Source organism: Peromyscus eremicus, chromosome 22 (genome assembly GCF_949786415.1).
Source record: "Peromyscus eremicus chromosome 22, PerEre_H2_v1, whole genome shotgun sequence".
Classification (NCBI taxonomy): Eukaryota; Metazoa; Chordata; class Mammalia; order Rodentia; family Cricetidae; genus Peromyscus; species Peromyscus eremicus.
Window position 1 is genome coordinate 28,296,109 of NC_081437.1, and position 123,577 is coordinate 28,419,685.

Genomic DNA, 123,577 nt, shown 5'->3' on the forward strand with positions numbered 1-123,577 from the left:
GAATTTGTCCTGGTCACCCAGCCTTCCTAGATCTCAGATGGTAGACTAATGGTGAAGAGTTGTTCCCAACTGTACAGACAGCGGCCTTTCTCCGCCTCTTGGCAAAGCTAGCTTAACCACATCCCATCTGCCCCACATGCAATGGTCCTTTTGTGGTCCTAAAACGTATGCTTGAGAAAACGGCCGTCGGAAGCAGGATTGGAAAAGTAGCACTAGTGATGGTTTCCCAGAGGTCCAAGGGAGACCTGGGCGATGTTCCTTTCATTCAGTAAACAAAGAACACCCCACCTGAGGCCTCAGAGGCAGTGGACAAAGGTGGCCAGTCTAAGGACAACAGCCTTCTGTGGTGCAGCCTCAAATGCACGGAAATAACTACTCTCAACCATCACCTGCGACACATCTTGTTAGAAAGTGGTCATAGCTAAAAAGGGGGGTGGACATTTCCCTGCTATACAATGCCCAAGCTAAATCAAGATATTTTTACACAAAAGTTGTTTGGCCTAGTCATACACACACACCAAAAAAAAAAAAAGTATCAAAATATTTGGTTCTATCCAAAGGTAGTAAATACCCAAAATTTTTCTCAAAAAAAAAATAATAGTCAACTGTAATTTTCATTAACTTTTTATAACTTTCTAATACAACTTTGAGTGCCATTTTTATTATTATGACATCATGCCATTTTGACTGCAGAGCAATCACTATTAAAACCATCATTTAAAACAGAAGAGGGGCCGGGCGGTGTTGGCATATGCCTTTAATCCCAGCACTCGGGAGGCAGAGCCAGGGGGATCTCTGTGAGTTTGAGGCCAGCCTGGGCTAGAGTGAGTTCCAGGAAAGGCGCAAAGCTACACAGAGAAACCCTGTCTCAAAAAACCAAAAAGAAAAAAGAAAAGAAAAAACAGAAGAGGGGAGAATCTTGCAGAATCCAAAATCTGGACAGATATCTCTGCCCAGTCACCAAAAAGAGATGAAATCCTATCAAGAATAGTCACTTTGTGATTTAAAACAAAACAAAACAGAAATTGTTGCATTTTCTGGTTACAGCTATTCACAGCCATACAAGTTCACATTCTAAAAGAAGAGAAATCTATGTTTTAAGAATAAATTATACATGGATTATTTTCCCCTTGGGGGGGAAATTTTGCAAAATGAAAAGGACTCAGATGGGCCTCTTAAATAAATTAGCTGGGTCTAAATCTTCATCTTCATTGTCTCTGGGGAGTGTAGTGTAACCACTAATAACTAAAATACCCATAAACTGTCCTGGACCTTGGCATCCAAGACAAGGGTAGAATTAATACCTCTCCCACAGCCTGAAGGAGAAAACACAGCATAATGTCTAAGCCCTCCGACAGGTGCAGCCCAGATTATTTCTCTGTCCCAACCATTGACAGGAGATCTCAAAGGACAGACAGCCACCAAGAAATCAAACACCTCCGTAGAGCAAAAATTCTGGAGATGGGAGACAGGCTGGCACCCTGCTCATTCCAACTTCCTCCCGCACTGCAGGTCCAGGCTGTGCCCTTAGATCTGACAAAGGCATCTGTGTGTGGCTTCACTTCCTGTCACTGTCACACTGTCAAACACAGGTACACAACAGACACAGTGACAGGCACACTTAGGCCAGCACGGATGTGACAGCAAAGCATAGGCACACATGGCCTTTCGGAGGGGGCTTGGATCCTCCCCTGGAGCTGCCCCAGGACACTCAAGCCCTCAGAGCCTCCTTTGCAGCCTCTTGGGAAACCCTCTTGGCACACCCTAGCTGCCTCTGCAACCCATGTGCAGCCATTGCTCTAACTTCCTCCTGCGGCCACCTTCTAGATGCTTCTAAACCTGGCCGATCCTATTCTGAACTCCTTTCCTCCATTTCACACACCGCCAAGAGAAAAATATTCTTTCTGCTTCCCGGATCATTCCTAATTGGAACTGATTTTTTTTTTTAAGTCGGTATTGACATTTGCAGCACAACACATTCTTTTGGATAAAGCTTCCTTTTCAAAACTGAGACAGCACCACATCGGGCTTATTTAGGGGATTCGTGCTCCCCCCCCCCCCACAGTGATTTCTTACTTTTTGAAGATTCCCAGTGCACACGTCCAGAGATTCTGGGTATTACAGCCCTGGAGGGGGACTCAGTGTCCATTGCCAGAAATCCAGCCACCCAGCCTCCAACTAAATGGAGAATCCAATGCTAACCCGTTTCTACTTGGACTTCGTGCCAATTATCGTAACATCAACACAGACACCCTTCTAAAAGAGACAGCAGTTTGTATCGATGTTATATAAGCATGACTGTGACATCCAGTCGTTCGTGTCCGCACAAGGCTTTCCGCGCCTGCTGTCCATTGTAAATGTGTGCGCGAGTGAAGGAGTGTGTAAATGTGAGTGTGAACTGTGTGCTCTCCTCTGTGCAGGCGGAGGCCATATTCCACTATCCCTCCCGGCCTGGTGACAGGCCAGGATGAGGCTGCTCTTCAGCTGGGGTCCTGGGCAGCAAGGCCCTCCCCAGAAGGAATGCTACCTGCAGCCGCAGGCCTCCACCACCATGTCCTCGTACTGCTTGTAGACCACGTTGTTGGAGGCATCGATGTATAGGATGCTGATGGGGCTGAGGCGTGCGGGCACGCAGCAGGAGGCTGGCGCCGCGTCGGGTGCCATGGAGTTGAGCAGCGTCTGAATGATGGCGTGGTTGGTGGGCTCCAGGTGCGAGCGCAGCGGAAAGTCACAGACGCCCTCGCAGTGATACGCCTCGTAGTCTAATGGCGCGATGATCCAGTCGTCCCAGCCCAACTCCTTAAAGTCCACGTGCAGAGACTTGCGGCTGCAGCGACTCCGGCCTCTGCGCCCGTGGCCCTTGCCGCCACCTCCACCGCTGCCCTGCGCTCCCCGCGTCCCCGCCAGAGCGGTCCGCCTTCGCCTGCGTCCGCCCGGGATTGCTTTCCGAGACCCAGCGCCTGGTCCCGGATCGGGTGGTGGCTCTGCGGCGGCCCGCAGCGCGCGGGCCTGGGCACGGATCTCCCGGAACAGACTCTCTTTCCTCTGTGTACGGGAGGAGATCACCAACAGCGCGCGCTCCTCGGCAGCGGGACCATCGCCGCCGCCCGGCCACCCGAAGCCCAGTCGCCGCAGGGACAACGGGCTGCTCCCGGAGCCGGCCACCGCGCGCAGCACCAGGCAGAACTTGCGGGAGGCGCGCGGCTCGCGACGGTGGCTCTGCACCGCGTCCGTCACGTCGAAGGCTTCCCAGCGCGCCACTTCTAGGGGCTCGGCAGCCCGCGAGTGCAGTAGGTGAGGTGTGCGGGTCGCGTCGGGACAGGTGGACAGCAGCAGCAGCGGGGGGAGGGTCGCACTGTCCTGGTCTGGCTCCGGAGATCTCTTGCGCAGCACACGCAACTCGGCACTCACCAGCTCGTCGGCATCAGGGAGGCCGGACACGTCGAATAGAAAGCTCTGGCCAGGCTGGGCCACAGATTCCTCTACGGGAAGGACAGAAACCGAAAGAACGGAATGAGAGTAGAGCCAGTACACTCAGCCTTGGGGACAGCTTGGTTTTCGACACAACATAGCTCAGGAAGGCCCATAGGAGTCTGCAGTCATCCCCACATCTGGGCTCCAGAACGAGTGCTGCCAATCTTTTCTTGTCTCCTACACCTGAAGCTTTGGTTCTTGCACCACAGACACACACACCTAATCTCTGAATTGTGTAGGGCAAGACCGCACCACCACACACAGGACCAAACCCTAAGGCCTCTTTAGTTCGGTTGCCTGCTCCAGCGCCTTGCGTTTGCCTAAAGACTAGGTCAGACTTAAGGTCAGGCGCGCCTTTTCCCCAAGACTTGCTCTGTCTGACAACTGCCCCTTACTACTGGGCTGAGCGCCCCCAAAGAGCTGCGAGTTCCCCCTTGCTCTACGGAAATGAAAAATTCCCGTTTCCTAAAAACATTTTTTTTCTCTCCTTTGGTTCCTTCTCTTCTCCCAACCTAGCCTACTAGGCAAATTGGACGCTGAGAATAGTCCAGAAAGGAACACAACAGCACTGTGACACAGAACCCCTCTCCCCTGCAGGCCACCCTGTCCCTACAGCAGAATGGACAGGAAGGCCCAGGTTAGCAACAGGTCCTCCCAAGTCCGTGGTGAGCTTTCCTTGTTTTCGCCCTCCTCAACCCCATTCTTGGCTCCTCCTGGTGCTCCCGCAGCCACTAACGAGAAGAGAAAAGGCAGAGGGATGCAAAGAACCTTCAAGGAAAGATGAGGGGCAGTGATGGCCGCCACGGTGCGCGCTGCTTAGTTTTTTGCTATGGTGTGATTTATTCCAGGATTGAGATTTTATTTCTGGTCATGGGCCCTCTTTCTTTTGGGATGGACTCGGGGGAAAAAATTCTAAATTCCACGAAAGAGCAGATAAGGCGTTGCCTTTGAAGGGGGTCATATGGTTTCGTTTTGCCCCATCGCAGAGACCATGCAGACTCCCCCCACCTTCGGGATTTGTTCACCAACCATGGACGCCAGGCCTTCATGCCTTAAGTCTACAGTCCGAGTGTATTGCTCAAGCATCTCTCTTCTGCACTGAAGATGGTGATAGCAAGCTAAACAGAGGTGCTGGGCTGTGTCCCCAGCCCCATCCTACCTCCTCCACTCTTCACCCCCGTGTTCCCCCAAAGAGCTTTCTCTGCAGCCTCCACCTCACCCCACTTCTCCAGGGACGGAGGGAGGGAACGCGGCGGGCCTCAGGGTCTTCCTGGTCAAGCAGAGCTCCCTCCATCAGAAAGATTTAGTTGGTTCTACAATACAGTACACCAAACCAGCCCTCACCAAGTCTGATGATCCTGCTGTTTTAGGGCCCTTCCCATGCTCTGATCTCCTGTACCCTATGCAGAGGCAGGTCTGGAGTTTTCCCTGGTTCTGTGTACCGGGATTGGAGCTTCCCATGAGTCAGTGCAGAGTGCTGTGACAGACCTTCTGAAGATGCATGCTGGTCCTAAGGGCCATTTGGGCCCAGGATTTCTATGTACCGAAAAGAAAGCTGTGCTTAGGACCGTATGTGTTTCTGAGATGGGTGATTGCTGCAAGGTGGTCTCTGCCTGTTTTTCCACGCTGCTATCAACAGCCTGCAGACTGTCGGTGGCTGCCCAACTTTATTTTTCTGGCCTGTTTGCCTTCCTTTCCCTCCTGATTTCCAAGCTAGATCTTTGGCTGGGCAGAATTAAGGCCAAAATTGCTTGCATTTCCGCCTGAAATTAGTTAAATTTTCCCTATCTGTCTGCTTTAATGGCTTCAATGGAGATTAATAAAAGCCAGATGACACACAGCAACTACCCGGCAAACCCACCCACACCCTACCTTTGGAGGGTCCAGCACAGGGTAAGATGGGACGCTTGAGTTCCAAGCATCCCTGTCCTCCTCACACAACCAAAGTCCTGTACTCTGGCCACTGGGGCCCAGGGCTGCCACAGAACACAGGCACCCACACTTCCCACACAGAAGCCACTGTCCACCCCATGCAGCCTGCTGAGAGGGGCCCTCCTGATACAGAGAGAGGCCATTTACTTTAATCGGATACCTGTTTCTCTGCCCTGATTCCTCCTTAGCTCCTTCAATCTGTGGATCCTTCCCTAGAGAGAGGGGGCTACCATCACTGATAGTCCCTCTTGGCGGGAACTCCAGGGTCCCCATTCCTCTCCTTTTTTCTACCTTCTTTCTTCCAAGGGCTCCAGTCCCGAGGCCACTCTAGATCCTTCCCCCAAAGAAGTGGATCTTGAACTTCTCTCGCCTGCTTGAGGGAGACCTGCCAGCCTACACTTCCACAGAGGGACCTCCAACCCCACGGCCCCCAGAAACCAAGCCGACTGGTGCCACAGTCCAGGCTTAGCAAGTTCGGATGCGCTGACTTCGAAGACGAAGTTTGTAACACCTGAACATAGGGTTCATGGGACCTTGGCTCACAACCCAATGGAGCAGAAGCTTGCCTCCCCCAGCTCATCTCAGAGCAGGAGTAGACAGGATGTGCTGGCACAGAAGATACATAAAGTACCTTGAGTCGCTTGGTCTATGAAGCCAATGATCGTGTCCGCGCGGCCGTGCCCCGAGGCTGCCGTGGCCGGAGCCCTCCCAGCCAGGCTCCGGTAAAGCGACATCATGAAGTGGTGTGGCACCACCGAGCCGTTCCTGAAGCCAGAGCCCGCAGCGCGGCGCACAGCGCGGGGCCCGGGAACTGCGGCGGCCTGGAGAGCTGAAGGGCCCGGAGCCGGGACGGGGGTCCGCCCGCCGCCGCCGCCCCCGGGGCTCCAGGCTGGTCCTGCCCCGGCCGCTCGGAGCACCGCGGCAGCTTCCAGCCCGTCGCGGGGACGGCAGGCGCTCAGCAGCCAGAGACACAGCGCGGCGGCGGCGCTCAGGTCCATGGGCTCCGTGGGCCGTTCGGTCGCGCGACACGGGCTCCGTGGCTCCGGGATGTCCCCCGACGCCTTTTGAACATAGTGTTTAATAATGGGGGAAGTGTGCGCAGCAAGCCGCTGCCCCCCTCCTCTCCCACCCCACCCCCGCCCAGCGCCCGGAGCAGCGCCCCCTGCTGAACGCTCGACCCGCAGCTCTGAGCCCCCCAACTCAGGCCTATCGGGCAATGCAGGGCCGGAGCCGCCTCCCCTTGCCGCAGCACGGTGTCCCGGTCCTTGCCAAGTGAGGGCCACCCGCCGGAGGCTCCCGCCACAGCTCAGTGCCCCGCCTCCCCACCCTAAGGCACTGCAACCCCCACTCCCCGCCCCAAGACCTGAGCGCTCTCCTTGGCTGGAACACGGGGCGTCGCGCATACCCGCCCAGCTTCCTCCACACTTCCCTACTGAGAAACACCGCCCTCCCCGCTACTTCGCAAGTGCTAGGGTTGCCAGACCCAGGCCGAGGCAAGACTGGGTCCCTCCCACCCAGCTTTCTCGCCTTGCGCCCCCTTGGTGGACGCTCACCAGGAAGCCACAGGGAGCAGCTACATGGGGATGTTTACTGTGCACATTTGGTTGGTAGCATCTCCGAACCATAGCCCTCTGAGAATCACAGTGGGAGGCCAGAGCAAGGGAGAGGATCTGTGGGGAAGGAAGAAGGACGAGTAGCTGTAGGGACAGGGTAGAAAGAGGCAGATGGATTAGGACCGACTGTCGGAAAGGAAAAGATTTGGGCGGGGATCTTGCGCCAAAGCAGAAGCCAAACTCTTAAAGGGCTTGATGAATTAGGAAGGCAGCTGGGCTTAGAGTAGCCAACCCCCACGCAGAGTAAGGGCTCAGTGTTCAAATGTGCAACCATCGCGGTGACCTTCTCTCTCTACCATCTGAGTAACGGGCGATCACATTTCTTCCAGGTCGGGAGGGCAAAAGGCAACAGGCCGCTGGTATGTTCGCGTGTAGCTACAAGCCGGGAGGGTGAGCAGCAGACCCCTGGGGTAGCACTCTGATGCCACTGTGGTTATAGTACCCTTCGAGGGTGGGTGGAAAAGGCGTCCACCTCCACCCTCTCCGTAGGGGACACCTGAGCTTGCAGACCCTGGGGCTCTTATTTGGCTAGCCCTGATTCTAAAGAGCTGACTGCCCTGAGGAGGGATGTCGCCAGCCTGTGGCGATTCAGTTCAGAGAAAGCCCAGAGAGAGAACGGCCAGAAAATAGACCAGCAGCTGTCATCAGGCTTTGTGGGCCTGGGCCACACCCCTCCACTTTACTTTAAAATTGCATTGGATACCAAACTGAACAACTAAATGGGGCCTGTGAGTCTGCAGGTCAAGGTGCTCTCTAAAAGCTGCTTCCAGATCAACTGTGGCCCAGGTGTGCTTCCATCCTGCCCTGTGGATGGACTGGGACACACACACACACACACACACACACACTCAGCTGATTCTCCCCCAAGCAGTTCCTCCTCCATCTGGACCACCTGGGAGACAGGGGCAGAGCTTGGTTTGGGGTCTGGGGATATTTGGGAGCTGGAAGGAAAACCCTGACCAGGGTCAATACTTGCAGAGTTACATGGGAGGTGAACAGGGCCTGAGCTCAGCCCATAGCTGGCACCTGGACCAAGGTTTGGGCTGCCTGCCTACTCAGGGCCTTCCTGCTGTTGCCCGGGTAGCAGACAGCTGGGTTGACAACCTGCCTTTGGTGCCTAGGTTGGGGAGCAGATGAAAAAGCCATAATTATGGGTTTCCTTCTTTGGGTGCCCGGAGGAAGTAGCTCTGGTAGGACAGAGGGTTCTTACAGTACATTCCTTCCCACCCTTGTATACAATGGCCAGCCAGGGGTCTCTTTGCTCAGAGGGACACTGGCTCCTGGTGCCTTGCTGCCCTTCTTTCTACAGTAGGCACTCAGGTCCAGACTGCGTGCTTCACAAGTCGGTTCCATGTTGGAAAACACTTAGAGCTCTGGGCTATTATCGTCCTGGGTCCAGATCTGGCTTTGCCCGTTATCCATCTTGGCAAGTCCCTCACTTGTCTTGGCCTCAGTTTCTCTGATTGTATGTAGAGGAAAGTGGAAGGGATCTGGCATTCTCTTGGCACTACATGACACCTCTGACCATAGGCCAGCTTAGGGCTCAGGAAACTGGGATAGATTAGTGATCCTCCCTGCAGTGGGTTTGAGTAAGCCATATCGATTCTTTGAGACTGAATGCCCTAGTCTCTGAATCTGTGACAGAGGTGGCTTGATCACTTTGTCCCCTTTCCCCCGGGATATTCTGACTGCTAACCGTGAATCTCAAAGAGAGGTAGGTTCTGTGAGCTCCCATGAAGGCTTTGGAAGAGAATGGAAGGCATGGGAGGCTTAACACACCCTACTAGCTGTAAGCAAAGCAGGGTATAACCTCTTTGCCTGCACTTCTTGGTCCAGACCCATTCATCCACCCATCTCTCTGCTCATTCCTTCTTGCAGCAACTTATTGCTAGGCACCCTTCCGTGCGTTATGAATTCATCAATACTGCAAGACAGACTCATGGAGAGCCACGGTGGGCAGAAGACACAATGAACAGTATCACACCAGTGACTAACATACATACTGTCAAGGATGCCCTGAGAACCATGATGATGGGAGAGGTCTCTTTGGTCATCAGAGAACACACGGAAGCAAGGGGAAAGCATGGGGGTGTTGGGAGCATGCCTGGCTCCTTTCCCTTACTTCTGCTCTTAAATGATGCTAACGAGTTATCACCTATCTGTTGCTTTATATGCCCCATGCCATTTCCTCCCTACAGCTGCTCTATCTGGTAATAGGGATTAGTAAAATCACTTTCTAGAATGTTGAGTCACAAAAATGGTAATGATTTGCCCAGGGTCAAGTGGGAAGTAGCAAAGTCTGGAGTGTCAAGCTGTTCCACTGCCCTAAGGAGACAAGACTGTGAGGGGCTTTGGTCTGCTAGCTCCCTCCATAACCCTCTCTGGCCACCTAGAAGCTTCTCAGCAGAGAAAGTGACTCTAAGGTACAGGTAAGGATTATGAGAGAATCCCCCAGCGGACTCTCCTCTCTGCCTTGAGCTGGGAACTCACTGTGCTGAGAAACAGCCTGTAGGAGCAACAGCAGGGCTCACCCGCCCTCCCCCTGGCTCCCTTGCCCAGGGCTTCCAAATAGATAAATTCCTATCTACAGTGAAAATGCAGAAGACAGGGAAAAAGGAGGCCAAGAGATTCTCCAGCCATTCAACCTTCGCTGCGTGTAGCTCAAGTCCTGCTAGTGAATAGATGGTGCCTCTTGGACCCACAATCCCAAACCTAGCCCAGGCGTGCTTGCGGGGGTTCACCTTGTGTGCAGGGAGCCTTTGGCAACTGTCTGGGCAGTAGTGAGCCAGAAATCCCAGCCAGAAGATGTTGGAGCTGTGCTCACTGCTGGCTAAGCACCCTGGAAGGAAATGCCTGCCCTGGGTTTTGCCACAGGACTCACAGAAAAGCGGCTGTAACATCCCAGTGGCAGATGGCAGAGTTCAGGGATGGTTTGGGAGCAAACCAGACAGGAAGTCATCACTTTTGTTCCCTGTCTCTGTAGTGATCAGCCCTCAGCACAGTCACGAGGGGTGGAGAGTCTGCGATATCACCCCCAAGTCCTCTCCTTGGGGATGGGTTGCCAGTCTATCACCCCGGCAGAAAGGATTGGCTCACTCTGGGCCCCTGCCTCAGTCACAGGTCTTCACAGTAATGTAGACCAACTTTCCATGCCAGACCTCCGTCATAATAAACTGCTGCCCAAGCTGCATTGGCAGATCCCAGGCAGTCTTCTCAGCTGGATGGAAAGCAGCTCTGTAAACTGCACCCCTGAGAACCATGACTTTCAAAGTCACCTTTCCTTTCGGGAGTTTGCTATGACCTGGGATCATGGTCTTTGAAATCTGGTCTTAGATCCTCTCCCAAGAACTGTTGTGGTGGCTTCTGGGTCCTGGAACTTAAAGAAGCCCCAGCTGCCAGCAACAGGCATGGCCTTGATGGCCCTCCTGCCACACCGAGATGTCTAGTCCTCCTGTGTGCTGACAAAGGAACTAGGGTCCCTTAGAAGTGACCTGCTGTGCAGCCCACATTATCCACTAGAGGAAGCCAAGTCTGAAGCCAAGAGAAGTGACGCACAGCCTGTCACGTGGCGTCACAGCCATCTGGACCCACAAGCCCTTTCTGAGTCTAGCTGAACCTTTGCTCTTCACTGCAGCCTGGAGTGAAGAGCCTTTCTGCTCTGCTCAGGGCACCAGTGAATGACGTGAGACCTGAGATGAAGGCCTCTTTCCTGGCCACTGTCTGGGACTCTGGGTCCCTGCAGCCACCCAAACTTAAAGCACTCAATGTGTCCTCTGGAAAGCCCTGAATTCAAGCCCCCTCTTTGGCCTCTGGCTGCAAGTCCCTCACCCTTCCTGGCTTTGCCTCCGGCCAGCTACAGTGAGACTGATAATCACATGTCAACGAGAGACAGTGAAAGGTGGTGGAACCATGACCGACCGTGGGGTCAGGAGTGTGTCCTCTGTGCGAGCCTACCATGGCCTCTGACCTCTGATCCAGAGCAGAGGGAGGGAGTGTGTGTGTGTGTGTGTGTGTGTGTGTGTGTGTGTGTGTGTGTGTGTTGGGGGATGGGTACTGGCTCAGGTCTCCCTCAGGGTAGATGAAGGGAGAGAACTGACATCAATCTTCAGAGGCATCTACTTGCCTCCTCCTCTTCTTCTGATGACTTTGGCTCCTCTACTCAGCCCCTAGGAGACTTCAGGAGTCTCTCCCAGAAAGACCTGCTACAGCAGAAGTAAAGATTCCAGCAGGTTCAGGAGCAGTACCAGTGGATGCCCATGGCCTGGCTTCGTCAAGCTGCAGGAATTTCTCATGCTTAACCTATAACTAGGCTGCCCAGGTTGCCCCAAGCAACAGCTCAGGCATTCACATCAGGATCCTCCAAGCCCTAGCCTCGGGCCTCTGGGCGTGGCCTGCTCTGTGGCCCAGACCACCCTGTGGGGGAGGGGAGGGGACATCATGGGAGAAGGTGGCTTCTTTCCCAGAGGCCTTCCCAGGGGTGCACTTCAGTGCCTCCTATTTGGGACAAACTGCAGAGGGCTGGTGGAGAGTGCCATCTGCTGGCAAGAGTATGTAACAGTGCCTGGCTAGTTAAGCCAGAGGCTGCTAAACTTCCCTTTTGGGAGGTGTCCTGGGAGAAGAGATGACCACATCCAGTGAGGCCAAGAGGAACAGTGCAGTGTGGGAGAGGACCTGGCCTTCAAACCACCGTTACTGTGGACTTCCTTTGTGACCTTGATAGAGCTGACCTCTATCCATAATCCCAGCATTCAGGAGGCAAAGTGATTTTGACTTTCCAACCAGCCTGGACTGCATAATAAGACACTGTCTTTCCAAACATGCAAAAACATCCTCTGCCTCTTTGAATGGTGATAGGGTGTGGTCTTGTTGGAGGAGGTGTGTCATTGGGGGTGGACTTTGAGGTTTCAAAAGCCCATGCCAGGCTCTCTCTCTCTCTCCCTCTGCCTGCTGCCTGCAGATCAGGATGTGAAGCTCTCAGCTACTGCTCCAGCACCGTGCCTGTCTGCTTCCTGCCATGATGGCAATGAACTAACCCTCTAAAACTGTAAGCAAGCTCCCAGTTAAATGTTTTCTTTTATTAGTTACCTTGGTCATAGTGTCTCTCCACAGCAATAGAACAGTGACTAAGACAGCATCCAAAATGAAAAATCAACAAGGACATTTAGAACCAAAGCTGCCATTGTGTCATTATCTGGAATGTCCATCCCTCCAACCTTGGTCAAAGAACCCAGGGTTTCTGTTCTAGATACACAAAGATGAAGGGAGAAGTGTGGTTAGTGTTTGTCAACTTAACACAAACTGTAGTCACCTGGGGACCTCACCTGAGGAATTGTACTAGTGATGGTGCACGCCTTTAATCTCAGCATTCAGGACGCAGAGGCAGACAGATCTCTGTGAGTGTGAGGCCAGTCTGGTCTACAGTGCGAGATCCAGAACAGCCAGGACCACACAGAGAAACCCTGTCTCAGGAAAAAAAAAATAATAAAGATTTATTTTTATGTGTGTGTGTGTGCGCGCGCACATGCTGGTGTCTGCAGAGGCCAGAAGAGGGCATCAGATCCTCTGGAGGTAGTTATGGGAAGCTGTGAACGACCTGATGTAGGTAGTTGGAATAGAACTCAGATCCTCTGGAAGAGCAGCAGAGACGTCCCTGTGTATTCCAGAAGTAAGCCCCATGATCCCTTTGAGCCACAAGGAAATGTGAATTTTTTTTTTCCTTTTCTAGCCCTCATAGTCAAAGCAGAAGTAAGGCTGTTGGTGGCGGCTTTTGATCCACAGCGCCTGCCGTACATTTCATCTCACTCAGTCGCTATGGTCACTCTCAGCACTGCTGGGGTTCTGTTACACCCATTTCTTCAAGAAGAAAACCAGAACCAGAGCATTCACTTTTCACCACTCAGGTCTGGTACCACCTGCTCCTGGAAGAGTTCTTCATACACCCCTCCTGACCCAGGCTGTTACTCATGAGCTCTCCATCCCCAGGGTGTCCCCATGCCCCCAGAGCCTGAATTTTTATTAATCTCCAACTGTTCCCAAGTGGTCAGTGAACACCATGGAACAAAACTGAATCTCAGCCCCAGGCCTGAGCAATGCTGGTGAGCATTGCCTGGAATGACTAGCTACATGGTGGTCCCTCCCACGTCACCACATGGAGGTGAGCAGACCCCTGGAGCATTAAAACTAAGGGACAGAGAAAAAGAACAGGTCCTCAGACAACCCCCCCCCCCTACACACACACACACTAGAAAGAAGGAGGATGCTGGGACATTGCAGGCCAGAGTTCAGACATCCCCCTGTTGATCTGACAATCCACACAACCCTGGAGGTCTGACTCCCTCTGGGAGAAGTGTACATGGAGTGGTCCTCACAGGCAAGGCCTGTAAAGGTGGGAGGAGAGAATGGACAGCGCAGTTGTCCTCTGACCTCCATACATGCTCCATGGAGCGCGCGCGCGCGCACACACATACACACACACACACACACACACTCACACACACACACTCACAATAGTAATAAAAGAGGGGGCACAATATGGCCCTATGGTAATTCTGCTGTGACCCAGCATCTGTAGATATTTGTCACTGAGGAAAGCAAAGGACGTCAGGTACAGCAGTTTGTTCCCCTCACCTGGCCCTGGTACAAGTCTCCTGAGCCACAGGCAAGAGGCAGCCAATAACAGGTAACACCATCTCTGTGATTCTCACGGAGTAGAGTGAGACCAGTAGGTCCATTCAGCCCGTCTCCTGCAGAGGAAAACACCCAGGACCTCCTCCTTAATGTCATCAAAAGCAAACCAGGCGACAGGCCTCTCCCAAGGTGCTGCCTTCCACCAGAGCGCATGCCCCAGCAGAGAGAGACTCAGTGGTGGAAGGGACGGGAAACCTTCGGAAGAATACCAGAAAAAAAGGCTGGAGGTCTGAGCATCTGGGGCTGCGGACTGCTGTGTTCACTGTGCAGCCCCCAAGCCTGAAAGGACAGACCCCCAGAGGGGAAGACCCTTGTTGACTGAGTGATGGGCTGCATAAGTGAAAAATGGTTCCAGGGAGAGGAGAGAGTGCTTGCTTCTGTAGCTAGCAGTAGGAGTGGGGTTTGTGGACTAGGGTCTGCGGTCCTGTCGCCTTAGAGGCCTAAGCATGTACTGGGATTAAGTAGCATGAGGTGACTATGGGAGTCCTGGGGAAGGCTGAAGAGCACAAGCCCCTCACTACAGGAGACCACGGAGTCTGCGTTGTGCAAGGTCGCTGCCATCAGGGGGCGGGCCAGAGCAGGGGAGGTGGCTCAGTGCTCGACCTGCGCGGGGCAGGGACGCAGGGAGGCCAGGACGCCGCTGACAGTCTGCCTGCTTGCAGCTGACTTGCAGTTCCGGAATGTGCTTGCAGTTCTGGGGGTGCTCCGGTGACCCTCGCATCCCGGGCACCCTAGCAGCCTGCAGGTTTATTATAATGCACCCCACTACCCCGCGGGTGTGGTGGCGCGCCATCTAGTGTTCCAGGTTTTACAGATGAGGAAGTTGAGGCCTCCCTAGAGGATAAAGGACTCACTCATGACCCTAGAAAGGCCTGGGTCTGGCCAGGTCACGCTGGCAGGGGCAGGGGTTCATTCCCTGTCCTTGCATACTTGGGGCTCGTTTCTTCCAAACTCCCAAACCTTTCAGCGCTAGTTCTGTGTGTACTCTCCCCATACTAAGCACTTGGGAAGTGTGTCAGTCACTGGGTGTGATAGTTTGACTATAATTGGTCACCATAAGCTCATGGGGAATGGCACTATTAGGAGGTGTAGCCTTGTAGTAGGTGTGAACTTGTTTGAGGAAGTGTGTCACTGTGGGGGCAGGCTTTAGAGGTCTCCTATGCTCAAGCTAAGATTAGTTCAGACCACTTCCTGTTGCCTACAGGTCAAGATTGTAGGACTCTCAACTCCACCTCCAGCACCAAGTCTGCCTGCATGCCACCATGTTACACTATGATGGTAATGGACTAAACCTCTGAAAATGAAAGCCACCACAATTAATTTTTTTTTTCTTTATAAGAGTTGCTATGGTCATGGTGTCTCTTCAAAGCAATAGAAACCCCAAGACACTAGGGGTGGGCTTTGAGGTTTCAAAAGCTCATGCCAGGCCCAGGCTCTCTTTTCCTCTGCCTGCTGCCTGCTGCCTGCAGATCAGGACGTGAAGCTCTCAGCTACTGCTCCAGTGCCATGCCTGTCTGCTTCCTGCCATGATGGCAATGAACTAACCCTCTAAAACTGTAAGCAAGCTCCCAGTTAAATGCTTTCTGTTATGAGTCACCTTTGTCATGGTGTCTCTGCACAGCAATGGAACAGTAATGCAGTGGGGAGCTGTTCTAGCTATGACCTTGAAGCCCCGCTCCTAGTGACGAAGCAGGTAACTGCTACACCTGCCTGTGACCTTGAAGTACATGCCCCTGCAGTGTGGCCACCAGGGACCCTTAAGACCTGGAATGCACAGATGCTGCGCTCTCTTCGCTCCCTCGTGGTTTGGATGCTGGGACTGACCAGGCAGATCTTGGAAGAAGATCAGCATGGGACATAGCTCTGCTCTCCCGGACCCTACCATAAATACCCATGCTGTAGTGAGTTACCCCCTAAAAAATTCCCTTGCTCATTAAATAGATTTCCATGGATTTCTCATTTTAACAGTAACTAAGACAACATCCAAAATTAAAACCCAGCTAGGTCTTTGGGAATCAAAGCTGTCACTGTGTAATAATTTGGAATGTCCATCCCTCCAACCTTGGTCAAAGAACCCAGGGTTTCTGTTCTAGATACACAAAGATGAAGGGGCAGTGTGGTTAGTGTTTGTCAACTTGACACAAACTGTAGTCACCTGGGAAGGGGGACCTCACCTGAGGAACTGCCTCCATAAACTTGGCTGGTAAGCATGTCTGAAGGACATTTTCTTCATTAATGATTGATATGGGGGGGGCAGCCTACTGTGAGCAGTGCTACCCCTGGAGAGGTGGACCTGAGTTGTATAAGAAAGCAAGCTGGGCAAAGCATGGGAAGCAAGCCAGTAAGCAGTGTTCATCCATGATCTGCTTCAGTTTCTACCCAGGTTCCTACCTTGAGTTCCCTCAGCTTCCCTTGCTGGTGGACTATAACCTGTAAGGTAGAATCATTCCTCTCCTCCCCAAGTTGCATTTAGTCATGGTGCTTAGCATAGCCACAGAGAATCAAACCAATACAGGGGCAAAGTTAATTGTGTCCTGGGAAGATGGGGCTGGAAGACCCAGAGCAGGAATAGAGATACCAGAAAGTGGGATCCCAGTCTCAGAGGAAAACAGTCTCCTGATTCCTCCAACAGATCCATTGGATAGGCAAGCTGATTCGGGTGGCAAAGACCTCTGAGAAATCTGTCTGCAGAAGGCACTCCCTGAGTCTGCCCCACAGGCAAATCAAATGGCTGTAGAAAATGTGAATAAATAAGCATATGTAAATAAGTAAATGAGCATATTTAGAGGGAATGCCTGCATATCAACTTAACTTGGGTAGGGAATTCTTTTCAAAGTACAAATACATTGTTAAAACCACCAAGAGTCATATTCACAACTGGAGTTTCATAAACCATCTTGAAACATGAACATAACATATTCTAAACACAGAATTGACTTTAACCAAATGGTCAAACTCAACATTCCTAGTCTCAGATGATGCTTCCCATTGATCCATGAGCTGTTAGCTGATCTCACTGGCAATGGTGCTGATGGACATCTGTCCACCTTTCTGCTTTGATGTGGGAGTTCATAATCATTTCCTGAGTCATTTGACTAGCTCCGTGGTGTTTTCCTTCAATGGGATGTGCAGATAAGCCACTAAACAAAACCATTTTTTAAATCGGCTCTCAAAAGAGAAGGCCTGGTTCATTTTTCTTTTCCCTTAGGATCAAGGCCATAAGTCAGACTCCAATGTGTCCAAAATTAATCAAGGTGTACATTGATCTCCAAATATACAGTTCCAGCTTTGTGTTTCTTTCACATAATCAGCCAAAGCCAAGACATTGGAGTTTGGTCCTCATTTCTGTCTCATTGGTTCCCAAAGTATAGTTCATGGAGACTTGGAGTTCCCATATTCCTTTAAAGGACTGTTTCCATGGCAATGCTAAGATACCAGTTGTCTCTTTCTATGGTGACATTTGTATTGATTGTAGAATAGAACGGTATGTATCTTTAACTGAAAAACTAAAATCTGGAAAATTTGTGCCTGCCACTGTGAGCTTGGAAGGGTGGGCAACAATTATTATCAGATGTGGCTATATCTCATATTGTTAAATGAAATATTCTTATCTGTATTTGGAAGATCCACATAACCCAGCGAACGAGTACATTCAAAGAGACCAATGTATCATGTCACAAAATCATATGGGTAAAATTTCTATGAACAAGGCATTAAAGGACAATGGGTTTTCATGTAACAGCACAAAATAGTTTACTAATAAGTTGCCAGATCCCACATTGTAACTAACTCTTGGATATTGGCTGTAGAAGGGTTGCCACGATCTTCTTATTTACAATTAAAGTCACTAGAGTTGGTTAATGTAGCTTCTCTTGATCTCACAAATATCAGCAATACATCCTAGCCTGCACATTTTCTGAATGAAGGAGGAAATGACTCTAAGAGATGTATCTCTAAGTATTAAATAAATGCCATGAATGCTCTTTATCATAATCATTGTCACTATGGTGGTTTGAAGGAAAATGGCCTCCAAAGAAAGAGTCACTATTGGAAAGTGTGGCCTTGTTGGAATAGGTGTGGTCTTGTCAGAGAAAGTGCATCACTGTGGAGTCAGCTTTGAGGTCTCATTTATGCTTAAGATAATGCCCAGTGTCTCAGATCACTTCCTGTTGCCTGAAAGATGTAGGATTCTCAGCTACTTCTCTGGCACCGTGTCTGCCTGCACACTGGCATGTTCCACCATTATGATAATGAACTGGACCTCTGAACTGTAAGTGAGAAACTACAATTAGATGTTTTCCTCCTAAGAGTTGCCGTGATCATGTTGTCTCTTCACAGCAATAGAAACCCCAAGACTAAAGTTGGTACCAAGGACTGGGGTATTGCTGTGATAGGAGAGACCATGTTTTTGTTTAGAATAATAATGGACTTTGGGAGTTTAGGTTAGGAAAGAGGTGGAATGCTTTAAGTGCTGCTTAATGGGCTATATTAGAAAAAGAATGGAAGACAGTGGTGTTAAGAGTTATTTGAACTGTGGAGGTCTGGCTCAAGACGTTTCAGAGCAGAATATTAATATGTGGTCTACAGATCGTTTTTGTGATATTTTGGGGAAGAATGTGGCTTTTTGCCTTTGTCCAGAAAGTCTGCCTGAGGCTAAAGTGAAGAGTTTTTGATTAATTTCCATGGCAGAGGAAATCCCAAAACAACCTAGCACGAACTCTGTTATGTGGTTGGTTATTAGTGATAACTCTGATAAAGATTTATAATAAAAAGAACAAACTGGGCAAATAAAAAAAATGTACAGACAGAGAAAAGGGACACTAGGAAGTGGAATAAAGCTAAGTCCTGTGTTCAAGGAAATAAACACATTAAGAATTGGAATAGCCGGGCGGTGGTGGCGCATGCCTTTAATCCCAGCACTCAGGAGGCAGAGCCCGGCAGATCTCTGTGAGTTCGAGGCCAGCCTGGGCTACCAAGTGAGTTCCAGGAAAGGTGCAAAGCTACACAGAGAAACCCTGTCTCGAAAAACAAACAAACAAAAAAGAATTGAAATAAAGGAAGTGGTAACTTCAGGGCAAGATCCCACCCAGCTAAGTTCCAACTTGTGAAAAGGAGTTAAAAGATTAGAGCCAGGTGTGATAGTATACACCTTTAATCCCAGCACTAGGGAGGCAAAGGCAAGCATATCTTACCCAGCTAAGTTTCTAGCTTGTGAAAGGAAATTAAAGAAAAGCTTAGAGCTTGGTGTGGTGGGGCCCACCATTAATTCCAGCACTTGGAAGGCAGAGGCTTCTGGATCTCTGAGCTTGAGGCCATACTGGTCTACAGAGCAAATTCCACAACAGCAAAGCTTAGGCAATGAAGGACAGAAAGTATGTGAAGATGTAATTGAATGAAGGAACCACGTTCCAGCCCCAGCAAACAGCAGAACTTGGCAGCTTCAGCCATGTGATTCTGCCTTTAGAGTCAAGGACAGAAGAAAGGCATTGTAGAACTTCCCCAGAGACTAATAAAAGTTGCTGAGGCCAGGCATGTGTCAGGATGTGGCTTAGAGGGGCCATTGTGTGAAGCTGTGAAGTTGATGCCTGGATTTCCTTGGAGACCCCAAGATGTAGGAGATGCCAGAGTCATGGGATACTTGCCAAGGAGGGCTGCTAATGCAGAGGAACCAACCCAAGAGAGAGAGAGATGTGTGTTACAGTCAACAGAGCTGAAAGGAGTTGGAGATCTGAAGTACGTTTTGATGTCAGACATGAAGATGCAGAGTTTGGAGTTTGCCCAGCTGGTTTTCAGTCTTGCTTTGGTCCAGCATTTCCTCACTATGTTCCCTTCCCTGTTCTGAAATGGTAGTGTATATCCTGTGCCATTGTAGGTTGGAAGTATGTGATCTGCATTTTTGATTTTACAAGAGATTACAGTTAAGAGATTACATGAATCTCAGAAGAGACTTTGACTTTAGACTTTTAAATAATAATTTTGAGATTGTTATCAACTATAGGGACTTTTGAAGTTGGACTGAAAGCATTTTTGCATTATGATATGGCTACAAGCTTTTGGAGGCCAGGGAGTTGAATGTGGTGGTTTGAAAGAAAATGGCCCCCAAAGGGAGTACCACTATTAGGAAGTGTGGACTTGTTGGAATATGTGTGGCCTTTTTGGAGGAAATGTGTCACTTTGGGGGTGGCTTTGAGGTCTCATACATGCTCAAGATAATACCCAGTGTCTCAGACCACTTTGTGTTGCCTGAAAGATGTAGGACTCTCAGCTGCTTCTCCAGCACCATATCTGCCTGCACACTGCCACATCCCACCACGATGGTAATGAACTGAATCTCTGGACTGCTAGCGAGTCACCGCAATTAAATGTTTTCTTTCAAAGAATCGCCATGGTCTTGGTGTCTCTTCATAGCAATAGAAATCCTAACACAATATGTAACAATATTTAACAGTATAACACAGGCATTCTCCTGTGCTTAGTATAATTACTGAAGTCAGAAAAAAAAAGGACACTACCATGTTTAACACCATCCAAACTGTCCCCCACATTTGTTTTATAATAAAAAACATTCAATCCAGAGTCAGGAGTCGTGTTAGTATGTCATACTCATTTAGTCAGAATTGTTACAGCTTTAATATAAGTATGAGGGAAATCAAAACAGAGGACATGCCCGGCTGTCCAAGGCTTCAGTGGTTCAGTGCAGCAAATAGGGAAAGGGTCTCAGACATGAGCCAACTTAGGCTGCCTCTGGAGCTTCTTTCATGGCTCAAGGGGTCACCACGGGCCTGGATCAAGGGTCCCAGTAATGCTTTTCACACAACATCAGACAGCTTTATAAGAAACACTAGGAAGACCACAGTGGCCATCACGTGGCTAACTGCAACACACAGGCAGAACCACTGGGAAACAGATCTCACCCACTAGTTACCAATTTTCATCCCCAGTGCTCTCCTCATCTTCCATCTCCTTCTACCCTGGAGACAAGGTCTTGCCATATAGTTCAAGATGGTCTCAAAGTACACAAATGGTGCCCAGGGAAGCCAGAAGAGGGTGTCAGATCCTCTTCATGACAGACTGTCATGAGCTGACATGTGGGTGGTGGGAATTGGGCTGTGGGTCCCTGGTCCTCTGGAAGTGCAGCTAGTGCTCTTAACCACTGAGCCATCTTTCCAGCCCCTCTGAAATTATTAAGAGTTCAGTCTCCTGAAAGCAGATCCTTCCCTCTATCAAAAGTGCAATGACAAAATACTGTTTCCCCTTAATAGTGAGTCTAGCTCAGGCCCATTGCTCACATTGTATCCTTGCCCACAGCACACAAACATCAGACCAGACACAGTAGGAACTGCAGGTAAAACATTTATTATAAATATCATTAGGTGTTTAGATGAGGAATAGGAATGAGGCACCAGGGTCTTTTAAGTAGAGTTTGGAAGACACAGAGTGATTTCTGGAAGCAATCAATGAATGCTGTTTTGTTCCTGTAGGTTTGATTTACCAACACTTGTTTCTGTGCACTGATTTTCCACTGATTGGACCTGTCCTCTAAGCAAGGTACTCAGAGCATGAATCCTGGCTTCCCATGTCAGCTCTCCAGAAGGCCTCAGTGTGCAGATGCCAGTGAGGACTTGTGTGTAGCACCAACCCTTACTGTGTGGCTAACGGTCTTCTCCATGGTCTAAGAGGCCTCCTTGTCTGGAGTTTGGCTTTTCCCCTCTGAGAAGTTAGAGCTCAGATGCAGAAGTCATACAAAGGACTAGAACTTTCTTCACTCACCACTGAGCGGGAGGCACATCACAACCAAATCTTCCATTAGCATCTTAGGTTTGTGAGAGGAAGGACCATCTCACTGCCCCTGAGGAATGATACAGCTATGGGAGCTTTTCTCTAGAAGAAAATGGAATGTTTCCAATGGGTGTCAGCTGTCACTACAGACAGTGGGGTTTACTGGACTCTGGGATCTTAGGACTGAGTCAATTAAGGGAAGGCAGCCTAGCAGGTCCTCCACTTCTCAGTCAAGAATATGCTTTCAGAGGTAAAGTAACACAAAATTCAATGGATTACTTCTGTTCATGTGCAAAAAATTTTCTTTCCAATTAATAAAGCTTAGGCAACTGGGGAATACATTTATACTAATGTTTTACTCAACAATTTAAAACATCTTTCCAAAAAGTATGTTCTAGATTTTCAGAAGGGAAGAATCATAGGGGAGCGAACAGCATCATGAAAGGCATCAGTTCACAGCTTCCTGTCCATGGAGCTTCACTGGAGGAATCACAGCAATGAGCCACTCCACGGCCATACACACCTGATGTGGACAGTCCATCCCTCCCTCTTGCTCAGGAGCCACCTGCAGGGACCTGGCATTTTAGGGCTCAGGTGGAGCCTGCTGGCCATCTGGCCATCCCGTGGCAGGTCAGAGTCAGGATCCTTCAGCAGCTCTGTCTAGTTAGTTGACAAATGCCAGGCAACCTTGATTCTTGGTTTACTGCAGCAGGAGCAGGAAGACATGCTGATGACCTCAGCCAAGACCCATACAACGTCTCACTTGATTTCCCCCGTCCCTCAGGGAAACCAAGCTCACTGCCAGCATCCCTGCTCATTCCTCCCTGCAGCTGGAAGAGCAGGGGTGCTCTTCTCAGGCTTACACATTTTACACACCTGACTGCACACTTCACACTCATGGGTGGGGTTTCATTTGCTAGTCAGTGTTTCATAATTTCATTCAGGACAATCTATTCTAAAGTAAGGATTCACTTGGAATCACCTATATGTAGATTGTCTTGGGCTCGTCAGGATCCTGTTGGGCAAACTGCACTGTACAGTTCTGTCGGGCTCCTTGTAAAAAGAGGAATCTTTGTGGAGATCACTGTGGAGATCCTGAGTCAGGGAACATGTGGAATGAGTCATCAACTGTGTTCACTTTAGTCTTAGCACAGGGAGCTGGTAGTCTGTAAGCCAGCAGGGTCTCATGTTTCCTTTTCAAGCACTAAGATTAAACATTCACCCGTAAGCAGGACACACCTACAGCTCCCACGTATCAGCAGTTAGGTGCGTCTTCCCAGGGCCAGTTTTTATATTTTGGGCAGTTTATGATTCATCCAGTCAGCAACGATGGCAGCCACCTCCTGGCTGAAACCAAGGACAAAGGCATGGGATATTCCTTTCTCACAGAGTCGGATATCGCCTTCTGGAAAATCCTTCTTCATGTCTTCATAGTACTTTACTGGACACCAGCCATCTGTCTTACCATAGTAAAATGTCAGCTGAAAGACAAGAAACAGCATTTTATTGTCCCCTCCCAGTGTCACCTGACCCCTGTGGACTGCAGTGCTTAGAGGGAGCACCTGTGCCCGACTCCACCCACTGGTCCTCAGGTCCCTTCCAGAGCCCTTAGAGACCACAGGATACATGAAGGGCGTGTGAGGGGAAGACACACACCTGGAGACTCTGGGGCGGACTCCTCTAACCCACTGAGAGAAGGTCTGACAAGGTCATGTGTACTGGGGCTGGAGTGGACGCAGGAGAGCAGAGGGGAGGTGAGGGGACAGTTAAGCTGACCCAGTCACTGCAGGGGTGGTGGGCACACACTAACCGTTTTCACACAGCCCTGGGGTAGGCCCAGGTCTGTTCCCACAGGCAGCGCACACCTCTGGCTGAGGCAGGCTAAAGCAGAAGATGTGGACAGAGCTAGGCTAGAAAGTTCCTTCCCTGAGAGCACTCCGCCCCCTTTTTAAGCCCCATGGTAGCCCTGGCCCGAGGCAGAGGCAACACCACCTTGCCCTGCCACAGCTGACACCTTCTTCCAAAAGTTGCAGCCCATGTGCTCTGTTTGTGAACAACTGCAGACCCCTGTGGACCTAGAGTGATATTCAGATTCTATCCGGAAGCAGCAACATAACAGCTGTTTCCAAGAGCCTGAGCCAGAGATGGTCACGGCAGTTTAGAATTTCCTTCCTAGGTGAGTTTTCAAAGAAAATGTCAAGTTTAAAACCAAACACTCATTCACTTGTCTATGAAGGAGACATGTACATCCTGATGGTTTAGAACAAGGACAGAATAAGGGCACGAGGACCTTCTCGTTACTTCAGATACACCAGGTACCTGATAAAGCAGAGCAGACCCCGCAGGGTCCCACACAAATCTGGAGCGGCCACATGTACGGTTGACTTTCTTCCCTTGGCTTCCTTTAGTCCAGAGCTCACCTAATGCCGCTCCCTGCCTCTATTTCTGTTATATTCGACGGTTACTCTATCCCCAACCTTTAAATTGAAATGGCCATGCATCTAGCTGCAGACGGCTTCTTTCTTTATATTACAGACTTCCGTAGGTGGTCACTATGCATGCTCACAGCTCCAACTCTAGGCCTATGATGCCCAAACCAAAACTGAGCCCAGGCTCCTCTTTTTAAGTTTCACAGCATACATCTGGGCATGTATTTGCCTGGATATCCCACAGGGTCGCACACACAAGTACCAACCACCTCCCACAACCTGGGAGTACTTCCCATCCTCCCTCACCACCAAATCTAGACCAAGGGCAACAATCTCAGATTCCTCCACCCCATCTGCTAACACCCCACCTGCACTAAGGGCCTTTGAGTCTCCCTCCTGAATCATTTCATCCCCAACCCCACCGCATTCATTGTTCTAAAGCCTTCAAACAGACACGCCGCCTAAAACGTAACCGTTTCCCAATTTTCTCCCAACACTTCCCCGAAATTATCCCTCAAGTGGGGTGATCTCACCACATTTGTTAGGATAACTGACACATACAGGAATATCTGAACGGGCTGTTGGCGGCTGGTTCTGATTGGTCAGTGGCTATATCATGTAGTCAAATATTCATAATATCCTCTAGTTCAGCGGTTCTCAGACTTCCTAATGCAGTGACCCTCTAATACAGTCCCTTGTGTTGTGATGACGCCAACCATAAAATTGCTTTCATTGCTACCATATAACTTTGCTACTTTTAAGATTCTTAATGTAAATGTCTGTGTTTTCGAATGGTCCTAGGCTACCCCTGTGAAAGGGTGGTTCACGCCCCAGATATGTTGTGACCCACAGGTTGAGAATGGATACTCCTGATGCTGTCCCTTGTTCATGACTTGATCAGTGCCCGAGACCGCACATCACATACCCAGCTACTTTCCCAAATGGGGCTTTTAACTTGGAGTCTACAGGCCCACACAGATCCAGTGTTTGGGAGTATAAACTTGTCATTTACCCCTAATGATAAAGTAATATTCCTTTCAATTATAAATACAGACAATAAGCCACTATATTATTAATACATATTTGTTCAAATCATAGTAAACTCACTGTAGATGAGTAAAAACAGATTGACACTCATTACTGCAAACTCAAAGAAGTAACTCTGTTATTATATCGTTAATTATATTTAATTTTTAATTATATGTGTGTACATGTGTCTCTCTGCATGTCTATACACATGAGTGGAATTGCACATAGACGCTTGAGGCATCAGACCCCCTGCACCTGGAGATACAGCGGTTGTGGGTTGCCTGATGTGGATGCATGAACTGAACCTGGATCCTCTGCAAGAATAGTGCTCACTGATAACCACTGAGCATCTCTCCAGCACCTGTTATTACCTCTTCCTCTTCAATGTGTTAATAAAGGTGCCCACGGTACTGTATCACAAATTAAATTTTAAGTACGTTGTTGACTGTATTTCAATATAATCCATATCCTATAAAAGCTTCCTGACTGATCTGTCTTTCCACCCACCCAGCTAGCACCCATTCACTGATGGTTCACCAGAGACTCTGAATTGTGCTGGACCCTCAGATGAAAATAACTGCTCCTTCCGTGGGTGGGGCGAGAGGAAGGCTGTGCATTCACACCGTGTGACAAATGTGATATTCTAACTCTGAACAGGGAGCCATGGGAGCCACGGGATGCTGCAGCTGGGGCAACTTCGTGGAGATGACAGTGAGAGCCTAGTTGAAGGAAAAGCAGGAGTTAGCCTGGTGAAGAGACAGTGTAGCCTCTGATGTCACCATCATGCTACACTCCTTTGGAAGGAACTATGATGCTGTATTTTCACCTGGAAAGGGAAGCAACTATTTACTGTCGGAGACTGTAAACCAACACAGCTGTCTAGGACTGAGAATACATTCTGCTGCTCTTGCAAGGAAGACAGCTAGCCTCGACTTTTCAGAGTTCAATTGATCAGTTTCCTTAAATATATTCAAGCCTCTCTTTGTGTGAGCAATGGAAATCAACAGAAGAAAATCTAATTGTGACTTTAAAGCCAAAGCCAGCTGATCAAGGTAGAAGAAGGGTCTAGGAAGCTTTCGGCACAATGTGGTGAGACACCGTTTTTAGATTAGTTTTCGCATGGCTTCTTGGCTAGATGGTACAAAAATACTCTTCATGTAATGGATTTGAGTTGAATAGTAAAAAGTTTTTGCATCAACGATGGTTCAGAAACTTCACGCTGGGCAGTGGGAATAGGCACACAGGTTCTGAGTACCTCTGCCTCGGTGGAAATGGGACAGGGCACCTTGAACACAGCATCCAAGGCAGAGCCGTGTGCAGTCTCAGGAACAGGGCTTTTGGCTTTGACTAAAACAGCAGTTCTCAACCTGGGGGTCACGACACCTTTGGAATCAAAAGACCCTTTCACAGAGGTCACCTCAGACCATCAGAAAATACAGATATTTATATAACAACTCATAACAGTGGCAAAATTACAGTTATGAAGTAGCAATGAAAAGAATTTTGTGGTTGGAGTCCCCACAACATGAGGAACTGTACTAAAGGGTCACAGCATTAGGAAGGTTGAGAACCACTGGAAGAAACGATCTCTGGAATAGGGGAGACAATGCCCACCTTCCTAGAACTGTGTGTCCAGTTAACTCCCCTTATTTTCCTAGCTGGGACATACTACGTTGAGTCACCTTTATCAACATTAAGTTGCAGCATGTTTCCTCCCATGTTTCATTTCCTAACAGGAAGTTGCCATCCACTTCCTGTCTCTCTGTATTTGCTCTGGAATGCTGGGGACCAGGGACCACCCTAGCTGAGTGGAGAGCTGCTCTTTGGCTGGTGAAGGCATTTCGTGAGCTCACGGTAAGGGAGTTCCAGTGAGACAGTTATAGAGCTGCACACCAGCAGGACCAGAGACACCGGACTAGCCTTCAATTCTACCATGCACTTGATGTTGTCGTCTTAGAAACACACTTATTCCCTGGAGACTGAGAGCTTCTTCCTGAGCCTGTGTTAATGTCAACCTTGAAATGTTGACCACCAGCATGCTCCCAGGTTTATCCAGAGAAAGTGTCAGGAGACATCCAACCCTGCCAATCACCATGAGTAGACCTCTACCTAGGAATGATTACACGTACATATGGGTTCAACTTAGCACAGGATAAGTTAGCCCCTCTCTGACCTCTTTCAGAGCACAGCGTGCACACAGAATCCTGAACAGGATCCTGTATTTTACAGCAGCTGGCTTCCCCAGGTGGCAGGACAGCCTCTAACGTGACAGCCCACTCACTCCCCAAGTGTGAAGTTTGGAAGCAAGTATCTGCCAATCTTGCTATAAAACAGGAGGTGAATTGTTTTTACAAACTTCCAACCTGGAGAACTTAAATGCATTCTGGAAACAGACTCGTTTATAATTTAACTACAAAATAAAATGCTGTTTTCTGGTAATTTCATACCCTCAATGCTGGAAGTATTTCAGAGCCCTGGAGAATAAGTAGGTCCTCCTTGTCCAACCTTATCCTGTCAGCCAAGAACAGCTTCCTCTTGAGTCAACATTTCTATCTCTAGACAACTGCTGCTTAGGAAATATGAAGACCACCAATATGATGATCATATGATGACGTAAATATGACGATATAAACCAACAGATACTAGCATTTTCCCAGGTCCTGCTGGAGTGAATATTTTTAACACAATGAAATCTTTTCTAAGCAACAGATATAATGCTTGCTTTCAAAAAACTGTATTGGGGGTTAGAGAACTATGAATCACCATTGTGGACAGGCTTCAGTCTAATGTCTCACAGTTAAGAAGAGATCCTCACTGCAGTGTGCTACCTAGGATTTGGCATGCAGGTCCTATCACAGTGCTTCATCCGTCAGGGATCATTCTACTGTCCCCAGCAGATGTCAGTGTTCCACATCAGCTGTAAAGTTCTAGGTCAGTGTTGTGTCCAGAAGCACACAGCAAGGCACAGATGTACTTCCAGAAACTTCTAGTAACAGTGTTAAAGAGAGTCTGAAGGAATGAGTAAAATTACTGTAGATGTACATTAGACTTATTTACTACAATACATATAAACTATTTCAACATGTAATCAATATATTAATGACATATTTTCCTCCTAAGCTACTAATGTTTCTCTGCCTGTGCTGAGGTTGAATTCAGTCCTGGACAATACCAGGCCAACTCTTTACCACTGATCTGCATCCTGAGCACCAGGTACTAACGTCCTGAAAGTCAATGTGCACTGAACTTATGAAACATCTCAATGCAAACTGACCACACAAAGCACTTCTGGAGTGTGGGTGTGGGAGGTTAACAGTGCAGCTCTGGGCTGTGGAGAAGTTCAGCGCAGGTCATGTGCCTTCAGCATGGGCAAGGGCCTAGGTTTGATGGAACTGAAGCAACTGAACAAAAACAGTGCAGACTGGGGCTAGAGAGTTGGATCAAAAGTTAAGAACACTGGCTGCACTTCTAGAGGTCACAGGTTCAATTCCCAGCACACACACACAGCAGCTCACAACTGTCTGTAACTCCATTTCCAGGGAATCCACAACACTCTCTACAGACATACATGCAGGCAAAACACCAATGCACATAAAATAAATAAACATCTAAAACAAACAAACAAACACCAGCGCAGATCTACCCTCTGCAGGATGACGCAGACAGATGATGTCCCAGAAGCGCCTCGGCTATCTATGCATTAGACCTTTGGGCATATTCTAAACCATAGTGGCTTTAGAGCCTCGGACACTGGCACTTCCAGATGTTTTTGTGAGTGAGTCTAGCATTTGCAGGCATCACACACGTCCTGATAGCTCAGAAAGCTGCTTTTATGTGAGAACAGGACAGCCCTGTGTGTTGGAGAAGGAGAAAGCTAGGCTTCCTGTTCATTAGGTCACATGCAAGGTTAGCTCCTCTCCACTGTTTGAATTGTTACACTTCAATAGAACTCATTTATTCTACAGGTGCTATTGAGACTTCTCAGCTTAATACATTGTTAAAATAAAAAAGCATTGATTTTTTAAAATCAATTTAACAAAACAAGTGGCAAAATAAACTTATGTAGCTGTAATCAGCTTTACCTACTCCATATAACTTTCAAGGGTAACAGAACCTCGGCTGAATCCACAAAGGCTCAACGTCTTCAGTTCTTAGTCAGTTCCAGCCTCGTGTCCTCAGTCAGTGTTTCTACCCATCAACTAACATGCCTGCAGCCTCAGAGTGGTTACCTTAGGTAAGTGTTCCTTTATGATTTCATCATCTCTCTTCCGCACGTGTATCATTTCTTGGCTCCCAAGGTAGGCAGCATTAGCTTCATTAAAAAACAAAGAAACAAACAGTTAAACACTTAGAATATACAGAAGAAACACAAATATCAAATTAATTTCAGCAAATTCATGCTTCCTTCCTCTAGAGGCCAAGTGCTATGTGATGTCAGGAATTGTGGGTCTAAAAGATGTACATGAACTCTCTGGCAGGCTTGCAAAGGCAAGGTGTGTTTACAGAGGACTATGTCTCCAAGGTTTAGCTGACCCTGGGAGGGGCAGCCAACCCTGGCCAGCAAGGCCCCACAATGCCAATGCATCATAGGTCACAAGAGCATGACCAACACCCTTCGGGCAAGTGAAAAGAGCTCCTCCTGTATTCCTCCCCCCTCATGACAGCCTGGGAACATCAAACAATAAAAGCAGAGAATTGTAAAATTCACTTCACTGGTTTCTCTTTTCTCAGAACCTCTGCTTTTCGCTGTCCAGCATCCAGTGTCTTAACAAATTTGACTTTCACATTCTGTTTGTCTTTTCAGTTGTTTTAGTCAAGAGGGCAAATGAAGTCCTTCTTATTCATCTCAGAAGTGGAGGAGCTATGTGAAGTTATTGCCATTGGAAATGAAAATCCACTTGAGATTTTCCCAATGGAGAGGTTTGGAAGCAAACAACTGAAACACTTTGGCTGCCACTTTTACAACTCAGAAGTCTTCATTAAGAGATTACACTTTCTGTCTCTGGAAACATCTAGAAACACGACACCCCTCAGATTTCACAAGGAAGACTTTGTGGCTACATTTACAGATTAAATTCAGAAATCATTTTGACTAACACTGGCTAAAGTTTAGATACTTCTTGGCTAAGAGTATTTTATCAAAATACCAACTACAAGACACCGAGTCACAATTTGATGCTACAGAGAAGCAGAATTCAAGCCACACTTGTGAAACTTTGGGAGGCCCCTCCTTGGCTGCCATGTAGTGGTTAGGCCCTCTTACACCCTCATGAGAGCTTCATCAGTAAGCACCCAACATTTCCAGGTGGTCTTTCTACTGTACTCCCAGGCTGGAGTGTTATCAAGAGGAGGATATGGACTCAAAGCTCCTATTTCCCAAAATCCATACTCTGTAGGTCAGAGACAGATTCTTCAGTGAACAACACACCATTCCTATGTAAACCACCCCATCAAAGTCTCAAATCCCAGGTATTAACTCTCTGGAAACTCCGACACAGCATCCCAGCATCACCCCCTTCCTCCTCTTGAAATCAACCCAGGGCTACTAGGTACCAGACAGGAGACCACCCAGAGACTTCAGATGTTATAACAGGCAATCCTAGATCTCTCCAGTCAGGTGCCCAGCCCACTTCATCCCATCCTTCCATGGAATCCACAATACAGGCTCTGGGTCATCTGTCCCTTCTGCCTCCTGACCTAAAAGGGTGCCTCCTTGTGTGGACCTGTCTGGTGTGGCATGTCCCCACCACTGGGAGCTGTCATCAATCCCCTCTCCTCTCAAAGGCAGCTGTCTGCATGTCTATCCTCCTCCATATCTGATTGACACAACTCTAAATGCATTCTGCATCGAGGAGACAGGGCCTCTGGGAAGGTGAACGCAGTGACTTTGGCAGAGCAGAGCAGTGGAGAGGAGAGTCCTCCAGTGACTGAAAGCTCCAGAGACCGACAAAGGGTCATCCTTGAGTTCTAGCTGAGTACTGACCAGCACAGTCATGTGACAGACAGTCAGAATCCAGAGAATGAAACTTCAGAAGGGATTGCAGGAACAATCCTTGAACTGGATACTGTTTCTGCCAGAGCAGGGGAAAAACTCCTAATGAACAACACAGGACCTAGAGGACTGAGGGTGGCCTTTGGAACCCCATGTCAAGAAGTCAGATTCTTGCTACACTCAGCAATGGCCACATTCCACAGGAGAGCTGGGATGTGGACACACAGGTCTTCAGGATAGGAGAGAAGCTGGCTCTTCTGAGAAACAAGAGACTGCCTAAGAACGGAGACAGACATGCACCATATGGCAAAAGTACTGGCATCTGGATACATTTTCAAATTTTTAGAAACCAACAAGAAAGAGGTGATGACCAAACATCGAAAAGGGTACAGACCTGAATAGGAAAAAATCTGAACAATGTGAGATACTCACATTTCTGAAAATGTTTTCATAGTGAATATACTCCAACCTATTTTAATTTTTACTGTTATCTCATCATTTTCCAGCTAAGTAAACTTCTTTCTTTTCTCCTAAACAAGACTTCCTGTTTCTTCTCAGGTAACCGCTCTGTGTAAGTCATCCTTGTCACTCCTCAGCAAGGCTCCCAGTGCAACACAGTGGTCAGAAATAACAGTACCACACCGAAGTGTCATTTCCTCAGTGGACACGCACTGCTCTTGGCAATGACGGTCAACAGCATGCCTGATACCCAGCAGATTTCCGAGTTCCAGGCACTGCTTTGAAGGAAAGGTCTAGAACAAGGACCATGGAAATGAAAACACGAAGGATGACACAGGAAACAGTGGTTTACTTAGGCTTCATTAAAGCCTAAATACAGGTGCACAAAGGTTCACGAGGAGCTCAATGCTCTGATCTCTTTGCTACGACCACCTTCTGACATGTCTGACTTTCAAGTGTCACCATGGAGTGACCTTCAGTGTCCAGGAGAAAGGCTGAAGGGTTCAGGGCAGCTGAGAGAGGGCGGATGGCCCAGGACCAACAGGGCATTGACCTCACAGCACAGTGTCGCTGGGTTTCCAAGTGCTCATAGTGGGCAACAAAGGCTGCATTCTGTACAAATGTGGCCTGTCCTGATGCTGTCCACATGGCCATGCTCAGTCACCTCTGTCCTGTAACTCCTGTGGCCTGTTCCGATGCCATCCACACACCAGGCTCAGTCACCTCTGTCCTGTAACTGACCTAGGTCTGACTTCCTCTAAGTATCACTCCCGTCCTGTTCTTCTGACAGCAGACACTGGGACACACTCACATGGCCCCCACTGCCTCTCCGCTCCACTGGTAACTCACGGGCAGGGGCTGTGCCTCATCCATTACTCTATCCAGTGCTTTGCTTGCAGCAGGTATATAAAAAAAGAGTTAAGTGACATAAATGGGAAGGGGCTGAGGGAGATGGTGCTTGGCTAGGTGCTTTTGGAGGGGTGTGGAGGAGAAGCCTGCCTCTTTATCTAAAGTGGTCCCTGATCTGTTGTCACTATAGAGGCCAAGGATGGAGGCCGACGCACCCAGATAAGCTAAGCACGTTCACACGTGGGTGAAGAAGCACAGATAAGAGGGGTCTAAGTGTTTTCGTGGACATCGGCCATGAACTTGTAACTCCCAGGGATGAGGCATGGGAAGAAAGATCACAATAAACTAAAAATGCAAGGTTCTAAAGAGATACACCAAAACCTTCTGAGCAGAATGTGGGGATGGACATCAGCTGTGCAGCTCTTTGGAGGCGTGTGATCTGGTGCCACTAGTAGGGTTTACAGTAACGTGTCCTGGAATTGTTTGGTTTTGCAATCATTCTGGAGGATAAAGATGGTTGGTCCTGAAGCAAAAGGAATTACTGAAAATGGACCTAGTTTAATCAGGGCAGGGGAACTGTGGAGGTAGAACATTTACTGTGTGTGAGCATATGTACTCTTTTGCACAGTGTGATCGTTCCAGCCCAGTGCAGTGGTACACAACTGCAATTCCAGTATACAGGAGGCTGGGGTAGAAGACTGAGAGTCTAGGGCTAGCCTCGAACACTTGACAGCCCCTGTTTCCCGAAAGAGAACACACAAAGCCACTGCCAATCATTACCATCACCAACACCATGACTGTTCTTCGTGGTCTCTTGTGACTGAGGTACAACTCTAGTTACCCCAAGCATCTTTAAAAAGGTAAATAGATCCTATATGTTCACATCACTCATGTTTACAGGAGGGAATTTCTGGTGTTTCTCACAAGACTCATTTGGGCAGAAGAGTTCCTGTGCTAACCTCCTCCTTAGGAGAAGAGTGACTGGGGAGTTATAAACATTAATAGAAATCAAAGGGCAAAAATTACATTTTAATCTCTCTTCACAATGTAAACTATCATAATCATGGGAACTGAGGGGCTCTGCTACAGACAGGTGCACTGTGGTAAGTTATCAAGAGGGCTAGCCTGATCAAACAGGTGGCCTTAGTCTGAGGCTATCACACTAGGATGGATCAGCCGTGGTCAAGGGGAGTGTTGTGAACTGGCTTAGTGAGGCATTAGGAAGGAGGTTAGCTCCATGAACTACAGGTCTCAGGATCAGCCCTGGGTGGGGATGTGGCAGGTGCGATGTAATCATCCTAAAACCAATGGAAATGTACCCATTTCCCTTTAATTCTTCTCCTGAAACTCAAAGTCAAAATCAATGACTTCAACGTCCTTACACGGAGGGATGCAGGTTCTAATCTACAGGAAGAGGACTGTGGAAGACACCTTTCTCTCTAGGCAGGAGTCAGTCTCTTGCTTTTTCCTATTCTTCCCCTTCTCTCTGTCAATGCTAGAGAGGAGGGCGTAGGAGCTGTCACGTGACCATGGGATTCTGACCAGGAGAAAAGCCCGCTAAGGACAGCAGAATGAGAATGCTGAAGTGTCCACATGCCCGGCAGCTGTGAGGATGGGGTGCTGCTTATTTCTGCACGGTGTTTGCAGCTCTTTCTTGGTGCATGAGAAAAACAGCTTCCTATCTGCTATGGCCACGGGGATTGAACTTTCTGTTAACAATAGTCCATCTCACTCCAACCTATAAAAAACAAAGCTGGGACAAAGCTCTGAATTTCCTGGGTATGTTGGTCACAGCAAAGGGGATGTGGTGCTTAACTCTAGCAGGGGAGAAGGGAGGTACCATTCTTCATCTATACGCACAGAAGGTTTCCCTGAATCAGGCACAAGGGCCATGGACTACAAAGAGCTCTTGTAGCTTTGATCAGAAAATCTAATTTAGCTGTCTTAGTGGGAAGACCATGTCTCATGAAACGGAAGCCCATCCACTCCAGGGAAAATATGTAGTACCAAACATTCCTGAGTTGAAATTAACAGGGGAAATCCACGTATAGTCTTTAAGAACAACATCTGAGACAATCTAGTCACAATCTAATTGCCCTGATGGATGCAGAGGTAATGCTTACACTATATGCTAATTGAGTCAGGGCCACTCTCTAGCTGGGAAGTGACATTTCTCTCCCTCCCACTGGAGAAGAACTCCACGGCCTGCTAGAGGAAGGGTGGGGACGTGAGATGGAGTAGTGGGCTTGGTGTGCCGTCTTTGCCAAGGGGTGGCAGCACCTGAAATGACTGAGTATTTTGGTTCATGAAGTTTCTGAGCCTATAACAACAAAAACGTGAGCACAAACTGAAGGACATGGAAGGATGCCCTATCTGGACAGGGCAGGATTTACAGTCTCCCACTTGGACTAGCCAACTTCCTCCATTTGTTTCCATAAGATTTCTCCCGGAGCACAGACGTTACATAACGCATAAACACAACAGGGCGGCCTGCAGTCCAACCGGCAAGTTAAAGGTCGTCCTCTGAAGGGCAACTGGACCATGGAGCAGGTCCGCAGGGGGAGGATGTAGCTGGACCAAAAGGAGCATTGGGAATGATTTCTGACCTGATCTTCTGTTAATTCTTCTTAACCACACCACTGAGGTGGCCCCTAGGAATACTAGTTACCAGTATTCCAGGGCATGAGATGTGGCTGAGCTCCCTAACCACCATCAGGCTGAGGACATCTCTTGAGAGTATTGTCCTTTCAGGAAGTCGCCAAAGGCATGACCAGGTGGCCGGACAGGGGCAGCTTCTGTGATAATTGTTGCAAGATGAGGCAGTGGGTCTGGAGAGCCACAGGAGAAAGGCATGTGCTGGTTGGGGTATCTGAGACACTGGTCAATGTTACTAGATTGAACTAAATTAAATATCCAGGCAGAGATGAGCCGAGGACTAGAAAGGATGAGAAGTTGTTCCTGCTTCCTTTGCCTGTAATCACAGTTACACAGACTGGGAAAACTGAGACCACTGAAATACTGATTACTTGATATTGTTAGTCCAGATCCAGAGCCAAGGAATTGGAAGACCAGATGAAGCAGGCAGATCAGCAGCAAGAGGGCTGTGTACACAAATACATCTGTCTGTGCGTTGGTCCTTTGAAGAGATGACGAATGTTCACACTGGTTTTAAGGTCTATTTTGAAAATGGTGAGTCTACCATGGTGTGGGGGAAAGCCTGCAACAATGTGCGTGGAAGGCTCTGGTTGGCCTTGTCAAGAACGGGAATGTGTACTGGGGTTAAATTGTCTTGCAGCTGAGGCTGCTGGAGGACATGTCTAGAGGCCAATCTCTGCAACTACAAGGGAGGTTCCTTCCTTACTGGTGACTGCAGGGGGATGTTTCTCTAGGAAGGTATTTATAACTCTCGTGTAGAAAAGACTAGAAAATATCTCTACATAAGCACTTGCTTAAACAAAAAATAAATGATTGTATATGTATTGTATATTTACTTGACATACAGCTATCATTTCATTATTGTACTTAAAGTTTAGATACATAATTGAAAGACAAAATTTCTTATGTTCCATATCTGATCTGATGCCCTCTACTGGTCAGCATGGTGTACAGACGTACGTGTAAGCAAAACACCCATACATATAAAAATAATCAAACAAGTCATTGATAAATACTACTAAGTTATTAAAAGTACAGATTAGAAAAACTAATCACTGGCATATTCTGAAAGTATATATAGCAAAGACTACAGTACTAAAATATATTAGCATGATGGTATTTACTCTCTCATAACTTAAACTCTTCTAAATTGACTTAAAGATAAGCATCAAGATGTAACCCGTGCACTCTGTGGGGCCATTGTGGCAGACACTGAACTACTGGCCACCTCTGGATTCCTGGGAGGACTCCACACATGCTGTGCACTATGCTTGGCACATCTCACCATGCTGTAGCCACAGCGCAGAACCAGGAGCTGAAGGGAACATTAAAGCTCTGTGAGGCGGGGCTGGAGAGATGGCTCAGAGGTTAAGAGCACTGGCTGCTCTTCCAGAGGTCCTGAGTTCAATTCCCAGCAACCACATGGTGGCTCACAACCATCTGTAATGAGATCTGGCGCCCTCTTCTGGCCTGCAGGCTGAACACTCACTGTATACATAATAATTATTAAGTAAATCTTTAAAACAAAACAAAACAAAGCTCCGTGAGGCTTTTCTATCCGTTTTCACACAAACTCCCTTCACTCAATCTCAAGTTCTATTCTAAGATTAAGTTTGGGGTAGAAAAAGTCAAACAGATAACTGTCTGATATTCATGAACATTCCAAGATCGTTCTGTCAACAGTCCCTTAAAGGACAACAGGTACACACCTTTAAAAACCATGCTTACCCAGGCAGAACGGTTGAAGAAGATTCTTCAAAGGAATTTCGCCGGTAAAGCTCAGTCTTTCCAGGGCTTTTCTGGTTATGAAAGACCTTATTATTTCAGGACACGGTTTAAATACTAAGTAGCTGGTAGCATAGAGCGCGTATCGGAACCAGCACAAAAGTGGAGTGGCAAACCGGCCATTGGGGGTCTCAGACATGCGCTCAATAGTGGGAAACAGCAGGAAGGTGTGGATGACCTACAAGAGAGAAACACACTTGGATGAGAGGTTCTTACTGAATAGCCCACACATTGGCTGTTCTTCCTAAACTCTCCTGGCAGTGAGCAGGCCTAGAACACCATTAGAGATGTGGCCAGACCCAACTAAAGCCAAATGTATTCTTACCCTGTGACTAGTCTGGAGAGGACCTAAGCTCACTCCTGGAGGCACTGGGGCTAAGTGCCAGAAAGAGGAGGAATGATAGACACTTCCTAGATCATGATGGTAATTCACCATTCCCTTGAAGGATTACTGGAAGTAGGAACGATACACTGACTTGACTTTGATGATACCCAAGACAGCAGGGCCACACAAAAGGCTGGATTGCTATCAGCATTTCTTTTACTGATTAGACTTGGAGATAGTTCCTTTTGGAAAGCTCTTCGATTCCTAATCCTAACAGCCAAAAATATTCATCAACAGAACCACATATGTTCCAACAATGGATTGGACCAGAAAAGTGGGTTTCTCCTAACTTCAATCTTAACTTTATCTCCAGGATAAAAGCATCAAAACAGCTCAATCAGAAAAACAATATATATCCAAAAATATATATCCAATATATATATTGGATATATATCCAAATATATCTGTGGATAAATCCAATATATCCAAATAGTTCTGTGGATAAAAATGAGTATCCATTTTAATTCAAACAGTGTTTACCATGTGGTTATTATTGAAATATATGAAAATGATCTCTACAGAAGATCAGAAAAGTCAAAATAGTTATGCACAACCTCTTAGCATGAATACAAATGGGGTACCTCAATAATAGTAAAGGATCACAGAACAGGAAAATGAGAACAGAAGCTATTGATTTAAGTTTTTGCACTGGTATTTTTATTTTATATGTATGGGTGTTTTGCTTCCACATAGGTCTGGGCACCATGTGTACTGAGAAGGAAGAAGAGGGTGTTGGATCCCCTGGGGCTAGAATTACGGACAGTTGTGAGTTATTATGTGGTGCTAGGGGAGACCTCAGGCTCTCCCAAAGAGCAAGCAGTGCTCTTAACCACGTGCTTCTCTCCAGCTCCATCCCTTAACTCTTTAATAGATTTGAAAATTTATTTAATGTGTGTGTGTGTGTGTGTGTGTGTGTGTGTGTGTGTGTGTGTGTGTGTACACATGCCATGGTGCACATCTGGAAATCAGACAATTTATGAGAGTCAATTCACTCCTTCCACTGTGACCTTAGGATGTCCAGCTTGGCACCATTCCTGGCCTTCTGTGGAAACACTTTAAGGTAAACATAACACACGTACAGTGAGGCATGTCAGATATAAACGTGCAGTACAGCAGGTCATTGTAAAGCAAACAGAGAGGCTGGGAAGACGCAGAGAGCCCAGCCTGCCGTGAGTCTCCAGTCACGAGGCTTCAAGTCAACATCCGTCACCTCCCAATGGCAGCTCTTCCTCGGCCTCCCATCAGCGCCCACCCTCCCTTCACAACCAAGATCCTCTGTGGGATGAAGTGTGTGGACCACAGCACACTCGAGTGTCCCTTCTTTATTCAAGCTCATGTTTACAAACCATCCTTGCTGACCTCAGCTTCGCTAACCTTCCACCGATGAACATACACACGTCCTTCATTTTACTGATAGTTATCTGAGTTGTTTGTGATCTTTATTCAGATCTTACTTCCTAATCCAGTGTTTTCTGACTGAAGAACACAACACAGTTCTTGCAAGGGCAGGTCCTGACGACACTCCTCAGCTGTTTTTGTCTGAGAGTTGTTACTTTTCCTTAACCTTGGAAGGGTAATCTCACAGGGTAGAGATTCCAGATTGGTGTTTTTATTTTTTCTTTCTTTTTTCCTCCTCGACACTAAATATGTCACATCTTCTCTCTTCCTGTCTGTATGGGTTCCATGAAGTTGGAAGCGATTCTTGCCTTCGCTTCTCTGTGAGTAACATGACTGTTTTTTCTCCTTGTCTCAGGATTTCAGTATTTTGACTTTCTGTAGTTTGGAAACGCATGCCTAACTAGGGTGTTTAAGAGAAGTGTAAATCCAGTGTGGTGTCTTCTGAGGTCCCTGTCTCCCTTGTGCGGTGTCTGACATGAATTTAGTCGTTATCTTTTACAGTTACTTTCTGTTTCTTCTCTCCCCATGGTATTCCTGTTACTCCTGTTACAACTTTTGTAGAGTCCTACAGTCTTCCCGTACTAATTTATCCTGGTTCTCTTTGCTTTCTGACTTTAAAGGTTTCTATTGAGATATCCTCAAGCTCAGAAACTCTTACCATGCTCAAGTTACTCACGAACCTAACGAAGGCCATCTTCAACTCCGTTACAGTAGTTTTGATGGGCAGTATCCCCACACCTCATAGGAGTCCCCTATCTGCTCAAGTTGGCCACTTGTTCTATTGAACTTTTAATGTGTTCCTCAAACCTGCTCAAAATTCCTGACCTGAAAATCCTCACATCCCTGCATACATGGGTTTATTGCTTACTCCACTTCTCAAGTTATGCCTTTTTTACTCAGCATGTCTTGTAATATTTTTTTTTCTTGTTAGCTAGACACCTGGGGAAAATTAGCTGCTGCAGCAATGGTGTTAGTAACACAGTGCTCTTGTGTAGTTCACATGGAGCTTTGTCTCTGCTATGTGTCAGAAGTACAAGGGGATAATTTTACAACATCTTGTGTGAGAGCCTGGTTGAGCCCTTGGGTGACAAATCTCAAAATTATATGGTTCCCACATGTCTGAGACATCCTGGATATTTTAAACATCACAGTTCTCTACTCTGAACCTTCAGGAATTAGTCAAGCACTGTGCAACTTTCCCACCATGGCACTGGCTCCCACCAGGGTGTCAACTTGTGACTCTCCACTCTGCTAAGCTGTCACACCTCGCAGACCCCCATCTGTCCCTCTGATCTCTGGTGGCCCTCAGGCCTGCTTGGCTCTACAAGGCATCTGGGCATCTGAACTCGGCCCTCACGCACGCATGGCAAGCGCTCGGCCTGGAGAGTCATCTCTCCAGACCCCTCTCTCTCTTTTAAATAGCGGTTGTGTGAAACTGTCCTGAAGAAAGAGAATCAGCATCTTCTCACCCATACAGGGCGTCAGGGACGGAAACAAAGCAATGATCCACCCAGTGGGTTCACCTGCAGTTACTTTCAGAACTAGCGGCAACTTACGGGTGGCTACGCTGTTAGGAAAAACTCTCTTTCCCAGCAACTGTTAATTGTTACTCCCTGGGGAGGGGTGGGACTTCGTGAGCCCCTCCCCTGCCCTATGATGGAAAGTTAATGAGCTCAATTCTGTACAAATATCCTTCCAATAATTACAGCTGCACACTGTTCAACAGGGCAATGGCCACATGGTGTCTAGAGGACCATGTGCCACAATAGCTACCCTGGCATATCCTCAGTGATACAACTTTGTGGCTTTGAGGTGTATGTCCCTGGTGACTAGTGATGTTGAACACATTTTCAGATATGTATTGCCAATGGTATTTTTTCTTTTGAAGACATATCTAATCAAGTTTTTGATCTTTCCTAATTGAGTTTGGTTTTCTCTTTTCAAAAAGTTTTTATATATTAACATTTGTTTATGGTGTGTGTGTGCGGGCATGCACACACAAAGTGCACATCTGTACATTAAAGCATCTGAAAGGGAGCTGGTTCTTTCCTTCCACTATATGGGACTCAGGGATCCACCTCAGGTTGTCAGGCTTGTGAGCCCATGCACAAGAAGCCATCGTGCCCACCTGGTCTCTTCTTTTCCAGTTACTGTTCTGTGGTGTGTGTGTGTGTGTGTGTGTGTGTGTGTGTGTGTGTGTGTTTAAGAAATTCATCTCTAATTCGAATTCAAGAATGTGTTTTTTCATTCAAACTGTTTCTTTATAATAAATTAGACATGCTGCTTCTTATCTTCTCTACAGTGTAGTCCCAAGCCTTTGGCTGTTTTACAGCAGTTGTGGGTCTGTTCTCTGATTTCAGATATCAATGAATGTTTGACCATTTTCTTCATGCATTTATGTCTCTTTCTGTGTGAAATCAATGCACTTTCACTGTGGGTGAGTTTCCTAAGAGGTGGGTTTTTGTCTCTTTTTCATTTTCTGTTGTGGCCAGTTCCTTTCTCATGGTAACCTGTTCGATGACATTGTCCAAATGCCAAATTTGGTCAGGTGTCCCCTGGAATTCTTTGTGTCTCTCGCTAATATGGAACAGAGAGAGATATGAGAGTGAAAACTGAGGAAGTCTTTTCTTTCTAATCATATCTTGTTTTTTCTTGCTCCTATCTCTCAGCTAAATACTCAGCTATTTCCTGTAGATGTTTTCTTCCACAACAATAGTTGAGATATTTTGTTTCATTTTGGTCACAACAAATGGGCTTCTCTGGCTTTCGTCCTCTGTCCAGTATAAATGTATTGTTCCTGGAGTTCCTGTATGGTCAGGATGATGAGGAAAAATGCTTTGGGCGGAGGTGGGGGACAAGAGCTTTTTTAGACAACCTGAAATGTTGCTTTGGTAGCAATACATTGCAAATGCTTCCAAATGCTTCTTAAACAAAACGCAGCATTTCAGCCACAATATAATCTGAGATTCTGAAACTCACACAGACACTCCATTTTGTAAAACTTCTCATGTTATAATGCAAGTTTTTGCCATGTTACTTCAACACCAAGCAGCATGCTTTAGGAGTCTGAGGGGTGAAACTAATGAAAAATCTTTCAGGAATGGAGTGTGTGTTAACCAATGACTTTCCACCTCTCAATTCAGAGTTCCATTTTTTAGGTAATTCTGACATTACGAGTCCTTTGATCCTGAAAGGACTGTGGGTCTGTGCAAAGCAGTCCCTCTCTCATAGTGAGACAGGAAGGGCTTCCCCTCTGTCCTGTGCAGGTTTCCCAGGTGGGGAGCTTCCTCCCCTTCACATCATGCAAGAAGAGCTCCCCTCCAAGCCAAAGAGCAAGGTGCTTGGTAGCAGCTGAGGGAGGAACAGAGAGACGGAGAAACTGAAGTCTCAGTGTTGCTAGCTCCTGGGGTGACAATCTGGTAAGGAAGCCAGGCTGGCCACAGCTATGGCCACACAGGCTCTTCTTGGACAGTCAGTGTTCTTCATAATCCTTGGGTAGACTTCTGTGTGTGGGTGAGAAAGGCTGGGCTGTCACTTTCTTTTCTCATCTGTGTCTAAGTTCCTTTGTATAAAAAGACTTTTCTGAGTTGCAAAGCATGGGCCCTTCCCCACTATCGAGAAGGGTTAGTAAAATAACACAACTGTATATTCTCTGAATATTCATTAGATCTCATCACTGAAGTTAACTGGATCTTGGTTTGTATTTTCTAGAAAAGTATGGACTATTGATTTATTCAATTTATTTAATAGTTCAAGCTTATCCAGGATATTTCTTCTCGAATTTCCTTTCATATATTCCCCCCTGGGCTTGAGTCCATTTCATTTGAATCTCCAGATTCACTCGCCTAAGGTTATTTATAACATCCTGTTTTATACTTCAGTCTCTGTACTACTAGCAATGATGTCACTACTCACATTTCCTATATTGCCTATAGTGCCTAAAGAAGCACACTTTTGTAACTATAAAGCAAGTCACTTCATTTTTAGTTAACTTTTTTCTCTTGGGGCTTATTTTGTATAGTATTACCCAGCTAAAACAGCTTTCTCTTGGCAAGAATTTCAAGATAAGACTTTTCCTATTCTTTTATTTTCTACATTTCTATATAGGATATGGTTGGAATTTTCCTCTATTGAATCTCATAATTTATTGAGAATACATTTTCATCTAAAGTTACTGTTAATATTTAAGGTATGAACCCAAGGTACACAGATCCCTTCTCCCAGCCCACCTTTCAGCTATCTCCATATTTCTTTATCTTTCTTATCACACTTTAATAGATAAGTGTACTATAAATCTATAAATGCACCAGGCCACACCTAAAGAATGGAAAACAAAAACTACACAATCAGCCAACCATGCAGACAAATCATCTGAGAGAAATATAACATCCTTTCATGATAAAATTTCACAACAAATTAGGTGTAGAAGGAATGTGTCTCACAACAGCCATATATGACATCCCTGGGGCTAACATCCTATTCCATGGCAGGGAGTTGGAAGCTTTCCCTACATGGAACAAGACAACACTACTGGAGATCCTTACCAAGGCAATTAGGTTCAAGAAATAGAAGGTCTGTAAACCAGAAAGAAAGGAGTTAAACCATTGTGGACAGTAAGATGCATATGGAAAATCCTAAGGGCACACTGAAAATCTGTTTGAATAAAAAAATTCGTTTAGTAGAGTTGCAGGATAAGGACAAGAAAATAATACTTATAGAAAATCGGCAATGTTTCTATACGGCAGCAACAAACTTCTCCCTAAAAGGTATCAGGAAAGCAATTCCATTTTTTCATTCCAGAATGAGTTTAGTCAGTAGGGCTGGAGACATGACTCAGCAATTTAAAGTATCTACTGCCTGTCCAGAGGACCAGAGTTCATGTCAGGTGGCTCACAATCAACTTCAACTCCACCCTCCAGAGATCTGACACCCTCTTCTGGCCACTACTGGTACTGCAATCATGTGTACCTCCTCCCCTATCCCCATCACATAAACATAATCAAAAATAAAAATCTGAAAAAAGAATTAATATAACCAAAGACCTGTATACTCAGATGTATAAAATACTGAAGAAATTGAATATATGAATAATGAAAAGCTATCCCATGTTCATGAATTAGAAGTCTTTTATGTCCATACTACCTAGCGTAATCTACAGATCAATGCAATTTCCACCGAAGTTACAAAGGTGTTTTTCATAGTTAAAAAAACCTGAACTGTGCACAGATCCACAGAAGACTCCCAATAACCAAACCAATCTTTAAGAAAAAGAACAAAGCCAGAGGCATCACATCAACTGATGTCAACACACACTACAAAGCTACAGTCATCTAACAGGATGGTAATGGCACAGAAGTTAATTAGGCCAATTAAACACAGTACGGCCAATGGACAATATATAGCTGTAAGAAAATAGTTACAAATCATGCTTCTAACAAGGGATAAATATCCAAAGCAGATGAGGAATTCAACACATCAATAACTAGAAAACAAGTAACTTGATTAAAAAATGAAAAAAGTGATAGAGAGATGGTTTGGCAGTGAAAAAATCCCTGCTGCTGTCCCAGACCAGAGATTAATTTCCAGCACCCACGCCAGGAGGCTCACAACTCCTGCAATTCCAGCTCCAGAGGATCTGACACCCTCTCTGACCTCAGCAGGCACCTGTACTCACATGCACATAACCACACAGACACATACACACGTAATTAAAACTACAATAAATCTTTAAAAAGTAAGGATGCAGAGGACCACCTCCCTGCATTCAGACCATTGCTCTTTCTTTAGGAGAGCAAAACCAAACCCTACCCCTCTGTATTCTGAACACAGGTAAATATGATAACGTACATCATGGACATTTCAAATGGTGACATTGGAAATGAATATTTTTAGCTCTCTTGGTGAGGTTATTATAGCTAACCAGTGCAATCAATTGATGAAAACAACCTGTCTTCCTAGAAATCTGATAACTGAGTCTTGTTTGGAAACTCATTGTTCACTTTTGTTTCAAGTTCATTCATTTCAAAATCAGACGCCTATGGGTACCATGTTGTCCTCAGAGATGTAGACACTCTAAATGGTTAATTCAGTTTCTACCAAACTGAAAGTATCACAGATTCCACACTAGTTGTGTAATCCACAGTCCTTAAGGAACTTGGGGCTGATCAAATCAGCTGGCAGAAACAGGAAGCAATCATTACTTTTACAAATGATCCTTTACTGTGACCCACATGAAAACAAAACTGCATGCAAGGAAAACCAAACACACACGAGCAACCACGGGGTGTATCTGGTTGATCTCTATCGAAACAAATTGAGAATTAAAGTGCACTCTGAAATCATGGGAACGACCACAACAATAAGGAAGTTCCAATATTTGCTCTGAACGCCTCACTGCCTCGCAAGAACACAAGAAGACCAGAGACTGTTTGTCACAACCAACACTCAGTGGATGGGATAGGCTCCCTCTCCTGCCTGTGGAGAACAATTAACTACTGCTCACCTGAAACATACTTTCCCCAGACACTGTGACATAGACAAGATTGACAAACAATGTAGTCTCTGACTTCAGAGAAGTGCTGTGTGTGTGAGTGTGTGTGTGTGCGTGTGTGTGCGTGTCTGTGTCTGTGTGCATGATAATGTGCAACAGATGTCTGTATTCTGGAAATAAAGAGCAGGACAAATCTGGGCCCCCCGAGTCTTGTCTACTGTGCCCCAATCCTTGTAAAAAGGCCTCGCAGAGAATTCTGACAGCACTCACTGGACATCTCCATGAGCAATGCACTGACAGCAGAGCAAAGGGTCACTCAGGAAACTCACTGCAGATTATTTCCCACTTAACTGTGAGAGACATCCAAAAACATTTCTGTACCGTACACAAAAATGCCATTTTAATGCCTGCACTGAGGTGAGGTAAAGGAATCCTTCACATCATTTTGGCCAAATTAAAGAGACATGGGAGAGGCACACACAGAGGCAGTTCTCAGCACACAGTACAGGCAGCAAACTATTCTGCCATAAAAACTGTGCATGGAGCTGCTGACATAACTGTCACATGTGTACTTAAATTTAATTCAATTAATTTAATTTGATTCAATTCCTTTGGGGATCTAGAGGAGGTGTAAGACCCCACCTTCCAACTTGCAGGTTCAGCTTCTGTTCTTGGACCTGTGACAAAAATTAGACCCAAGCTCTAAGCCCAACAGAAGAGCTAGAAGAAAACATGTTTCCGGTTTTCTTATCATGGATGACATGTTTGCACCTGAGTATTTCCTGTATCTCTTGAGAATAGTTTCTTCTTACACAGATCCCAAAGAAATGGATTAATAAATTAAAGGCTATGAACATCCTTTACTGAAACTTTCCCCCTAATAATATGAGATCATCACAGAAAAAAAGTGAAAACAAGGTAGTCGTCACTCCAGGGATAACAGTCATAGCCACCTGGGGTCTCCATGTTCAGACTGTCAGAACTGTGTGCAGGAGACACATGTCCTGGACTCCGTAACATGGCTGTCCATGTGATGACTGCACAGCTCATTTACCGGACACCGTGAGTATCGTCATTCTGTAGACACTAACCGGATAAGGACCACGTCACACACTGCAGCAGGTATGTATGTTCATAGTCGTTAGAGTTCTCAGGTCCATTATCCTTTGCTATCCTTTGCATCTTTATCTGAGAGCTGACTATTCTTTTCATGGATTTCTAGAAACCCTTTGTAATATGTAGTGGGTATCTGTTCTATCACCCTGAAGGAAAGCCCTAAAGATGTAGCAGGTAACTACTCCACCTGCCTATGACCTTGAAGTACATGCCCCTGGGGTATGGCCTCTCAGCTACCCTTAAGACTACAGATGCACATACATAGCTTCTCTTCTTTCCCTCCTGGGCTTGGATTCAGGACTGATTCAGACGGCCAGAACCTTGTGAGACTTGGGCCCCAGCATTCCAGAACCTGTGACAAGTCTGTTCTGTACAGTGAGTTTTTCTCCCCTAATAAATTCCTTTGCCCTTTAGAAGACTCCGTGGATTTCTCCCTTTAATAATACCAGGTTAGTTACTAAGCTTGTTGGGTAAGAACGTGGTGGGTTCAAATCCCAGCACTGCTCCTCATTGGCTGCCTGGACCTGAATAATTATCAAGGTCCTTGCAAGTCTCCATTTCCTCCAGTGTGAACAGGATAATAAAAGCCTCTTCAGGCTGTCGAAAGGATTAAAGAGCATTCCTCACTATGATATAATGACTAATGAGACTTATTAGCTTACTGTAAATAACCACAAGGGAATTGCATACTTGAAACAAAATTTTATATTCTAAAGAATGTTAAAAGAGCTCAAAATTCTTTTATTTCTCCATGAACTAGAAACAAAAGAGAGTACTACATTATCTTCTCTGTTCTGAGCAGAGGGATAAGGGATATGCTAGCTTGAGAGCAATTTATTTGTGTGTGTATGTGTGCTCGTGCTTGTGCGCATGTACGTGTGCATGTACATGTGCGTGTATGCTACAGAGCATGTGTGGAGGTCGGGGTACAACTTGTGGGAGTCCTCTTCTTCTGTCACGTGGTTCCAGAGAGGAGGCTAAGATTGTCGGGCCTGGCAGCCCTTGGCCGCTGAGCCATCTCGCTGACCACGTCAGGTATCTTTAAAGTAACAGGCGAATTATATCTCTACAGCAGCCAGCTCCAGGTAAAACACAGGCAGCTCTAACTGCGTTTTCCCCTGGCGTTTCCACGTTCTTTAGGACGCCACTTGCGGAGCAGAAACACGGCCAGCTGTACACAGCCTGTGACATCCCTCTGGACGCTTCTTTACCTTTGCTTTTTAAATGTTTTTCCTATCTTCCTGAAATTTGAAAATACCTTAACTTGTATAATTAGAAAACAAATTCCTTAAGAAGGAATACGGTAAAAAGAAATTCTGGATGAAATGAAAATCAACACACAGACTATATCCATTTCTTAACAGACATAAAGAAATAAATATAAGGATAAACCACCATAAAGACTGAAATTTACTCAAGATACTCATGAAAACAATGAGATCAAAGTAACTAAATATTAGTACCTACACTACTACAGATGATGGGTTTTCATAGATTCATTAGGTAATTATTTTATTTCTGAAAATTTCAAACATTTTAATTTTATAATAAGGATTTTTAAAGTATGAAAAAAAATTCATAATAAAAATGTAAAATTACCAATGAAGAAAAGTTTTTCATTTCTTCATTGCCCTATATGATAGCATATACTGCTATTAGATAAGATGGTTTGCTCCTGAATATAACAGTTCTTTTTTTTTTTAATTTATTTTTTATTTTGTTTTGAAACAGGGTCTCAATCTATAACTCAGGCTGCCTGGAACTCACTATGTAGCCTCAAACTACAGTCATCCTCCTGCCTCAGCATACTAACATTCTCAAGCGTGGTAATGGAAGTCATCCATCTGTCATATGTAAGACAATCACTGTTGTGTAAGGAAGGAAATTAGACATTGGCTAAGGGAATTTAAGGGCCTTACAGGTATATTCAGAACCAGATTTCCTAGACCATACCTATGATCTCAGTATTCCGGGTGCTGAGGCAGGAGGACTGCTGTGAGTCTAAGGATAAGCTTAGGTACAAAGTGAGTTCTAAGCAGCCTGGACTTTAGATTAAGACTCTGTCTTAAAACAAAAACATAAAAAACCAAGCATATTCAGGAGAACATCATCTCTGTGAAAGATAAACAAAAGTAGCATACAGGGAAAGGGAAATATAAACTTCTTTTGATAATTGCTACTTTTACCTTTTTTTTTTTTTTTTTTTTTTTAGTTTTTTTGAGACAGGGTTTCTCTGTGTAGCTCTGGCTGTCCTGCAACTCACTCTGTAGACCAGGCTGGGCTCAACCTCACAGAGATCCACCTGCCTCTGCCTCCTGAGTGATGCGGTTAACATTGTGGGCCACCATTGCCCAGTGCTAATTTTACATTTTTATTATGAAACATTTGAAAAATCTTAACAATAAATTTAAGGTATCTGATCTTTTCAGAAATAAAAAAAAAAAAAATTCCTCCTGGACCAGAAAGCAGCATCACAAAAAGTTAATGAAGACAAGATGTGCTCAGCCAGCAGCCACGTCGCCTGTCTTACCTGTCCTTCATGCACACCTCACCGAGGACTGGCAGGAAGTGGGAGGCTCTCTACACGTGACAGTGTAGACTTAGATCTGCGAAGCTCAGGAACCCCCAGGTGAAGAATATTCGATAAAGCCCGGAGTGCTGACACGCATGAAGAACATTCTATTATAAACCCGTTTTCACTTCCTTGCAGCTTTCCAAAAAATTACCCTTTTGTGGTGAAATTTTCCATGCTTAGTTTCAGCCCAAAGGTGATTACTTTTGCAAAGTTTGAGACGAATATATTAAATAGTTTTGAGTTATGAAAAGATGAAAAAAAGACCACATAAATTTTCCACTTTGAAAGCAGTTTCAGAATTTGCAAAAATATTCAGATAGCTAACAATGGCTGAAGTTGAAAAGTTGAAATCTTCCATGTGTCCAGTTTTCAACAAAGTAGTCTGAGCGATTCAGGGAAGACAGCACGTGTGCACACACATAAACAAACACATTCTGGATCGGACAGGATGGCTCAGTGAGTAAAGGCACCTGCTGCCAAGCCTGATGACCCAAGTTCTATTCCTGTGACCCACACAGTGCAAGAGTATGCTGACCCCTACAAGCTGACCTCTGACCTCCACATGTGTGCAGTGTGGGCATGTAAAACCACACACACACATCTGCACACCCATAAAAACACAGAATACATTAAAATGTAAAGAACATTTAAAAGACAAATATATACAAAGTCAGAGTCCAAGAAGTCACTGGAAGAACAGCCTTCTACTCTAATACAAACGTCCCCTGAATAGATTTACCGTTCTCTAACACGGAAGTCTTTCACAAGTCCGAGTAGTCATGGCTGACTATCTGATCACTGTGTTTTCTCACCCCAGGGCAACAGTGAATCCCATGGACACAAGTGTCCAATGAATGCACTGCTCCTGTGGAATTCAGATCCTTCACTGTACTGTCCCATAGGCCTCCATCTCAGTTCTAAAAGTCTGATCCTGTTTGTAGTTCAATTTTTGCCCTTAGCCATGTCTCAATGCCAACTTATTTTACCTTCTGCCTCGACAACATTCACGCATGCTCTGATCCCTCCAAATTCTCCCCAAACTCCCTGCAAAGCAAACACTCACCCACTTCCCATCACAACTCCCCTTATGGCCTTGAAGAACTCAGGTATTGAAGAAACAACAGAAAACATCTTTACTGAAGTAAAAGGAGCTGGAGAGATGGCTCAGTGGTTAGGAGTGCTAGCTGCTCTTGCAGAGGACCTGGACTGGATTTCCAGCATGCAGGGCAGCTCACAAAGGACTGTAACTGGAGTCCCAGCAGATACGGCACCCTCTTTTGGTCTCCTCTGGCACTACATGCATGTGGTATACAGATGCACAGGCAGGCAAAACACCCGTATGCATAAAGATAAAAATGGGAAAATAAAATATATATATATATATATATATGTTCCCTCGACCAGTTCTTTATTTCCTGTATTGCATTTTTCTCCTCATTGGTCGGCTTCTTGGTGAATATCTATCACTCAACATTCTGTAGCTTCCTTCTCTTATTTCACTAATGATGTACTCTCCAGGGTAACCTCCAATGTTAACTCCAGCAATGTGATGCTTTCTACCTCCTTATCTCCTTAAGCAGCTGTCAGTTTACTTCAGCTATCCATTACTGTACAGTGCCGCTCTGTCTCAGGACACTGCAGGTGAGGAATTCCAACAGGGCTCAGCTGGATGGAAGTGCGGCTCCTGGATCAGCTGGGCCACTGATGCAGCACTCAGTGGTCTGAAGGGCCGCTTTGCCAAGTGCCTTGGGACCCTCTCATGCGGCCAGCCAGACAATGCCAGAGCAGACCTTGAATATGGCAGCTGCCCACTGAGGTGGAGGAAACAGAAGGTCCCAGACTTCTGAGGCAGTGACTTGTTGAAATAGGTCAGGTGCCCAGCCTCAGTGCAAAGGGGAGGAAACGAACTCCATGTCTTGAGGGTGAGTGACAGGGAGCCAGGGCTCTCCAGTCCTCCACACACTGCACCTCTGCGGACCTCCTTTCCCTTCTCACAGCTTCTGTGCTACACCAGTCTGGATGAATAATTTCCAAAACTTCTCCTTAACTCACAATTAGATATACATTCCAGACTGTAACCTGAGATAGCAGCACACACTTGTAAAATGAGAAACAAATGTCTCACAATAAATACCTACATTACAATAGAAATCCATGCTGTTCTAGTTCTTTTCAAGTGCTGTTTTGTCATTCACAAATGATTTCTTCTCTCTGGAGAGCTTTAGACATCCCAGACTCATGGGCCAAACACTGGTCATGTGACTTGCCCTGGACTGTGAGGAGTAGGGTTACCTTCAGAAGACTTTAAAATGCAGCTCACCCCTTTCTATCCTCTCCAGGAAGCCAGAATTATGTCAGACAGGGGCTACACGATGAGCTTGGATTCTGGAGGAAGACTGTCCAGAGAGAACTACACAGGGACAGCCTATCCTCACAGGACTTGTATTACAGGCAAGAAACGAGCCTTTTTCCTCGGGCTTGTGCCCTGTGCCTGTGCAGCTGTGGCACAGCCTAGAGTCTTACCCATCCACGCTGGCAACCTGCTGCAACATCACAGGGTGCACCAGTGGACTGTGGGGATAGTCTGGGACACAAGTGTATTTTCTGCATCTTTCACTCTCTCTTCCTTTACAGCAAATGAATCAATTCCTCCAGTATACATACATCTATGGCCCCTTTATTGTAATCTCCACTGGGAATTATGCCTTTTATACTGCATTTCGTGGTGCTCACTTGGACCATTTATTACCTGGTTGTTTACTTTTTTGTATACTTTCCTTTTTGCTTCATTTTCTTCACTGAGAAATGAGTTTACTGCATGTCTGACATGATCCATGATCCTTCAGTGGCTTCTAGCCAAGCTCTATTTGTCTGTCCCCCACTATTAGCCCAGGATCTGACCTCTGACAATCTCTTTAGATATATCACACAGCAATCCCAATGAACATGGTACCTGCTATTACTGTCTTCAGGGGCCCAGTGACAAAAGCGAATTCTTTCTTTTCCACAGTGCTTCACTGCATAGACTGCACAGTGACTCCCACTTTCTGTCTTCTGGAACGTGCACTTCTAGAAGCCTGTGCAAATATCCCGGCTGTGAAGAAGTGCTCTGTTCAGAAACTCCAGCCAATGAAGCTGGTTTTGATCTTCTGAGCTGGAAGAAGGGTCTGCTCTCAACACATCCAGAACCTCTAGTTCTTCCCTACTTTACTTCTGCTTCTTATCACTAGATCTGGGGACAAGGCTCTGGCCATAGCTGCTACGAGAGGAGTCATCTCGTTTTCCCTCCCTGAGGTTAGCATAACTACTGAACAGCACACATCAGAGCTACAAGCGGTTCTCACCGCACGGCTGACTTGCCGGGGCTGGGAAGGCACCGTATACTGCAGATCATCACAGGCTGTCTGGAGAGCTTCACAGCTGGCAGAATATCTGAGTTAATTTTGTTCTATTATGGAGGAGATGCACTCCTGAATCGACAAGTTCAGTATCTTAACTTGCATCCTAACTCTCAGAGAACGTTTTCAAGCTACTCAGTCACAGACATACATTTTAAGTCTAAAATTCAGACTGTGTGATACACTCAAAGAAAGAAACAGGAGCCCAGTGTGGTGGCTCACCCCGTAATCACTCCCTGGAGAGGATCAAGCAGGAGGACTGCCTGGGCTACCTAAGCCCAAGGCTAGCAAGCCAGACCCTGTCAGAACAAAAATCAAAACACCCTGAAAAGAAAGACAAACAGAAACAGAAACAAGAAGAAGAAGAAGAAGAAGAAGAAGAAGAAGAAGAAGAAGAAGAAGAAGAAGAAGAAGAAGAAGAAGAAGAAGAAGAAGAAGAAAGGCTGAGCTCTCACAGCACCCACACACTTCCTTTGGTCAGTTTTACTCTGCTGTCTTTAGGGAAACACTGTCTTTACACATGGCGTAACATGGCTGTCAGTTTCTTCTGCCCACAGTAGTGAGCAGGAAAAATGGGTTTTAGGGAGAGAAATGGCTCATAACATTAGGGGAGATGATGGAAAAACTATAACATAGACAGACAGGACACATTTCTGAAAACAATGCAAAATGTTCCGGGTACAAGCAAAATCTCTGGACTACATTGTATTACAGCCCAGCACCACGAGGATGACAGTTACTATTCCTGCTCTGAATCTACAAGGAAAAGTCCTCTCTGGTCCACGACCGTGCTGAAAAAAAGCAAAGAAACCAACATAAATGGGACAAGGCTTTGCTGGGCCTGGACAAGCCTGCTTCACATTACCAAGTTTAAGCTATCTGGAGGTAAAGGAAGACACTTTTGTTCAGAAAAAGCAAGCTCTCTGCTACTGTGCACCTTCCCTAGGGAATGCCAATACCACAAGACAAATTTGTGACAGTCTGCTACCTCCCAGAGATGTTATCACCAAATGTGAAGTTACTGAAATCACCTCACAATTCAGTCCACAGCCAGGTAGGTCCTAATCTTTACTTCAAAAGATGACCAATGGGAAGGCTCCTTCTTGACATGCAGAGGGTTGATGCTGAGAAAGCAGGATCTGGATAACAGGGGAAGACTGCTACTCCTCACTGCTAGAGCACCTGCAGGTCTGCACCCCTTTTAGCTGACAGAAATGCAGGCATGCACACTGCAGGCACACACCACAGTCTGTCACCAAAGGACCATCAGACATCTTCCCAGATCCTCTTTATAAACACTGCTAACACAAAGTGCATCCCACTTCAAGATTCAGCTCCAGATGAGACAGAATCCTGATGAAGCCCCTTTCTCTTCCTTCTCAGTATAAAACAAAGATGACTGTTAATTTACTTCATCTCAGTTCGAAGACACCACGGGTCTAAAAACAATTCTGTTTATCATCCTAAGTCAGGGAAGCCACTACTTACCAGTCTTCCAATTAACTTGTTTAGAGAAAAAAAGACCCCTGTTCTAGATTTTACTTTGCAAACATCTAACAACTTCTATTTCTATACTTTTATACATCAAACTTGATTGAAGAGGGAAACAAATAAAATATTTTAATTTCAGATTTTAAAAGGGGCAATTATGTTGTACCGAACAAAACTACAGGTCAGACAATATGTCTGCCATTATACAATAAGTCTCTTCAAATGATTTAAGAACAAAGCCGTCAATAATTACACAAAGATACTGCAAAGAGCTGAACCAAAGGAGACCAAACCCACCAGCCAGTAAACTGCAAATGTGCCCTCAAAATCTTATGGAAGTCAAAAATTCCAGTAAAAATAACAGGAGAGATGGAAACACAAGTTTCTTATTATCACACTTCATATGTTATAAAACAGAACAGCTAACTTCGTTTTGGCAAAGTGATTAGGGATTGCAACACTCTGGCTTCCACAGACTCCCTTGATTGTCAAATGCATCTCCAATGGAGCATGTCATGTTCACTCCGGGCATGCAAGCACTGTGCTGTCTTAGAGACACTGAAATTTCAACACTTCAGCATGGATCACACCACCAGATTAACAGGCCCAGGTGTTTAATGGTTGAGAGGTGGGATACAGGGGTGGAGAATTTCAACAATGCAGATAATTGAAACCAGATAAACCTTTTAAGATTTACTTATTTGTATGAGTGTTTTGCCTACATGTACGTGCGTATACCATGCACATGACTAGTGCCTGCAAAGGTCAGAAGAAGACGTCAGATCACCTAGACGTAGAGTTACAGATGGTTGGAAGCTACCATGTGGGTTCTGGGAATTTGAACCCAAATCCTCTGCAAGAGCTACAAACATTCTTAACCGCTGAGCCATCTCTCTAGCCTCAGATAAAGCAACTGAATGATGAAAACACAAAATTGTACAGGTGACTTCTTTACCTCCCCAATGGTGCCTTGTATGTACAGTCACACACATTTTTCTAGTATAGACACTCATGTCCGTGTGTGCCTCCTTCCACGTGTACGTGGTATAGGTATGTGTGTCTATGGGCATGTATGTGTGTGCATGTGTATGCATATACATGAGGAGAGCAAAGGTTAATGCTAGTGTCATTATCAACTCTGCTCCATCTTAGATTCGGAGACAAGGTCACTGAGTCTGGAGCTCACTGATACATTGAGGTTGGCAGACTAGCAAGCTCCCGAGATCTACCTTCTCTGCTCCCACGGATCTGGGGTTCACACCTGGCTTTTATGTAGGTCCAGGATATCCAAACTCAGGTCCTCATGCCTTGGAGCAGTGACTTTACTCATAGAGCCAGCTCTCCAGCCCCATTAAAGAGGAGGAAATACAGTTTCTCAGCTCTCTGAAACTCTAATCTAATCTACCTTTACACATGGATTATGTGATGCTCCTGTTTCTCCCTTTCCCCTCTGTCCATCCTTTCCCATCCCCCATCTTAATCCAAGTGTTCACAGGAGACTGCAGCCCTGGGAACAAACATGACTATTACCCTGTGAAAGGCTCTCCAGTCTGGGACCTAGTGAAGCTGTGATCAGAATTCTGACAAGAAACGGAGATACTAAATGTGTACCACTTTACACTACTGGTCTGGGGCAACTAGAAACTGAGATACTAAATGCATATCACTTTACACTACTAGTCTGGGGCAATTTGATACACAGCAGTAGGTAACCAATACAGTAGTTAACCTAATGACTGAGAGGAGTCTAGTGCTATTTCCATAACAACAATAGGTAGTACTTGCTTAGAACTATAAAATCCCAGGTATGCTCTTAATATTTTGCATAATCCCTCACAAAATCCTTGAAGAACACATAATTCCTTTCAATTTATTGATGGGAAAACTGAGGCCAAAGACTCAATGACTTGTCCAAGTTCACACAAAAATATGGGAGCCGAAGGGACCATCGAGAGCGAGCACTCACAGGGACCGTGTGGATAGAAGCACTCACGTGTCCGATGGGCATTAGCAGACGGCAGCCGCATGTAGTGTGAGAGGGACTCAAGGACAGAAAAAAGATTGTAAGTCACACCAAGGCGGACATCAAAAGTAAAGTGACTTCTGAATAAAATGCCTTACCTAGGGAAAAACTACCACAACTGAGGAGAAGTAAGAATTCAATAGAGTATAATCTTCAACTTATTGAGTTCACGCTTAGACATAAAAATGTATTTTCTTATATCCAAAGGAGAAAATGAAAATCCATTTGGTACTAAAAACCGGGAGACTAGAGCTGCACTCTCTCCAAGTGCTGCTTTGAGCGCTGAATGAAGCAAGCTGGCAGGAAAGGAGGCAAATTCCTAGTGGGATCCAAGACCCCGCTGGAGATATTTTCTCACATGGGTGAAAAAATGCAGGGACAGGGCCGCTGAGAAGGCATCCCTTCCTCTGGCTTAGCTGTCTCATCCCTGAGACTCCAGGCTCTTTGCTCAGAAACATGCCTTGTCCCCTGGGGTGTCCTCAAGATGGCACAAAAGTGATTTTATACCCATGCGTGCCAGATGAAGACATCATTAGCTAGTAAACTGTACCCACTTGATGGGTCATTTCATGATCGTGAGTTAAAGCACATTTTTAAGGCTCTTAAAGAGTTCACTCCCTTTTGGGACACTTTAAGTTGGCCTTTGTGACTTCAGTGCCTTGATATATAGTACATGGTTGCACTTAAGAACCAGTTGTCTAGGCTGTGGGTGTAGCTCAGTGGAAGAGGCTTGCCCATCATGCACTGGGCCCTGAATCCATCCCCAGCATCATAACAACAAGCATAAAGACAGACAAATAAACAAAGTATTTGTGACTGAAAGGATGTACACCTGTCTCAAAAGGGCTAGCAAACTACAGAACAGAAAAGAATCTGAACTTACGACCATTTTGCATGTTCCACAAAGACAGGCATTTGTCTGTCAATGATGATGAAGACGATAACACATCATTTTGCTTCTTAAAAGAAACAGGAATAGTTTCTTACTTCAGTTTTTGGGACTATCTGATGCAGTGCCTGTGGAGGCCAGAGAGGGCATAGGATCCCTGGAACTGTATTTACAGACTGTTGAGAGCCACCATGTGGGTGCTGGGCATCACACTTGGATCCTCTAGAAGAGCAGTCAGTGCTCTTAACCACTGAGCCATCTCTCCAGCCCATGGATATTTTCAAAACATTCTTTCAATAAAGATGGAGTCCCTTCCATGCCACTGTTAGCAAGTGTTCTTAAATATTGTTTCATAAAAGAGAGCAAGGTAAACGTAACACTACAACTCCAGAGAAGCCTAGATTCCAAGACATTCATTTGGAAAAATCTCTATCTTTCCACCATTATTCACTGGGACATTATGGGAATTTCTTAAGCACAAGTCTTTGGCAATAAAGAGACAAAGAGAAAGGCAGCCACCGTGCATCCCTCCCTCTGCTCTACAAAAAAGCTAAGGGAAGATGAGGGTTTGGCAAGTGCACAATCAGGCACCGTCTAAGGCATACTTACAGGCAGCTCAGGAGCATGCTTCATGACCCGAAGAGAAATGTAGCTGCCTATGGAATGGCCAATGAGTATAATCTTCACATCCTTTGGCACGTGAGCTCTCAGAAAGGCTATTTTGTGTTCTATTTGACCATTCAGACCATAGATGTCCTCAATTTCTTGAGCATGTGGCTCTAAAAGCAAAAGTATGAGCGTGTTTTAATTAATAAGTAAAATGGGCTGGGGATGTGGTTAGCAGTGGAGTACTCTCCCAGCACCACACAATTCCGGGTGCAATTCCCAAGCCTATACCCTCTCGACCCAAGAACAGGAAATTATGAGAAATAAATTTATTTGTAAGCTATCTAGTTAATGGTATTGTGCCACAGCAGCTCAAATTATGATATCCATTACACCACCAAGTCTCCTTTGACCTCTACTGTGGGTTTCATGTAACCAGCAGGGCATTATGTCGAGTTGTCATGTTTTGCACAGGAGGGAGAATGTATCTCTAAAGATCTTAGACTCTAAATATCTTATACTTTTCCTTCAGTATTTCTTCTAGTAGACTTTGGAAGTATATTATCAACAAATATATGGCTGGTCACTAGTTAGGAAGTAAAGAAGGTGATTCATACTTAAATTGTTGATCTGCTCAAATTCTTAAGAATATTATCTGCAAAAGACAAACTATCTTTAAAATTATTAAAATATGGTACTTGGGGTCTAAAATCACAAAACAGAGGTGATCACTTGTGAAATGTGAATGCTAACAAGCTTTATGGAAACAAGAAGACCCATTCGCTGTCAATCAAAAAGGTGTTAAAAAGAACATACCATCGGGTGCAGCAAGAATCTTCTTATCTTTGGGAACCAAGGTAAACCCAGCATGAGAGATCATCCACACCGGAAAGCTGCCTTTCGTCAAAGAGTATAAGGTTTTTGCAAATGGCAAGTAAAAGGGAGAAAAGCCTGGGTTACCTAAGAAAAGAAAAGACTGGATTAGAAAGACAACGGGCCCATGCAAGATGATGTACAGGCTGAAAGACATGGCTCTGGGTTTTCTCACATCATTTTCTACAAATCCAGTAATATTCACACTTACATTTAGGTATCATACAAAGCACAAACCGAAGTATAAAAGTTTGTTTTTTGTTTTTTTGTTTTTTTTTTGATTTTTCGAGACAGGGTTTCTCTGTGTAGCTTTGCGCCTTTCCTGGAACTCACTTGGTAGCCCAGGCTGGCCTCGAACTCACAGAGATCCGCCTGGCTCTGCCTCCCAAGTGCTGGGATTAAAGGCGTGCGCCACCACCGCCCTTATGTGTCTTCCCACTATTAACAGAATAAAGTCCCAAACCACTAAAACTGTCTTTATGGCATTTCAAGATCTGACCACCTCAGTTATTAAGCTGTACAAAAACTAAAACTAAAACAAAACAAGCAACAAGAATAACAACAACAAATAAAAGAACCAGGCCAGTCAATGTTAGAATCTCAGCAAACTTTAAATGTTATCTTGCCATTTCAAGTATTTGGGGTGTGTGTGTGTGTGTGTGTGTGTGTGTGTGTGTGTGTGTGTGTGTATGTGTGTGTGTGTGTATGTGTGTATGTGTGTGTATATGTATGTGTGTATGTATGTGTGTGTGTGTGTGTGTGTGTCTGTGTATCTGTGTGATCAACCATTGATGGACATACACACTATGTGTGATTTTTCTTGTGTGTATAAGATGGTATTTTTGACATGGATTTGGTATAGAGAAACAGAATATTCAATACATACACCTACAGGGTAAAAGACAATGAAGTAGGGGGTTTAGTTTGAATGGGATCCCTCATTAAATGCACCTCCAACTGGGATACGAGCTTTAGGCTTTGCTTTCATGGACTTGAGAAGTGGGCGGAGGCAGCCGCTAAAGCCGCAGTGGAGGTCCTAGCTGTGCTGCTTAGCAGTCTTTTGCTCATGCAGACAAAAAAGACTAGAGATACACAATAAAGACAGATCCCAGATAGGGGAAAAAAAAAAAAAAAAAAAAAAAAAAAAAAAAAAAACTCTAAACAGGTTATAGTGCGCTAAACAATGTGTGTAGGCTTAAGAAAGAAAAGAAAAAGATATAGACAGTTATAGAAAAAAAAAGTTTAAAAATAAAGGGAGAAGTAAAGTAGTATTAAAAAAAGAATAAGCCACGCAGAGATGGGAAATACACAGGGAGTCTGGTTCCTGTATGTTGCTGTACTGGCCTTGAATTTTTTTGATTGCTGATAAGCAAACAACAGCTGCTAAGAGACATGGGATTGAAAGAGGGACTGATGAAATAAATTAGCCTAGATATTTTAAGAATGACTTAACTTTAGAATGAGAGTAAAAACATGTCTTGCTTTGGAGAAGTTTTGCTTTTGTTTTCACAGGAAACAAGAGGCTGTGGATTCCTTCAGGACTGATGTGGATCAGGTATGATCAGGGAAGACTTCCTGAAACTTGACAGGTGATTTCTATCAACAAAGGTTATAACTGGTCTTCCCAGGACTTAGCTATTGTCTTAATTTTCTCAGGCACCCCTAAAGATGCCTTTGCCCACAGACACAGGAAGCAGTCTAGAGAATGATGTCCACATTCCCAAGAGGGAGGGTGTGGATGGGTGGTGGTTATTTGGTGGGTTATGGATGTTTGTTATCACTTAGGGGAATATAATTATACAGGATAAAAAGACAACTATTAATCTCAGATAGTTTTCTTTTGCATGGATTTTCATACACTGACACAAATTTAAAGTTATTTTTGTTACAATGTATATATGTTTCTACTCTTGTTCCAGGTAGTGTGCTTATGCAGTTCATTTAAAAATGTAATGTATGATACATAGTAAATAAATAAATCTTAAAAAAAAAAAAAAAAAGAAAAAGAAAAAAAATGTAATGTATAATTAAGAAATGAGGTTAGTATTAATCTATAATTATCAAACTTAATAAGTCACATTAGTTATGTTTTCAAGGTGAAACAGGTATATTTTAGATAGATGATTTTCAAACACTTCAAAGACCTACAGAATATGGCATTTAAGATGTTTAATAACCTAAGGTCTTTTTCATGACAATCAGACACATCTGCTCCTGGAAGCACCAATTTACTTCATAAAAGGTTGATGGGCATCAAAAAAACTCCATATGGAGTTTGCTTTCAATGTGGCAAGGCTAGCCATTTGGGCAAGAAACTGCTCTTGCCTTGACTGCTGACAATATGCTGTGTAGACTGGACAAGCAGGGACATACGAAAAAGACTGTTGAACTTTGCCAAAACAAGGCAGGACAGTCCTTCGAGATTCCTGCTTCACAGAAGAGTCTGCCAGACATTCTGCAGGATACAGAGGAAAGTGACCGATGAATTTTGCCAATACAAGGCAGGATAGTCCTTCAAATTTCCTGCTTCACTGAAAAGTCTGCCAGATAGTCTAGGCCTGTAGGCTGAAGATGGATGCCCCAACGTTGCACAGGAACTTTGGGTGACTGTTCAGGCAGCCAGATGTCTCTATTGTTAGGTAATATTACATCTTTCTGGGGTCTTTGATGGAGTTAAAAACTAAATAGTTACAGTTATTGTTTTCCTTAGTTATGATAGAAAGTAAATTAGTTATAAAACTTTAGAATCACTAAGATAGATAATGGAGTATTTTCTCTGAATTTCCTAAATACAAATGGACTAAATATTGTAAATGCAATTCTTACTTGATAACTGTTTTTGTTGTATATAGTTTTACTATGTTAAAGTTGAAACCTTTCATTTTTATTTAGACAAAAAGGGGGAAATGTTGTAGAATATTATTTTAAGATGTATTACATTCATTTATGCTGCGGAATATTTGTTTAATAATGCAAAGATGTGTTGCATTCTTTATGTTGCATTTGTTTAACTCTATAAAGCTGTGTTACTTTTCCTGTCTAAAACACCTGGTCTAATAAAGAGCTGAACAGCCAATAGCTAGGGAGGAGAGAGAAACAGGCAGGGCTGGCAGGAAGAGAGAATAAATGAGAGAGAACAGACAAGAAGGGAAGAGGACATCAGGGGCCAGCCACCCAGCCACACAACCAGCCACAGAGTAAGAAGGAAAGAAAGGAATAGAGAATAAAGAAAGATCAAATCCCAGAGGCAAAAGGTAGACAGGAGAATTTAAGTTAAAAAAAGCTGGCTAGAAACAAGCCAAGCTAAGGCTGGGCATTCACAAGTAACAATAAGTCTCCATGTACTTATTTAGGATTTGGGTGGTGGGCCCTCAAAGAGCAAAGAGGAAAAAAAAAACTATATTTCAATCATTTTTTCTACATCAAAAGAATAATTAGAAAACATTATGATTTGGGTAATTATACAAAATAGGCAACTTTCTATAAAGATAGAAAACATCATTGCTTTTTCTAAAAGAATTAGGTAATCTCAATAGGCCTACTGTGAACTAAGAAAGTCAAGCTTAAAGACTGAAGAGCTCACAAACAAATCCAGACCTACATGGCTTCACTGGTAAATTCTGCCGAACACTCAAGGGAAAAAACACTATCAGTTTATATGTATTTTCAAGAAAACATGCAGGCTGGAGAGATGGCTCAGAGGTTAAGAGCACTGACTGCTCTTCCAGAGGTCCTGAGTTCAATTCCCAGCAACCACATGGTGGCTCACAACCATCTGTAATGAGATCTGGTGCCCTCTTCTGGCCTGCAGTCATACATGCTGTATACATAATAAATAAATTTTAAAAAAGAAAAAAAAGAAAACATGCAAAGAAGAAATAGTTACCAACCCACTCTGTGAGGTCTATATTACCCTCATACCAAAGCCAGATGCTACTTCTAGAAAAACAAGACTACATATCAGTATCTCTATGAACATACATGAAAAACTGTAAACTAAAACGTTGGCAAATTAAATCTGTCAAAATGTTTAAAAAAAATGTACATTGTGACTGAGTAGAGTTGATCAAAGGATGACAGGATTTATTTAACATTTAAAAATTAATTTTATCTGTCATATTTATAAACAGAAATGTTCAAATACTCATCTTGATACAGAAAAAGTGGAACTTACCTCTTGTCAGAAATATATTTAGTAATATAGGTATAATTTTAAACATACATACACGAAATACTGAATCAGAATTCCTAAATTCTGTATATAGTCTTTGCACCTAGTGAAGCTAGTCTCTTTCCATTAATGTCTACTTTTCTTTTTCTTTTCTTTCTTTTTTTTCTTCTTCGAGACAAGGTTTCTCTGTGTAGTTTTGGTGCCTGTCCTGGATCTTGCTCTGTAGACCAGGCTGGCCTTGAACTCACAGAGATCCGCCTGGCTCTGCCTCTCGAGTGCTGGGATTAAAGGTGTGCATCGCCGCCGCCTCGCTAATGTCTATTTTTCTGTGTGCATATTGTCTTTTCCCCCTTTGAGATAGAGTCTCTCACACTCTAGCACATCCTGGCCTGTACTATGGAACCTGGGATGTCCTCAACTCAAAGCAATCCTTGTTCCTCAGCTGCCAAATGATGGGAGTGCAGTCACGTGCTATCATGTCCAGATTATTTCTCCAACTAATCTCTCTATTTCCACATGCAGTAAGGTTTTCTCCATCTTAGCTGATGTGGTTCTGGGGTACAGTGCCATCCTTTTCACACTGCTCCCTATGTTGGAGGACTGGGCTGGTATGACTTCTTTACCCATTCTATTAGCAATCACGTCTTGACATGCAGGCTCCATACAACCCCAAATGGACAGGTTTGGAGAGCAACTAGACAGTGTAACCCACGGAGGCTGCTGAAAGTGGCATGCCTGGAGAAAACACAAAACTCTGGATGCCTTCACCCCTAAGTGTGCGCTCTAATTTTCCTGACAGTTTATGTAGATGAGGCCCCAAATAAAGGGTACCAGAACCCTACCAACTAACAAGCAGAACCAGCCTGGGCCTCTCAGGGAACTGAGGAAAAAGGTGGGGGCCGCAGAGGAACAGAGCAAGCATAAAGGACACATCTGGAAACCTCAAAGTGCCCCAAGAAAAGAGCTCACAGAACAAGGAATGGGTTGCACCTCCCTCCATCTGCAGCGCCCCCACTAATCGCTCCCCCTACCTCCTCACCACACAGGAAAGCCTGGGGTTCTCCGCCTTTCAAACCTCTTCAGGAGAGGCCTCCCTCCTGATTCTCTAACATTTCACACACCTCAGTGGTAGCAATTATTATTATTATTTTTTTTTTTTGCAGCATACTCGGAAGAAATGAATGAGTAAAATGAATAGTGCTAGGTGGGGAGTTCAGTGGGCTGTCTTCCTTCATCAGCTGTTCACATTACTCACTCCGCCCACTCCAACCTATCAACTTCTCAGTCACTCACATATTCCCTGACAAACTGGATCCTTAGCTGACAGTCCTCTTGTTATGCACATCTTAAGAGATTTCAAAACCCAGCTGAATTGCATCACCACCTCTGCCCCACAATTCAGCACAGTTATCAAATCCAAAAATGTATATACATGACATTTAAGCAACAAATTCCCATAATGTGACCTGGCGTGCAGGCCATGGTTGCCTGGAGGGCCTTTTCTGGTGACTGTGCCACCGCCAGATTTTCTGGATCAGAAGTCGGTGATGGACAAAGGAACACTGTGTTCTCAGGTGCTATCTCTCATGGAGACACGAAGTGTAAGACCTTCAGGCTTAGGTCCTTTCACCGGTCAGAAACAACTAATATCCAGAGCACCCCAACTCTGAGGACCCTTCTCCAGATGAATCTTGGGTCCTTTTACACCTTACTTACAATATATCTGCTATGCTATCATGAAGCTGCTGAAGAATTCATATACTTCTTTTTGGAAGCTCATTCCTTTCATTCAGCATACCTGCTATTCTATCTACTGTCCCCTCACCCTCCATTAACATCACTCTCAGAAAACGACTTTGACCCCTAACAGCAGACAGCCACGGGGGCGGGGCAGAGATTATTTCACTCTCCTCTTAAATCCTTTCACATTTGTCCACTTTAGTTGCCAAACTTACTTACTCCTTCCTTCCTTCCTACCTTCCTTCCTTCCTCCCTCCCTCCCTCCCTTCCTTCCAGTTGCAGGACTACACCTTGCCTCCAGTCCAGGATTACTAGTCTAGTTATTTTCTATACCCCTCATCACAAATCTCAGCTACACAGAGTAGCACCTGCTATGCCTACAACTTCAAAGTCTCACTCACTACCAGCAGAGTGTGTCTATTTTTTTCATTTTAATACATGCTCCCAGACCGATTTTCAAGAAGAATGTTAAATCCCAGAAGATAATAAATTTGTTTCCGGAGAAGGTTAAGCCAAAGAGAGATACCGGCTGAGCATGAAGTCCCAAACAGAAGAGTAAGCCCAGCTGAGCATGGAAGTCCACACCGAGTAGAGTAAGCCCAGCTGAGCACGGAAGTCCACACCGAGTAGAGTAAGCCCAGCTGAGCACGGAAGTCCACACTGAGTAGAGTAAGCCCAGCTGAGCACTGGATTCCTCAACTCCTTTCCCTGATGAGCTCTGAACATCGGCAGACAGGCTCCTACTCTTTACACGGGAACATGGAAGAAGATTCCTTCCCAGAAAACAGAATAATTGAAGGAAGAGCTACAGATCCTGAAAATCAGAGACTCCTAATGAAGTGCTCGGTTATACTCAATACCCCACAGTGAGGCTTGCCCAGGGAGCCCAATCATTCTTCTTAGCCCAGGTCTGTTGCGAGCTAAGCATAGGTTGCCATGGAAATTGGAAACTACTAGATAAGGAAATCACTAGATTTCCTAGTCCTAGGAAAACTGCGGTAGCTGATCACTCTAGGCATGTGGACAAACCCTACCTCTGTGTGTAGTAGTGCCAATCAGTTTTCCCCATCTTCATCTTGAAAATGAGTGGGGAGTCAAATCTTTGAGGGGAAAAAAAAATCCACAAAATGAATACTACGGAAGCAAATGAAGGAAAAGGCAAAAGGTACCCTGGACAGGAAAACAATGAGCAAGGATGAGTCCTAGACGAGAAGGTGTTCTGCAAACGGGAAAACAGAGAAAAAGTCCACGGAGGCAGAGGACAGACAGACTCAGCTGCAGAAATCCTGCTTTACGTACAGATAACACTGCAGACCAGAAGGGCAAGGACAGAACCACCCATCTAAAGAATGGTGCGAACCACTTAATGGCCATCTAAGGAGAGAGCGAGAAACAGATGTCGTCCAGCCTGAAGGATTCTCAACGGAACAGTGAATACACACGGCATGCAGAGCTGTTTTTGTAATCTTAAAGGAAAAGACAGTTTTGACCAGTGTCATGATGGTGAACATTTCTATTCAACCCAATAAATGCAGAAATAAAGCCAAAGACACACTGACAGGGAGTCTTGCCATGCGTGCCAGACAGAACACAATTTCAAAGTTCATTGCTTGCGACCAACCAGATATCTCTGACAGCGACAGAGAAAAGTCACTAATGGCCGGGAAGAAAATCCCAGAATAAAACAGATAATCCTATCTTAAATAAAACAGATAATCATCTTAAAATAAGGTGGGAGGAAGTTGTTAAAAACTGAAACTTGCCGGGCGGTGGTGGCGCACGCCTTTAATCCCAGCACTCGGGAGGCAGAGCCAGGCGGATCTCTGTGAGTTCGAGGCCAGCCTGGGCTACCAAGTGAGTCCCAGGAAAGGCGCAAAGCTACACAGAGAAACCCTGTCTCGAAAAACCAAAAAAAAAAAAAAAAAAAAAAAAAAAAAAAAAAAAAACTGAAACTTTGATACAGCTCTAAGTATAAAAACATTTACAAGGGAAATTGCAAAACTGTGCATGTGGTACCTTCTGCGTAAGACAAGGCCTCGCTGTATAACAGGTCATATGAAGGTTATCAATAAAGAAAACTAAAACACGCATTCAGGGTAGTAACTGTGCTTGTTATGAGCTGTCATTTAATCTCCCCCCGGTTCTCCACAGTTTACCAACAGTCATTCTGAAATCAGAGTCTTGGAGGATCTGCGACTTCGAGACTTACCTGGAATAATGAAGATAAGCAGTTTTGGCCTGGCGACACTTTGTGTATCAAAGAGGTTAGTCCAGGGCCCACATTTTAATATCTGGGTTTCAACTCCACCACAGAGAAAGAATTCCTCATGCACAGGGATTTCTTCCTGAACTTCCGAGGCCATCTCTAAATAAAAGGGGGGGGGGAGGTGAGAAACAAAATAAAGATGAGCAAAAGGCAGGAGGAGCAGTGGTGCAGAGCTGCAGTCTCAGGCCTCAGGAGGGGGAGGGATGAGTTCAAGGTTAGCATCTCTAGCTACACAGAGTTTGAGGCTAGTGTGCATTACAGGACACCCTGCCTCACCCTCCCTCATCCCCCACATAGGCAGTAAAATATAAAACCTGAACCAAAGACAGCACTGAAGAATAAAAAGGGGACATTTCAAAACCACCCAGAAGAGAAGCCACAGGGCATGTCAAAGACACAAGACTATTCAGCTATCTGCATTAAAGACTGAAAGGCAAATTCAATCCACCATCAGGGGGTTTCCTGAGAATCAGGCAGTCACGTGGTCAGGAATAAAAAGAGACAAGCAGGAATCACAGTCAGGTTAGTCTTTTCCCCTGTGGCTGTCTCCAGCTGGAAGCCACAGTGCCCTTGGATCACTTCCCCCTCCCCTAGTCTGGAGTTCTCTGACAGCTCAGTGCCTCACCTGGGACCGGCCCTCTACCTTCACCAGGCAATGGTTGGGGGGAGGCTCAGCTCTCCCAGGATGGGGAGCCACTGGGTTCCTCTATGCTCATTCTAGCCACCCTCTTCTGTCCAAATTCTGTAAGCACACTGTTTTGTGTAACTACGCCATTGAGTTATGAAAGAGGTAGGCGGAGAATACCCAGGACACAAGGCAGTGGCATGCATGATTGTCTGAATGACTTCATATGTATAAACTGGTGATCCTGAAATCTTTAAGTAATCCCGCGATCCCCGCCTTTGCCCTCATTGTACTGGGCACCAGGTCTCAACACTTCAAAACTCTGTCCTTCCAGCCCCTTCATGCCAGCCTGTCCCCACCCCAGGGTATCCTGTCCTTTTCTTACTGCCCACTTGTTTTCTGCTATCACTGCTCACCATTTTATCCTCAGTGACCTCTGGAATGCTTTCCTGCTGTTGTCAATGACTGGATTACTGCCCCTCACCTCCCAGTTCTAGCCTCCCGCTCATCACTGCATTCACAGCTCTGACCCTAGTCTCTGAAATGGTTTGCTTTTGTCAGGGGAGGCCATGCTGAGTTCTTGGTGGGGGTGGCTGGAGAGTGGCAGCTGGAGCTTCCCCTGCAGGCTCTCCCTAGCTTGCACTCCCCTTCTCCCTCCCCCCCCCGCACCCCCCCTCCCGTGCTGTTCAGGCTGTGAAACACCCCACCTGCAGCTGCTTTTCAACTGGAGAGGATTTTGTCACCAAACGACACAGAGCAAAAACTGGAGCTTCTTTTCACTGGTAGAACCGAGAACTCCAGGCATAGAGTGATTAAGGGCCAAAGATGCAGCTAAACATCTAGTTACCACAATAAAGCATCCAGTCCAAAAGGTCAAGGATGCCCAGAATGGAAAACACTGCTCTACTGCTGGGTGTCTCCAGAGTGCCACTTACACTGGCAGTGGGTAAGGTCTCAATGTCTGTCTCCAGACAGAACATCTTAATTAAGACAAGTGCAACAATGGTTAGGAGTCAGTGGAACGAGACATTCCGCACATCTGGAAAACTATCTGACAGCATGGGCCATAAGACAAGTGCAGTGATGGTTAGGAGTCAGTGGAATGGGACTTTCCGCACATCTGGAAAACTATCTGACAGCATGGGCCAATACACAAAAGATAACCACTTTGCCTCATTTTGAGGAATTAATTCTAAATAAACAAAAATCACAAAAATATGGCCGTAAGATTGATTGATTCAAGGAGTGCTGTTGTTAACAGTCAAAGTGCTGAAGAACCAAGTGGTCATTAATGGAGTTACGCAAACTGTGACAGAGGACTGTACAGTCAGTTATACGAGGACTCAATACTAGGGAGTGATAAACTACAGTTCTGGTCACACACGCCCCGTCAAGACAGCTTGGCTAATTTCCTTTAGCTTTCCCTTTTCCCCTAAAATTTCTATGATTTCACTTCTCTAAGAATCTGCTGTCCCTTCATTCCCTTTCTTACGTTTACATTCCTTTTACTGTCGTTTTTGTGAATTTAGGCAGGAAGAAGAAATAAACACAAGTGTTTAACTTTTCATGTTTAATCAAAAGTCTTAATTGATTTTTCTTAAGCAAGCATGCTTAGGAAAATGATAAACCTTTAAGGTGTGGGAACCACTCTTGCTACAAACTATGTCGACTAAATAAGTGCCAGTCACCTTTTTATACAGACTGATTTTAATTCACTAGTAAATACCACCGTAGGCTCCTCTCCAGAACTATCGTTACACAGTAAGTGCATTGTGAAGGTTTTCTGACATTTCCAATGCATCAGAGACAAAATTAGGAAGAGGTTATACAAAATGATAAATTAGGGCACTGACTGTGAAGCCACTGGCCTCACTTAACATTTCACCAGAGAGAAATCCAGTCACTAAACACACCTGACTCTTAACTATCAATCCCAAGTAATGACACGTTGGGGGTTTGAGTAACCTCAAGATTCATGAGAGTTCAAGTAGGTATGAAACTCAAGCACAGTCTATAAAAACCGAAAAACAAAACCACAACTGCAATTCTAAAGCATTTCAAGCAACTAGAACCGGACTGAGAAGTGCGGCGTTCACATGCCTGTCCCCCGGCACCTTCCACTTCTCTTCACTCCTGTGTCTGATTCTCACCAAGCAGTGAAGAAGGAAAGAAAATCTTACCCGATAACCCGCAGTAATTCAGCTCTGCAAGGGACGGATTAACAAGACAGTGTGACGACACTTATATGTTGTTGAAGGGTGACAGTTCCACTCTCAGCCTTGCCGGCAGCCTATGAGCAGGCCTGGATTAAATCAGTTTGACAAGCAGCAAGAGTCAGGCTGGATGACAGCCAAGTGTGACAATGACTTGTGCAATTTACAAAAACCTGGTTTTCTAAATACAGGTGCTCACCTGTATTAATCATTTTTAAATTTTATGTAGCAACATATTTTATTCAATTTAATCTTATACAAAACTAGGCAATATAGTTTTGCATAAATAGGTAAAACAGAGAACCAGCATTTGATCAGTATAAATCGTAGAAGATGAAAACTACATTTTCTTTATTCTTATTATAATATTTATAATGTACATATATACACTATTTCTATTGTATGAAGTCAATAAGAACAGTAAAGCTGAAATGCTGAACAAAAGTATTCAAAGTAGAGTTGTATGTGTATCTTATTCAGCTTCACATCCAAATGTCAGCTGGGTATTTTAGCTACTCAGGATCCCTGCAATCATGTAGGAACTGGCAAGGATAACATCTAAAAAGCTTAGGGTAGACTGTCCCAAGAGTTTTCAATCACATTAAACATGAAACGGACAGCAGGGAGTTTTTCAGATTTCCCCTTTTTCTTTTGTTATGTGTGTATCCTCATCTGTAGTGCGCATGTGTGGAGGTCAGGGTCAACTTTAGGTACCTTTGTCTACTGCTCTCAAGAACCTTCATTTTCTCAGACAGGGTCTCACTGAAGTGACTGGCTGGCCAGCAAGCTTTCAGACCCCATGTCAGGTCCCCTCCCACTCTCCCTGTGCTGGGGTCACAAGAGAGCTCTTAAGTGAGTCTCAGGATCCAAATTCAGGTCCCTCTGTTCGCACAGCAAGTGCTGTGCCCACTGGGCTGTCCTCCCATCTGTGAGAGTTCAATCACTAACTGCATCTAATAACAACTCGTACCCTTACCACACACGTCAGGTGTCTAGGAAGCTTCTAGAACGTCCTCAAGACAATCTTCCTGTGAGTCATCAAACACACACACACACTTGTTGTCTCACCACGGAACATAGCAGAACATACACTTTGTATGTCTGATTCTTGAATGGAAACTGATTCCTGTGCTTCCTGGGTACCAGTGTTTCATGCACTTGTGAACTATTTGGTGACTGGACATGCGCAGATGGACTTTGAAAGGTTCGTGGCAGACACACAAAGTTTGTAATTCATACGGGAAGATGGTATGAGAAGGAAATATGAAAAATAGCAGAAGTTCTATTCAAACACTAACATGCTGGTTATCTACTGTGTTAAACCACAGAGCTGAGATGGCAGTTGGTTTTTTTTTTTTTTTGGTTTTTTTTTTTGTTTTTTTGGGTTTTTTTTGTTTTTTTTTTTTGGTTTTTCGAGACAGGGTTTCTCTGTGTAGCCTTGCGCCTTTCCTGGAACTCACCTGGTAGTCCAGGCTGGCCTCGAACTCAAAGAGATCAGCCTGGCTCTGCCTCCTGAGTGCTGGGATTAAAGGCGTGCACCACCACCGCCCGGCGGCAGTTGGTTTTGATATGAGGTTCTTTGAGTGGTGCTGGGGATTGAACCCAGGGCCTTGTACGTGCTAGGCAGGTGTTCAACTACTTAGCAATATTACCGGCCATTCGAGGTTTGTCTTTAAGTCTAAAATGTGGTGAATCTGATTTACAATAGCAGACCAGCTTGCTTCCAAACAATCTTCCACTGATGACAATTAGAAAACCCAGGGAAAAGCTTTTTCTGCCTTTAAAAAAAAAAATACCAGTAACCACTAAAAGAATTGTCCAAGAACTGTAACAAATTTGTACAACAGGAAAAACAAAATGTGATAGATGAGTGAGAACAAAGCAGAGAACAGATTTAAAAACATAACATCAAAAATATGGAATACAGAGCCTGGCCGCAGACCTTCTCTGCTCTCTCTGCTCTCCCGGACCCAATCCCTCCGGCTCACCCCTAGCCCTGCAACAGATCACCAGCTGCAGCCTCCCTTTCCCCTGCCCACATCTCCTATGGACCCCACAGACCATTCTCTCCTGGCTCCCCTCCCCATCTCACTGCTCTATCCCAGCCCCCAACTCAAGCAGATGCCCCCTGCTCAACTGCAGGGCAAGCCTGCTGGAAAACCAGGTGGGCTGCCTACAGACCTTCTCCACTTCTCTGTTCCCCAGACCCAATCCAAGGCTCCTCCCTAGCTCTGCAACAGATCACCAGGTGCGGGCTGTTTCTGCTGCAGCTGCCCATGTCTCTTGTGGATCCCAGGCACCGGTCCCTTCCCACTTCCTCCCTCCAATTCATTGCTTAATTCCAGCCTCCAACACCAGCCGGCATTACCCATGAACACACCAGCTGAGCAGGACAGGAAAACAGGCAACACACAGCCATCACGCACTCTGAAAATCCAGAGTGGAAACAGAAACCCAGGAGCAAAATATCCACCCAATAAAGAAAAACCCAGAAATCAGCATCTAGACCTATCATCACCCCAAACCCAGATGCCTAGATGCCAGAGTAAGAACACAGTAACAAGCAGTACAGCATGTCTCCACTAGAGCCCAGCTATACTACCACAGCAGGCCTTGAATTTTCCAACATAGCCAAAGCCCAGAAAAAGCAAAGACCTTAAAACCAACTATATGAAGATGATAGAGGTCCTTCAAGAGGAAATTAATACATCCCTTAAAGAAAGCCAGGGAAACACCAACAACAGGAAGAAATGAATAAACCCCTTAAAGAAAGCCAGCAAAACACAAACACACCACCGCTACCACCACCAAAATAACAGAACTCAACAATCATTGGTCATTGATATGTCTTGATATCAATGTTCTCAACTCCCAAATAAAAAGACACAGGCTGACAGATGGATTCACAAACAGAATCCATCCTTCTGCTGCATCCAAGAAATATGCCTCAATATCCAGGATAGACATTACCTCAGGGTAAAAGGTCAAAAAAGGTCATTCCAGGCAAATGGACCTGAGAAGCAAGCTGGTGTGGCCATTTTAATATCTAACAAAATAGACTTCAGACCAAAACTAAAAGATGTGGAAGGACACTACATACTCATCAAAGGAAAAATCCACCAAGATGACACTGCAATCCTTAACCTCTATTCTCAAACAAAAGGGCACCCACTTTTGGAAAAGAAACACTACTACAGCTTAAATCACAGATTGAACCTTATGCACCGATAGTGGAAGACTTCAAAACCCCACTCTTTTTCCAGCCGAAAACTAAACAGAGCAATACTGGAGCTAATAGATGTTATAAAGCAATAGAACCTAGCAGATATCTACAGAACATTTCACCAAACACAAAAGAACATACCTTCTTCTCAGCACCTCACAGACCTTGCGCCAAAAGTGACCACGTCAACAGATACAAGAAAATTGAAATAACTCCCTGCATCCTATCAGACCACTATGGATGAAAGCTGGATATCAACAACCACAGAAACAACAGAAAACTTACAAACTCACGGAACTGAACAACGCTTTACTGAATGAAAAATGGGTCAAGGCAGAAATAAAAAAGAAATGAATGTCTTTCTAGAATTCAATGAAAATGAATGCACAGCACACACAAGTGTATGGGGCGCAATGAAAGCTGCACTAAGAGGAAAAGTTCATAACACTAAGTGCCTATATAACATGAATTTGGAGAGATCGCAGACGGTTTTAGCACAGAATTCTACCATGGTTTCAAAGAAGAGTTAATGCCAATACTCCTCAAATTATTCCACAAACTACAAACAGAAGGAACACTGCTCAATAAAATTTCATTTTATGAGGCCACAGTTATCTTGATACCCAAACCACATAAAGACTCCACAAAGAAAGAGAATTACAGACCAATTTCCCTTATGAACATAGATACTCAATAAAATACTTGTAAACCAAATCAAAGATCACATCAAAAAGATTATCCACCATGATCAAGTAGGCTTCATCCCAGAAATGCAAGAATGGTTCACTATATGAAAATCAGTAAATACAACCCACCATATAAACTACTGAAAGGAAAAAAAAAACATATGATCATCTCAATAGATGCAGAAAAGACCTTTGACAAAATTCAACACCCATTCATGATAAAAGTCCTGGAGAGATTAGGGATAGAAGTGATATACCTAAACATAATAAAGGCAATTTACAGCAAGCCTATAGCCAACATCAAATTAAACAGAGAGAAACTCAAAACAATTCCACTAAACTCAGGAATAAGACAAGGTTATCCACTTTCTCCATATCTATTCAATAGAATACTTGAACTTTTAGATAGAGCAGTAACAACTGAAGGAGATCAAGAGGATACAAATTAGAAAGGAAGGAATCAAAAGTATCGTTATTTGCAGATGTGATTCCAAAAATTCAATTAGAGAACTCCTACAACTGATAAACTCTTTCAGCAAAGTGGCTGGATACAAGATTAACTCAAAAAAAAAAAAAAAGTAGCCCTCCTATATACAAATTCAGACTGAGAAAAAAATCAGGGAAACAACATCTTTCACAATAGTCTCAAGAAATATAAAATATCTTGGGGTAACTCTAACTAAGCAAGTGAAAGACTTGTATGATTAAAAACTTCAAGTCTTGCTGGGCATGGTGGAGCACACCTTTAATTCTAGCACTTGGGAGGCTGGGACAGATGGATCTATCTGAGTTTGAAGCCAATCTGACCTACAAATCAAGCTCCAAGACATCCAGAGCTACAAAGAGAAACCGTGAAAACAAAAGAAAAAAAAACAAAGTCTTTGAAGAAATAAATTGAGAAGATATTAGAAGACGGAAATATCTCCCATGCTCATGGATCGGTAGGATTAACACAGTATAAATGGCCATCATACCACAAGCAATCTACAGGTTCAATGCAACCCCCATCAAAATTCCAACACAATTCTTTACAGATCTTGAAAAAATAACTATTAATTTCATATAGAAAACAAAAAACCCAAAACAACCAATACAATCCTGAACAATAAAGGAACTGTTGGAGGTATCACTATCTCTGATTTCAAACTGCACCACAGAGCTATAGTAATAAAAAACCGCATGGGATGAGTAAAAAAACAGACACGTTGATCAGTGGAATCAAACTGAAAACCCAGACATAAATCCTCACACCTACAGTCACCTGATTTTTGATAAAGAAGCCAGAAATACACAACTGGAAAAAAGAAAGCATCTTCAACAAATGGTACTGGTCAAACTGGATGTCTGCATGTAGAAGACAATAAAAAGGGAAAAGGGGGGCGGGGAGATCCAGCTATACAGGGACAGAAGTAAGGAAAAGATGGTCTTTCAAACAAACAACATACGCCAACTAGATATCAATATGGAAAATGAATGAACCATAACACAGAAGGCCACATATAGCTCAAGATCAAAAGACAACAATAAAGCTTCCAAGAGACTCGTGTTTCCATTACAACATATCTCCTGACCTTTGGACAGTCAAAGGTAACTTAAACAAGTTATAGTACGCCTTAACCATAAAGGATAAGAGTTTTAAAATGCATCCTTTAGATTAAGAACTACAGACACCAACAGACACTGACAGTGAGAGTATACTCAGGAAATAGAGTAGGAAAAGACGCACACATGTGTGTACGGTTTTCTGGTGATAAGACTGTTGTTAGGATATTCTCCAGAAACAGGTTTGAACCTCGAACGCTACTCATGTGTCATTACGTGTGTGTGTGTGTGTGTGTGTGTGTGTGTGTGTGTGTGTGTGTGTGTACAGGTTTACAGTGATCTCCCACTCTGTGATTTTCTTTTCATTCTCTTAATCTCTCAGTATACTATCTATCTGAACATATAATTACTTTTTTGTGGGGACAGGGGTTGAACCCAGGACACTGCATACGCTAAGTGCTTACTCTATCACTGAGAGTATATCTTCAGTCCATATTTTTTATAAAACCTGTGTTTAGTAGCTATACACACAAAATAGATTTCCTCAACATTCACATATTCATAAAATGCAAAGAACATCTACAAAATTAGTAAGATGAAGACAATCCAATTAAAATATAGGCAAACTATCAGAAGGGTGATTTACAAAAGAGAATGGTCCAAAACAGATGGTTAATAACCATAAAGGCTTTCGAGAAGACTCAAAGAATTCCAATATGGAAAGTATTGTTTGGGTATGTTGGTGCATGCCCAGAATCCCAGAATTTGGAAGGCTGAGGCAGGAATGTTGTGAGTCTAAGACCAGTCAGGGTTACATGACATAAAATTGTCTAAAAAACAAACAAACAAACACCCCACACACCGCCTCCAAAAACAAAACAAAACAAAAACCCAAGTATTGTGGCTCATGCCTATTCTCCTACCACTAAGAGGTGGAGGTAAGATCAGGAGTTCAAGGTCAGCTTGGACTACAGAAGAACATGTCTCAAAAAAAAAAAAAAAACTACAAAACAAAAACAAAAAATAAAAAACAAAAAAACTCCACAAAGTATAATGCTGATCACAAGAGACAGATATGCAAACACACACACACACACACACACACACACACACACACACACACACACACACATTTAGATCAGAATTGGGATTTTCCTACACCAGACTATGAAGGCCTTGAATATCGGGTTAATGAGTTAGGGAAACCAGTAATTCCACATGCACTGACAGTTGTTACAGTTTAAAAAATAAAAACTTCCCAGGAAATACATGGCACACCATCCTCACACTTAATGCCTTTAGACAACATGTTATATCCTCACAGATTATGTGGGTTAGGAACTTTAAAAGGGTAGAGCAAAGTCAGTCTTGGTCCAATCCCAAGTAGGTTAACTAAGAAAACTCATCAGCTGGCTCTGACTTGTTCACTGGGACAGGAGTCATCAAGGAAGCAACTTTATTGCTAAGCCTGACAATGAGAACTCCAAAACAAAAACAGGCTGTTGTTTTGAAGACCTGAGCACATCATCCCTATGCTTTCTATGTGGTCCATTTGCAGTGCAGGTAAGTTGATTTTCAAACCCAAGTGTCTCCTGAGGATGAGATTAAAGTTGTCTCACTTCTTAGGACCTCACCTCATCAGTCATGTAGCATTAGTTCACAACACATTGATAAACATTTTGAACCTTTAAGAGACAAGTATACCATACCACATTTCAGAAAGTGATCTGACATTTTGCCAATGATGACCTTACCAGTCTCTCCTACCTTCTAACACCCCAACTTCTTCCTCAAAGTAGTTTGGGAAAATGTTGAAGACATCAGGAACATAATAGTTTCGAAAATGAGAAAAGACTTGATTAAAATATTCTTACTAGAAAACAGCAAACCATCACAAAAATGTGAGTGCATGCTAAAGTTTAAAAGCTACAAAAGAATGCTATATAAGAAACATGAGCAAGGGATTTAAAAATAACAATTAACTTATGTAGGTGGGATCAACTGCAGAGTGGAACTGACAAGAACCAGATCAGAGAACTTAGATAGATTCACAGAATTTACAAACTTGAATTAGTGAGAAATAGTCTAAAAACTCAGCAGTGGCCCAGGAACTGCTACTACAATGACAACCTAAAACTCATACAATTGGAGTTCCAGAGGAGAAAATGTGGGCCTAAAAGAGACATTCAAGGAAACAGTATCTGGGAACTTCCCAATTTTGAGAAGGACATAAATCTACAGATTCAAGAAGCTGAGTAAACCTCAAGCTGGAGAAATCTACAGAAATACAAGGCATGCCAAAGATGCATTTTGAAATACTAAAAACAAAGAAAAAAATCTTAAGATCAATCGGAGAGCAACAACATATTATCTGTGATGGTGAAAGTAATTCTCACTTGGATTTCTCAGGAGAAACCACGAGAGACAGAAAGTCCTTTCAATTTTAGATGGGGGGAGGGGGAAGCACTCATCAGACACCAAACACTCCTGCTTACGGTTCCAAAGTTTTGTTTTAAACTAACCTTTGTGACTAAAAACTAGAGATTTTTCTACTTTCCGGGTCTGTTTGGATGCATCCCCTACCTCAGCTATAAAGACGTGCTTTTAAAACTAAAAGGGCAGAGAAGGATGGGTGGGTTCAAATTTAGTTCTCCCACTGATGAGCATATAGGACAGAGAGTAGACGATCAGTAATAACCTGAATGGGGAGAAATGAATTAGTGAGTCATGAAAGAAGTGTCTCAACCTGAATTCTGAGCTGCGAGGAGAGGGGGAAAAACTGCCAAAGGTGAAAGTTTGCAACTAAGGCAGGAAGAGTTAATGAAAAACAGGGTGGACCTGAGATGCGTGGGCAGCCCCAGAGCAGACTCTGACTAATTTCTAGCAGGCAGGCTAACAAGGCTCAGGCTCATCCTTTCTCCGGGAACCTCTGGCGACCTTGCCGCAGGTGGGATGCTCCTAGGACCAAAGGGTTCCGCGCGGCCCAGCTCAGCGGCTCTGCACCCGGGGTGATGGCAGCTCCGTTATCCTGGCACCGCCCCGCGCGCAGCACGCCTCCCCTTCCTCAGGCAAAACCACCCACAGTGCGGGCCGCAGCAGCTCACCTGTCCACCTGCAAGGTGTGCGGGGTTGCCCACAGAAGTCCTGGCAAAGCTTCACCAGAACCGGAAGTCCCCCGCCCGGTCGTGACGTCATAGCGCCGCGCCGCTCCCGGAAGTAGGCACCCTCAGAAAGCTTTCCTGGCGAGCATCACGAGTGTGAGAGTTTTGATGGCAGCTTGGTAGGTATGCGGTCCCTAGCCAGTGAGGTCGCTGGCAGTACATAGAGAGTTACTCTTATTTCATCTGAATTTTACACGTTTTCTGTTCTTTGTGGGTTTTGATTATTTCGTTTTTCCTCTCCTCCCACGTCCTTGCATTTTTTCTCTACATCTGCCCCCCCCCCACCATTTCCTTTCTTCCGTCACCAGTTGCTTTTCTTCACTTCTTGAACACAGGAAAGCTGACTCTCAGTTAACCTCAGCGTTAGTATTCCGCGTCACATACTCTGCACTTTGGAACAATGCGACTGTCCCAGAGGTACATTCAGCTTACTGCAAACTCCAAGATCGAATCCTCGGCACTTGGTACATTGTAGGCGATCAGTGTATTTCTGTCCTAAAAAGTACTGTAGCTGACATGGCATTCTTATATCCAGAAGAAGCAGCACGGGACTTAGAAAAATCACAGTAATTATCACCCATACAAAGAAACGAAGCTTTGCTCTTGTATTCAGTACCTCAGTGATGGTGCGACCATCCAGCCAGCTGTGGAATGTAAACTGCTAAACTTCTTCATTACTCTTCCTTGTCAGTTCTACTTTCCGTATCCAATAGGTAACATTTAATGGCTATTTAAAAAAAAAAAAAAATCCTGGCCGGGCGGTGGTAGCGCACGCCTTTAATCCCAGCACTCGGGAGGTAGAGCCACGCGGATCTCTTTGAGTTCGAGGCCAGCCTGGACTACCAAGTGAGTTCCAGGAAAGGCGCAAAGCTACACAGAGTAAACCCTGTCTCAAAAAAAAAAAAAAAAATCTATTCACTGTGCTAAGAGTTTTTCCTGAACTAATTTTAAATCCTCATGGCAGTTCAGTGAGGTCAATATGAAAAGTGATCATTGAAGTCTGGAGACATAAATACATAGAATAAGTGATTATGACATTATATGATATGTTCAAAGTGGTATCCCACATGCACACAGTTTTATGTGTTTAAATTTCCCACCACTAATGCTATAAAACTATGTTTATATGATGCCACACTTGACCTACCTCTCCAACAACAGTATACATCCCGATGTCAATGCAAAATGGAAGTAGAATCTTAAAAACAACTGGAAGCCGAGGTACAGGACTCTCTCCATCTCCTGACTTCAAATCTCTCTAGATATCTGTTCCATCCTTCTTTCATCCACAGGCTGTGTGACAGAATGCATTAACACAGTAATGTAACATCTCTTTTAATTCATGCACATGTGTCTGTAATGCATTACCTCAGCTGATTTATGTTTCTGATGTCACTGAACCTGTGCCAGAAATAACTAAAGGTTCAGTCTTTAAAAGGTAACAACAATCTTTCCAGACTTGATCACCCCACAGTGTACAATGAGGAATGGAGAAACTAAGTAACTTTTCAAAAGTCAGTTGGGAGAGCTAGGCTCAGATTACTGGCAGCAACTTCTCAACTGTTCCTCATGTCTTCGCTGGACCTGCTTTGAGGATATACATGCTTTAACTAATTGTCATATTTTTGCACACAATGTTCCCTTTGCTACATGACAGACTATAACTGATGTGATTTATTTAAGTAGCTGAGTGTCTCTCAGACCTGCAGAATTCATTTGGCATGTGTCATGCAAGCTGTAATTGTGGAGCTATTATATATTGAGGTTTGGAAATAAAATACTCCTCCCTCCCCCATAACTAAGTGTTGAAAACTTGGTTTTGTCATGCAGGATTGTTCAGAGGAGGAGCATCTGAGAGGTGATTTGACCATTGATAATGCCATGTCTGAATGGGCTGTTAGAAATTGAGGGCTGGTTGAGGGAGGCAGATCATTGAAGGAATGTGCCTTTGATGAATGTCTTCTCTTATTTCTGTGTCCTTCCTGCACAGCTTTGCAATCCCACACACTCCCCACCATGATGCTGTACCTCACCACAAGCAGAAGCAGTGGACTGAAATCTCTCAATTGGTAAGCCATAATAAGTTTGTTGTTTTTTGTTTGTTTTGAGGCAGGGTCTGTCTACATAGCACTGGCTGTCCTAGAACTCACTATGCACACCAGTTGGCCCCGAACTCAGAGGTCTGCCTGCCTCTGCCTCTCAAGTGCTGGGATTAAAGGCATGCACCATCATGCCCAGCCAAAATAAGTATTTCATCCTTTAAATTTCTTTTAGGTGTTTTGGCACAGTGATGAAAAGTGACTGACACAATGTGTGTACCTCTTTCTTTTTTCTATGCTTTTTTTTTTCACATCAGTTTCCAGTTCCTATTAACATGAGATTTCCCTGTAAATCATTCTTTTACAATCTTTAAATGTTAAAATCCATGTGCATTATTCACTTATTTGAAGGTCTGGAGAATTTTGAAATGACTTTCTATGCATTATCTTTATTTGTACTTCTTGAATTTTAGTGTAAGAATCCCCTGGTTTGTTATGACAAATGATTATGTAGTAGGTCTCAGATGGAGCCTAGAATTTGCATTTTAAACAAGTTGCCATGTGCTGCTACTTCTGGTGAGTGTTAGGCGACATTTTGAGTGACTCCTCTCTATAATAGTAATAGAGAAAATTCTTAGGGGTAAGGTGATAAATAATCTTCATTTATATTAGTAGGCATATGAAAATATTGGTAAATTTATGTCTTGTAATGTATGCCCTACACCAGATGTTTCAGAATATTTCTGGGGAAATCGATCTGTACTGCATCATTTATCGCAATATGTTAGATACTGTTCTGAGTGCCAGGAACAAGAGAGAAAGCTCTTTGTTCTCCTGTGGGCAAACAGGTAAACATGTGATGATATAAGAAAAATTAGGTGGGACCACTAGAAAAGCATGGAATCTCAGTCCTGATGGCCTAGTGAACGATATTTGCAGATTCCTTCTCCTCCTCGGTCTCCTTGTATCTGCAGCACTCTCCTTGCTCCCTTTTCTTCTGACTAAAATCTCTCCATAGGTGATTACATCCAGTTGCATATATTTAAATGTTGTGTATAAGCAGATAAATCTCAAGTCCATACTGACAACCCAGAACTTTCCAATGAGCTCCAAGCTTGTCGGTAAATCAGCCTATCCAATATCTCCACTTGAAAGACAAATGGGCATGATAAAGTTAGTGTAGTCTACCCACAACTGTTCATTGTCAGCTATAGATGTACCCCAATATAAAATAAAGATGGGACCTGAAAACAGTTTGGAGCTAAGACAGTTTTTTTCATATCTTGACTTTAAATCACTTTGGACATCTATTTTATCATTCTTTGATCCAAAGTCAGATGGATGAAGGGGGAAAGGGGCGAATGATGTGGGAGAATCTCTGACTAAGGAGTTACAGGAAAGATGAAAAGTGACTTTTGAGCTGAACAGTGCATTACTTGTGTGAGAGTCTCTGAAACTTCGTACTTGGCAAGATGATGGTAACATTCAAGATGGCGTCTTTGCCAACAGCCTGAGTCCATGAGCAATTGCTTCTACCTATCATCTACCTGCTTTCCTGTGAAGGACTCATATTATGAAAAAGAAGGAACCTGTGTTGTTTGTTTCAACAGTCTTGTTAGTTATTGGAATACAGTGTGCCCTGTCTAGGTTGTTGCAGAGGGATAGCCACAGTGAGATTGTCTTTCTACTTGATTTTAATTCCAAATACCTGGGGGAGGAATTTGTGATTAGCCCAGCTTAGTCTGGTGTCCAACCATTTTCCAGTCACCAATGGCAAGTGCTAATGGCCATATTGTTCCTCTGCCAGCAAAGTGATTGATCATAGTGAGTGGGGCAGACTTCCACAAAGGAGTCCATTAGAAGGGTAGGTGGCCATAAAATGAGGTCACTGTATAGTGACTTTAGTGGCATGCTTTTACCTTGTGCGTAAAAGGACTAGAATCGCATTGTTCTTTCATACTTTATTGACTACTTATTACATTCCAAGCATTCCTCAAGGCCAGGTCTCCAAGGGAATCCAAAGAAAAAGCTCTGCATAGTATAGATACACAATAAACAAATTGAACCGATTAATATATAAGGATAGTGTAAGAAAGTAAAAGTATTTTTCAAAAATATTTTTGTAGAGAAAGAAAGAAGACATAGAGTTGGCTAGGTAGGGAGGATCAGGGAGGAGGTGGGAGAGGGGAACCATGATCAGAAAAATACTATTTTCAGCAAAAAGATTTTATATATATATATATATATATATATATATATATATATATATATATATATATATCTTTGAAATTTTTTCTCATAAAATGCCTTTTGTAGAGATATTGGATTATTTAACTTTTCACATAGGAACCTTGTTTTCTTTTTCTTAATCTTTTTGTTTTTCTGAGCGTTTCACACATGAATGCTGTGTTTACATCATTTCTACTCCTCTTTCTCTATTGCTCCAACTTCTCCCATGCCCTTCTCAAGTTTATGATCTCTTCTGCAATTATTTCTACACACACACACACACACACACACACACACACACACACACAACCTCCTGAGCCAATTTAGTATTTCAGTTATGTGCACGTGTCTAAGGCTGACCACTTGGAATTGGATAACCCATCAGGGGACTTGTCCCTGGAGAAAACTGCTTTCCTCCTCTCACTAACCATTGGTACTTATAGCCCTTTATCTAGCAGTGAGGTCTGGTGAAATTTCCCTCATTCATCCGGACATGTTGAATGGTGCTGTAATCACAGAAGGCTTGTGCAGAAGCCATAGTGTTGAGAATTCCTGACTGCAGCTCCTGTCATATCAGGAAACATTACCTAGCAACAGTTGTCCTGATCCTCTTTCTCTTACAGTATCTCCACCCCCTCTTTCATAATGTTCCTGCCCATCTTTGGTGAGGTGTGGGAGCTACATTTATCTGTGGGTATAAGATTGTGTATTTATGATACAGTTAGAAATTCTATTAGTTCAGGAAAATGGAGGTGGTGGCTTTTTCTGTAGGGTCCATGACCTCTTCACCCATGAGATGTTGTCTATGATTACAGTATCAGGCATGAGTTTCCTCCAATTGTACAAGCCTTAAGACCAGTTAGACAGTGGTGGTTTACTTCCAAGATAATAGTGCTACTATTATACCATTGGGGATTGTGGTGTTTTGAAAAAAAAAAAAATGGCCCCTATAGGCTCACAGGGAGTGGCACTATCAGGAGGTGTGACTTTTTTGGAGTAGGCGTGGCTTTGTTGGAGGAAGTAAGTCACTAGGCAGGCTGTGAGGTCTCAGAAACTCAGACTAGGCCTAGAGGCTCACAGTTCATTCCTGCTGTCTGTTGATCCAGATGTACAACTCTTAGGTACCTCTCCAGCACCATGTCTGGCTGCATGTTGCTGTGCTTGCTGCCAGTCAATAATGGACTAAACCTCTGAACTGTAAGCCAGCCCCAAGTAAATGTTTTCCTTTGTAAGAGTTTCCATGACCATGGTGTCTCTTGACAGCAATAAAACCATAACTAAGACAGGAATATATTGCTGGACCAACCACTGTTACAAAAGGAGAAAACAAAGGGGTGAATGGAGACTGGGGAGAGGGGAGGAGAGTGATCCAAAAGAAGAAGAAGGAAGTAAATAAATATCACACTAATGATGTTTCACAAAGCCATAGGGAAACATATTTACAAATTCACCTAAAAATACATATGCATTATATATAAAGGTACTGTATATATACACACAGAGAGAGTTTAAGTATAGTTACACTATATGGGTTAATTCCAGGAGCAATAGACCATCTTAGAAAAAATTCTGAGTGCTAGGCATGGGAAACATCCTTTGGTCAAGGAGGCTGATGTCTAAGCAACTCCCCAAACAGCACAGGTTATTGCCATTTTCCTTGCTTGCCCTCCAAAACTTGAAGGTAGACCCTCTTGCTGAATACAACACATACTTTGGACACAGGCCTTATAGGAATCAAGCTGGAGCTGGCCTGAAAGTATTGTCCTCAAGGACTAGCTCTCCATACCAGAAGGTGCTATACAGGCTGCCAACAGAGAAAAGTACAAGTATGCTATTTTAATCTTTAGCAAGTATATGAAAAAACAGAAATAATGGTTACAGACTGCCAAATACATTAATATAACTAAAGTGTTCTGTATGATAGTTAATAATATAGAAGGCAGTCAGATAGATAACATCTGTCATCAGTAAAACTTGGAGATTCTCCCTAAAGAGCTGTTCTTATTGCATTGCTTTTACAAAGGCATTTAAAGGAATTGAACAAAAATCTGACAAATAGCAACATTTAGATGTGTCTGTCATAAAAATTATACAACATATACACATATTAACCTATGTATGTACATGTGTGAGTATGTTGTAGAGAGACAATACGTAGTGTTTTTAACACCTTCAATATAATTCACCACATATATTCTCACTGTGACTCGAGATGTGTTGTCTTAATCCATGCTGTGTCCATTAGTCCTTTTCAGTGAGTCCACACAATAAAGAAGCTTTTAGTGGCAGGGCAGGTTGGAGTGAGGATAAGACAAACATGAACACTGTAGTTCAGATATCTCCATAAACTCAAACAGGTCAGCATTAGCTTCAGATGGACTCCTCCTTACAGCACAGTGTGTTCCCATTTTATTGAAGTTCTCAGAAGCTCACTGCACCATTCAGTGAGGTTTTTGTGGGCTAGTAACAGTACTCAGGACTTTTACAAATCATTCCTTTTTTTAATGAAGACTTCATATTCTCCAGTAAAATAAAGATCAGGGTTTTCACAGATCCAAATACCTTTCCATGCAATTCTTCTTTCCAAATGTGGGAAACACAATGATGGCTCTTTGGAGATGCTACAGTCCTAACCTTGGGAACTGCTCCATGCTCGATTTCATGGTTGAAAGGATATTGCCAATGTGCTGAAGATTGTGATATGGAGAAAATTATCTTGGGTTCTTCAGATGGGACCAAAGGAATCACAAAGGTCGAAGAGGGAGGAGGAGGGCCAGAATGACACTGTGACATTGGAAGCAGTGGAGGGAGACAGGAGTGTGAGAGTTGAAGCAATGACTTGATGGGAGACTCTGCATTGCTGCCTTGTAGAGAGAAGACAGAAGCCTCAAAGCAAGGGATGCAGGAATTGCTGGGGGAAAGAAAAAATATTCAGAGGAAGCATAGGCCGGTCAACACCTCCATTTCAGCCCATTGAAACAAACTTTGATGTTCTGACTCCCAGAACAGATGTTGTTTTAAGGGACTGCATGTGTTTCAGAAGTCACAGCAGACTGATAGATCAACGGAACATATGTCCTTACAATTTCTGCTTTAAACATAAATGGGCCGGGCGGTGGTGGCGCATGCCTTTAATCCCAGCACTCGGGAGGCAGAGGCAGGCGGATCTCTGTGAGTTCGAGGCCAGCCTGGGCTACCAAGTGAATTCCAGGAAAGGTGCAAAGCTACACAGAGAAACTCTGTCTTGAAAAACAAACAAACAAACAAAAAAACACATAAGTGGATTATATTAGCTGCATAGGTGTCACGCTTCTGAGTGCTTGTTACTGTCCTTGCACTCTTGTGGTTTCTCTACTACACCTTTGCCTTCTTAACTTTGGAAACCTTTAAACATCTCATGCTTGCCTACCTTTTCTCAGACCAGCTCCAGTCAAAGAACTGTGGTCATGTTGTCAATATGGAGTGCAAATCCATTCCAGGATCCCATTTCATTTATGATTATCTATGGAATTCTTACCTGAAATTGAAAAGGTGAAACCAAGTTTGAAAAGAATTGGTGAATTCTGATATCTTTAAAGTCTCCAAACTTCTGGTTGTGGAGTCTTTCATATCTAATATTTCAGGAAGACTAGGAAAGCATGTGCTGTAACTCCCCTCCCCTCTCCTCACCTAGTCTCCCTCCCCTCCCCTCTCTCCCTCCCTCTCTTTTCTTCCCCCTTTACTTTCCTTCTCTTTCTTTTTAATTTTCCCCTGTGGATGTTGAAACTGAGATATCAATCTCAAAGTATGTTGAAAGCAGAAAGATGTGTTAATTTTTTGGCAGTTCACACCTGATATTCTGTGTTTGGAGAATGTCCCATGTGGTGAATCCTATTACATTCTAAGCCCTGTGCTAGTCCTGTTTTGGGAAACCTCCTTCTGGTCAAAGAGATGCAATTATTCTGTGTGAAACTATGCTGATGCTGCCAATGACCTTGTGGACAGGTTGGACAGTGTGCTCTTAAGAAGAAAGAGAAGTTCAGAAAACTGTGGATTAGATAAGGAGGTCTGTGACTGAAGACAGTTCTTGAGTCTTGCCTTGAACGATAACGTTTGTGTGAAGGTAACTGAAAGTTGCATTGTAGTCAAGGTGATTAATTCAGCAAAATATATAAAATGGTTTAATATGGCATGATCCATTTATCCAGCATAAGACACCTGGTAACCATGCCTTTGGCCAAAATATCCTAGTATACAGCCTTGGAGAGTAACAAACTCTGACTCTCTGAACTTTAGTCAAAATAGAAACAAACCACAAGTTCAGATCTTTGTGGGCTCCCACAGAGTGACTTATCTAGGACAGTTCTGAGGTTATGCTAGGTGAATGTTGCAGGTTCTTGGCTAGTGACTCGATCCTTTTGGCCAGGGATGGATCCTTAGGGCTCTTGGCTGTGTCTAGGTTCTTACTTCTTCCCACCACGGCACCTTTCTTCCATAAAAATGGCCTGTGTTGGAGCTGATTAGTAGTTTGACAATTTGAAGGTCTCTTTTCTTTTTATTCCATTTCTTGTTTCCCATCTAAGTTTACATCATTCCCTTAAAAATACCGTGAGCATTTGTGTATCAATTTGTAATCCTCCCTGTTAATACAGAAGAGGCACTCACACATCTCGCAGTAAGACTGTCTCCGCCTTGCATTAGGAGACGTTACCCAGACTGTGCCCTTAAGATTCTTAGCTGCTCCATCCCTTCCCCATTGTTTCTTGGCTTTGTCTTCAAGCTTGCAGAATGCTGTACAAACCTTAACCTCTATCCTCTTACCCCAGATTTTCCTTTTACGTGTGTTTCCTGGGGCTGCTGTACCAAATCATCACGACCCTGGGTGACTTAAATCAACAAATTATTTAACAATTCTGGAGATGAGTCAAGGCATCCATCAGACTTTGCCCCCGTTTTTGTAACAGTCTCTAACTCTTTTAGCTTATGTTTGCATGTAAACATGTTGTATGTTATAGATGCACATGTACATGTGATTTGTCCACCTTTGTGCCTGTTCCGGAGGCTGGAGGACTACATTGGGTGTCCCCCTTCATCACTCTCCACCTTATTCCTTTGAGGCAATGTCTCCCCCTGAACCCAGAGCTTGCAGTGTTTGGATAAACAACAAGTAGAAAGCCCCGTGATCGTTCTGTCTCTGCTTCTTACAGCACTGGGTTTATAGGTGCTCATGGTGCCATTCATAAAATCTTTCCTTAGCTTCCCACATCACATCGTCTTCAGTTTACAGACTCGCCCCTCCAGTCTGTCTCTCTAATCGTGTGGCTGTCCTCTTGTATAATAGCAGTGTGATCGTCAACTTCATAAGGGACCCTCCTCCAATGGTTTATCATCTTACCACGTACATTCCAGTTTTGGTGATAGAACCAACAGTGTCCCTAGATCACTTTCGTAATTCCAGGCACAGTTTAGGGGTTGTTGTATTTTAAAAACAGCACATGAAGGAGTCACACTATACAACAGGGCCCACGTAGGAAGTTTACTTAGAGGAGGGCAAAGAGAAGGGGGCAGGGACCGGTCCCTGGGGATGATGAAGGGAAAGAGAAAGGAGACTGGAGGTGGGCAAGGCCCACCTTTTATAAGGAAACATAGCGAATGCGCACAGGAGGTACTCTTAGTGGCTGCAGCTAAGGTACATCCTGTCAGAACCCTAAGGGCTAAGGCATTGCTCCACTTTACAGTGGTTTAATTATTATCTATTTCTCTCAACTAATAAGCATTTTATCTATAAAATGATTCAAACATCCTAGTTCTTATCCAAATTCCTCCTGAAGGAATTCCACCCATTGGTGATTACCATGGTGATTGTAAAATAACCCTCAACTGCCCTGACAGTTCCCAGTAGGTCCCTGACATACTACTGGAAGCAAGAGACCTCCTTCTCCTTTGTCTCTTTGCTTATGAATCCCAACGGATGCAGGGCATGTGGGCCAGACTTTTTGTTGCCATGACAGAAATGTCAGGCAGAGCAATCTTAAGAGAAAAACTTGAGTTCAGCATTTGCTTTCAGAGGTTGCAGTCTATAGTTGGCTGACTCCATTGCTTCAGGGCCCATGGTGAGGCCGAGAGTCATGGGAGGAGGGCATGGTAAAGCAAAGTGGCTTACTTCATGGTGGGGAAGGAGACAGAAAAGGAGAGGATGAGAGGAGAAAGAGAAGGAAGAAGAGAGACACCAGGACAGGCATATCTCTCAAAGGTCTGTCCTGAGCTATACACTTTCTCCAGGCAGACACCACCTCTTAATAGTCCATTCAATATGAACCCATCAATGGAGAAACCCATTGTGAAGTTTGTGGGAGCCCGTTCTCGGTTCCTCGTGGCTTTACCCAGCAGGTCCGCATAGAGGATGATTAGACCACGGGCCTGAGTGCAGGTGTCTAAGATGGTCTGCACTTGGCTGTGCTGGGGGAGGAGGTCTTTTGCTCCACCCCTTGGCATCTCTATAAAAACCCTGGGGCAGAGGCAGTCGGGGCTCGTTGGAATAGGTTCCAGGCCCTCTCGAGGCTATCCTTTATTTTCTATCTGTTTGTCTCCGCGATATTCTCCGCAATAAATCCTTCTATCTAATATTTCCTGCTGCTCGCACTCAAGAAAACTCTGGGGAACTGTGGGGGTGGTTGGGTAAACGCCCCACAGAAGTTAATGCCAGGAAACCTCAAAGCCTGCCCCCACACTGACACACTTCCTCCAACAAAGCCACACCTCCTAACAGTGCCACTCCCTATAAGATTATGGGGGCCAATGACATTCAAACTACCACACTGTCTCAGAAAAAAAAAAAAACTGAGAATGTTCATGGAATTTGTATCAGATTAAATGATCTCTACTGCCAAAAATATATCTTAAAATTAGTATAATTTTAAATGGCTGAGTATAGAAAGTTAAGAGTACCACCTTGTTTTAAAAATAGGGAAAATGTGGGCTAGGGAGATGGCTGAGTCCCTAAAGTGCTTACTGTAGAACACAGAGAACTGTGTTTAGTTCCACTCACCCTCATGAACAGCTGGGCACAGTGGCATACACTTGTAATCCCAGTCTGGGGTGGGGAGCGGCTCTCTGACCTGCCAGAATAACTTAACCAGTGAGCCACAGGCTCTATTGAGATATTGCGTCTCCAAAAACAACATGGGTGCTAACAAGATGGCTCATTTGGCAAAACATGTGGTACAAGCATTAGGACCAGAATTTGAATGCCTGGTGCCCACATAACTGCCAGTTGGGCATGGCATCCCACCCACAATCATAGGGTTTGTGAGGCAGGGACAGGGGATCCCAGGGCAAGCTGTCTGGCAAGACTAACTGGATTAGGAAGTTCTGGGATCAGAGAGTGACCCTGCCAGAATATATAAGGTGGAGAGTTAGTGAGGAAAACATCAGACTTCAAACCTGGCTTCTACATACACTCACACATGTATCCACACATGTGCCCACATACTTAAAAATGCAAAAAAGTATATGCATACATATCATAGTCACATACACATGGGAAAAACAAAACACCAAAACAGACAGTTCCTGAGGACTTATGCCTGAGGCTGTCCTCTGACCTGCATACACACATGCACCTACACGCATAGGACCTCCAAACACACACACACAAATACAAACAAAAAATAAAAATAGGGACAATGTTCCTATAAAATTACCCTAAAATTCAGACTGTAAATATGATCTTCGATTTTTCTTTTAACTCACTGGCTCCCAGAAGCTGTGTGGTCTTTGTAACTAGCACTCTGCAAGAGTGCTTGCTTAATACATATTTGTGAGCAGAAAGAATAGTCAGACAGTAGGAAACAATGTATAAAGACACATTGGCAAATCTCCTTGATCTGAAATGGATTAGATGATGGTCAGTTACTGTAAATGTATAATTTGAGTAGATTTCAATATGGAGCAATGGCCGTTAAGACATTGGTCCTCTGGTGGGAAATTTGTTATCTTTGGAGCTGGTTATAAACATTGTAGAAGGTATATGCAGTGGTGCCACGTTGTTTTGAAATTACATCTAGCAATGTGAACTGTCTGAAGGCCAAGGTTATGACTTGAAATCAAAATAAACCGGGCATACTGGAACCCCGGGCTGTCTGATAGGAGACATCTATGGAAATGTTGAAACTTCCTGTCATGAGCTCTGCCTCGTGCTGGGTTTTAGATTGCATTCCTGGATATGGCTTCTGCCTCCAACTCACAATGTCATGTGGGGCAGGCATCTCAGAGAAATACTATCTTTTAAAGGCCTGGTAAGGACTCTGAACTTAAAGGGAATAAGTCAACCTAATAATGTTTTCTGGGATTATATTCAAATTCAAATTTCCTGGCTCATCATTGACACTATTGCTCATTAAAACATCAGGAGAAAAATAAAACCCAAATCATAAGAAAATAAAAAGTGAAAAAAATTAAAATTTATAGGCTATTACAAATGATAGAATCATTTTTAAAATAAATATGAAAAACACTTTTCTTGAGAGTGGGTAAATGGTTTGAATTTTTAAATTTGGATATAAGGAAAACATTAGCATTGTGAAATAATGATAAACACGTATGGGAGCAAATACTAAATACTCACTCCCATACACAGCAAGTCACGAGTCATTCTAGATTATTCCGGAGTTTTCTGTTGGAGATTTCTTCCTTTCTGACTCCACACAGATTCATGGTAGTGCTCTCAGGAACCAATGAAAGTTCCTGTTTTCTGAGAATCCTCTCTTCCAAGTGTCAGTCTGTGTATTAGTGGAGAGGGGAAGCCCAGGATGAAGGAAGGCATAGGTTGAACTCAGAAGGCATGATGTTGTTGGACATTATTACTGGGAAATTGCCTAATGCAGAGTCTGCTCCAACAGCGTCATCTCTGTAGGGAAGAAGTCAAGTCCAAGCCCAGATCTAACACCGCTTTATGCAGCAAGCCTGAGAGTGGACAAGCAACAGAGCTTCCCAGGGCTCCGAATGACTGTCCTTTTCATGGCTGTTCTTCTGTCTATTGCAAGGCATGCGTGTTCTGTGCCTCTTGAAGTGCAGGATGAAATCTCCTATTTTTCTTGTTTGCTAAGTTCAATCTCTACCTCACTTGGACCTTTACACAATGCATAAAGCACACTCATGAAAGTCCGTTCAACACATCAGCAATTGCATGCATCTTTTAACAAGTAGCTTTTTGTATAGTGATGACTCTTGAGTCTTTTATGTTTGAGACAGGGTCCCATTTTAGTTTCAAACTTGTGCCCACCCTCCTGCTTTGGCCTCTTGAGTATTGGGATTCAGGTGTGTCACCGTACCTATCTTATGACACTTGATTCTTAATAAGAGAGTTGGCTCCTTTTCCAACACATGATTGGAACATTACTTAAAGCCATAGAGTTGTTTCCATATCCCACTTGAGCTTGCTAGCATGATATTCTGTCTAAGCTGACATAATAGTTAAAATGTAAATTACACGGTATAATCTTGAAAACAGATAATGGGCCAAGTTCCTCCAAGTTCTTCCACATCAGGAGGGTTTGCGTTTTTCCTGGGTCTGAGGATGAAACCAGGGCCAAGGTTGACTGTTGGATAAACTTCTTGTGTAAATCTGGTCAGACAGAAGAAATTTCATTTGTGTTGACTCAAATGCACAATAAACATACTTTCTAGAAGATTCCTTTTGTTCCCGACTTGCCCTGGCTGTACTCTTCTACAGGCTGCATCATCCATCCCGTAGACAGCCTTCTCTATCTAGTCAGTCAGTTTGACATGTTCTCTGGAACATGGGGATTCTGGGAGGTCCTTGAAAGAGTGAGAAGGAGGCAGCTGGTCTCAAAGCTCCCTGCTCAGGTGTCTTCTGGATTCGATCCAGTGTCTCCACCAGCTGTAGAAAAATCCTCTCCAAACACAAATCTGTTCCTGCCACATGTACTCACAACTCTTCTAGAACCTGCTCTGGGGGTGTCCCACCTTTCAAATAGTAAACACTCAGGCCTTCTTCTTTCTCCACGTTTTTGTTCATGTGACTCCCTTCTGCCAAGAAGAGCAAATATGCAGACAAATAAACAAAACCACAGGTGAACAAACAAGGCAACAACCCTCGCTAACCTTCAAGGCTCTGTTCCCATGCCTTTTCTTCTTGAAGGAGATAGGCCACCCCTCATCTGCTTGTTCTCAGCATAGCCACAGAACGCATTATTTATGCAGAACTTACATTATAGCTTCATATTCACACACATGTACACCTACACGGGCATGCACTTGTGAGATGTTTTGAGCATCTTGTGATCTGAATCATGTCTTTTTTCCACATGTGTAGTATCAGCTTTTAGAAAGTGATGAATTAATCAAATAAATGAACAGTCCTAGAAGAACCAGAGGTTTTTTGCAACCTAAGAGCTATCTTTATGGAAGAGAGCATTAAGTGTCCCAAGTTAAAAGGAGTTTCATTTTGCCCTGACTCCCTAAGAGGAAATTAAATACAATATGTTGAAAGTAGGGGCGAGTTATTGAGGAGGCATGGGAACTGTGGCCACTGTAAAAGTTGAGTCTTCTTTAAGCTTTGTAACTGTTTAGGTCGCACCATTTTATTCCCTTACAGGAGAAACTTTTAGTCAGCTGGATACCAGGGAAGATAGTGGATGCTGAGAAAAGATTAGATCTCTTATGTGTCCACTCTGGTGAAGTGGTCTATCTATAAATCCACTCATTACTAAAAAAATATTTATGAGTATCTGCCCTTTACCAGGCCCATGCTAGGCTTGCAAAATAAATAGAAATAGTGTAGGCACAGTGAGTTGCCTGCCCAAACATACTGTTCAGTAGTGAGCACCAATGCTTCTCAGGATCCATCTGTGTCTCTAGCTTCTGCACATTTTTCTTGGAAGAACACACTCACTTTTGTAGCTTCACTTACGCTACTTCTACCCCAGATATTGGCTTGCTCTCCAGGTATGTATGTCTTATGCCATTTAGCTCTCTCCCACTGGATGTCTCTCAAGTGTTTCCATGCAACGCATCAAAATCTTCCTCATTATATCCCTCTAATAGTAATTTTTCCTTTCCATATTCACGTAGATGTTATTTCTACTTGGACCCCAAGTCCTGAAACCATCAGCTCTAAGGGGTATTTGCTCAGTGCTTACCCTTGACTTTGAACTGTGAGAATATTTTGGCATACATTGTTATTTGTTCCTTCTTCTTCTTCTTCTTCTTCTTCTTCTTCTTCTTCTTCTTCTTCTTCTTCTTCTTCTTCTTCTCCTCCTCCTCCTCCTCCTCCTCCTCCTCCTGCTTCTGCTTCATTTTCTTCATCATCATCATCATCATCATCATCATCATATCTTTGCTCTCACTTCAGTGTGCAACCTGATTTCAATCTGTTAAGTTTAAATACTATGAAGTTCTCCAACTCTCTCTCCTGTTAGTATCCACATTAATGTTTTCTCACTTCCTCTTGTGATACCTTACTTTCCTCATTCTTTTAGTATACTGTCAGGGATTGGATGGCTTTTTCCCCTGCATAATAGTCTCAGTGTGCAATTAGAAGTTCTACACACCGACGTGTAGATCCAGCAATGCATCTTTTTATAGTGGTCCCAATCTTCTTCTGTTATGATATTTTGCTTGAGGTGTTGATCTCTTTGGAGGGCCATGCTCTTGTTCTGTATTTTTGAAATCCCCAAAGGCTCAACATCATAGCTTAGCCTCCCTTCCTCCCACATCTCTTTGGACTGTGGTAATAGTTCCCTCTCCTCTACTTCCAGAGGGCTTTCTTTGCAGTGTGGTGATGACAATCATCCAGATGAACATACATGAGGAGGAGGCAGGCTATGTCTACAGCCAGTCTTTCTTGTTATGCACATAATTTCAAATAGGGCAATTGGTTATCATAAGCTCTAAGACCTTGGCTTAGATACTGAGTCTGTGGGTAGAGTACACCCTGAACTAACTACCAACAAGATAGCTTTGTTTTTTTGCTCTAGTTAAAAAAGGAGAAAGTTATTCAGAATATATAAATGTCTCATGTAAGTAAAATCGAACCACTTTTTGTGCTCAGCATGTTGATATCACTGGAGGAGCTTAAAAGGAAGGGACAAGGGGCAGCTAATGGGGCTAAGAATGTTTAAAGAATGGAACAACTGTAGCAATGATAACATCTCGAAGCAGCTCCCTAAATACCTTCGTGCCATTTGTGGGGAGCACACAGGGTAATGGTCTGCTTTGTCATTGCTGTTATAAATGACAATAGTTTGGAAATGATCCTTGTATAAAACAGAACATTCTGGAGATGGCATTAGCATTTCTAGGTCACATGAGGTTTAAGTCAGTACACCATTGTAACAAGCAAGTGTTTCTCACCTGAGCATGTGATTTCATTAGAAAGTCAGGTGACAGCTGCTCTGTACAGGGTCTCTACCTCCTGTACTCCCCAGACCTGCTCAGGTAGCTTCTCCCTCCCACTGTACTTCCACAGTCTTCTGGGCTTTTATTATTCTGGGCTGTTTCTGGAACAGACTGTGTATTCCTTAAAAATCTTTAGACCATTTCATAAATTTTTTTATATCTTTTGCTCAACAATAAAATGTGAAGGTTTTTTTGTCTTTTTATGATCACCTTTGCTTAATGAGCAGAATTCTGGCAAAGAAGAGAGCTGTTTGTTCTGAAGTACCCCCATTCCAGAAAGCAGTGAGAGGAGTAGATATCACATGAGTAAAAATTGACATTACTACCTAATGGGGCAGGCATCTACTGAGGATCCTTCTGAGCTAAGACGGGGTCACTGTTTAAAGGCAGCTCTTTCTGTGAGGGTAGGCGGTGGCATTAGCGTTATGGGTCTTTCTTGAGTGACCATTTCTGAGAATGGGGTTAAGGGAAAATTGGAAGAAATAAATTCACGGCTCAGACATTGCATGGGGTAGGTTTGACCAAGCAGCCAGGGGTAAACCAGCCTTTGGTCCTCTGAAGAGGGAGCAGAGAGGGGAGGAGAAAAAGGCTAGAAAGCCTAGAAGACCCAGATTATACTTACCTTTGCTTTGCATCAGAAGCATACTTCATATCCTGTAACTGTGCCTTTCTCTTCAGTGACGGACACAACAGAGCTGACTTCACAAATACTTACTACATATCATTGCTGAATAATGAATTCACTAATCTTATTTATCTCAAAATATCCAAATGGAAGATAGAATCACAGTCAGATATATAGAAATGGATCAAATAATAGACTACATAAGTATATTAATACATAGAAAGATGGATACATAGGTAGATATAGATTATATAGGTATAACTCAGGCGCATACTCTAGAGATTGTGTACAGACAGCATACAAGTTTATTTCGAGAAAAAAACTTATTTGTTTATTTTTTTAATAAGAAAATTTTTTCATTCATTTTACACACCAATCAAATATCCCCTTCTTCCATCCTCCCCGCCCCCCAGGCTCCCCATCCCAACCCACTCCCCACTCCCACCCACAAGAAGGCAAGACCTCCCAGGGAGAGGCACATCCAGTAGAGGCAAGTCCAAGCCCCTCCCCCTGCCTCAAGGCTGCAGGAGGTGTCCCATCATAGGTAGTGGGCTCCAAAAAGCCTGCTCATGCACCAGGGACAGATTCTGATCCTACCGCCAGGGCGCCCTCCAAGCAGAACAAGCTACACAACTGTCTCACCATGAAGAGGGCCTAGACCAGTCCCATGCAGGCTCCACAGCCATTGATCCAACTTTCATGAGTTCCCACTAGTTTGGTTTGGTCCTCTCTGCATGTTTCCCCATCATGATCCTGATGCACTTGCTCATAGAATCCCTCTTCTCTCTCTTCGACTGGACTCCTGGAGCTCTACCTGATGTTTGGGTGTGGATCTCTGCATTTGCTTCCAAATTGCTCACTGGAGAAAAGCTCTGTGATGACAGTTAGGGTATTCACCAATCTGGTCACTGGGGTATGTCATTTCAGTTCAGACACCCTCTCCACTATTTCTAGTAGTCCAAGCTGGAGCCATCCCTGGGGATTCCTGGGAACTTCCCTAGCACCCGGTTGCTCTCTATCCCCGTGAGGTCTCCCTCTATCATGGTATCTCTTTCATTGCTCTCCCACTCCATCCCTGTTCCAGCTCGACCATCCCGTTCCCTTATGTTCTCATCCCCCATCCCCTACCCTCCATTGCCCTCCCTTCATCCCCAGTTTACTCATGGAGATCTCATCTATTTCCTCTTCCCAGGGTGGTCCATGCATCCCTTTTGGGTCTTCCTTGTTAGCTTCTTTGGAGTTGTGGGTTGTAGTCTGGTTATCCTTTGCTATACTAGAGAGTCATATGGCCTTCGGAGTTACAGAGACTGCTTTTGTTCTTTGACAGCAGTACTGTGGTGCATGCGTGTCCTTGAGGGTTGCAATGTCCCACAAATACTCTCGTCAAATCAAAAGCACTCTCAACTGGACGTAGTGGTGCATGTCTATACCTCAGCTCTCAGAAAGGCGAGACAGGAGGATGAACAGTTCAAGAGAAGTATGATTTACATAGTGGGAGCCTCCCCCCACTTACCAGCCCCAAGCACTTCAAACCAAGTGGTAAGTTAAGGCAGGGTGAGTTTAAATGCTCATTAAAGTTGGCATGGTATTCATTGCTCATGAACTGGTGATATATCTCATGTCCTATGTAGAGTTCATAGTTCTTTGGTTCTCCCATCCATTCCTACCTATTCTGGGCACATGTATGATATACATTGCCTGTTTATTACAAGATTCATATTTCTGTGGTTCACCTATCCCAGTTTGTGTGTTTCTCTAGTATTATTATTATTATTATTATTATTATTATTATTATTATTATTGTAGGGTTTAATAATCTTTTCAACAATCACAAACATTTACTTGTTTCCCTGAATCAGTTTGCAAAATATTTGAGAAGCAACCCAGGAGGCCTCTGAATGTAATCCAAAGGCTCCTTTCTTAAACTGAGATTTGTCTCTCAGTCTTGGACTAAGTCATTGTTTGGAGCCCCACAGATCACAACCAGGGAAGCCAGCACTATTCTTTTCCATCAAAGCCAGGTTGAATCCCACATGTTGAACAGCTGAGACAGTTTACACATGTGACAGCAAGATGAGGAGCTCTTTGGAGGCCATTCTGGCCCAAAACTCAGTGGAAAGCATGATTGTTTAGACACTATCACCACAGCAAATCACGTTAGATTCTTACTGAATATACCTGTACTCATGAGGGGGCAGGGGGAAAGTGGTACATATGAGTTCTGCACAAAAAATCATCACAATTGAAATAAAAATTAGAAACAAATCTTGTCTTTTTGCATTCAAGACCTCCCATATAATTAATGGGCAAAAGCAAAACCTTAACGTGTCCTCATAAAATGAAAATAGTCATTGTGAAAACTTTATCCTTCTCATTTAATAAGAATCGTTAGGCTTTTGTTTTACATGGGAAAAGGGGATCAAAGGCATTAAAGACCAATAATTTAAAGTCAATGTTTTACTGAGTTTTCATAATTAAACTAGATCAAGGACTTTTTAAAGTTCAGAAACAGAAAGTGAACATATTTAGGAAGACACGGCATGAAAGAGAGGAAAGGTCAAATAACCACAAGTCTTTACCTAAAATAACAGAGCTCCTCCCCTCCCCACCACTGTGCTTGATAGAAAAGCAGAGATGAATTGTTTTCATTAACTAAGCATATTCTAATGTTCTGTCGGCTCAATGGAAATCTTGTTACAGTCCCCAGTGGAATCATTTAAGCTAGTATTCTTTATGTGACTCTGCATATAAATATCTAACTTCAGAATTTTAACCAAGATCCAAATCAAACAAAATTAGTTCATTTCATCTTTCAGTTAGACATTGTTCAACTAACGCACAGGTGTACTCTTTGGAAAGACGCCAGCCAGAAAATACTTGAAACCGAGTATAGAGAAATTACCAGAATTTGCTAAAGAGCATAGGTTAGATTTTTCAATTACTTAAAGAGCAATTTATTCAAATAGCCAGGAGGGGTTTTCATCTCAACTGAAAATGTTTGAGTAGGTTCCATTTTCCCTTCCCTTACTCTTTTGTGTGTGTGTGTGTGTGTGTGTGTGTGTATAAATCTTTTGTGTTTTATTTCCTCTCCCAAAGTACCATACTACTTTTTTGGGTTATGCCAATAAACACAAAGTTCCTTTGAGCTGAAATATGGGCAAACAAGAAAAACACTCCCTTGCTGTCCAGATACTCTTGACTTCTCTGTCCACAGCTGCAAGGATAAACGATACTCTTGTTGCTTTGTTCTGCAAATCAAGCTGAAACTCTCAGAAGATTAGATTTTCTTACAGGCTTCCAGTAATAATACTCGGTCACACAAGGAATAGATGCAGCAATGGTTTCAGATAATAACAATGTGTGGACTTGGGCGTTTGTTGTCATCCAGTGTTGTAACTGTTTAGTCCTCATCAGAACGCCATGTAGTTGAAGTCAGCAAGCAGGTCATCATTCTCGCTCTGTAGTCTTGACCTCCAACCATGAGAGTGTGCCTGTCTCTACCACTTGGATCCAGCTGTGGTGGATGGATTGGGAAACATGCTTCCCTACTCTTTCATTTTGTCTCACAAGAACCTTGAAATTGCTGGGCAGTGGTGGTGCATGCCTTTAATCCCAGCACTCGGGAGGCAGAGGCAGGTGGATCTCTGTGATTTCGAGGCCAACCTGGGCGACAGAGCGAGTTCCAGGAAAGGCGCAAAACTACACAGAGAAACCCTGTCTCGAAAAACCAAAAAGAAGAAGAACCTTGAAATTGAAAAAAGATGCTTCTAGGTTTTACTTTTTTAAAAATACAATATGATCAGCTCAGTTTTCTTACCTTTACAAAAATATCTGGAAATGTAACTGTCTTTCTTTAATTCTGGCCCACAAGATCTGGGAGCATTCTTATTGGTTGCTGCAGAAAGTCTTTTTGGTTTAAAAAAAAAAAAGATCGTTTGGGAAACAAGAGGGTCCTGGCTGCCCCTCTCCAATCATCACCTCATGCTGGATTCAGGCTGAGCCAGTAACATCCTGGAATGGGAAGTGCAGCATTAGCTGGAGAGTCATTAGAATTCCTCATCTGTCCTCTGGTCTTGTTGAATTTGATTGTATCAAAGTTCTGGGAATGTCCATGCGTCCTGGCATTCACATGCTTTGTAGATTGACGAAGGGTGGGCTGGGAGGTGGGCATCTTTCTTATTCACAAGTGTGTGACTCTGATTGGATGTTTAGACTCTTTCTACTCTATGTTCAGACTTCATCAAACTGGTGAAGTATAGAGGACAATCCCAAACAAAGGTACTGTCAAACTGAAAGCCGTGGTCTAGACCAAGGTTACCATTTGTGAAACTATCTGGAATTTGTGGACTACTACCCCACACCAAGGAAGAAAGGACACACTCTACCCCTTTCTTCCTCTTGTCTGCTGTGGATGATAGCATCAAATCCAGAATTGCTTGAATCTCAGAATAGTGTTTGTGAATCTCACGTATCTCTTGCATCTCCTGTTAGTCTAAAGCAACCCCTAAGTCCCCTGGTGTTTGACTTGTAGTGTAGAGACATTTTTGAAGACTCTGAGTCACGTGTTTTGCAGAATATTTTTCAATTTGAAGGTGTCTGATTGTTTTCTTATTAGATGCATGTATGTATATTTGGTAAGAACACTCAATTTTCAATGGCATGTTGCTCTCAAGGCATCTCTTCAGTACAGAATGATGAATTGATCCACAACTGAGTCACATGATTTAGGTGACACACAGATGTATTTCTAGTGTATGTTAAAGAACATGCCATCAGATTTCATCCACACACACTCTTACCTATCCACCCTATATTTGCATTATTTTAGTGAAGGGAGTGGCTCAGTCCCCACCCGCAGCCCTCCTGTATCTGTCTCCTCTTACATGTGAAGGCTAAAAAGAGCAGTCAGATACAAAGAAGGCACAGGATGTAGAAAGAGGCTAAGTGAGCAAGGCTAGGAACTCCCCAGCAGAACTCCGCTTGCCAGTCTGACCCTTAACCAGCAGTCTGTAGAATGGCTTCCTGTAGATTCTAAGAGACAGCATTGGGTGTTTCCTAAGGGTGGCAGTTACTGCTTGCCACGCTGAGGGTCAACAACAACAACAACAAACCCTCAAGCCAAAAGAGGAAGCAGAGAAAAGAGGGCAGAAGTTTGCATGTGGTTCTTTCTTCTATCACAGAATTCACCTGGAAATTGTCACTGAGATGAATCTTGGGCATGGTGCCCCCGTCCTCAACTCCTACCTCCCCATGCCTGCCTCTGCCCCAGTTAAGTGGCAGAGAAAGAGTTGTTTCAGGTGATCATCAGCTGGTGTAGGCATGACTCTAGGCTAGACGTTAGCATCTGTTCCAATTTAGGAGCCACCTGGGAACTGAGCGAGACCAGGTATGAAAATAAACAGCAGGAGGAGAACACGTGTAGCCTTTTGGCCAGTTTCTCACGCTTGATGTCCTTAGGGCATCTGGCTTTGGAGAGTTACCCTTGATCCTTCACGTGACACACACTTGCATTTCACCTATCATGTGCTTTTAGTACTTATCTGAACCCTACAACACCCCGAAGTAAACAGGGTAAGATCCAGAGGGTAGTGAATGATGTCAGTAGTGATAGGGGGCTACTACCTTTATCCCCTGTCCACTGTGGGAAATAGGAAGGATAAGTCAAGCAGCTACATCCCTGAGAATGTGAGCCAGGCCCATGACTGCCAGACATAAGAAGAGAAGAGGGGCACCGGGGTGGACCCTGACTCCTTTTCAAGGTTAAGTCCATTTGTAAGACATGGAACCTTACAAAACCAGTGACCCAGGGCTCTGGAACACCGTCTATACTCAAGGTTGCTCTCGCTGGATGGACTTAAACTTTGTGCCTCTTTTTCAAGATGGTGAACCATGAAGACGTAGACAACACTATATATGTGCACTCAAGTTGCAGCCTGGCATGTGGCTATCTTTGCTGGTGCCAAATGAGTGTCTGAGTGAATGTGAGTGTAAATATACTTCCCAATCTGTAAGAGAGTTGTGTGGCATTCCCCAAGGTCTATATTGTTCTGTAGAGGCTCTGTTCAACATCAGCAGCCATTCTTCCCTCTAAGGTAAAGCCTGAACTCTTTTTCCAGGAGGCCACTTAGTTCCTAGCCTGTGGCCCACTGACAGTTCCAACAGAATACCTGGATCAACTACTGGTTTGCAGCCTGATGACTGTGTGTGTGTGTGTGTGTGTGTGTGTGTGTGTGTGTGTTACACTGTTTTTGTTTTATTATTGTCTCTTTCTGTTCTATGCCTTTTTAAACTCTTTCCACTGTACTAAGAACCAGGACAGCTATTATAATATGAAACATTGGAGCAAGTGTGTGACAAATATCAGTGTAGTGAAGGAATGATGGTGTATATTTTATAGATAGAGGTTCAGAAGTGTGTCACTCCAGTAGAAACATCTTAGAGTCCATAAGATAATGTTCCTGGCCATTGCTTCATCTTCAGACTGACTCATTGCTCACATACATACATACATACATACATACATACATACATACATACATCTATCTACCTATCTATCTATCTAGAGACAGGACCTTAAAACATGAATTACAGGGGTTGGGGATTTAACTCAGTGGTAGAATGCTTTCCTAGCAAGCACAAGGCCCTGGGTTTAATCCTCAGCTTCCAAAAAAAAAAAAAAAAACATGAATTACAGGGCAGGAGAGATGGCTCAGAGGTTAAGAGCACTGACTGCTCTTCCAGAGGTCCTGAGTTCAATTCCCAGCACCCACATGGTGGCTCACAACCATCTGTAATGAGATCTGGCACCCTCTTCTGTGTACATAATAAATAATTGAATCAAAAAAAACTGTAAAAAAAACCTGTAAAAAAAATGGAGTACATATAAATCATATAAAGCTCTCCTGATAAGGACAGAAAGGCTCTTAAGTGTGTCCTTGTTGCTTTCTCACAGGTTGTGACTCCTGTCTGTGCCCCAGACAGATAGAGTAAGTGATCACATTGGTCCAGGCAGGGAGCAGCTATGGACCATTAGTGGGGTCTCTGCCACCTCCAGACCAAAACTGGTATCAGTGAACACAATACCTGTTGAAGCTCCAGGTCATGCCCTGGCAGCATGGAAAGGGTCATAGAGAACACAGTGTTGCTATAGTTCTGTGAAGAGGGGTTTCCTTGGGGAGAAGGGCAGGGGCTTCCTTTACTCATACAGAACAGGCAGAATTTGGGTCAGTTTGGCATAGAGAAGAACAGGTCCAGGTAAGGTATCCCTAAGCTGTCCCTGTCTCACATACAGGCTTCTCAATCCTTGGAGGCTCTGACTTGCCCAGTGTTCAAATAACCTGTGTGCAGAGTGCCCTGCCTCACTCAAGATTTCACAGCTGCTGGGGCTGGAAAGATGGCTCAATGGATAAACGCTCAGACCACTCAGTGATCTGAATTCACTTCCAGGCACCCTTGTGGGTCTGCTCACCACCATCTACAACACCATCTCCAGGGAAATCTGATGTCTCTGGTCTCCATAGGAACTTACACTCAGATGCGCACACACACACACACACACACACACACACACACACACACACACGCACAAATGCACATAATTATAATAAACTTTTAAAAATACTTTCTAGACAACAGGTTGTAGGAGCCGAGATCCTAGTTCAGGCCACTGCTCTGAAGAAATGACTTTGTCCAGTTCTTTCTACTACACCATGCTGCCTCCTGGAGGCCACAGTGGGCAAACCTAGCCAGAGTGGAAGGATGGGAAAGGGAATCACATAAAGGACAATTGAGGAACCCTCCACCCCAACACACACACACACACACAATACATAGGCAGAAGTAAAAAGAGGTAGTTAATCATAAGTGAGGCTTATAAAAGACTGAAAGCTGTAACTGTCAGGTTTTCAGAGGCAAAAACTACACCAGACAGTATTTTGGGAGAAGAAAAGCCCACATGCTGGTGTCTATGAAGGATGCACTTTGCCACAACTTCTCACCACCTGGTGCTCTGTGCCTAACACAGTAACTCTTCTGCATGTGTGCCTGCTCTTAAGCCTTGAGAATCACTGTTTCCAGTTTCCATCATGCCCAGCCTCTGAGATTTGTCCCCAAATACCAACTGCTTCTACCTCCTGAGCACACATTTAACTCTCTCTTGCCAGCCCATCCAGGAGGACTGGTCATAAATCTGCTGGCTCTGTAAGCATCATTACTACAGGGACAGAAGCTTTGATGACCAGCTCCTTCCAGCCCCTACTATCACCCCTCCTTGTCCTTTAAAGGAGAGTTCTAGAAAGTGGGCTTGAGTTGTAATCATCTGTATGCTTGCCAGAGAATAGGGCCTGACACTAGATTTCAGTATAAACTACGTTGTCTAAATTAGTAATTGTTTTTTCCATATGTAGCAGGCAAACTCTCACAGAATGCAGGTTCTTAGTGGGTCAGACTATCAGGAAGTCCCATTTGTGGACCTTTGCATTTCAAACTAGGCTTGCCAGTGAAAGTGTTGGACAGAGGCATGTATGCATTTCCTGAGCAGAGCAGACTCAAAGACAGCTGTGCAATTCCTGACACCAAGAAACTACAAAACGGGGCCACTACCCTTTGTGGCCCACCTCGTCTGATATGACTACAGTGATTACTTCTCTTCTTCTATAATTAGAAAACCTTCCAGGTTTAAGTATTGGCAACTACCAAATATGTGGCTTATTAGTTACTGAGCCCTAACCCTGCAGCGTACCGCAAATGGAAATTACAGCATCAATGCACAAGACAATGGACAGACCAAGTAGAGTGTGTTGCATTCCTCAGATATTCTGGTAAAGGGGCTTGTGCTGACCTCCCCACAGTGAGGTGGATTTCCTTCCTAGGTATGGCTAGGAAAATTCCTCTTCTCTGGGATGAGAATGTGACCCCCTGACTGGGCGTCCATTAGAGCCACAGGGTGTGGGTGCACCTGCAAGGTCTCACTCCCTCACACAGGGACTGAAATCCCACCTCTGCAAATCCACCCAGCTCAGGCTCTGCAGAACATCTGGGCTTCCTTGTACTGGCCATCACTGTACACCTGCATGTGATTAGGACTCGGCAGACACCCACAGCCTCACCGAAGTCAGCTATGGTGACATATCCCTGTGGAAAAGCCTCTCCCCAGATCGCTGATCCTTCTGACCACATGAGTGCAGGTTCCAAGGATACGTGAGCTTCGCACATCTGTGACCACAGTAGTCCCCGTCCTCAGTGGAGCAGCAGCAAGGACACATTTACCCCAGCCTGCTCGGAAATGAGCAGCACCAAGGACAGACTGCATAGCAGAGCCAAGGAGGGAACAGAAGTTTGGCCTCCTCAGTGTCAGCCACTGAAGAGCCTTTTAGACCTGTTCACAGCTGTGTTTGGGAAGTTGGACACAACTTCAAATCCCCTGACGTTCTCCCCACAAATGCCCCTTCTCCTGTGAACGTGTAAGCCCTGCACAGCATCCTGGATACCGATGTGGACAATGAAGAACAGTGAAATTTTAACCTAGGAACGTGATGAGCAGTGCATGACCAGACTTTATACCTTTCTATGGAAGGGTCATAGAGCTTCCACATTTATTGGACCTGCCAGAGTATTTAGTGGAGAAAATAGATTTTCTCCCAAGAAAAGAAATTTTCATTCAATAATGAAATTAAGAGCACAGAGAGAGTCTCGAGATGTGTCTTTGATAGGAGGGAAACATGACCAAAGAGACTTTCATTAACATACTCCAGAACACTGCATCCTCTGGGCAGGTGCTGCAATCATGGACACAAAGGTGGGTCACACTTCGGGGGCTTCATATCCCCAAAGATCATATTGGTCACACGTCCTTCAAGAAGACTGGCTCCTGTCACAACTGCATCTCTCAGTAATCAGAAATAACAAATGCAGCAGCCTACTTCCCATGGAGGAAGGAGTGGGTCAGAGCATACTACAGGAATGTTGGAGAGGAGCCGAAGCAGCCAAGGAGGTGCTCTCTGGAGGACCAAGCTAGAATGGCCTTTTAGACTTGCTCTAAGGCTTGATTCTCTGATATACATCATTGGTCTCAGAAGAAGCAACTCAATGGTCTTTATGCCTTGAGCCTTCAGAGGCTAGACCATGCAGCCTCCAGAGCAAAGGACCCATGCTTTCTGCAGTGAGATGGGTCCTCCTCGGCAGCCTGGGGTGCAAAAACCAGATGTTTACTCCTTACAACTATATTTTGAATGACTGTTCACTCCTTAGAAGCTGAATTGCTCATGTCTTGGAGAGAAAAACCTTTTCCTTAACATTGTGGCCTCTTCTCCCGTGAGCCCAGGCCGACTCAGGGACCTTATGTAGTACATGGCTGTGTATAGGATCCTCTGCAGTTTCATAGTGCTCACAAGGACCCAGGGAATAGCAGCCCTGTGCTTGGGGCTCCTTACCATTGATACTGTGTTGAGACCATAGTACTTTAGGAGAGCATGCTCAGCACACACTAGCAGGGGCAGGCCTACCATGTAGCTACCCATTTTGATACACTCATTCTGATGCGCAAGTCCATGCCTTCTGCTCTCCAAAGCAAAGAGGAACTGTAATAACACAGGCTAAACTACAGAAGTCAAAAATTCCATCCCCAAACACTAGTCAGGAGCTTTTTTTGTTTTGTTTTGTTTTGTTTTGTTTTTTTCGAGACAGGGTTTCTCTGTGTAGCTTTGCGCCTTTCCTGGAACTCATTTGGTAGCCCAGGCTGGCCTCAAACTCACAGAGATCCGCCTGGCTCTACCTCCCAAGTACTGGGATTAAAGGCGTGCACCACCACCACCCGGCTGAGCATCTTTATGAATAGAATATTGAATTGACTATCTGTACAAAAAAGTGGTGAATGATGAGCATACAAGCTGTTTAACAAATATATACTACTATTTGCTGGTTGAGAAAAATAGTTTGCTGTTTTACAAGTCATTTACATTTCAATATGTACAACCTACTTAAATTTCAGAAGACATAAACACACAGAGTCATGCCTGCCCTCTAAGGGTTCTCTGCTAGCTGGCCTGGTCACAACAGCATTGCACAATTGCTGTGGGATGTTGTTCTGTATGCTGTGAATATGTGTTGCTCTGATTGGTTGACAAATAAAATGCTGATTGGCCAGTAGCCAGGCAGGAATTATAGGCAGGGCAAGCAGATGAGGAGAATTCTAGGAAGAGGAAGGGCTGGGTCAGGAGATGCCAGCGAGACACAAAAAAAGCAAGATGACAAGGCGGAACTGGAAAAAGGTATCAAGCTACGTGGCTAAACATAAGTAAGAATTATGGGTTAATTTAAGTGTAAGAGCTGGTCAGTAATAAGCCTGAGCTAAAGACCGAGCAGTTATAAATAATATAAGCTTCTGAGTGATTATTTTATTAGCAGGCTGTGGGATTTCTGGGGCTTAGCGGGATCAGAGAAACCTTCCGACTACACACAGTGTCATCAAGGGCTGCCCAAGGCGATGCTTGACTGCAGCCTGCAAGCCTTGGAGCTCTGTTCTGGCCAAATCCAAGCTGGAAGACTGCCAACAAGGAGATTTCAGTTTTCAAAACCTCTCCTGCCCAGCACCTGCCCCATCTTCTTAGGAAGCCAAGCTGAGGAACAGTGGGCGTCATTGCAAAATGAAAGCAACTTCCCTGAAACTAATTAATTCTGTCTTTAGCTGCTGAGGGAACAGCATAGGCTTGAGCCTGGTGGCTTCCAGTTTTGCCATTTCCTTAAAGTAACAGTATCAGAATCAGGTTAAAATTACTTTTTAAGCTGCAGGCCACTCACTATGTGCCACATTCCACTGCCCACCCAGAGCCTGCTTACACAGCATCAAGCCATAAGCAGGTTCAAGATTCAGCAACTACCTTCACAGTGAGAGGACTGAAAAGATCTGCCTCTTTATTTATACATAAAACAGAACGCAAAACAATCACAAACTTTTCGGGGCCACTTACATCATCCACAAAAAGGGCAGGTCACAGGATGTGTTAAACCTTGTTTTTGTTTTTAATGTATGAACTATTTATTTGGAGCAGGAAATTTGCAGCTAAAAGACCTGATCATGACTCTTTATCAAAGAACCAAAGACAAAAGCTGTTTGTCCCATCATGTAAAGTGAAACGCAAAAATAAAATTACACTAAGGGTGCTCATGTTTAGTCTGTGCTTTATCTGAGATGGAGAACGCCAGAGAAACTCCTCTCTGGAGAGTCTTGGTTCCCATCTTGGAACATTAGCTTGTTTCCCAGCCAGGAAGTATGTTGCATGCTGGACCTTCTCACCAAACTGGATCATCATTTCTAAACAGAGTGCAGATTGGTTGATTATGTATGACTCTGACAGACAGCCTCCAAAAGTGGGGCCCGTTCCTCCAGCCATCCCATAATCCTCAAAGCAAATTGTTGCTGCACACCTGGAGGAATCAAGGACCTCCCTCCTGCATCAGGGAAAGGCCACCAGAACATCTTGGCACTGCCTTGCAGGCTTGACCCACTGAGAGCCCAGGCAACGGCTGCCCATAGCCCACATGAGTTATCTAAAAGGAGCCAGGCTGCTAGGGAGAGAGGGCACTACTGACTGTCAGAGCATGGACAGGTTATATGCAGTTTCTCTTAGCAAGTGGCTTGCAGGCATAGGACCGCATGCACTCCCACAAGGGAGTTGAGATTGTGTGCTCTTGGTGGATCAGTTCACATTTACTTCTAATTCAGCCAGAAAGTGAATTTGTTGCATTTTCTTATTATAGCTAGTCACAGCCATACAAGTTCACATTCTAAAAGAAGAGAAATCCTTTTAAGAATAAATTATACATGGATTTTTTTCCCCTTCTGGGGAAATTTTATAAAATGAAAAGGACTCAGATGGGGCTCTTAAATAAATTAGCTGGATCTAAATCTTCACCTTCATTGTCTCTGGGGAGTGTAGTGTAACCACTAATAACTAAAATACCCATAAACTGTCCTGGCCCTTGGCATCCAAGACAAGGGTAGAATTAATACCTCTCCCACAGCCTGAAGGAGAAAACACAGCATAATGTCTAAGCTGTCCTGGACGCCCTCCAACAGGTGCAGCCCAGATTATTTCTCTGTCCCAACCATTGACAGGAGATCTCAAAGGACAGACAGCCACCAAGAAATCAAACACCTCCGTAGAGCAAAAATTCTGGAGATGGGAGACAGGCTGGCACCCTGCTCATTCCAACTTCCTCCCGCACTGCAGGTTCAGGCTGTGCCCTTAGAGCTGACAAAGGCATGTGTGTGTGGCTTCGCTTCCTGTCACTGTCACACTGTCAAACACAGTGACAGGCACACTTAGGCCAGCACAGATGTGACAGCAAAGCATAGGCACACATGGCCTTTCGGAGGGGGCTGTGCCCACCTGGCCAGTGGGCTTGGATCCTCCCCTGGAGCTGCCCCAGGACACTCAAGCCCTGAGAGCCTCCTTTGCAGCCTCTTGGGAAACCCTCTTGGCACACCCCAGCTGCCTCTGCAACCCATGTGCAGCCATTGCTCTAACTTCCTCCTGCGGCCACCTTCTAGATGCTTCTAAACCTGGCCGCTCCTATTCTGAACTCCTTTCCTCCATTTCACACACCGCCAAGAGAAAATTATTCTTTCTGCTTCCCGGATCATTCCTAATTGGAACTGATTTTTTTTAAAGTCGGTATTGACATTTGTAGCACAACATACTTCTTTTGGTAAAGCTTTCTTTTCAAAACTGAGACAGCACCACATCGGGCTTGTTTAGGGGATTCGTGCTTTTTTCCCCCAGTGGTTCCTTACTTTTTTGAAGATTTCCAATGCACAGGTCCAGAGAATCGGGGTATTACAGCCCTGCAGGGGGACTCAGTGTCCATTGCCAGAAATCCAGCCACTCAGCCTCCAACTAAATGGAGAATCCAATGCTAACCCGTTTCTACTTGGACTTCGTGCCAATTATCGTAACATCAACACAGACACCCTTCTCCTAAAAGAGACAGCGGTTTGTATCGATGTTATATAAGCATGACTGTGGCATCCAGTCCTCGCATCCGCACAAGGCTTTCCACGCCTGCTGTCCATGGTAAACGTGTGAGTGAGTGAAGGAGTATGTAAATGTGAGTGTGAACTGTGTGCTTTCCTCTGTGCAGGCGGAGGCCATATCCCACTGTTCCTCTGGCCTGGTGACAGGCCAGGATGAGGCTGCTCTTCAGCGGGGTGGGGGGTGGGGGGTGGGGGGTCGTCCTTGGCGGCAAGGCCTTCCCCAGAAGGAATGCTACCTGCAGCTGCAGGCCTCCACCATATGGCCTAGTACTGCTTGTAGATCACACCTAATGGCGCCTTGATCCAGACTCCCCAGTCCAGCTCCTTAAAAGTTTATGTGCAGAGACTTGTGGCTGCCTGGACACCAGCTCTGCGCTGTCCCCACCTCCACTGCTGCCCTTCGCTCTGCGGGTCCCCGCCAGCGCCATAGGCCGCTGCCTGCGTCCCGCCCGGGGATGCTCTCTGAGACGCAGTGCCTGATCCCAGAGCGCGAAGGCCTGGGCACGGATCTCCTGGAACAGACTCTCTTTCCTCCGTGTGCGGGAGGAGATCACCGGCAGAGGGGCCATCGCCGCCGCCCGGCCACCCGAAGCCCAGTTGCCGCAGGGACAACGGGCGGCTCCCGGAGCCGGCCACCGCGCGCAGCACCAGGCAGAATTTGGGGGAGGCGTGCGGCTCGCGAAGGTGGCTCTGCACCGCGTAGGTCACGTCGAATGCTTCCCAGCGCGCCACTTCTAGGGCCTCCGCAGCCCGCTAGTGCCTTAGGTGAGGTGTGCGGGTCGCATTGGGGCATGTGGACAGCAGCAGCAGCGGAGGGAGGGAGGGTCGCAGCTCCGCACTCAGCTCTTTGGCGTCGGGGAAGCTAGTTCCTGTAGGGAAGGACAGAAACAGAAAGTGCTGAGTGAGATTAGAACCAGTACACGTAGCCATGGGGACAGCTTGCTTTGGCTTTTCTGTGCTTGATACATAATGTCCCAGGAAGGCCCATAGGAGCAGGCAGTAGTTCCCACATTTCTTTCTTGTCTCCTACACCTAATGCTTTGGTTCTTCGGCCTTCACTACGACCATAGTTGCACACCTAATCGCTGAGCTGTGGGGGCCAAGAACGCACCACTGCACCCCGGGACCGAAACCCTAAGGCCTCTTCAATTCTGCTGCCTGCTCCAGTGCCTTGCCTTTGCCTAAAGAGTAGGTCAGACTGCTGGTCAGAGGTGACCAGAAAGCCAAGTGGTCACAACATAAGGCATGCACTTTCTTGGGTACTTGTTCTGTACGGCAATTGCCCCTTACTGCTGGGCTGAGCGCCCCCCAGAGAGCTGCGAGACCCCTGGCTGTGCAAAACGAAAAATTCTCATTTCCTAAAAAAACATTTCCCCCTTTGGTTCCTTCTCTTCTCCCAACCCAGCCTATAGACACCCTCACTAACCTCGGTTTCCGGTGCAAATTGGGCCCGGAGAATAGTCCAGAAACGGAACACAGCAGCACCGCGACACAGAACCCCTCTCCTCCAGGTCACCCTATCCCTTCAGCAGAATGGAAATGAAGGCCCAGGTTAGCAGTAGGTTCTCCCATGGGGAGCTTTCCTTTTTTCTTGGCTGCTCCTGATGGTCCCGCAGCCACCAAACCGGAAGGGAAAAGGCAGTGGGATGCAAAGAACCTTCAAGGAAAGATTAGAGGCGGCGCTGCTTAGTTTTTCACTCTAGTGTGATTTATTCCAGGCTTCGGGTTTTATTTCTGGTCATGGGCCCTTTTTCTTTAGGGGTGGACTCGAGGGGAAAAAAAAAAGTCTAAATTCCACCAAAGAGCAGATAAGGCGTTGCCTTTGAAGGGGGTCATATGGTTTCGTTTTGCCCCATCGGAGAGACCATGCAGACTCCCCCCAGGATTTGTTCACCAACCGTGGACGCCAGACCTTCGTGCCTTAAGTCTACAGTCCCAGTGTATTGCTCAAGCATCTCTCTTCTGCACTGAAGATGGTGATAGCAAGCTAAACAGAGGTGCTGGGCTGTGTCCCCAGCCCACCTCCTCCACCCCACCCCCACCCTCTGGTGTTCCCCCAAAGAGCTTTCTCTGCAGCCTCTACCTCACCCCACTTCTCCAGGGAGGGAGGGAACGCGGCGGGCCTCGGGGTCTTCCTGGTCAAGCAGAGCTCCCTCCATCAGAAAGATTTAGTTGGTTCTACAATACAGTACACCAAACCAGCCCTCACCAAGTCTGATGATCCTGCTGTTTTAGGGCCCTTCCCATGCTCTGATCTCCTGTACCCTATGCAGAGGCAGGTCTGGAGTTTTCCCTGGTTCTGTGTACCGGGATTGGAGCTTCCCATGCATGAGTCAGTGCGGAGTGCTGTGACAGACCTTCTGAAGATGCATGCTGGTCCTAAGGGCCATTTGGGCCCAGGATTTCTATGTACCGAAAAGAAAGCTGTGCTTAGGACCATATGTGTTTCTGAGATGGGTGATTGCTGCAAGGTGGTCTCTGCCTGTTTTTCCACACTGCTATCAACAGCCTGCAGACTGTCGGTGGCTGCCCAACTTTATTTTTCTGGCCTGTTTGCCTTCCTTTCCCTCCTGATTTCCAAGCTAGATCTTTGGCTGGACAGAAATAAGGCCAAAATTGCTTGCATTTCCGCCTGAAATTAGTTAAATTTTCCCTATCTGTCTGCTTTAATGGCTTCAATGGAGATTAATAAAAGCCAGATAACACACAGCAACTACCCCACAAACCCACCCACACCCTACCTTTGGAGGGTCCAGCACAGGGTAAGATGGGACACTTGAGTTCCAGGCATCCCTGTCCTCCCCACACAACCGAAGTCCTGGACTCTGGCCACTGGGGCCCAGGGCTGCCACAGAACACAGGCACCCACACTTCCCACACAGAAGCCACTGTCCACCCCATGCAGCCTGCTGAGAGGGGCCCTCCTGATACAGAGAGAGGCCATTGTCTGATTTCTCCTTAACTCCTTCAATTTGTGCATCCTCCCCTAAAGACGGGGGGGAGGGGGGGGTGGGGGGGTGTCTACTATCACTGCTAGTCCCTCTTGGCAGGAACTCCAGGATCCCCATTCCTGTCCTTTCTTCTCCAAGGGCTCCAGTCCTGAGGCCACTCTAGACCCTTCCCCCAAAGAAGCGGATCTTGAACTCCTAGCCTGCTTGAGGGAGACCTGCCAGCCTACACTTCCACAGAGGGACCTCCAACCCCACGACCCCCAGAAACTAAGCCGGCTGTCGCCACAATCCAGGCTTAGCGGGGTTTGGATGCGCTGACTTCGAGACGAAGTTTGTAACACCTGAAGATGGGGTTCATGGGACCTTGGCTCACAACCCAATGGAGCAGAAGCTTGCCTCCCCCAGCTCATCTCAGAGCAGGAGCAGGCAGGATGTGCTGGCACAGAAGATACATAAAGTACCTTGAATCACTTGATCTATGAAGCCGGTGATCGCGTCTACGCGGCCGTGCCCAGAGGCTGCCGTGGCCGGAGCCCTCCCAGCCAGGCTCCGGTAAAGCGACATCATGAAGCGGTGTGGTACCACCGAGCCGTTCCTGAGGCAGCCTGGTGAGCCGAAGGGCTGGGAGCCGCCCTCAGCAGCCAGAGACCCAGCGCGGCGGCGGCGCTCAGGTCCATGGGCTCCGTGGGCCGTTCGGTCGCGCGACACGGGCTCCCTGGCTCCGGGAAGTCCCCCGACGCCTTTTGAACATAGTGTTTAATAATGGGGGAAGTGTGCGCAGCAAGCCGCTGCCCCCTTCCTCTCCCACCCCACCCCTGCCCAGCGCCCCCTGCTGAACGCTCGACCCGCAGCTCTGAGCCCCCCAACTCAAGCCTATCGCGCAGTGCAGGGCAGGAGCCGCCTCCCCTCGCTGCAGCCAGGTGAGGAACATTTCCGCCACAAAGCGGTGCCCCGTCTCCTCACCCTAAGGCACTGCAACCCCCACTCCCCGCCCCAAGACCTGAGCACTCTCCTTGGCTGGAACACGGGGCGCCGCGCTTACCCGCCCAGCTTCCTCCGCACTTCCCTACGGAGAAACACCGCCCTCCCCGCTACTTCGCAAGTGCTGGGGATACCAGACCCAGGCCGAGGCAAGACTGGGTTCCTCCCACCCAGCTTTCTCGCCTTGCGTCCCCTTGGTGGACGCTCACCAGGAAGCCACAGGGAGCAGCTACATGGGGATGTTTACTGTGCACGTTTGGTTGGTATCAATGTACAGAAAATAAAGTTGTCTGTGGGTGGGTGTGGGTGTGTTTCTGAGGATCACAGTGGGAAGCCAGAGCAAGGGAGAGGATCTATGGCGAAGGAAGAGTAGCTGTAGGGACAGAGCGGGAAGAGGCAGATCGATTCGGACCGACTGTCAAAAAACGAAAAGATCTGGGCGGGGATCTTGGGCCAAAGCAGAAGCCAAACTTTTAAAGGGCTTGATGAATTAGGAAGGCTTAGAGTAGCCAACTCCCACGCAGAGTAAGGGCTCAGTGTTCAAATGCACAACAATCGTGGTGACCTTCTCTCTCAACCATCCTGGCGTGGGGGGCTCGCGGGGAGGTGCAGGCGATCACATTTCTTCAAGGTCGGGAGGGCAAAAGGCAACAGGCCGCTGGTATGTTCGTGTGTAGCTACAAGCCCGGAGGGTGAGCAGCAGACCCCTAGGGTAGCGCTCTGGTGCCACTGTGGTTATAGTACCCTTCGAGGGTGGGTGGAAAAGGCGTCCACCTCAGCCCTATCCTTAGAGGACACCTGAGCTTGCAGACCCTGGGGCTCTTATTTGGCTAGCCCTGATTCTAAAGAGCGGACTGCCCTGAGGAGGGAGGTCGCCAGCTTGTAGCGATTCAGTTCAGACAAACCCCTAGAGCAAGAATGTCTAGAAAGTAGACAACCAACTGTCAGGCGGCTTTGAGGGCCTGGGCCACACCTCTCCCCTTACTATAAATTGCATTGGAGGACTGGAGAGATGGCTCAGAGGTTAAGAACACTGGCTGCTCTTCCAGAGGTCCTGAGTTCAGTTCCCATCAACCCAACGGTGGCTCACAACCATCTATAATGAGATCTGGTGCCCTCTTCCTGACATGCAGGCAGAACACTGTATGCGTAATAAATAAATCTTATTTTAAAAAATTACATTGGATACCAAACTGAACATCTAAACCGGGCCTGTGAGTCAGTTCCTCCTCCATCTGGACCACCTGGGAGACAGGGGCAGAGCTCAGTCTGGGGTCTGGGGATGTTTGGGAGCTGGAAGGAAAACCCTGACCAGGGTCAATACTTGCAGAGTTACATGGGAGGTGAATTCGGCCTGAGCTCAGCCCATAGCTGGCACCTGGACCAAGGTTTGGGCTGCCTGCCTACTCAGGGCCTTCCTGCTGTTGCCCAGGTGCCAGACAGCTGGGATGACAACCTGCCTTTGGTGCCCAGGTTGGGAGCAGAGGAAAAAGCCATAATTATGGGTTTCCTTCTTTGGGTGCCCGGAGGAAGTAGCTCTGGTAGGACAGAGGGTTCCTACAGTAAATTCCTTCCCCCTCTTGTACACAATGGCCAGCCAGGGGTCTCTTTGCTCAGAGGGACACCAGCTCCTGGTGCCTCACTGCCCTACTTTCCACAGTAGGCACTTATGTCCAGACTGTGTGTTTCACAAGTCAGTTCCATATTGGAAAAAACACAGATCCCTGGGCTGTCACCATCCTGGTTCTAGGTCTGGCTTTGCCCACTGACAAGAACCCTGGATTCAAGCCGCCCCTTTGGCCTCTGGCTGCAAGTTCCTCACCCTTCCTGGCTTTGCCTCCTGCCAGCTACAATGAGACATGTCAACCGGGAACTGTGAAAGGTGGGAGAACCACGACAGTGGGGCCAGGAGTGTGTCCTCTGTGCAGGCCCACCATGACCTCTGACCTCTGATCCAGAGCAGAGAGAGAGAGAGTGTCCTCTGTGCCACTCCACTATTATGCCCAGATCGTGGGGGACCCCCAAAAGACCACCACAGAGACCAAATCCCTCATGTAAAAGCAAAGAGCCTTTATTATCTTCAATCTCTGAGCTTGGTCTCTCTGTCCGGCTAAGCGGTGAGAGCAGAGAGTCCTGAGCCCAGGTGGGGCAGAGTTTTTTTAATCATAGCAGAGGTTGGGGTGAGGGGATTTCCAGGGTTCAGGACCCTGATTGGCTGACGTTTGTCTAGGGGTATCTGTAAAACAAAAACAGGTGTATGCAAGACTCTGGGACATCTGGCCACCTTATCTAATGATTGGAATGTTTGGGATGTCAGGTACTTCCTCATCCCTGGGTGGATCCCTGGGTGGTGTCAGCTTATGGCTTTTCGTGGATCTGGGTGTTGCCTGCCAGTAAGGCTGCCACAGAAGCTGTGTCTAGGCCCCTAAGCCTGTCACGGTTGCTGTGTGGTCAAGCTGTTTTGAAGCCCATCCACACCCACCATGGCCCCTGACCTCTGATCCAGAGCAGGTAGGGGTGTGTGTGTGTGTGTGTCTGGGGGTGGTGGTGGTGGTACTGGCTTAGGTCCCCCTCAGGGTAGATGAAGGGAGAGAATTGACATCAATCTGCAGAGGCATCTACTTGCCTCCTCCTCTTCTTCTGATGACTTTGGCTCCTCTACTCAGCCCCTAGGAGACTTCAGGAGTCTCTCCCAGAAAGACCTGCTACAGCAGAAGTAAAGATTCCAGCAGGTTCAGGAGCAGTACCAGTGGATGCCCAGGGCCTGGCTTCGTCAAGCTGCAGGAATTTCTCATGCTTAACCTATAACTAGGCTGCCCAGGTTGCCCCAAGCAACAGCTCTGGCCTTCATACTGGGGTCCTCAAAGTCCTGGCCTCAGGCCTCTGGGCGTGGCCTGCTCTGTGGCCCAGACCACCCTGTGGGGGAGGGAAGGGGAGATCATGGGAGAAGGTGGTTGGTTTCTTTCCCAGAGGCCTTCCCAGGGGTGCATTTCAGTGCCTCCTATTTGGGACAAACTGCAGAGGACTGGTGGAGAGTGCCATCTGCTGGCAAGAGTATGTAAGAGTGCCTGGCTGGTTAAGCCAGAGGTTGCTAAGCTTCCCTTTTGGGAGGTGTCCTGGGAGAAGAGATGACCACATACATCAGTGAGGCCAAGAGGAACAGTGCAGTGTGGGAGAGGACCTGGCCTTCAAACCACCGTTACTGTGGACTTCCTTTGTGACCTTGATAGAGTTGACCTCTATCCATAATCCCAGCATTCAGGAGGCAAAGTGATTTTGACTTTCCAACCAGCCTGGGCTGCATAATGAGAAGCTATCTTTCCAAACATGCAAAAACATCCTCTGCCTCTTTGAATGGCGATAGGGTGTGGTCTTGTTGGAGGAGGTGTGTCATTGGGGGTGGACTTTGAGGTTTCAAAAGCCCATGCCAGGCCCTGTCTCCCTCTCTCCCTCTGCCTGCTGCCTGCAGATCAGGATGTGAAGCTCTCAGCTACTGCTCCAGCACCATGCCTGTCTGCTTCCTGCCATGATGGCAATGAACTAACCCTCTAAAACTGTAAACAAGCTCCCAGTTAAATGTTTTCTTTTATGAGTTACCTGTGTCGTGGTGTCTCTTCACAGCAGTAGAACAGTAACTAAGACAGCATCCAAAATGAAAAATCATCAAGGACTTTTGGAACCAAAGCTACAATTGTGTAATTATTTGAAAGGTCCATCCCTCCAACCTTGGTCAAAAGACCCAGGGTTTCTGTTCTAGGTACACAAAGATGAAGGGAGTAGTGTGGTTAGTGTTTGTCAACTTGACACAAACTGTAGTCACCTGGGAAGGGGGACCTCACCTGAGGAATTGCCTCCATAAAATTGGCTGGTAAAGCCAGGCAGTGGTGGTGCAGAGGCAGGCAGATCTCTGTGAGTTGAGGCCAGTCTGGTCTACAAAGTGAGTTCCAGGATAGCCAAGACTACACAGAGAAACCCTGTCTCAGGAAAAAAAAAAAAACATAATAAAGAAGATTTATTTTTATGTGTGTGTGTGTGCACATGCTGGTGTCTGCAGAGGCAAGAAGAGGTGGCGGCTTTTGATCCACAGCGCCTGCCATACACTTCATCTCACTCAGTCACTGTGGTCACTCTCAGCACTGCTGTGGTTCTGTTACACCCATTTCTTCAAGGAGAAAACCAGAACCAGAGCATTCACTTTTCACCACTCAGGTCTGGTACCACCTGCTCCTGGAAGAGTTCTTCATACACCCCTCCTGACCCAGGCTGTTACTCATGAGCTCTCCATCCCCAGGGTGTCCCCATGCCCCCAGAGCCAGCATCCTTATTGAAATCTCCAACTATCCCCAAGTGATCAGTGAACACCGCTGGACAAAACTGAATCCCTTTCTGCAGCTCCAGGCCTGAGCAATGCTGGTGAGCATTGCCTGGATGACTAGCTACATGGTGGTCCCTCCCACAATCACCATATGGAGCTGAGCAGACCCCTGGAGCATTAAAACTAAGGGACAGAGAAACAGAACAGGTCTTCAGACAACCCACCCCACTAGAATCAAAGGGGATGCTAGGACATGGCAGGCCAGAGATCAGACATCCCCCTGCTGATCTGACAATCCACACAAAACTGGAGGTCTGACTCCCTCTGGGAGAAGTGGGCATGAAGTGGTCCTCCCAGGCAGAGGTTGGAGGGAGGAACGTCTTGTGCAACGTGGTCTTTGTTTCCACTGCCTTAGCCATGGAACTGAGCCGGAAGCACACAATATCAGATTTAGATCCCACACATTCCAAGCATTGCACACAATTATGCACAGGAGCCTGTGGGACCCACAGAAGCAGAAAATGGAATTGCTATCAAGCAAGTGGATCACTTTCACAGGAATCCTGTGGTACCCTTGGCAGGCACCAGGGGTACTGAAATTCCTGTAGTGCACAACCATGGGGAAGTCCATTTCATTAGCTCACAAGGTATTGGTGACAGGCAGGTTAGCAGCCTGGCGTCTGATAGGGAGTCCTCACTATGGTCTTTTCTTTCCTAGACTATAAGTGGAAGTTTCTGTCCTGCCAGCATCTCCGAAATATCCAGCAGCCACTTCCCAAATTACCACACAGAGGCTTATATTAATTATAAATGCCCAGCTAATACCTCAGGCTTTTTACTAACTAGCTCTTACACTTAAATTAACCCATAATTCTCTTTTTTTAAAGATTTATTTATTTATTATGTATACAGTGTTCTGCCTGCATGTATGTCTGCAGGCCAGAAGAGGGCACCAGATCTCATTACAGATGCTTGTGGTTGCTGGGAATTGAACTCAGGACCTTCGGAAGAACAGTCAGTGCTTTTAACCTCTAAGCCATCTCTCCAGCCCCATAATTCATATCTATGTTTAGCCACATGGCTTGGTACCTTTTCTCAGTACAGCATTCTCATCTTGCTTCCTCTGCATATGGCTGGCGACTCCCTGTCTCCACCCTTCTTCCTCCCTGTGTCAGGCTGTCTCACCCAATCTCTTCCTGCCCAGCTATAGGACAACCAGCTTTTTATTAACAGTGAGAGCAATACACTTTTACAGTGTACAAAGATTGTTCCACAGCATTTCCCCCTTTTTGTCTAATTAAAGGAAGATTTTTAATTTTAACGTAGTAAGATTATATACAACAAAAACATTATCAAGTAAGAATTATAGTTACAATATCTAGTCTATTTGTATTTGGCAAAAATTAGAAAAATACTCTATTATCTATGTTTTTGTGACTCTAAAGTTTTACATCTAATTTAACTTTTCATAATAATTAAGGAAAACTATATTTTTTATCTCTTCATTTATTTTTTCTGTTATCAGCTTGATACAGTACAAATTCTTATCCTAATAGTGAAATGTTTCACTGGAGCTTGCCCAGTGATTTAGTAAAACCAAAACTTATAAGCCATAGTCATCCTAGGGTCCCCCCTGCTATATAGCCTCCCTGGATCTGTGGATTTTAGTCTGATTGTTCTTTGCTTTATATCTAGTATGCACTTATGAGTGAGTACATATCATGTTTGTCCTTCTGGGTTTGCGTTACCTCACTCAGGATGATATTTTCTAGTTCCATCCATTTGCCTGCAAATTTCATGCTGTCATTGTTTTTCTCTGCTGAGTAGTACTCCATTGTGTATATGTACCACATTTTCTTAATCCATTCTTCAGTTGACGGGCATCTAAGTTGTTTCCAGGTCCTGGCTATTATGAATAATGCTGCTATGAACATAGTTCAGCATGTATCTTTGTGGTATGATTGAGCATTCCTTGGGTATATGCCCAAGAGTGGTAGGACTGGGTCTTGAGGTAGATTGATTCCCAATTTTTTGAGAAACCGCCATATTGATTTCCACAGTGGTTATACAAGTTTTCACTCCCACCAACAGTAGAGGAGTGTTCCCTTTGCTCCGCATCCTCTCCAACATAGACTGTCATTCGTGTTTTTGATCATAGCCATTCTGACAGGTGTAAGATGGTATCTCAGAATCGTTTTGATTTGCATTTCTCTGATGACTAAGGATGTTGAGCATTTCTTTAAATGTCTTTCAGCCCATTGCGATTCTTCTTTTGAGATTCTCTGTTTAGCTCTTCAGCCCATTTTTTAATTGGATTGTTCAGTATTTTGATGTCTAGTTTCTTAAGTTCTTTATATACTTTGGAGATCAGTGGAAATTATAATTATAACTATCTAGTCTTCAACCTCATCAAAGACCCCAGAAGAGTAAAAGGTTACCTAATGACAAGGACATCAGGCCACCACAACAGTCACACTAGGTTCCTCTGAACCATTGGGGCATCCAAGTAGAATATCTGACAGGGAATTCTGAAGGACTGTCCTACCTTGTTTTGGAAAAGTTCACCAGTCACCTTTCTTGTATCCTACTGGTCCAGTTTGAACAATATACTGTCTACAGTTGAGGCAAGGGCAGTTTTTCTGCCCATGTGGCTAGCTTTTGCCATAAAAAAACAAACTCCATATGGAGTTTCTTTGATGCCTATTATCTCTGAAGTAGATTGATGCTGTCAGAAGCAGATATGTCTCACTGTCATGAAATACCTTAGGTTATTAAACATATTAAATGCCATATTCTGTAGTTCTTTAAAGTATTTGAGGACTATCTATCTATTAAAATATATCTCTGTATGACCTTGAAAACGTATCTAACATGACTATAATTTTGACTATTATAGATGACTGTTAATCTATATCTCTTAAAATTATATATTAATTTTTAAATGAGTTGCATAAACATAATACCTTAAACAAGAGTAGAAATGTACATACAGTATAACAGAATTAACTGTAAATTTGTATCAATAAATCAAAATCCATACCAATGTAAAATATGTAAGATTAATAGTTGTTGTTTTTATTAAAGTAGATTCAGTAATCTACCCTTTTATCCTATCATTTATATATCCCCCTTTTGTTTTTATAATAAGATCCCTGAGTCTAATCTCCTTTGCTCAGCTTTTTTTCTGACCATTACCAATAACAACTTGTAACCAACAACTAAACAATGACAAATAACCATAGTTTATTTTGGGGAAATGTGGGCATAGTTCTTTAAACTACTTCCTTTTGGTTGTGTGTGCTGGTGATATTATTGGGACCCTGAGAAAATTTAGGATAATTTTTAAGTCTTGGATGTAGTACTTTGTGAGGCTGAATCATCTTAGCTGCCTTGAAGCTGTTTTGAATGCTAGATCATCTGGGCCATTGTTTTCACTGGTGTATGGTTCCCTTGCTCTGAAAATATATAAACTTTTAAAAGTAGCATACGTGTCTGTATTAATACAAATATAAATTGTGCATTGTACATAATCCAGTCAAAGAAAATTCTTTGTTTTATGTCTTAGCAGGTAAAATATATGTCACATCTTGTAGTTACTTTAGGTTTATTTTCCCATGTTGGTAGTCAAGATTCCAGGGGGTCTTCCTGAATCAAACCTGATTTTCCTTAACCCCAATATGTATCCATAACCTCTCATTTCCTGTGGAAACAAAAACACAACCTCCCCCAAAGTGACATACTTTTTGACCTAAATTTTGGAGTCAAGATATTTTAAAATATATAGAGTGGTTTAATCAAGCAACTTTTATAATCAAATGTCTCATAGCAGTCAAAAATTTTAAAAGACAACACAATAACATACAGTTATTATGTATATCCAGACTCTCTGTATATTTTCCATCTTGATGTGTTTTTTATATTGCCACGTAAATATAAATATAAATATTTAATATTTTATATTACTTTATTCCCTTTTTAAGAGCTTTACTGTATTATTTTAAAACTATATAGTCTTTTTTATGACTGTCTTTACCTTCTCCTTTCTCTCCCAAGCCTATGTATATTTTTAAACACACTCTAAACCGTTTAGAGATTTTCATTTTATTTTATTTTTTTCATCTGAATCTGTCTTTACTGCATATCTCTATCCTTTTCTGACCACATGAGCCTTTAAGCTGCTAAGCAGGTGTGTCTAGGACACCGGCTTCTTGGGTCCTTGAGAGGCTAGTGTTATGGTGGAGGCATGTTTACTGCCAGCTCTGGGAACGATATTTACTGCCCCAACTCTAGGAAGTTTTTGGGTCCACGCTGCCACCGAGTAGTATGCTACCCACTGCTCATAAACTCCATCTGAGTGTTTGGTAGTGAGCAGGGCAGGTTTTGTCACTAACGCTGGGTCAGGAAGCCATATCTTAAAGGAGCCCTGCCTCTGCTCACTGCTTAGCAAACAGAGCCTACCAAAGAAAAAGCAGCTACCAAGAAGCCCAGTTTAACTCTGTTTTTATGTGTTTAGAATCTTTTTTTAAAGCTTTTTTAGGCTTTATGAGGAAATTCTTGCCGAACGTTTGGGTGCCGTATGTAAACAGTCATTTCTGTCCCACCTGCCTGTTCCCACATTGGCAGCTGCTTCCCAAATAATTGACTTGGAGGCTTAGGTGTTACTTATAAATCCTTTGCCAGTAGCTCAGGCTTATTACTAACAAGCTATTACACTTAAATTAACCCATAATTCTTATCTATATTTAGCCACGTAGCTTGGTACCTTTTCTCAGTGCAATGTTCTCATCTTGCTTCCTCTGTGTCTGGCTGGCGACTCCCTATATCCTCCCAGAATTCTTTCTGTGTCGGGTTGTCTCACCCAATCTCTTCCTGCCCAGCTATTGGCTTTTTATTAACCATAAGGGCAATGCACATTTACAGTGTACAACAATGGTTCCGCAGCACTAGACCCTCTCAAGATATCTCTCCAGGGCTCTCATGGGAGAGGGTGTCACCTGGACCCTTATTCTTAATAGTCTCCTTTGCACCCAGGACGCCACATCTGAGTCTTAAGTCCCCAGGTCCTGAGCATAGATTCAATGACCTCCACATCCCGGGTCCCAAAGTCTCTCTTGTCCAAAATAAACTCATCATTTTACCACCTCAGGGCTCTTCCAAGTGTCCTGCCACAAAATAAAACAACATCCAGCTACTCACAAGAACCAAACCACAGCAGCATCTTTTTAATGTTTATTTTTCTTGTTGTTGTTGTTGTTGCTGTTGTTGTTGTTGTTGTTGTTGTTGTTTTTCAAGACAGGGTTTCTCTGTGTAGCCCTGGCTGTCCTGGAATTCCCTCTGTAGACCTGGCTGGCCTCGAACTCACAGGGATCCACCTGTCTCTGCCTCTCAAGTGCTGGGATTAAAGGTGTGTGCCACCAGCACCTTTAAGAACAAAGATTTTATCTTTATTCTTTTATTTTGAGAAGACAAGGTCTCATGTACCTCCAGGCTGACTTGGCCTCAAACTCACTGTGGTATGGAGGATGACCTTGAACTGCTGGTTCTTTTTCCTTCAGACCTCCTGAATGCTGGACTTACTGCCATGGATTTATATGGTACTGGGCGTGAAACTCCGGCCCTCATGTATGGCAGGCAAGCGCTCTAAGAACAGAGCTACATCTCAGCCTAATGCAGCACCTTGACTCCTCTGCTCATGTGCCTGTAAACCCCCATCTCCTGGGGTTCTCACACCTGCCCCCCCCCAGTCTGCCCCTCAGCAGTCTTCACCGTTTTCCCCATTCTGGAGTGCTTTGCAAGTCTGTGCATCTTCAAACTACTGCCCACAGCTCAGCTGCTCAGGACATTTCTTTGTGCACAGTTCTCTGGTGGCCAGTGTTGGTCTCCAGGGCAGTGCAAAGTCCTAAGCTCAAAATCCTGAGTACTTCATTCCCTGACTCCTCCTTGCCTCCTCTGCTCAGGCCCTCCTGAGCCCCTCCTTGTCTCTGGAGTTTCCACACGATATTCCTCCCACTCTGGTTCACCAACTCTTGTTTCTCTGGGACCCTGCTCCTTTACAAAGCCATTTCTGACCCCACTTCTTTCTGCAATGGGCAGAAGAAACCCGTAGTCATATTGTGCATGTGGAATCCTGGGTGGAAAGGAGATTATTAAGGTTAAGGGTCTAGGTGACACCCTCTCCCATGAGAGCCCTGGAGAGCTATCTCAAGAGGGTGTAGGAAAGCAGAGACCATAGTGAGGACTCCCCAGTAGACCCCAGGCTGCTAACCTGCCTGCTACCAATACCTTGTGAGCTTCCTCATGAGTGTGCACCACAGGAATCTCAGCACCCCTGGTGTCTGCCAAGGATTCCTGTGAAAGTGACCCACTTGCTTGATAGCAATTCCATTTTCTGCTTCCGTGGGTCCCACAGGCTCCTGTGCTTAATTATGTACAATGCTCGAAACGTGGGATCT

General features: G+C 44.9%; 2 protein-coding genes and 1 pseudogene across 2 annotated transcripts; all 3 read right to left on the minus strand.

The window, feature by feature from the left end:
- Positions 1 to 2,166: 2,166 nt before the first annotated feature.
- Gdf7 (growth differentiation factor 7) lies at positions 2,167 to 6,404 on the minus strand. The gene is made up of 2 exons (XM_059248603.1): positions 6,038 to 6,404; positions 2,167 to 3,482 (listed from the first exon to the last, which is right to left on the minus strand). Exons 1-2 carry the CDS (start codon positions 6,402 to 6,404, stop codon positions 2,524 to 2,526), a joined length of 1,326 nt encoding a protein of 441 aa, XP_059104586.1. The 3' UTR covers positions 2,167 to 2,523.
- A 14,642-nt stretch (positions 6,405 to 21,046) lies between these two features.
- On the minus strand, positions 21,047 to 77,572 carry Ldah (lipid droplet associated hydrolase). Its single transcript, XM_059248458.1, has 7 exons — positions 77,498 to 77,572; positions 66,048 to 66,203; positions 57,871 to 58,014; positions 57,058 to 57,227; positions 36,627 to 36,861; positions 29,173 to 29,255; positions 21,047 to 22,966 (listed from the first exon to the last, which is right to left on the minus strand). The coding sequence occupies exons 2-7, from the start codon at positions 66,199 to 66,201 to the stop codon at positions 22,775 to 22,777; spliced, it is 978 nt and encodes a 325-aa protein (XP_059104441.1). The 5' UTR covers positions 66,202 to 66,203; positions 77,498 to 77,572; the 3' UTR covers positions 21,047 to 22,774.
- LOC131897319 (growth/differentiation factor 7-like) lies at positions 77,382 to 112,760 on the minus strand (annotated as a pseudogene).
- Positions 112,761 to 123,577: the final 10,817 nt, after the last annotated feature.

Excerpts from the sequence above, each read along its gene's own strand:
- Ldah (XM_059248458.1), bottom strand. The coding sequence starts at position 66,201 with ATGGCCTCGGAAGTTCAGGAAGAAATCCCTGTGCATGAGGAATTCTTT. Across the intron at positions 58,015-66,047 it reads GCTTATCTTCATTATTCCAG|GTAACCCAGGCTTTTCTCCC; the intron begins GTAAGTCTCGAA and ends TTCTTTTCTTAG. Across the intron at positions 29,256-36,626 it reads TCTTCAACCGTTCTGCCTGG|CTAATGCTGCCTACCTTGGG; the intron begins GTAAGCATGGTT and ends TTTTTAATGAAG.
- Gdf7 (XM_059248603.1), bottom strand. The coding sequence starts at position 6,404 with ATGGACCTGAGCGCCGCCGCCGCGCTGTGTCTCTGGCTGCTGAGCGCC. Across the intron at positions 3,483-6,037 it reads CATAGACCAAGCGACTCAAG|AGGAATCTGTGGCCCAGCCT; the intron begins GTACTTTATGTA and ends TCCTTCCCGTAG.